At 32.9% G+C, this 116306-nt stretch overlaps 2 protein-coding genes across 2 annotated transcripts in view; one reads left to right on the forward strand and one right to left on the reverse strand.

Annotated features, from left to right (window-relative positions):
- The window catches only part of LOC129217168 (L-gulonolactone oxidase-like), a 21195-nt gene extending 15104 nt beyond the window's left edge, over positions 1-6091 (forward strand). Inside the window, exons 10-12 of the mRNA XM_054851431.1 lie at positions 3610-3771; positions 3873-3963; positions 4582-6091. Coding sequence (XP_054707406.1) covers positions 3610-3771; positions 3873-3963; positions 4582-4731 — 403 coding nt within the window. The 3' untranslated portion in view covers positions 4732-6091. The remainder of the gene's footprint in view (positions 1-3609; positions 3772-3872; positions 3964-4581) is intronic.
- A 4464-nt stretch (positions 6092-10555) lies between these two features.
- LOC129217169 (lethal(2) giant larvae protein homolog 1-like) lies at positions 10556-85640 on the reverse strand. Its single transcript, XM_054851432.1, has 25 exons — positions 85556-85640; positions 79058-79155; positions 78066-78147; positions 77823-77932; positions 77579-77722; positions 77345-77501; positions 77147-77273; positions 72567-72621; positions 71278-71432; positions 70488-70705; positions 69224-69436; positions 61390-61542; positions 48872-49047; positions 40366-40454; positions 38574-38724; positions 37005-37180; positions 35274-35390; positions 34216-34382; positions 31154-31259; positions 19865-19985; positions 18474-18683; positions 15308-15397; positions 11959-12005; positions 11815-11873; positions 10556-10813 (listed from the first exon to the last, which is right to left on the reverse strand). The coding sequence occupies exons 1-25, from the start codon at positions 85637-85639 to the stop codon at positions 10724-10726; spliced, it is 3195 nt and encodes a 1064-aa protein (XP_054707407.1). The 5' UTR covers position 85640; the 3' UTR covers positions 10556-10723.
- Positions 85641-116306: the final 30666 nt, after the last annotated feature.

Consider the following 116306-nt stretch of genomic DNA (forward strand, 5'->3'; position numbering starts at 1 on the left):
AGGGGGATTTGGGAATGGTAACATTTTTAAAGAGATAATTATTTAGCAATGCATTGCAAATAAAAAGCCATAAAATCTAACTTAAAAGCAAGCACTTGCATAATTTTGATTAAAATTTTATGTGAAAATTATAAGTATACAATCCCTTTTTTAATATTCTTTACTGATGAATCGATTTCAACAGTACAACAATAAATTAAAGCATGAATATAGGTGTAATTTTCTGTAAAAAGAAAAATGTGTTACGCCATTTCAGCTATTTCAAAATAAAAATTAAAAAGAAATAAATTAACTTGTTCCAAGAAATATAATAAAAGGAAAATTTTAGTTTCAGATTGCAGGAAGAACATGAAATGAAAAGATATCTATTTTAAGTTCAAAATTTAGTTTCTGAAGTGTGTTAAGTCATAGTTTGGACTACTTTTGTTTCATGTATGAAAGCGTGGTTTCTTGTGTTAAAATATAATGTTCATGTCATTAAATGTGAGGGTTTAGTCTAGACTTGGTACTCTAACATGGACTAAACTTCTTGTTATAATGAGCAAAAACAGGGTGGTTCAAAAAAACTTTTTTTTTTTCCAGCTACATTCCAGGACACCTCCTTTTTTTTTTAACTTACTAATAGTATTATGCTGTAAAAGTTTTAACTTCTTACTAAAATTTTAAGACGGTGCTTAATGACCCCTCAATTTAACATTGGCTGTACAATAGAAAATGTCACAAATTTATAAACATTTTATTTAACCAGCTGTTTTTTTTTTTTTTTTTTTTTTTTGTAAATAATTATTTTATTGCAATGTATATGCATATGACTCATGTATATTATAAAATGTAACAGTTTTTTCAGTTCAATATATTTTTTTAACCCCCCTCCTTATACTGATGAAGATTGGGGGAGGGGGTTGAGCACTAGGGTGGATCGGAAAAAACGAAATTTTGAATCTTATTTTGGAATACCTACCAAACGCTGTGCATGTGTAAGTGCAACACACATGTAAAATATTATCAAGTTTGAACAACTTTTTGAGGGTCCTACCAAGGCTTGAATTTCTCCAAAAACAGAAAAAAAGGTTAATTTTCCAAAATTTTTATAAAAATACTAGTGTTTAAAATTTTTGTTAAAATACGGTCAAAATGCTTCGTTTGAACACTCTTTTCATGTATCTTTTACAATTATTTATAGTCTTTGCACCATTAAGCTCGCACATAAGCTGCTAAGTTTCGCGAAATTAACCAAAAACCGACTTTTTTGAAGCTTTTTTGTGCATTGCAATATTTCCTTTTAAAGTCCAGTTTTCTTTTTTACAACGCCTGTACAGAATGCAGTTTTAAACGGAAGTGAAGTTAAACTTTATTACATTTACAGCCCAGCACCCACTAAAAACAGGTGGCTGCATTTGGAGTTCTATTCTACCTTTTCCATCTGCCGAGTCACATGTACTAAGTGTAAATTTATTACTTATTTTACATTAGAAGTAAACTATCAAAATGATTTATTTGTATTAACTAAAAAAACATAGAGAGAAGTGCATTGGTTACAAAGAAGATATATTGACTCACACACAGTCGCTCTGACATATAAGCATCAATATTTCACAAAATGAGGGACTTGAAAAGTATCAGTTAGTTAAAGCCACAGAAAATAGTCAGTTCGTCACATCCATTCATGAAACCTCTTTGAAATCATTTTTTGATTCAAACAATGACATGATACTTCGAAATTTGATTTTTGCTCTTATGAAGCCATCTTGCGGATTGACTAATCACAAACAAAGAAGCTTCTGTAACCATATTAGCACAGCATTCCACCATCTGAGTGTGAAAGGAGAACTAAACGAATGCAAAACTGGCGTTGGTGCTTTCAATCTATTGTTGAAGACTTTCATTAGATATGCCATCTAAAATAGGAGAGGGGTAGCAGTTATTGCACATTCTGGCCGGTTGATAACATCAGAGTATGATGCATTAAAGTTAATTCTTGAATTATAGAATTCTCTTATTTCTTCATGAACAGAAGCCACTTGTCTGGCCTTCATAATCTTCGCAAAGCCAGTTCTCTGATGTAATTCGTTCATCAGTGATAACTGTTAAGAGAATAGTTTCCGGGTGGCAAAAATGGGCATTCGTTGAATGACAGGATCAATAATTTTTTCAGATTTTCACTTACGTAACAAGATGCTGTAATAACACTGATGAGGAACAGCAAATTTTTGTTTCAATTCCAAAAGAAGAAAAATTTGCAACGGCTATACCCCCGCCAACAGAGCCATCAACATTTTTTGGTGTTGATGTCACTTCAAAAGTGGAACAAATGAGGCTTTTTCTGCTAACGCTATCAAGAGTGTGCTACTGGTACGGCAGTTCTGACAGATGTGCGATGTGCTGCAGCAATTGCTTCAGAAACATTACAGGATTTTGGTACTGTGTCAAATAGTTATCGCTCTAAAGTCGTTGATAGGAATACAATTCGAAGACAGCGGCAGAAGTGTCACAGGTGTCACAGACAAAGTACGTGCTTCTCTTCAAAACCTGCGAACTAGAAGTGAAAGGGTTTGAAAAGTACATTTTTCGATAGGCGAAAAGACAAAATTATGACAAAAAGAAATGGTTGGAAACAGATACCATAGAAGAACCATAAGCGAGGAATCCATGGTTGAAAAATCCAATTCTCTTTATTTGGCCATAGAGAATAAAATTGGACATCCTGTCCCATGGTTAATCTGAGAACTGCATACGAGCAGCCTTTGCATCACCTGTTCACATTACTTGATGGTGAAACTGCTGGTCCATGTGAATTTTTGCAGGATCAATAGGTAAATTGCTAGACAGTTGCGACAATTTACCACTAATCCAGTTTGAAGCAATTACGCTCCTTGTTGTAGGTGGTGAGCTGTTAATATAATAAAGTATAATTTCATTTCCATTTAAAACTGCATTCTGCACAGTCATTGCAAAAAGAAAAGGACTTTTAAAAGAAAAAATATTGCAATGTGCAAAAAGGACTTGAAAAAAGTCAGTTTTTGGAAATTTCACGAACTTGTGTGCGAACCTAATACTGCAAAGAATAAATAATTTTGAAGTTACATGAAAAACGTGTTAAAAGGAAACATTTTAATAGTATTAAAACACAAATTTTAAACCTTATTATTTTCATAAAAATTTTGGAAAATTGACCTTTTTTCCTATTTTTGGAGAAATTTAAACCTTGGTAGGACCCTCAAGGAGTTGTTCAAACTTGATAATATTTTACGTGTGTATTGTTCTTACACATGCACAGCTTTTGTTGGGTATTCCAAATTAAGATTCGAAATTTCATTTTTTTCGATCCTCCCCCTTTCGATCCTCCCCATTTGAAATAGGAAGCTAAAGTTCTTCCAGTATATTATTATCCACTAGTCTAAAAACATTGAGGGGTGTCCTGGTATCTAGGAGAAACTTCTTTTTTACATGTATTTTTGAACCACCCCAAACAAAGATTTAATATATGTTTCTTTAATTGAATTCAACTTAAAATTGTTCTTTTGTTGTTTTATTTTTGTTGTATTCATGTGTTAAGTTTATATTACGTGTTCTAATGTTATGTATATAATGTGTACTTTTTTGATTTAGAGAAAAAACTGGTGTGGTTTTATGGCAACTCAGAGAATGGATTGAATCTTCTGGCACCTATATACATTTCCCTTTAGAAGTTCGCTTTGTTAAATCTGATAATATATTTATAAGCCCAGCTTATGGTCGAGATTCTTGTTACATAAATATCATCATGTATAGGTAAATGGCTTTTCATATTTTTTATTTATGTAAATATAGTACTTTTGAGCTATTTTCAAAGTCACATGCAACATTAATCCTCAAATATGTTTCTTTTGTAGGCCTTACGGGAAAAATGTTCCCTGTGCAGAATATTGGTCTATTTATGAAAAAATTATGCTAGAAGCTGGTGGTCGTCCTCATTGGGCTAAGGTTAGTAAAAATTGTTTAAGCCAATTATTTTTGATGTATGCTTGTACCAAATTCATAAATGCCTAAAAGAATGTGCTAGTGCCCTTCAAAACTATCAAATTCATAACAAAAATGCCTTTTTCCTCTGCTTTTAATACATTGTAGTATACTTTACAATAAATATGATACTGATTTTTACAATATTGTGAATATGCACAGCGAAATAGAATTTTTTTTTTTGTGGTTAATAAACTTTTCTGTAGTATAAATACTTTTTATTATCACTAGGCTATTTTAACACAGTTACACTAGAATGAGCATTAAAAAAATGCAACAGAAAAATTCATTAACCCGGCAGAAGGCAAAGTCTTCTTACCAAGAGTAATTCAGATAGTTGGAGTTCAGATAATTGGACTCCTACATATATAAAATATATATTATAGCATTTTAAAGTCATGTAGTAGTAAAAAAGTATTTTTCTTTAAAGATAGATTTAGAGGGGGGGGGGGGGTGACCCATATGAGTACAATTTTGTTTGTGGTCACTCATAATTCCTTCCATTTCAATTGTTATGTCTTGAATTTAAAAATTTTTAAATATGCATACTTGAATTAATGTATGTTTTCTCTTCTCTTGTAGGCTCATACGGTGAAGGAAGAAACTTTCAAGCATATGTATCCTATGTTTGGGAAGTGGTGTGCAATGCGTCAAAAATTAGATCCAATTAACATGTTTTTCAATCCATATATGGCAAGAATATTCTCTAACAGTAGAACTGATTATAGTTAAAAGTTAATTTTTAATTAAATTATTTAATTCAAAGTATAAATATTTTGTTGTTCTTGATTTTGTTGTGTGCATATGAATCATTTTTAGTTCAGAACATAGTCTGGTAAAGTTTTGAAGAACGGTTGCATGCAAAAGTGGTTATTGTTTAGCATTTTTTAATTGTTGATGATATAAATGACGCAAGCAAATATTAATGGCACATAGTGTTTTTCATAAAAAAAGATTTATACTATATTCTCTATTATCAATTGAAGTAAATAAGCAAAGTATGCCATAACAATGCTCAATAAAGTGATAGTGCTCTTACTTTGACTTATGCATGATCTTGCTTTATTCCTTAATAAATTGTAATCAGGGGCACCCCAAACTTAAAAGTTTAAGGACGGTATTCTCAATTTTTTACAAAGTGAAAATCTAAATTTTAGCTTTTCCGATTCATCACACAAAATTTGCTGAATAAAGATATTTTTGGAAGGCCACAGTGACCCTAAGTGTTTACCTTTTCTATTTCATTTGATATTCTTTTATTTATAATCATCTGATCCAAAGATCCAATTCAGAAAACTTTTATTCTGATCAGTTTAGCAAAAGAAAAAAAAGTCTTATGTCACAAAGGGTGTGATTAATTTCATATTAATGTTTATGTTTTTATCATTGCTTGTTCTTAAGAAATCATATTAATTTTTAGACTATTTAACTATTTATTTGTTTATACAGTTGCATAACTCATAGATTTATTCAATTGACCAAACTGCTTATTATTTCTTCTGTGACATTGCTACGTATGAGATGTTGAGTTTGTTAGCTTTCATGTAATGCAATGAAGTAAAAATAACAATTAAATTGCAAAATCAGCAAGGCATTTTAAAATTAAAGTTTGTTTTCTGTCCTACATTTTGCATGAAAAAATCAGGGGTTTTACAAATATTTATTTCTGCTGAGCATTTTTCTTTTTCTTTTTTTTAAATCTGCTCATCTAGTTCAACATTTTCTTCTCCCTTATAAGCAAGATTCCTTCATTCCTTAAATAAAATAGTTTTTTGATATAAATGCTACTTCTTTCTCCTTTTCGCTCCCCCGTCGTATGTTTTTTCCTTTCCTCTTCCTTTTCAGATAAAAAATTCTGCACTAAAGCTTTTGATGAAATTTAAAACCGCAAAAACATCTAGTTGATAAAGGATACTTAAATACAGAGCAATCTCTAGTTTAAATGAAATCGAGACAGCTACTCAGACTACTACTCTTCAAGGACTTAAATTAAAGGGAGAGAAAAAGCAAGCTTTATCAAAATGTACAAAAATTTTCCTTTTAACACATAAAGTTTTAAAGTCACATTAAAGTGTTTAATTTTTATGTATATATTTTCATAAATAATAAACAATTCTCTTTCAATGCCTTGTTTTTTTATCGTTGTTCAAATTCTTTGAAACCCCATTTTGCTGAGGAAAATAGCCTTAACATATGTGAGGTTTTCCCTATAATTTTAAAGTTTACAAGCTTTAAGAGTCTACAATATTACTTCATTTTTGCAAATGGTTTTGATATTTTTTTGGAAGGCCCTAAGTCAGCAACGTTGTGATTTATTGTGGTGCAGCGGTCGAAGTAGTCCTATATATCCTATATTTCCTATATTTTCAAAAAAAGCATCAAAATCGTCCTATATTTCCTATATTTTTCAAAAATTTCCTATATTTCCTATATTCCCGTTTTTTACCCAATATATCTTTTAAAAGGAACAGTAAATAAACTTCCTGACATCGGATTTTTCGTTGAAAATATGTACCCAAACGAATTTCAAATTAAAGAACTCGACTAACTGAATCCTACGACAGACATCTTCACTCATTGGCTACAGCAATGTGACGTCACTCTATAGTGGTTGGAGTTTCGAGAATTTAATCTGAAGTTGGTTTTAGAGTTTTGCGTTTAGGGGGGGGGGGGCAACAGCCATTTGTTTTGTTTTCCCATCTTGGTTTTCATTGGTATATTGGTATGTGTTGTGTTCAGTGCATTTTCTGATCGGAATGTTCTAATCTTCTTTTTGCAATCTTTTTTTTTTTTTTTTTTTTTTTTTTTTTTTTTGTGGAATTTTGGGATTGTGGAATGTTAGTTCCTTATGATGTTAAAACGTAGTTTGTGGTAATAAGTGGAATTATAATGGTGAAATTGCATCGCTCAACAAAATTTCGTGTGGAGTGGTTGAATCAGGAGGACATTAATTGTACAAATTTTGGTGCATGGTGCACTAAAGGAAAAGATGGTTTTACCGCTTTTTGCCATTTTTGCAACTGTTCAGTGCCCATAAGCAATAGTGGATTTTCGCAATTGAGGCTGCATGCTAAAACATTTAAGCATAAAGAAAACTCTGAAAAACGTCAGAAGGATCCTTCTCAAGCTCTGTTTTTTCTTAATACAAGTGGTAAAGGGTTCAGTTTAGATATAAAATCAAAGAGCGGTCATAAGTGGGAAAGAAAAAATAAAAATTTATCTTTGTTCAAATTTTGTTTAGTTATTTAATCTGTTAAGTACACTTTTTTCAAAAATATTTCTTTCAACTACAGGAAAGTCATTTCAGATGTAAGTTATAATTTTGTTTGAAATTTTTTTTAAACGAAATCATTGATAAGAATAACTAAATAATATATGATATGTATTTCTTTTTTCATAGCAAAATTATTCATATAATGTGTTCTATATTTGTCCTATATTTTTTGTGGAAAATGTCCTATATGTGACAAGTCCGTCACTTCTACCCCTGTGGTGGTAGTCGAAAATAAGAAAAGCCATGTTTATAACAATCTTGGAACATTCATGGGGAATTGGAAAAAAAAAACACATGTGTAACAAAGTGCAAGATGTGATAAACATAAGTGGTTGAGTAAAAACACAGACTTTGCTTTACTCTTGGCCACAGACAAGATGAAAACATTTGCTCAAAAGTATATAAAACAAGTTACCAGAAAAATAATCTTCCAAGATGTTCAAAATGATTTTTGTGTTACCAAATATTCAACATAAGGTACTGAAAATAATCAATAATGATCCTTACAATAGTGTGCAAGTATAAATTAAGAAAATAAAACTAAAAGTTGTAAATTTAAACTTCATGAAAGACTTTATTTTTTTTTTACAAAAGAAACATCACATAATAATTACAAATGAATTGTTACGTAAGCAGTATAAAATTGAATAACAATTGCCAGCATGTAACAATTACACAATGGATTGCATTGTAATATTTTCTCAAGAACTAAAATATAAAATCAGTCTCCCTAATATCTTGAAAATTAATCCGATCGAGAGTTAAGCAATAATTTTTATTACATTGCTAGTTAAATCCTGTGCTATTAAAACAGTATAATTTTTCAAGACAATCCTTGTTCATTTACAATTGTAATATCATTAAAAACAAGAATATAATAGAAAATTCTAGTTTTAAAATTAATTCTTATTATTTTAATAAACTGAGTTTCTTGAAAAATCAATAATTTAAATTACATTTTTTTTTTTTTTGCATTTTTAGTTAAATTAAATCCATTCAATTTGTACAGAAATATTATGTATACATATGACTATCTTGAAAATATTTATGTTATTAAAGATAAAAGATAATCATACAGTTTTAATAAAATTCTCTTACTTTTCAGCGCAAAGGTATTAATTTATTTCTTAATGTGCCCGAGTTGAGTTAGAATTTTAGTTGACAAAAGTTGTTAATTGCATTAAAATTTCTATATAAATTTTGAAAAATTATGTATTAACAATATGTCAAACTGAAACATACTATCAGTAAATTATGAATAATCGAGGTAAGTAATATTTCCGTATTGCTCTTGGTGAGGGAAGTTTGATGTTTCTTTCACTAGTTAATTGCAATGCCAACTAATACAAATTCTGAAGTTTTTCTCTTGTTATGAATTCAACTCGTGTGATCTAAGTATATACATAGAATTATGTATACTATAAGATAAACTTAATGCAAACATCTTCAAATTCATAAAAATTTAAAATAAAGCCAATATTTTATATTTAAATTGATGATTTTTCTGCAGTTTGCTTAAAAAGCTACATGAATATTAATAATTTCATTTCTGTGAAAAATTACACTGCATATATATATATATATATATATATATATATATATATATATATATATATATATAGTTTTAACATCAAAAGAATGTATTTTGAAATTGTAATATGTTTGAGATGAAATATCTGAACTTAAAAATTTAACTGAGTTCAAATGTTGATAATAAGATAATATTTAATTTATTAAAGTGCTTTGAAATTTTATAGGCTAAAAAATAATACATTTTCATCTTTAGGAAGTCAAATTAAATGATGCATATTTTATGTGTCTTGCTAAAAACATCATAGGCTAAAGAATAACATATTTTTTGTTTTATAAAATTGAATGAATCTATGCATATTTATACTGTCTGGATAAAAAAATCAACTTTTGTAGCCAAAATGACTTTTTAAAATAATGTTCATGTTAAATTCATAAGATGACATAGTGTATAAATATATAATAAATAACATGAGCAATAAATAAAAGCATGAAATAGTAAATAAATATTTTAAAAGTAGTATTCTGAAATTCAAATACTAGGTAGAGATTCATTTATGAAAAAATAAATTGCTGCATACTCAGAATACTCTTAACTGTTTTGTCTGTATAGTACCAAATAAGATAAATAAAATGCATAGAAATATTAAGTACCAGCAGAATTCAATGATTTTTTCTTAGAATTAAAATCCCAAATTAAATGCAAGAATGAAATATCAGACAAAAACTAATGAAGTAAATATAAAAATAAAAAGTTGTGGGATGCAAAAAGAGTTCTTTTAACTAATTACTTTGAACATTGCTTCACATTCTAATGTACATAGATATTTCCTCAATATTATTGGATGACGTATGAGTAATAGTTTGCTTTCTAACTTAAGACTTTACACACAGCATAAAACAAAATGTTGAAACAATTTGTGTACTTGAACATGTTTAGAAGTAAATGAATAAATACAAAAAAAAGAAAAATACTTCAAAACATTTTTAGCAGTAGTTTAATCATATACTTACTTAAAAATACTTTTAAGTCCAACAACAGAGTTAAAAGAAAAATTTATTGAATATGACCTAGGAAACTTTAACAAAACAGTTAAAAGAAAGGATAAAGTATTACTTTGTTTTTTATATAAAAGGTCTAAATATCACATATTTGCAGGCATAAAATGTTGAAATAATGTAAAGTAAGTGCATTTATTTTTAAAAGCTTTGGGATGTATGTGTGAAATAGTTTAACAACAAATAAAAAATAATTCTTAATTTTAAAGTAGGGAGATATTTGTTAAAAATCTCATGACATTTTAGTAATGAATATGAACAAACCTTAAATGCGTAACATACTTTTTTTTAAAGATTGAAAGAAAAACAAACAGGTAAATTATTAAAAAGCAATGGTGCAATTAATATGCACAGAAGCAATATTAAAACAAGTCTTAAAAACTTTTAAAAACATTATATTCTTCATGTTCAATGAAGTTTATAAACTCTAAATAAATTATTTTTTCAATTATATTACAAATATGAATGGTAAAGTGTGCCTACTACCATATATTGTAATTTTAAAAACTGTGGGTCAGCTGCTGTATTTGAAACTGGCATACTGCTATATGCTTCCTATCAAAAAACCAGCTTTATACTTTACTATTAATTAGAAAATAATTAGATCATTATTTAAATTTTGTTAATTGTGGTAAATGAGTCATTGAATAATTTCAATGTAGTTTATGAAGTATAAACTCTTAATGGTATCCCTTTTTCTTGATTTTTTTTTTTTTTTTTGCCAGGTTGATTTAAGTGATTTTTGAGTTTTAATCCAAGTGAAAACAGTTCATTCAAATAAGCAGCTGTGAAGTAGCTAGGGGCACAAATAAAACCAATATCTAATATACATTGCACTTATAGTTGATAATTTGAATTTTTCTAGGATTTACAGTAGCTTCTGCTGACATTCAAGTGAGAATCATCAGAGGAATTTAATTCCTCAATAGTCGCAAGAGGTGCTCTCATGATCTGAAATTATTATAAAACACAAACAAATAAATATTGATCAGTTTTAAAGCAAAGAAAGCTACAAAAAAGCAAAAATATACTGCACAACTTTAGTAATAGTTCAGTTACCATTTTTTCTTCATATTCATCAATCCTTATGTTAGCATTAAAAAAAAAACAAGATATGTCTGTGAAATACTTCAATGAATGCTTAGTAAAATATTTAACAAGATCTCTTGTAGCTGGAATGACATATGTCCATGAGAAATGATTGCATATCATAAATAGGTACTTTTGGTATTTTTATTTAAGAAAACAAAACTTGTATCATGAAAATAAAATTTCAAATGCTTACATTAATACTAGTTTAAACTAACCTGTTCAATGATTAACATTGTAAACATCATTTCAGAATTTTTGAAAAAAAAAAAAAAAGAAACATATTTAAAGATCTGTGTTTGAGAAATAAAAAATGCTAATCAATATTCTATTAAATAATTTTGTTTGAGCAGTTTTATTTCGAAATGTTAAATATTCATTAATCAACAACCTATGAATCAAAAACCCTCCTTTTTTTTTCCTTTTTGTAAAACTAATGATTTGATACCTGAAGGTCTAACTTGCATAAAATATTTTGTGCATAAAATATATTATGTAACCAGAACAGTACATCAAAACAAGAGAATTCATTAGGGGCAAACATTGACATGCTAAAAGATAAACGTTTGCCTTTCCACACAAATAACAAATAGATGATGTTAGAAACATGAAATAAATTTAAAATTACACTGAAAGCTTATAAGGAATCCTTTTAAAACAACGCAAAATATCTGCTTCCTCTCAAATATCTTTTCATCCGATAGCTCATGTTTTGCATTCATGGTGAGATTTCTTGTGAAATAAAGTAAAACTCCTGCATGCAATTCTTAAAGCTATCGCGTACTAACATAGATTTTTTATTTAGCATCAACATGTTATTAAAAATTCAAACTACGTATAACATGCACATATGTAATTTTTACCTGTTGTTGAGCAGTTTCACTAGAAGTTTGAATATTATTTTGTACATTATGCGCTTCTCCTACAAGAAAAAACATTGCAACTATAACATTGTGTTTATTAGAATTAGTTGAAAGTAAAGAATACTTGTTGGCTTTCATAAATACCTTGTGGGTTTTCCTCAATTAATCTTCCAGATGCAAGAGAAAGGCGCCTAAAAGTAGAAATAATTAAATGAATTACATAGCAAGAAGCTAAATATTTATTAATTCATTTCACTCAGTATTATATTTTTCTTCAAAAAGTTTTATTTAGGCACACACACATACATACATACATACTGTCCATTCTTGAAAGCCAAAACTAGTATTTGGGATCAATTCCATTTTAAAAGTGGGAGATGGGTTGAGTATAAGCACTTTTTCTGCTTGCAATTTTTTTCGTCGCTACTTGCTGAACACATTATTTTCATTTCTAATTTGCATCCTTTTTCTTCCCATGATCCACCCCTATTTTGATAAAATCAGAGCAGACTTGACACATGTGCAAATTTGCGGGAGGTTTCGGCAAAGGAAAACAGACAGTACACACACACACATATATATATATATGTGGGTCATTCCATGCGAAATGAGCAAATCAGCTGTGGCTGACATATCACAGATTTCAATGAAAATTTTTATTTAGGTAAACCATGCATATCTATAAGGAAATGCAAAGTATGAAAGTTTAAAAACTGTTTGTTGCTTTGTTATTGAAATTAGAAGTTGATGCTTACGCTAAGCCTAAATTTTCAGAGTTCATTGCTGCCAGTTTATGACTCAATAACTCCATAAGTTATAAACGTACACTTAAAAAATAAATATTTCCACATTATATAAACAAATCTCTATTGAGAAACAGCAAAGTAAAGTTTACTCGGATCTTTTTTTGAATCTGAGATATTAACAAAGATTGAAATTTTGCCAATTTACTTCAGATTTTAAATCACTCTTCTAGCTCTTTTAATGAAAAAATAACAGTAAAATGATTCAGATTGAAAAACTATCTATAAGTAACTATCTGCTCTAATTTAGTAACTGTTAATGAATTTCTTAATGACGAAATTGTACTTTAAAAAAATCGAAAATTTCCAAAAATTTCATTTTTTCCTCTATTTCAGATGTTTTTTTGAAAATGAAGGAATGCTCTAAATTTACTCAATTTTTTTTACATAATATATTGAAGTGTCTTTTAGATGCTACTAAATTTTAATCATTGTTATCAGCATATTTTTGTTACTAGAGTAACTTGAATTAAGGTAAAATTTCATTAGTTATTTCTTTTTATTTTGTAAGTTTAGCAAAAGTAACCATTTCTTTCGTGTTTCATTTTCTCAAAAGCATGTTTATGAAGTACATGCTGAAATGTACATTTTTTTTAATTGAAATAAATGTCAATTTTACTTGCTTTTGTATCATTTAGTCGTTTATCAAGTTCTTTGAATTCTCGTAATTTCACATAAGGGTCAATCCATACAGGTTCCACACAGTATAAACTACTCATTCATGTCCAAATATTTCTAAGTTATCAAATTAAAATAATTACTTTGAAAATTACAATATGTTTTTTCAGTATAATGTATTATATAGGGCACAATATACGTAATTTAAGAAGGTGCCATGAAGTTTTTACACTTTTTATTTCTCTTTTAGTGTGTGAATTGACTAGCGAAATTGCTTAATTTCAAAGACCTGTATCTTTTTTACAAACCAAATACAAAAAACAATAGGTATAACATGTATAGTACTTGAATGGAATATTCAATTGACCAGGAAATTTTATTTTTAATTCAATCCCCTTTTGGTTTATAGGGGTCTAAAAATGTCATTTTTCCGAATTTTGAGGGGCTGTAATCTTTAAAGGGTACACAAACACACAGCAACAGTTACATACTCTTTTTAGCATAGTTCCAGTGATTAGTTTTTGCTGTATTTAATTTTGTGTTTCTGTCCCCTACGTGAGTTATCCCCCTTTGAAATGAGTAAAATTTTTACATTTGGTCTTGAACTTTAACCTGTTGCCATTATTTTAATTATTAACGTACAGCTACGTAACTCAGCATGTAAGACTATCAACTTATGCACTTTAACATCAAAGCGTTAAATTAACTGTCATAAATGTAATTCAAATAGATTTTGGCCAAAATGTAAAGGTCTAAAAGTCCCATTTTTGACTACGAAAATCACTTTTGATGACCTTCAAAAAATCAAAGTTGAGAGAAAAAATAAAAGAGGTTTTAAACATCTTTCATATGCAGCTTTTAGGGATATGAATTTCAAAAAAATTAAAAATGGTCGAGTGCAACCATCCGTCGAACCTGTATGGATTGACCCATAAAACAGAAAGAAAATGTTATTTTTCTGAATTTTATTTTACGTTTGGAAATCAAAAACCAATTTCGAGTTTCTTCAAGCAAATAGTAGAAACACAGCTCTATATTCTTGAAAAATTTTAAAGTTGTCTGAATTTTCCCTCATTTGAATTTTTGTGTGTACTTGAAGGGGAAAATCATCATTTTACAAAATGTCACAAAGTTTAAAACTGATTTTGAAGAAAAATGAGTTAAAATACAACTTCAAAAGTAAGGTATTTCTTTTATGATACTTAGCACATTATTGGGTATTAATTTCATCAAAGCTAATGCATTCCTTAAAGATTGAGATTAAAAAATAAAATGCTTAATTATGAGAAAATTGAAATATTTTCAGTTTTTGAGACTCGGTTAAAAGTTAACTATAATAACTTTGAAAATTTTACTGATATCAGATTGATTACCCTACTCCATAGATTGCGAAGACATATAACTTTTATGTTTTCATTAAATAGTTAATAAGTACAAGCCTTCAAAAGTACAACATTTAGCATTTATGAGAATGCTGTTCAATTTGACCAATTTTCAATCGCATGTAACTATTTAAATAAAAAAGTTTAAGCAAAAATATTTTAGATATTTTTATATAGGCATAAAAGGAACCTGTATACCAAATTTCATAAAAATCTGTTACCATGTGGCCACCACTTTTTTGCGAATTTTGCTGATTTCGCATGGAATGACCCATATATATATATCAGTTGTTATACATACAAAACGATTTTCATTCTTATTTATTTATTTATTTTTATTTTCAAATTTTACAATGCCACATCATTATTGAGACCTATATTTGAGAATAAGAGATGTAGAACTCTTTGAAAATGCCTCCAATCTCTTATTTGAAAAGAGAAGATGGTGAGGGTTTAATAATATTTTAAAGATACATTTATTTTATGTATTAGTTGATATTTAAATCCCTCTCTAACTGGGAGAAATAAAACATTTGAAAACATGTCTTTAGAATTTAGCTATAACTACACAGGTTTCACTAAACAAAGCAAAGCAAAGATTGCCCCTTACTTCATTGAAAGAGCATCGATTTGATGTAACTTTTAAACAATGATTCTCTATCCCCTAGAAACAAAAACATAGTGGCATACCTTGCTTCTTCACTTGCATTTTCTATATCATTTAGTTCATTCTGTACTTGAGGATCTATTGCTTCGGAAAGACTACTATGACTAGTCAAGCTATAAAAAAAAGATTTTTTTTAGTAAGTATAATTTCATAGGGTGAAAAACCTCAAATATTTAATGAAAATAAAAGGGGAGGGGGGGTAGCAAGTGCAGTATCACATTTTGGTTGAAACAAAAATATTTTTTCTATATTTCTATAATATAGCATGACAAGTGACTGGGAGGGGAAGGGGTAAAGTGAAATGTGACACTTGTGACAAAGGAGTGTGTAAAATATGTTGAAAAAGTATGATATCAGTTATGGACAGTACAATGCAGTGCAATATACTTCTTGGTTATTGAATTAAAAGTATATTTGGTAATTTCAGATCAACTTATGCTAGCCTCTCTCCTTAACAATTTTCATGATATTATGTGGTGTTTTCCTCCAGAATAATAATAATAATAATATTTTTTTTTAAAATTAATCAAGTTTTTGTTATATTAAATGCTATCAATACAGGATTTCTTCCCATATTCTGAGGAATTTTTATCATTTAGCTAAAAATCTGAAAGTAATTCAGTATTAATCATTATTTGGCAAAGGGGGTGGTCCCCAGGTTCGAACTCCTTCCTCGACACTTAACTTTAGTTTCCATTATTAAAGTTTAATTTTATTTCCTTCTCCTTAAAATACTTTTTTCACTATGTTATCAATTTTTTTATACATTGATGTTATCAAAACAATGCAGAGAATGCCAACTCAAGACACCCTCTCCCAGTTTTTGACCTCCTAAAGGTTATATGTGTATACACTCAAAACCTCTTTGTGTGCAGTGGATAGGGTCTACATGAAAAAAAAAATCCATTCAAAACCTTATGAGTAGCTATGAAAAATTGTTTTTGCAAGAGTTTAAAAAAAGTTATGCGGCGGATGGGTGCCGCATAAAAAAAGTCATGCATAAAATAACCCAAACTGTTACCAAATAACTAGGAATTGCTTCTTTAAATGAATTAATACACTGCAGCAACTTGGAATCTTGTCAAACCTTTTATAATCTGATTAAAATGCACATGTGAACATTTAAAAAAAAATTATTCACATATGTTCTTGTTTTACATGTACAAAACTTTTTAAAACGTATTACCATTAAACAAAACATAACCATTATGTTTCAAAGTCTGACAATACATGAACTTGTTTATAGTAATTTGGTTCAAAATCACTTCTGTCACTTGTAGGGACTACCTCGCACTTGTTTGATAAATTACTAGTCGCCTGCGCGGACCAGCTGTTTCACCTTTGTACGCCAAAGTTGCCGCCTTTGGCGGCTGCTTGAATAAATTGGGCGATGCTATAAATGAATCTGTATCTCTATACATCAATATTACCATTCGCCTTTTTATGCCAAGATTGCCGCCTTCAGCGGCTGCTTAAATTTGGTGGCGTTATTAAACAATCTATATTTAATTTGACTAAATTATTTTCTAGATCCAGTTTTCAAAAAACTGGGTGCGTTATTCTTTTAATTAAATGGTTTAAAAAAAGGTCTCTTTCCCCGTAGTGTGCAAAAAGTAGCCACCTGTTTTTATGTCCAAGTTCGCCGCCTATGGCGGTGTTTAAATAAGTTTGGCAGCAGTATTAATTAATCTGTATCTATCTTTTTTCGTATTTTTTATACTTAGTTCCAGTTGGGTTTTGTGTCATTCACCTTTTTTTTGCCAAAATTGCCACCTTCACCGGCTATCTACCTATACAATCTACCTCTAATTTTTTTTTATCCATCTCTATTTATTTTAACCTCCCCGCCCATTTCCTAATCTAAACAAAGATCATTCAAAAAAACTGCGCTGTAGTCATTAAATTAAATAGCGCAAAAAAAAAGCTCTCTCTGTTTCCCAAAGTTTGAAAAAAGTCAAAAAGTAGTGTTTGCAAAAAAAAAAAAACCTCACTATCTTAATTAAATTAAGTATGCAAATATGGAATGTAAAATATAACAGCGAAACGTCTGGCGTGAGAGGGGGGATTGGAAAAAGAAAGAATCCATAAATAGAAAAAAGCAAATGCTACCATTAGCAATAGGCAAAAAAAAGAAGCAAATCGAAATCCACGCATGACATCACAACAATTGGAAATGCTCTATCATGAGGTCACAGATGGAAGAGTCTTTTTTTTTCCTGATTAGATCAACGGTAGAAAATAAAATGTGTCAATTTGAATTTTAAAAAATTGCAAAAAAAAAAAATCAATTGCATATTTTTGAAAAAAAAAATTCTGAAGATGGTGAAATGTTTTGTCTACTACATACTAAATTTTCAGAAAGAAATTTCTCATACTTTTTGTAAGATGGGTTTAGAAAGAATTAAACCCAGGAAAAAGCAAAAAATAAAGTTTTTTTCAAAATTTCATAATTTTTTTTTTCTTTTAAAGCTATCGCGTATTTTTTGGAAACTTTTTTTTTTCTGAAGAGGGAGAAATATTTTTTCTACTACATACTAAATTTTCAGAAAGAAATCTCTCAAACTTTTGGCGGGTTGGGTTTAGAAAAACGTTAAACCCAAGATAAAACGCAAAATAAAGGTTTTTCCAAAAATTCATAAAAAGTTTTAAAATCGGACAATCTTCAAAATTTTTTCAGTCATCATATTTGAAATTAAATTCCCTACACTATATTACAAAAAATATTTTCCTGGCGCGATTGGTTGGGTATCTGCGACGAATTAAACACAAAAAAGAAGTTAAAAATTACATAAAACATTTAATTAAGAAAAAACTAATTAGAAATTTAGAATTTTGGCTTCCAGGTGCAAGCCCCCGGGCTGCGTTCAAATTTTATGCCAAGTTTCAGACCTGTAGGTGCTATGGAGGCTCTAGCCATCGGGTACAAAAAAAAAGAAACAAACACTGTCACCTTTATATAATATAGATTTCATCAACTGAGTTCCAATTTCCTTGAAATTTTCATATACCGCACAAAAATAGATTTGAGTGTATGGGGAACATTTTTAAAGTGTCTCCTGAAACTATTTTCTAGTTGCAACCACTAAACTCCACTCTCATAATAAATGCAGATAATTTTTTTTTCATAAAGGTTTAAATTTTAGAATAATTTAAATTATAAAGTATGAATACAAAAATTATATAACTTACTTTGCACTACCATTAATTAAACTAATATTCTGCATTTCTAAAACAATATTTTCCAAAGGTTTACAAACATTTCTAATTCCTTCTGGGAGTTCTAGTTTACAAGCTGGCTTGGTTGTTATTGCTGTTGACAAAGATAATATATGGAATTCTGATGGTGAACTTAAACTCACTAAGAGGCCATTATATGCAAAAGATGTTTTGGATGAAATCCTAAAAATAAAATCTTAGTTAAATATGGATAGGGAGAAAACAAAACATGATGAATAAAATCTCAATCAATTTCAGAAAAATAGATATAACAAAACTATGCTTTTATTTTAAGTTTACTGTATAAAGTGTGACACTCTATTTTTGCCAATATGAAGCAGAATGTCAAAACAGAACTCAACACTCCATCATAAGCATGTACAGTAGACCCTCGTTTTATGCGGGTTAATTTTACTCAAATTTGATTATACACGGTTTAAGATTTCACACCGTTATTTTATTTTACGTGGATGCGGCATTGCAAACAAATAAAATTTTCCATTCCTTCAAAATCATAAGTCATGAGATTGCAGATCACCCATAATAAACTGCTTTTTGGAATGCTAATAAGCAAGCTTGGGCCACCAGAGACATTTTTTGTGATTGGTTCCAGAGCTCTTTTCAGAAGTGAAGTTATTAAACTCACACAATTCAGAGTGCACTGGGAGAAGAGCTTTCAGAAGTGACAAAGGAGTATGAAACCAGGGAGGATACTGACATTGATGATACACAACCAAAAGCTTTCACCCTGAAAGTTTGAAACTCAGATTGGTTGAAAGGTTTATTGCAATTCAAATTTTGATAAGATTGTTTCACCCAATCTTCTAGTGCTTAGATAATTTACCAGAAACTGAAACGGATTTCATATTCAATGAGTAGGTTGAGTTTGTTGGATCACATCATTTTCTTTTTTAATCTCTCTTTTCCTCCTGAATAAAATTTTAAGCATTTCTCACAATTTATCTAAATACTTGAGATCACTTTGACTTGCATTTTGGCATGTTCTGAAGAGTGGTGTTCCCATAAAGTATGCTCCATATGCGCCATATACTCTCAAACATTTGTTAGACATATAGCGTATACCCTCAAGCTTCAAAAAATTTCATCTAATGACATATTCCGTATATGATCGCATACACATATTGTGCGTAATGGATTACTGGGAGTATACCCTCAGAAAAATTGATGGGAACATCACTGGTTCTGAAGCATTTTTGTACTAACTTTCATTAAAATCAGTTGAACTGCCTAGGTTCTACCTAAACAGCATACGCAAAAACATTCGATATTAATGTCAGAAAATATATTTCAGGAAGAGTTTATAGAGAAAAGTACAAACATGATAAATGAAAGAAAATACTTACTCAATATCTTCTAATGAGCTATAGTGAAAAGATATACATTTTCTCAAGTCTGGCAAATTGTATAAAGTTATTCCATTAGAGCTAGAAAGGCATATTAGACAGTACTCGCAAACTTTAGGATCTAAGAAAGAAAAATGATTAATCTCAGTGAATTTTCATGAAACAATATTTTCACCTTTAAGTTGCACAAAAATGATGATGTTAATGATAAAAATAGTAACATGAAGGAGGGATGTAAAGAAAACTGAGCATTTATTTAGAACTACTAGATGCGTTACAACCAATTGGTTTGAATTTTCATATACAGTAGCTCTAAAAAGTTTAGAGACGTGTGTAATTCTTACAAAACAATGCTATGTGGATGGATGTTTTAGTAGGGTAATAATCCTGAGCATTTCTCCAAAATAGTGACTTTTTTTTTACTGCTAAAAAAATCAAATTACTGGACTGACCGGGTGAGCTATGTGACCTCAATCCAATCAGGGGCATGCTTAGAGTTTTAGCCGCCCTGTGCGAAATTTGTTTTAATAGTCGATAAATAACCATTTTTGTTATTTATTTATTCTCTCCTAAAACATAACCCGCTGTAGTGTGTCACCCAGCTATATAAGTTAGCTTAAGATTTTTATAAGTAATTACAAAATATTAATGTGAAAAAATATGACATAAAATATGGTTGCAAAGAAAATCTTTGGAATTCGAAAGAGATGTGACTGGTGAAATAAAGACTGGTTTCTAAATTGCGTTGTTTTCAGCCGGGGGGGGGGATGAAACACGAAACTGAAATCTAATTTCAGAACAAGGTTCAGAAAAAGAATGAAAGATTTCGACATTTTTCTGCCTTTTCACTTACTTTCACTACTAACAAATATAGAAGAGTCATTCCATGTCAAGTGACCTAGAAGTCCCCGCTCGACCATCTCTGATTTTGATGAAATTTTATACAAGTGTAGAGATGCCTTTGAAACTAAACTATGCAAATTTTCAGCTTCCTAGATCCACATTCTGAGCATCTAGGATCTCCGGAAAATGTGATCCAAAATGGCGGATCAGCTTTTTGCGCCAAAGCGCCAAGTTTAAACTAAGTTTACAGAAAATTTTATAACACTAAAAGCCTTAAATTTAAGGCGCTTAAAGTACATTTGGCTGTTGATACATTCAAGTATTTTTGGAAATTTGAGCTCATTAGAGTTTATAGCATGTGTGTAAATTCGTGAAAAAGCCCAGTGGGGAAATTTTTTCCTAGATTTTAGGTTGCCATAAAACTTTAACAAAAATAATTCAAAGAATTGTACTTTATGATTACATTGTAAAAATACTTGTTCTTAATGCATTACAGTTTCAGAACTTAAATATATATTTTTTTAAAGATATTTTCATCCAAAGTGGCTATCAAAACCTTCAAGTAAAAAATAGCTTATTTTCAAAGCGCTGTAGCTCAAGTTTGTCACGTCGCATCTTTATTTCGTTAATACGATTTGAAAGAACAGATGGATGTTTTCCTTCCAAAATAGTTTTTTCTTCGATGGTGATCTTTTGAATAAGGATAGAAAAATGAGTTTGAAATTCTGTCTATCATGGTAAATTGCCATGTTTAAGCTCAGCTTACGAGAAATTTTATCACATTTTAAACCTGAAATTTTAGAAGTACTTTTGGCTGTCAATGTATTCTAGTATTTTTATGAATTTGAGTTCATTAACTTTTGTGTAGCACGCCAGCAAAGTCGCAAGAAAAACGCAGTGGAGAAACTTTTTCCTGGATTTTAGAATATCATAAATTCTGAACAAAAATGATTCAAAAGCTCTTACTTTGTAATTCCATTGTCAGTATACATGCTTTTAATGGGTTATAGTTGCAGAGCAAAAATATTGATTTTCTAAAAGATATTGGCATCCAAAGTGGCTGTCAAAATTGTTCTAATCAAAATAGCCTATTTTTAATGTGCTGAGCTCAAGTTTGTCCCATTGCATTTTCTCTTTGTTGGTACCATTAAAAAAAAAGATTTTTTTTTCACACAGAAATATTTTATTCTCTTGTAATATTTTAGCGGCCCCCTAACTTCAAAATATTTTAGAGGCCCTGTGCGGTCACACAGTTTGCCGCCTCCTAAGCATGGCCCTGAATCCAATCCAACACCTTTGGGAACACATCCAGAGAAAAGTTGGGAAACAGAAACGTTATTCAATGCAGAAATCCTTCAAAATTTACAACTGGAATATGCCGAAATATCTAATTCAACCTTATGGAAGATAGTTATTAATTCCATGTTCAGATAATGTGCTGCACCACTCACAGCTAAAAGATATGCAAATTTCACATTAAATATTGATGTATAATGATACATTAAGATGATTAATTTAAATAAAAGTTTTTTTTTTATGAAAAACTTTCGATCTCAAGTTTTTAAATTTTGAGTTAATATCTTTAAATAACAATTTCCACTCATATTATTATTCCTGTGCCATGTAGGATGATCAAAGCAATAAATTTTATAATTTACATTAATGAAAAATTTAGCTTACAGAAAAAGTTAGAACAAAAAACCATACCAGCTCAAAACTTTTGAGAGCTACTGTATAATTGCAGTATGCCCATGGTGCTGCTTGCAACATAACTAACTAGAGAGTTGCTACTTAAAAAAATAGTAAAGAAAAACAGAACCTAAGCATGAACATATTTAGATAGGGGATGCAAATTCAGAGGGAAGGTGGGTTTCATTTTATACACATTTATACTGTTTATTGAGAACAGTATAAAATGTGTAAGTGATAATGAAAATAAAATGCTTAAAAAACTTTTTAGCCACAAAAAAAAAAAAAAAAAAGATAGAGAGAGAAAAAAAGCAGCTAAATTTAGCATGTCACATGCTAAGCCAGTAAGAAACGGAAGGACTGGTACAAGAAAATTACTGTTCACATGCAAATAAAATCTTTGGCATCATCAACAACAAAAAAAAAGGTATTAAAAATCAGTGGCCAGAGTTATTTAGATCGATCTTGTTCGAAATGCAGATAAAATGGTTAAACTATTATATCAAAACATTTTGGGAATCTAACAGGATAAAAATCATGGATGCGGTTATTTTAGTTTTAATTTAAAATTCTTTAAAATGTTTTTTTTTTTTTTTTACCCACCAAAATTTGGCAAATTATGTCATAAAAAAAGAAACATCAATAGCCATTTTTTAATTATTTCTATAGATGCATTCATTTTTTTTTACAAGGAATATCAACAGCTTTCATATGGGAAACTTAAGTGTAAAAAATCATCTAAAAGGGGACAAAACATTAAATAAAAACTTTCTGGATTAAAGTCACAAATCTGGCAACTGAGGTCTATTAAGTGACTATATTTTATGGCTATAAATGCAATAGTTTAGTATAAAACACACATACAAACATTGCCATTCTTGATAATTAGAGATCACTGCTATTTGTTATGTTTTAATCAATTTTCACAATCTTTACTAATAATAAAGCAGAAAGTCTCTCTGTCCGGAGGATGGCTGTAGGATGTCTGTAGGATGTCCGTAGGATGTCTGTGACGCGCATAGCGCTTAAACCGTTCGGCCGATTTTCATGAAATTTGGCACAAAGTTAGTATGTAGCATGGGGGTGTGCACCTCGAAGCGATTTTTCGAAAATTCGATGTGGTACTTTTTTTATTCCAATTTTAAGAAAAAAAGTATCATAAATTACGAAATTATCGTAACGTGGAACCGTAACATGAGCACAAGCCAATTGGCGAGATACGAAATTATCATAACGTGGAACCGTAATGTCGGTACAAGCCAACTGGCGAGAAAATTCACTATACATTATTTGTAAATATACAGGCGAACCAAAAGACCTTTTGATTTTTCTATTGCGGGCGAAGCCGTGCGGGTATCACTAGTTACTAATAATAAAGCAGAAAGTCTCTCTGTCCGGAGGATGTCTGGATGTCTGGATGTCTGTAGGATATCTGTAGGATGTCTGTGACGCGCATAGCGCCTAAACCGTTCGGCCGATTTTCATGAAATTTGGCACAAAGTTAGTATGTAGCATGGGGGTGTGCACCTCGAAGCGATTTTTTGAAAATTCGATGTGGTTCTTTTTTTATTCCAATTTTAAGAAAAAAACTATCATAAATTACGAAATCATCATAACGTGGAACCGTAACATGGGCACAAGCCAATTGGCGAGATACGAAATTATCATAACGTGGAACCGTAACGTCGGTACAAGCCAATTGGCGAGAAAATTCACCATACATTATTTGTAAATATACAAGCGAACCAAAAGACCTTTAATTTTTCTATTACGGGCGAAGCAGTGCGGGTGCCACTAGTTATACTGTCCGGATGTCCGGGGTAAACTTCAAAACTACTGGAGGGATTTTAACCATTTTTTCGACATAGATTGCTACATAATCGGGGAACAACTTAGGCTATAATTTATTGCTAAAAAACTCAGTTTAAGAACGTCGTGATCGAAAGCAGTAAATGTCATGTCATTTCCACATCAAATGATTAAAGATTAAACCCATTGTTTCGAAAATTCGTTGCCTAACAACAGCAATATTAAAAGTAATCATAATGTAAATTTTGAATCAAGGCTTCTCCGGAGCAAACATGAGTCTAAAGTCATTTAAACATTTGGAAACTCACTTTTAGCACACTTAAGTAAACATAGTAGAGAGCTTTTTATTTATCTATTTATTTATTTTTGTGTACTATTTAAGTAAATAAAGCTCGCAGTTTTTTTTAGTGATCTTTGTTTTTGTTAGATATATTTTGGAAATTCTTCAAATTTTTATTCGCAACTCTAACGAACTATAGGGGGCACTGCTTTCACTGTCTAATGGCCGACTTAAAAAGTAAAACAAACGCATGTGGTAACGAAGAAAATGCTAAAAGTGTTGTGATTTTTGTTCGTATGTATGATATTTTTCGCTTTATTCTTTTTAAATTAATTTTCAAAGTCTTGTGGATATTCTGGCCCACGTAGAAAGAAATGAGAATTCAAGAAGCATTACTAAACGTCAAAGATTAATGCAAACTACGTAGTTCGTAGTTCTAAGCAGCTATTTCCACGATGTTGAATTCGATATTTATCAATTCTTGATAAAACTAAATAATAATTGTGGCCTGACAAGAACAACAATTAATGCTAGAAAATTCAATATGACATTACAAATTATTATCGAAAGAAGATGATACTTCTTTGCCTTGCTTGGCTAGCGCTTATTGTTTTGCATGCTGAGTTATTTCTCTCGAATTCCCGAATCGATTAATTTAAAATTTTTCTGTTTCGATTTTTCTAATTTCTGAGTTACGATTTAATTATGTCAAGTTATGCAAATCATCTACAGAATTCTTACGGATATATGGTGGTAGTTTTCTTTTCAGTTGATTGACCATTATTTCTTTTTACTTATCGAATTCTGTAATCTTACTACCATTTTATTCCACTCATGATAAAAATTAAAAATAGTTTAACTAAAAACGCGAAATTTCGCCAAGGCTACTTTCCTCGCACAATACTAAAACTATAACCCTAAACAAATTTGGCGAAACCTTTCAGCTGAGAATAAAAGGAATAAAGTAAATTCTTTCTCGGTGAAACATTTTTCATTTTGTTCTACGATAATATATTCAAGAAAATATTTTGCATACCGTCCATTCCAACTAAATGCTGCTGTAAAAGATGGTTAGTTAAATTAATTTAAGATTAAAAACTCATATTATTACAAATTCATACAAAACAATAAAATTTTTACCTTGTATAACGTTATCCAAGTTTGTTAATCCAGTTTTCGCTTTCACCATTTTCAATCAACTCATATTTTAGAAGGAAATAAGGAAAACTAACATTATTTTGAGAAACTCGAGAATACTACTAAGGAACGAATTAATTTCTGTAGCTGAAAGCAAACTAAGACTCATCGATTGCGTTAATAAATACTCATAACAAACTGCCTGTGTTTACGTCAACAGACAAAAGTGGAACGGAACGTGGCAATGTTTTAGTTTCATCAGCAGTTTTGTAAATCACCGCAAGGTAGCGTATTCGAGAGCTGGAGTTCCGAATATGCTTCACTTTGCGCTTTCGTTTCTAAATGAATACTCTTTCTTTCTTTATTCGGAACTCCAGCGCTCGAATACGCTACCTTGCGGTATTTACATAACTGCCGAAAAAACTAAAACATGGCGCTCCACGTATGTCTGTTGACGTAAACATAGGCAGTTTGTTATGAGTATTTATCAACGCATTCGATGTGTCTTGGATTGCTTTCAGCAACAGAAAGTGTTTTGTTCCTTAATGGTGTTCTTGAGCTTCTCAAAATAATGTTAGTCTTCATTATTTCCCTCTAAAAAGTGAGTTGACTGTCGTAAATGGAATGTCATAACGTCCTAAACACATGAAAATTCTGGATTAACAAACTTCGCATTTGCAAGTCTATTCGAAGCATTTTTTTTTTTTTTCGAAGAGGATAACTTTATGTCAGGTAATTTTTTCTATTGTGTTGTGTGAATTTGAAAGAATATGTTTTTTTTAAAAAAATCTTAAGCTCAAAAGAAGAATAGTATGCAAAATATTTTCTTGAATATATTATCGTAGAACGGAATGAAGAATGTTTAACGCTGAGAATTTTCATTGCCAAAATAGTGGTATTTTAGTTTAGGGGTTATAGTTTTAGTATTGTGCGTGCGGAGAACAATTGGCGAGATTTTGCATGTCAGTTGTAAACCATTTTTATTTTTTATCCTGTGTGGATTAAAATGGTAGAAAGATAACAGAATTCGATAAGTTTAAAGAAATAATGGATGATCAATTAAAAAGAAAACTACCGCTATGAATCCGTGCGAATTTTATTGATGATGCATGACAGAATTAAATCATCCTTATATATTATTTCTGTAGCCTGTTTTTGGTTTCTACGCGAGATTTTCCTCAATTCTTGATCATTTTCTTTGATTTACACCTTATTTTAAAGCTTATCGTGCAGGCTACTGACGAAAAATAGACCCACGGTCTAAAAATTGTTTTTTCGGGCAAAAAAAACCTGCTTTAAAGAACCAGAATGAGGTTTTCGGTTAAATTTATAACTTTAACTTGCACTGTTGCCGACAGAGCTGAATAGATTGATCGGCAGAGCGTTCGACTGGTAACCCGGAGAATGCGTGTTCGGGCCCACGTCCGGACAGTCTGCATCAAAAAATTAGAAAAATATCGCGCATTACATGAACAATGAATAACAAATATGAGGGAATACATGAAGTAGAAACGCTCCTAGCTGTTATGAAAACTTGATGCAACACGGAGCTAACCCTTACTCGATTGTAAGGGTTTTTTTTTTTTTTTTTTTTTTGTTTTTTTTTTAAAGTTTTGGCTCCGGGAAGAAAATTAAAGCATAATGTAAGCGAAAATATAAGTATCAGGTTTAAGATTTCAGAATACATTGGAATTGTTTTTTGTTCAGAAAAATATAATAAATCGTATGTTGAAATATAGATTCTTCTAATGAGTTTTTGACTCTTTGTACAAATAAAAAAAAATACTACCTCAATTTAAATATATATTTTTCTTCTTTTTACAAAAAAATAGCGTATCACATTTTTACTACATTTGAAAAGCTACGCTTAAAAAAGAACTTAGTTCAAATTATTTTGTATTTTAACCGTGCTGTTAAATGATGAACACGTGCTGCCATCTAAGTCATAACGGTTTAAACAGCCTGCGATAACAAATTGTAAAAATTTTCAAAAATAAAAACACTTCTCGGCAAGAAAAAAAATTAAAATTACCTGTGGGGTTTTTTTTTTTCGGTAGAGCGTTCGGTTAGAAACTGTCTGAACTTCGGGTCAGTTCGGGCTGTCCGATATAATAGCAAATTTACAGTAATATTACGCATTACATGAACTCATAACATACAACAGATAACACACGTAATAAAATAAATGCAGTGGGAATGCTATTTGGAGTTTCAACTCCTTTATGCAGGCTACAGTTATCATTCAGATAAGTTGACTGCTAATCGAAGGGTGTTCTTCCCCTTTTTATAAGCTCCGTCCAGACCACTGAGCATAAAAAAAAGTATTAGATATACCTCAAGGGAATCCTTTTTGTGCAGAAAAACATTTTCATTTTATGCTGAAATGTAGATTTTTCTAATAGCAGTGTTTGAACTTTTGTACAAATGAAAAAATACTACGCCAAATTAAAACTACGAGTTTCAACCAGTAAATCTTTAATTACTTATTCGAATACGATATAAAACATTAAAATTATTATCAACTTCATTAGTGAGAAATCATTTTCTACTCCTCTGCTTTCGGCTGAAAAAAAAAAAAACATTGTGTCTACGTTCGAAAAATTACACTTAAAAAACGGACTCAGTTCAACTGGTTTTGGTTTTGAATTTTAAGTGTTCGATCAAAAGAAAAACAAGTGCGGGCATTTAAGCCGTATAGGTTAAAGAAGCCTGCTATGGGAAATTGTTGAATATTCAAAAATAAAAACACTCATTTTTTCAACCGAATTTCTCTAGAATGTTTGTTTCAATCGCTACGTGAGATCTTTCTCATTCTTTAATCAAATTCCATGTTTTACGAATAATTTTAAATCGTATCATGCTGGCTAATGACAAAACATAGACGCATGTCCTTATTATATTTTTTTCGGCAAAAACTTTTTTACTGTGTTTTATTACGCATTCCTTCAATGTATAGCTTTCGAAAAGGAAGGTACAGTTGCTAGGTTTGTTGGAGCGTCGTACTGTTAATCAGAATGGCGCCAGTTCGAATCCGTGCCACTAAATATCTCTTTAATGTTTCTTTTTTTTTTCCGTCAGATGCTCACATGGGCAGGACTGTATTTGCCACAACCTGTTTTTTCACATGCAAAATTACTGATTTTTCACGTGTCACTCAGCCACACTTTTAATGATATTTATGTTTGCATTGAAAATACGTACAACCAAAAGGGGAGCGATGATCAAATTATCACAACGTTGTATTTAACGAGGTGTTGTTACTGATGTCTTCAAATTACATGCCTTCTCTTGTGCGCTTACTTTTTTCCGTTTACTTTTTTCGGTTTATCTTCATAATGTTCTTTCTTTGAAATTTTTAAAGAGCGAAATGCCTTATGAAACGATTCGAAGTACAGTGCGGAGTTCCGCACGGGTCGACTAGCAATTCAGAAATTAGAAACATACGAAACCGAATGTAAAACAATTAGCGCTAGCCAAACAAAACAAAGAACTTTCATCTTCCTCTTTTGATAACACTGATAAACAAAAGTTTATTTACATGAAATATTTATAGTGTTCATATGGCTACAATAAAAATGTAGTTTCATCAAGAATTGTTAAATTTCGAATTCAACATCGTTTAAATGGTTGCTTCAGAACAACTTACTGTGTGTTTTGCATTAATTTTTTACTTTCGTAATACCTTTTGATTTCTAATCTCTTTCTACATGGGTCAGAATAACCAAAAGACTTTGAAAACTCTTTTCAAATGAATAAAAAACAAAAAAATCTTTCATGCGAACAAAAATTTCTCTCATTTCCTAAGTTTAGAAGCAATTTATACGTTACAGCGAGCGTTTGTTTTAGTTTTTTCATCGGCCATTAGACTGACTGCAGCGCCCTCTATAGTTCGTTGGAGTTGCGAATACTTATTGCTGTTTTACTTTTATGGGTAAGGATGAAACTCAATTTTTAATGACGTCGAAGCGGTGTGTTTTGAGTTCTTTCAGTTAAAACAGAAAACAAAAGAAAGTAGCGATTGTTTCTCACAATTATTACTGACCCAGGCAACGCCGGGTATTTTTGCTAGTATTACATAACATTCCTCAAAGAGCAGGCTCAATATAGAAGACTGAGTAGGTGATGACAGGATGGTTTGTGAGTAAAATCAGCACAAAAATTAAAACACATAGTACAAAGTTTTATTTAATACAGTTGACTCTCTGTTTAACAATTTTCAAGGGACCACAAAAAAATCGTCCTCAAGTAGAAAGCGTCCTTAAATGGAATGCCTTTAACATTGTAGTGGACCACCTGGGACCGTGAAAAGTCATTGTTAACCCCTTGAGGACCAGCGCTCGGAAAACGAAGCGCAGCTACGGGACCGAACGTTCTGAAATGGAACGCCGCCATCGGCCCGAGCATTTACAGCAGTTAAGCCTAACTGAACAAAAATATTCATATAAAATCAGCATCTCAAAATAATGGCTTATAATTTTAATTTTGCTTAAACAATGTACGACTGATTACTAATTACTAATATAAAGACTATTACATTATTAGAAGGAACGAAATAAGTAGAATACTAAAACTTTAACCATGTGCACAAAATTAAATGATATGTGCACAAAAACAAAGTTAGAGTTTGACATCGTGAGTGTGGAATCAAAGAAAAAGAAATGTAGCAAAAAAATATGTTCCTTATGTAATTTTGATTAAAACAACTTAGGTCAACGAATTTAAACTAGTTATATTTCCCACGCGACAAGTTTCAAAACTGCTTCATAATTCACTCGAAAACATTCCCTTTCACTCACTTCGCTAATCATTTTTATTGCAGTTTACCATCCCCAAATGAAAAAGAATAAATACAGAAGAACAATATCAGAAAGGATTCAAAAATAATCATAAACTTCAGGCCTCTTGAACTCATTCCTGTACTCTCATTGAACGGGGAATCCCAAAAGTCTGGAACACATACGCAAAAATATTTTAACCTTCCTTCCCTCCCCCATAATTTATTCAGCTAGATGTATATCTCTTTCAATTACTCGTAAAAAAAAGAGAAGCAAAGATATAAGCAAGAGCAATTGAGACCTCATAAATCATATGCGCAGAGCAGTGATTCACTGTTGTTTACATAAAAAAAAAAATCTATCCCATTGAGAGGCCCAAATAAGAAACTAAAGCGTGTACATGAAGGTCAAATACCATGTGACTCGAATATGATCAAAGTTATAGCCATTTAGCGCCATCTAGTATCATTTAAATATTCAATTCAATCGTTCCATTTCGAGAAAGCATATACGTGACGCTGGGACTACAGCGGCGATCAGAGCGCGTAGCGGATAAGTGACGCTGGGCTGATAGGAGAGGAATCGTTGCGTAGCGTCCGCGTGACGCTGGGTGCGAACGGGTTAAATAGAGAAAGTCGTTAAATAGAGCGTCGTTAAACAGAGAACCAAATGTAATTATAAAACTGAAAATAAAGCAATCATTTTCTAAACTAAACACATTAATAAGATTAATTGTTAAAGACATAAAATGCTTACCACTTTTATTAGGAAAACTGGAAAATCCAACTTTAGATATATTATAACCTTCTGTTAAAGATATTTTGTTCTTGCAGTAAGGTTTCATGCTTGGCAATGTAAAAATCTATCAAAACAAATTAAAGTAGATTTATAAAAATTTTAAGCATAAGTCATATTAATATTCACATTTGAGGTAGTGAGAAGCAAAGAGATGTAAGTGGACATTTTCAAGTTTTGAGTAAAACATGTTTAAATATAACACCCTAGGTAGGCTTTCATTGATTTTTTTTTGAGCAATCACGATTGCTAATTGTTTTTATTCGACTGCCCTTGATGTCCGGTTCCTTTTTCAACCCCACTGCCCAGCACGACTCCTCCCAGTAGCCGCTGCTACTGGTCGGTAGCGTCCCTCTCCTACATACTCACACACACATACATACAGGCCAAAGTGCACACACACAAGCCTACACATACAAAACTATACACACGTAACCGCCCAAGAGGAGGGACAGGAACCGTTTCTAGAAACAAGCGAGTGGGGTAGTAACCAATGAGTAGGGTCCTGTCGCAACTCATGATCGCGAAAAACATAATTTGAATTCAAAATTTCAGAATTCAAATTAATTTTGAAAATTCAAACGATTTTTTTAATTTTCATACAACAACTCCATTTGATCATGTGAAGCATATAAGAGACCTTTAAATAATTGCAAGAATCATTTGAAAATGGCCCCACAGATTTCAATATCTTACTGTCAAAGTAATTGGTAGTGTTTTTTTTTTACTCATGCTGTAAAGCAGCAACTACCAGGGCTACCAATACCATCTCTTGCCCCAAGACAGAGGAGAGGTTCAGCTACCATGTATACTGGTTATCTCCAAATTTTTAATTTTGCCACTTACATCCCTTTGCTTCTCACTGCCTTATTTGTGATGTTTAAAGACTTGATGATTTGCAATCAGTCTAAGACATAACTGCTAAGGTCAATTAAAAATAAACAATAAAAATTCCATACTATAACAGATTATAACTCGTTAGCAATAAGTTATATCACTCATTCCGATAGATCATGCTGTTTCTTTTGTCCCCAAAAAGTTAAAGTTAAAAAGATCTTGTTTCAAATTTGAGATTACTGAATGAGGTAACTAGGATGTCTAGTATATTGCATGTAGTTCTGCCTCAGCCCTGGCTTGGGGGGGGGGGGTTACAAACTGCTAAAAATATTTTATTCCTGAGAAAAAGCCTTTCCCATCTTTAATCCATGAAAAAAAACTGCGATGTTTTCTATTTATTTAAGTTTGCTGCAGTGAAACATTTGTCTCTTCTTGTTTTATGAAAAGACAATAAAAATATTTCTGATTAATTTACTAAACTTTAAAAAAAAAAATTTGGTAATTTTTTTTTACGTTAAGAAATTTGTCCTAATATACAGGTTGGGTTAAAAGTATTGAGAACAATTCACATGGTTGAAAAAAAAAAGAACAAACTCAGGTATGTAGATCAAGTTATGTTGTATAAACTGTTTTATATTGTCTTTCCAATAAAAAGTAAACATGTATACATCAAATTTTATTTTATTTCCCCCCCCCCCCCCTCCAAAAAGACAACATAAAACAAATTTTACACAACGAAACTTAAATAACAGCCGATATATGGCACAACAGTATTTGTCTGGAAAATGTATTGATTGTCATATTCTTACCCGGGAGGAGAGGGGGGGGGAGGGAAACTGCCCCACCTTCCAAAATAGAAAATATTTCAAACAAAACCAAAAAACTTTTTTTCAAAAAATCTGCTTACTTGGCAGTTGATTCAATTTCTAAATTTATCCATGAGTTCGGCTCTGATAACTTGGCTCCATATTTGGAAAATGTGTAACTTTTGGAAGCTCATTGAAAATGGAAAGTAATTGATGTTAAGTTGGGTTACTGTTGCAATATCTCTCTGAACATAATACAAGGTATGACAGGGCGATTAACACTTCCTTTTTCCGCAAACTACCCTCAAAAAATGTTCCTTCTTTTGCAAAAATATCATTACACGCTATGCCCGCCCCCCTTTTCATTTTGTGATATTTGCAGATAAATATTCAAATTGTCTCCCCTCTTAAACCATCACGCAGGCTTGTTTTCCATGAATTACACTACTGGCCGTTAAAATTGCTGCACCAAGAAGAAATTGCCAGAATGAATTTAAATTTTGCACACGTATTAGCAAAATTGACATCAAAAAGTGATTACAAAATGAAAGCAAACTGATCATTTATTGTTGGAAAAAGTCTCAAATGAATGGAGGTTTAAGTACCCTGTTAAGTCACCTCTAGCGTGAATGTACGATGTACGAGGCAATACAATTGGGCATTGAGGCATAGCAGTCTCCTACGATATCCAAAATCATCTCCTACCAGTTGCAGTAAACATGACACTCATTAGATCAAAACTCATAAGCATGTGTTCGCACTCACAACGGGGCTCCCAGGAGCAATTTTTTAACATGACAATGCTCGGTCACACACAGCAAGGATGTCAAGGGACTTCCTCTTCCACATTATCACTTTCTCTGGTCTGCGTGATGTACTGATTTCTCACAAATCGAGCATATGTGGGATCACTTGAGACGGTAACTTGGACAGCGTATAAGTTTGATCGAATTAGAGGCACATTTACAGCAACTGTGGTACGAGAAGACATAGGACATCGTACGAAACTGCTGTACCACAATGCTCGACCATACTGACTCTTGCATTCCAGGTAGAGGTAGCGCAACAGTGTACTTAATTGTGAGATTTTTCCAATAATAAATGATCATTTTGCTTTCATTTTGTAATCGTTTTCTAGTGTCAATGTTGCCATCATATGTGCAAAATTTTGTTTCATTCTGACAACTCCTTCTTGGTGTAGCAATTTTAATGGCCAGTAGTGTGCATTAATATAATTTAGCAAGCAAAACCCCTTGTTTCTATCATATGCATAGGATTTGTTATTTTTAGAGAATCTCACACACATTTTTTTATCTTGAAGAAAATACTACAGCAGTGGAATTAGATTTTAATCATTTATCGAAATAAGAAAAAGAATACTTTTATTTGTTCCTCTGTGCATACAACAACTCTGTGGCTTCCGCAAAGGTCTGCAGGTTTTGTTCTTTGATGCTGAACATTGATGGGATCAGGAAGTGGATATCCTCTATGGTCAATTACATGTATACTTAATACAGAAGCTTGGTGCTTTAGTTGTATTTCTTTGCCTAGAATTTGAAAAACAAAAGAAAGAAACAGAATTTTATTCAAGTAAAAAAACTTCAACACTCAAATGTTTACATATATCTTATCCCCTTAGATACAATAGTGAATGATCGAGTAACGCTCCTGACGTCATCAACAGTGAAACTCGCGCCATAGCATGATAATTTGATAGTATTTTTTGGTAATGTTTGACAGGCAGGGAAATGCTTTATTTTGACTAGGCTGAACTTGATCCGGAGGCTGAACTCGATCCGGTGACTTAACTGTTTTACTGGTAGACTAATTTTAGGATAGTAAAGAAACAAAAAAGTGCTCAGAAATGAATGCTATCTACTGGAGTTAAGAATTAAATTTCAACTATAAAAATATCATCAAACAGGCAATTGCTTTGTTCAAATGTTGAAGCAATTTTCACCCGTCATTCCTTAACGGGTGATTTTCTAGTACATAAATATTGATTTAGAAAGATACTGTTTAAATTACAATTCTTGATAGCAAAAGGTTCATTTGTATTATTTTTTCACTTTCATTTCACTTTTTTATTTATTATTTTGTTTGAATTAAGTTTTACAAATTCCAAAATTATCACAATTGAAATTTTAAAAGATTTCGCTTTGAAATCATTCGTTATAGCTTTTAGGAAAAATAAAGTATCATAATAAAAAGCTGCTCATAAGGTCATCAAAAGGGTCCTTCAACTACTTTTTGATATATTATCTTCTTTACACCAGGTTGCTACTTTATAGGTTGTTCAGTATTTCAAAAACTTTGGCTTCATATTTAATTCACTAAATTTTATTTACAGGTGTTTTTTCATACCTTAGTTTCAAAGATGCAATCTCTCTTTAATTTGGTGTCCTGCTAAAAAGGTGTATATATGAAAAAAAACATACCTAATTGGCACATAACAGCATCTGATGTTCGACAGTCACTAGCAGGCATTGTGATTGTGTAAATATAGATACTCCCACTACTGGTACCAATCCATAAAGTTGGTGTAGTAATGACATCTATATTAAAAAATTGAGTATTCATAAAATTTATATGAATAAATACCTTTTTCTAATGTTTTACAGAGTGACTAATTGGAAAGAATTTAGACTATTGATGAAACTGTGTGGCATGCAATTACAAACTCACTATTTGATTTTCTTCAAATTTTACATAAATGAGGTAATTTGTAACATAAGGTAACTTGTAACATAAATGAGGTAAAAAATTTGTCAGAAGCAAGGCAATGAAAGTAGACTTTTTACAGATTTTAGCAAAATACTTGCAAAGTTCATATCATAGATAGGGTTGAATGGAAAAGCTTTTTTAAATCATGCTGTGCAACAGGGGTGCATCCATTGGTCGATCCAGATGCAAATTGAGTCTGCTTTGCTGCCCCTTCACAAAATTCTGTGTCCTAAAAGTGGTCTCTTCACAAAATATCATGCCTTAAAACTAGACCTTGTACAAATAGCATTTGCAAAGACAATTCTTTCATCACTCTTGAGTTCAATCAATTCACATGAAAGAAAAACATAAGTTTAAAAAACTCCAGCTTCCAAGTCATTCCCAGTCCTTTAGGCCAAAGAGATTTCAGATTACTAGATTTGTGGTAGCTAAACATGCTCTTTACTCTATGACAGAATTTTTATCACAAAAAATATTTCAAAGAAAAATTTCCCAAAAAAAGGTTCCCCCCTCTCCCACGGAAAGGAAAAACATGACCAAAAAAAAAAACTTTTCACAAAATGTGGTCGGAAAATAAAAGCCTGGACCACCACCTGCCATCTCTGCAGCTCTATCTCATTCAACATAAGACAGATCTTCCCATCAGGAGAAACATTTTAAGCTGAAAGCTAACTGCATGCAATTTTCAGAACTTGAATGTTTGTTCATCTTATTAAAAATAATGTTCTGAAATATCTATAAACCTTGGTTTGATACACTGCAAAATGTTTCACACGCTTCCAGAGATAAATCTATGACGTCTTTACCCCTAGCTACGGGTCATGACAACTGCCTTGCCAAGAATTCTTTCCATCACCTTGTTGCACTCTCTGGGGTTCCAACGATGAAATGCATGCTCAACATCTATCCCAGTGGCCAGCCCTTTTTGCATGAAATATTTTCAGAAGGTGCTGGCAAGGGAAAGAACTTAAGGTCAAATGCTGAAATTTTATTTTGTTTATTCTTTTTGGATTTTATAAACTTGTAATTGTCTGTCATTGGAAAAAAAACTCCATCTTGATTGTTCTTAAAAACAGAGACTTACATTATTAAAATAACAAAATACTGTGGCCCTCTGCAACATTGAATTCAAATGCAAAAGAGTCACATTTATTACAGGTTATATACTGACAGCCCAGTTATCATATCCAGAGACTATAATTTCGGCCTAGCTGTGGATTCATCATGTCTCTGTATGTGATAACCGTTTCTGTCGGCATACTGCATGTAGTTCTGCTTCAGCCCTGGTTTAAGGGCGGTAACTTACTGCTTAATAGTTATATTTATTCAGTGACAAGTTTAGTTGCCAGATAGATATATTTAAAAACTCATACAAAGTTATTTACTTTTTGTGGTGTGAAAGTCTGTGTACATTGAATTAATAACATTACTATATTTTAACTTACTGTTGATTATGAAGCTTTGGGAAAAATAAACACATTGAACAGAATTTATAATATCTTCTGAACATCTGGATTCAGCATCTATGTCGAAAGATTTAAGTTCTGGAGAAGGTGAACTGGCAACAGTTGGATCTGGACTAGATGTAAAGCTATCCCTTTTAATGCTGCTTTCTCTTGAACTATAAAAAAAATATCACTATAGGCAGTTACATTAGTAAAGAAGATCATTGACATTTAACAACTTTAGCAAATCAAAGCAATTTGAATTTTCTGTTCTTAAAACATTGGAAAAGATTGGTGAGTAGAGATTGGAACAATAAATAGTTGCTCTGGGCATATTCTTATATAATACAACATGAAAATACAAAAGAATTATAGTTTATGCTTCATTCAAAAAAGAAAAGATTTAAATAGATTGATTATGAAAAGTAACAACTTAATAATATTGAATGCAACCATTATTTATGTTGGAAATATCTGGTTTTGAAGAGCAATGTTTTACTTCTGGTATTCATTATGAGTATAAATCATGGGTTCCAAACTTGTGGGTTGCAACCCCAATTGGGTTCATGAAGCATTTGTAATAAGGCCACGACATTACTCCTACATTTGAAAAACATAATATCACACGGCTTTAAAACCATTGCATAAGGAAAAAGTAGTATTCTACTGCCCTTTGTAGCAATGCTGATTACAGTTAATAGTGTGTTGTTTAAATGCTTATTCAAAAAGTTGTGATTGAGTTCTATTGTAATATAATTCATGGGTTGCAAAAAAAAATGTTTTTTCAACCCAAGTTCTATTACATTGATGATTGCCAAGGATCAAATGCAGAAAAGTTAGTTGGAATGGGGTCGTTTCCAAAATTTTAAAAGTATTTTTTTCTGAAAGAGCATGCTTAAAAACATAGGATCTGACCGTTTTTTAAATAATTTATTTTAAGTTTAATATTTTTTTAAAAAATTACTTAAATCAGTGCGTTTTCATTGTTTACACTTCTGTTGTGTGACATCACAAATGATGAAATGTCATTCAATGTTGCCATTCACAGAACAAAATATTTAATTCGCATCTTTACTCACATGCATTGGCAATGATAGGGTTGATAGCAAGCGTAGAGTGCAATTTTAATTCGCTGCTTGATTATCATAATGTGGAAATGTAGTAGAAAGATGCGCTAAAGCGCATCATTTGTGACGTCATCAAGACCACGCCTAGTTTGAAAAATCGGACATTTTAAAAAATTAATTTAAAAAAAACTGTTGGGAAATGAAAGTATTTTCTGGGTCCATGTTATTTTGTTTTTGCTCATTCTATCCATTTCAATGACTAAAAGTAGTACTTTTGACTGAAGGAAACTACCCCATTCAAGATATAGAGGTTTTACCGAAAATTCATTCACAATAGACATGAGGGAAAACATTAAACTCATGCAAGAAACTTAGGATAATTCAAAATTTCCGACATAGACAGTAACAAGATAGGCAGGGTTGAGATAAACAGGTTCAACTCTATAACATCTTAATAAATCAAATTTTTTGAACTATAATATCGACAAGAACAGAAACTTACGTATCTTCTTGTATGTCACTACTTAATGACCCAGCGCGTTCCCTTTTTAAGGACCGAGTTTTCACCATTTTCAACTTGCGAAAAGATTCTCGAAATGTTTTCTTCAGTGATTTAGTTTTAGGGGAAATATTTGCAATTACAGTACTGAGCTCTAGAGGAAAAAAATAATAAAATAAAAAACGAATATTACAAATAATTTAATAGCAAAAGCAAAACAACTTTTCAAACAACATTATAAAGGGTTATCACCGTCTTTAAAGCATTTTTATAACATACAAACAGCAATAAAAATGTTTGAAAGCTTCACAATTTCAATCTTTTTAAACATTGATAGATTTCTTAAAACTGGTTGTAGATAATTTGGTTTTTTTTTTAACTTTTTCTATGGAGAATGTATTAAACCATTTCCACTCAAAATATTTTATTTTGGAACACAAGTGGCTTTGTGTTTTGTCATTTCGTCAAGTTGCATCTTTACCTTGCATTTACCATCTATATATATATATATTTTTTTTTTTTCTTTACTTATTAATTAGTATATGTATAGATATTTATTTTATAATGTATAATTCTCAAATTCAAGAACAAGTTCTTTGTCATTTCATTTATTTCAAATAATTATGCAAACTGCAAATTTCATGAATTAAAGCTAATATACAGTTGGTTGTCTGTTTAACGATGCTCTATTTAATGACTTTCTCTGTTTAAAGATGACTCTCCACGGTCCCTGGTAGGGGGTCCCCCCCCTGTAGTTTTAAAAGCATTCTATTTAAGGATGTATTTCTCTCAAGGAATATTTTTTGTGGTTCCTTGAAAGTCGTTAAATAGAGAGCCAACTGTATTTTAAAGGCGTGATTCAACTATTTTTTATAATGCTTGAAATGCTGCTGCAGAAGATATGATGATAAGAAGGTTTGATTTATAAATATCAACCAGAAAAATCAGTTTTCTTCTAACTTATACAAAGAAATAATTTTAAATTTACTTACATAAAATACCTTAAGTTGAGTAAAAGCTATTGACATTAAATAAACATACACATTTTAAAATCATAATAATCTCTTGTTCTAAAAAAATCAAAAATGTTTTTTTTCCCCCTGTTTTTTTCTGAAAAATCATAATAATCTCTTGCAAAACTACTACTAAACAATAGCTATACTTAGAGATGTAAAATTTCTGGAAATTCTGAAGAGGTGGAAAAAAACGGGTTTTTACTGGCTTTTTCGGGAAAAAATGGAAAATCGATTTTTTTGTGAATAAAAATAGGGTTTCTCCTTCGGAAAAAATGTTTTTTTCCCCGTTTTTTTCCGAAATTTTCCAGGTTTTCTCTGACTGTTTTCATCTCTAGCTATACTATAACAGTCTAAAAACAATCAATGAAGCAAAAAAGAAGAGGAGTGTATCATGTTATTTAAATGGTCCCTAAGGTAATGAGAAATTGGTATTTATAATTAAATTGGTAATAGATAGATACACTGATTTTAGTGCTATGATATGTATCTATGAAACAGAAGCAAAATCTTACAACTGTTTGAGTCATTGGAAAGGTAACAAAAATTTGAAGCTAGCGGACAGTTACAATTTTAATTATTTTTTAATTTAATGTTCCAGTTTACTATGTTTATTCTTTTTGTATAATATATTTAAATGTATTTTTAAAAAATTAAATAGCATGCTTTTCTGAAAAATATGATGCAACAAAAAGACTAACCATCTTTAGTCTAAAAACTAGAAATAGTGCTAAGAGTTGTGGGTTAGTTTAATATTTTAGTAAAACTATTTTTTTTCTTACCTGATGTATTCAAAGTATATCGAGATATGACACATTTCTTCTGTACAATATCATACACAACAAACCCATGTGCAACTCCAACAGCTACCCTAAAGAAATTTGCAAAAGTATATAAGACAAACATATTCAAATTTGATCCATATGTAATGCAAAAAATATTTTATTACATATACGTTTAAATATAATATGAATAACAACTTGACTTTTGAAATGCTAGATTATCTATTGAGCACTTTATTCTCCAATGAGGAAATTATTGTGCAAAATGTTTTGTTTTGAGCAGAGCAACTTCTAAGAAAATGTGAACACAACATATTGTCGCCTCAGAACAACAGTAGGACATCTAATTCCAGGGAAAACAGTAAGATATCTTACTGTTGCTCTGAGGCAATGATATACAACATGTATATATACACTCATGTTTGTGAAAATTGCAACAACATGAAGGACTTATTGGAAAGGACTAAAATTTATAGCACAAATTATTCATAGTGCTACAAATAAACAATCAAAATTACAGATCAATGAAATAAGAATAACAGGCGTAAATTAATATTGAATATAGCTACCCCAGGCAGCTAAGCGAGCCTATACACGTTTTGGTATCGAATCATAGAGGTACTGAATGTAAAATTGGGAATAGTATCCCATGTAGCTTCAATCTGAAGCCAAAGTTCATCCATACCAACAGCTGGACAAGACACATGGGCGAGTCTCCAGCCAACGCAATCCGAGACTTGCTCGATGGGTGTAAGATCTGGAGGACAGGCCAAGGAAGTAGTGTAACCTGTTGCGCTCCGAAGAACACTTGTACATTATGTGCGACATGTGGATGTACATTGTCCTGCCTAAACACTGCACCAGGAATGCTCTGAAGAAAGAGTAGTACCTCCGGCGTCACGGCGTCCCTGAAGTAGCGCTCGCTGTCGAGGTTACCCATCACTCCAACTAGATGAGACTGCCCTTGATATTCGATAGCGCTCCAGACCATGACGCCTGGTGTTATGCGGGTAGGACGTTGGATTACACACTCTAGGAGGTGATTTTCCTATGTGTAACGTCTGACAAGCAGACGTCCATCGTTATAGTGCAGATTAAATCTGGACTCATCCGATAAGATGACCTTCTGCTAGTCTGCATGCCATTGGGCGTTTTGAGGGGCCCATTGAAGCAAGAATTAAAGATTATTGAGGGTGAAGTAAATTCTGTATAGGAGAATCCTTGCATGCAGACCCTGGCAGAGCAGACTTCAACGAACCCTGGATACAGAAAGTGTGACACCTGTAGCCATACTCCAACCTTGTGCTGGCATACGAGCGGACACTATACGATCCATCACAGCTATGCAGGTGAGGTGACAATAATCCTGTGGCATCGTTCGGTTGCGTGGGCTCGGGTGAGCCCTTCGGCTAATTTAATTGTCCTCTGTCCACCTTTTACAAACACTCTTCAGAGTTGAGGCATTATGCCCCTTGCAGGCACAGAGTTCTCTATACGTTCGTTCACCCTCGCGCATGCTGATCATGCAGTCCCATTCGAACTCCGTCACACGTTTGTATGACGCACTGCGTTTTAGACAAGTCATATTGAGTACTAGAGAAACGTGTACCACCAGCAGAAAATCATAAACTGCTTTCGGAAAACCTTTACAGCCATTCATATACAGAGTCTACGCCGTAGTTCAGAGGTCATTTCTTGGACCACCCATGTGTGACATCTTTGTAATTCTGTTCATTTGCATATCTTATCCTGCTATACATTTCCTGTGAATTTTGGTTTATTTGCATAATTCCTTCTTGGTATTGCAATTTTCACAAACATGAGTGTACATACTGTGCCAGTGCCGGATATGGAAGTGTGGAGGCCCTGGGGCAATGAAGGAGTGGAGGCCCCCTAATCAGGGTTCGAAAAGGTCATCATATTTTCAAAAATATTCGATACTTTGATATATATCCGAATATTTTGATATATATGTATATATCCGATATTTTCGATCAGCACTTTAATAGTAAATACATCTTGAAGTTACTGCTATTTATTTTTATATATTACTATTATTATTATAATTTATAGGGGAGAAAAAACGTAAAATTTGCTAACCTGTGAAAGTTAGGATATTTTGTAAAAATTTTATTGTGGGGGGCCTCTTTGTTGTGGAAGCCCCGGGGCAGTAGCCCCACCTGCCCTCCCCTAAATCCGGCCCTGTACTGTGCTACCACAAACCTTAATCTACGTCTCTTCATTTGCGAGCAGTGGCATAGCTAGGAAGGGGTGATCCGCCCTGGGCGGCAATTCCACACTTTTGATAATAAATAATTTAATGCGTTTTCCCAATAAGTTAATTGTGCTTTTGATCTTTTCTGGAGTCTAGAAAAAAGGTCTTTGAATTCTGAGGTTGTGGTGCGACTATGATAATAAAATTACTCAAATACAAAACGTGTTGTTCTTGTGGACATGTGCAGTGTCACATTTTTCGGGAAGAGCAACTGAACCTTCCTATTCCTTAACGTCACCAAACAGCCAAAAGTGCAGTTTTATGCCTTCAGTCTCGAAACATTTCCAAGGGATAACACCCACCTCATCCCTCTACATCTCATTGTTTAGCCTAATGAGTTTTTAAAATTTCAATACCTAAAATTCCTGAGGGAGGTCAAGCCCTGACCCTTCCTGTAACGTGATCAAAGATAATCTAATATGTGTATTAAGGACATCAACTTCAAACTTTAAAATCCCCATCGCATCCAATGTCTCCAAAAATAGCTTAAAGTCAGGTTTTGGAAACTTAAATTTCAGAAAAATTCTAAGGTAGGGACCCTAAATATGCACGAAATCACCTAAACGTTGTCATAGTTAGCTCCAAACTTCGTTTTTAGAAATTTCTGAGGGAAGACAGTAAAGCCTTCTTTTCTCAATGATGAAGAGCTTAAACACAAATACAAAAGTGACGACCGGCAACAGGTTCTGGGCCCACCTAGGTTGGTCCTAGTCAATTTACAATCCCCAGTGAAGATCAATGGCCTTCTTAAAACTATCTACTCCCTTGCTCATTGCCACCTCTTCCGGTAAGCTATTACAAGGTTCCACTACCCTGCTAAAATAATAATTTTTCCTAATATCCATGTTAGCCTGAGATTTAAATAGCTTAAAACAATGTCCTGTTATCAGTGCTAAACAAAATGAGCAACAGTTTGGAAAAAGATTTCTGGTGGGAAACATCCCTACGAACTCTCTCTCTCTCATGACGTTGTCCATCAAACAACGGCAAAAGTCGCGTTTTTAGGACTTCATTTTCAAAAACTTTCATACGGAGATGGGAAAACCATCTGACTTCTCAACATTTTTGGAAATAGTTGGATACTTATGCCGTCAAAGATAGCCTACAATTGCGTTTTTGAAACTACAGCATGGGAATATTTCTTGAGAACTCCTGAACGTTCCCTATTATCTTTAACATCAACAAAAATAGACTAAAATTGGTTTCAAGTTTGAAAATATTTCAAGAGGAAAATCCAGTTTTTGTTGGAGTTAGGGAAGGCCCTTACACCACTATAGATAAATTTACGCATTTTTCAGTTCAGTTGAAAAGCTTTCCGAACAGCTCCGCTGAACCTTCCCCAGTATCTTTACGTATCAAAAGATAGCTTAAAATTGCTTTTTTAAAACTTCAATTTCGGCAAATTTCCTTGAGAAGTTCTAACCCCCTACTGTCACCAAAAAAAGCATAAAACTGATTTTAATTTTGAAAAAAAAAAGAATCTAGAGATGAATCAAAGTCTCTTTTCTATAAGCTTCTTCACCAAAAATTCCTTAAAATTCCGAATTTTGACTTAACTTCTGGAATTTTAACTTATTAAAACAGTTTTGACTCTTTAATGCATTAACTATTTCCCATCAAAATGGCAGCAAATTAAGAAACTGCCCCGGGTGGCAGAAAGCGCAGCTACGCCACTGTTTGTAAGCAGAATTTCTACTTTAGTATGATACTTTTCTGTGTTTTCACTTAATCTTAAAGCCTTAAAGAATCAAAATTTTTCCTTACATATTTTTCAAAATGCTTCTGCATATTTGCCTACTGTACACATTTGAATGACATAAAGCAGTGTTGTCCAATCATTCTTTACCATGAGGGACATATCTCATATTAAATCATACCTTGCAAGTCAGAAAATATATGAATTTGAGATCAATTCACATTTTTCTGATGAGATGGGAAAACACAGAAAAGAAGATTATGCAAACTAGAAGCTATTGTTATCATTGATACAAGTTTATTTTGTTAATACAAAGTTTCCATCTGCTATTTAGAAGCCAATTTCTGATATTAGGCTATTATGAATGAAGATGTGTTGATCTAGAAGGTTCCAGAGTATCGTTTTTTATGTTTAATATTAATCACGGGCCACTCGGCATAAAGATAACACTGGGAATAACCAGAGCCGGCCTTAACAAATGTAGGGCCCGATTGGAGAAGTATGGCGAGGCCCTTTACAGAATAATTGAATTTAATTTCAACCACAAAAACAGAATGAGAGTGAAGTTCAAAAAAAGTTATACAAGAATAACACTGAGAACTTCTAGATTTGCAATGTAGTGCTTTGACAGAAAAGTTATTTCCCAAATGCTACAAGACCTAAAAATGAAATTTTGGACTGTCTTTGGTGACTTGGAGAGGAGATTAACAGCCTTCAGAATGTTTTTCGAAACAGACGTCAATTTTAGTCTATTTTAAGGAAAGAAGAGGGTAGATGTCCCATGGAATTTTCTAAAAGCTAAAGCTTAATCTATCAGTGCGGATCTTAAGGAAAGGGGCGAAAAGTTCCTGGAAATTTATCGAAGTTAGGCTACCTTTAGAGATACTAGGGCAGACAGAAATCTTCTACTTTAGGAATTTCCCTTGGAAATGTTTTGTAATTGAAATTTTTAGGCTCAATTTGAGACAATCTTTTCAGAACCCTAACGATCACGTTAAATGAACCAGCAGAGTATGGAGACTTCCCCTAACAATTTTTGGCATTGAAGTTTTGAAAAACCAAATTTTAGACTAATGTTTTGACAACTTCGTTAGACAGATAAATGTTCTGAAATTCCATTGCGCAGAAATTTTTGACATTGAAGGTTGAAAAACATATTTATTGTGATGTAACTTGTGTTCCAAGTAGGGCTGCTTTACGATCTAACAGTTTCTTTTTTGCGAGGAGAGGGATGGGATGGCAGATCCCAATCTTGGCTATATGGTGCTTCAGGACTAAAGACTTAGAGTAGTCCTCACTCATCACTCAAGCACTTGTTAGATTAATACTCAGCTAAAACATTTAGCTTTTACATTGGCCTCACTAAAATTTTACACCTATCATAATTTTAGGTCTGATAGCAATGCACTACAGAAAATATTGTTAGTCTTATTCTGAAATTAAAGCAATAAAAAACACTGAAACACAATTATTATATGTTGTGGTATAGAGCAGTAGTGACCAACATATGGCCCGCGGTTTCTGGAAAGAAAATTCTAACATCGCCCAGCTAAGTAATGATAACAAAATTCTCAGTTAGTAATTTTGTTTCCTTTTCCATGTTTCTTTTCTTTCTTTTTAAATCTAGGGGGGGAAATATTTTTACATTTTTATATGTGTCCTGGCCCACGAGAATCATATTGATATGAGGTTCGGCCTGCGGTTATAAAAAGGTTGAGCATCAGTTATAGATAATCAAAATTATAATATTTGACTGGCATTGATGTAGATTTCTTTTCGTAGGAGATTTCAACTTCAGTGAAATATCCTTCAAAATCAGAAAATAGACAACAAGTAACTGCAGATAAGACTGAGATAAAAATAGTAATCCCTAATCATGCACGCAATTTTCCTAAAAAGGGGGGGGGGGGCGAAATGTAGGGGTTCGGGTGAGTTTTAATCAAAGGTTTAAATCTGCAACCGATTGTGGGACAGCAATGATTCCTCTATTTTTTACAGGAATAGCTGTTGACAATTTGTTTTCTATGGAATTATTTTGAAGATGTTTTAAGCCTCAATCAGGCAGTAATTAAAGGGTTTGGGTTCTTTCACAATTACTTGTACAACAATAAGAGTATTGGTGATAATTTGAGCAAGTGGTATTCAAGATTATACAATACATTGTGATAAATTAACAGAAAATATCATCGCTGTTGAATTTTTGCACTTTTCTTGCTAAAAATAGATAAACAAATAATTTGAATAAACTAAATAAATAAACTAAATTTAAAACACAGCTTTGAGGCAAGCCCATAAAATTTGGGTGCTTGGTCATTTTTTGCTTTGCCCATATGATAGTTAAGACCTGAGATGGGGCCTTTACTTTATTACTCACTGTACTAATCGACGATAATCATTAAAACTTTGTTTTTTGAGGCCCCATCACTTATTTCCCTTCCTCCTGACCGGTTGATACAGTCGGTATGGCCACTGATTTCAGATGTACAATTGAACAGATAATTTTGTTTTTTTCCATAGATTTATTTGTCAGAAGTATTTTTGGAAATTTATGTTGCTAACTATAACTCCTGATGCTTTTGGTAAATTTAAAACTAGCTGAAAGCTTCAGGAGCCTCCTTTAAACCTTTGATTGAACTAAGATTATTTCTACACTCAAAGAGTAAACATCAGTCAAATATTAAATTTGAACTTTTTATTTTCATGCACTTTTTCTCTTTTTCTAAAGGAAAAAAAACATTTTTTTTCTTTTGGCGTGGGACCCGATTAGACCCTATTGCTCTAATTGGCCTAAGGCAGACTCTGGGAATAACCATAACATGTAACATGTACATAACAATGGGCCACATGGATCATCTTTGCAGTCCAGTTATGGATTGCAGGCTTGGGCTCCACTGATATGTTACCCTGAAACAGTGTTGCCAGATTGGGGGAAATTTCCCCATTTTAGGGAAACCTGGTGCTCTCTGGGGAAATTTTGGGAAAATCTGTTTTGAGGGGAATTTTTTGGGGAAAAATTTTTTCCTTGGAAAAAACCTAGGAGGTTTTTTTTTTTTTTTTTTTTTTTTTGTATTTAAATTATCATCTTGACATCTGGTAGTTACATTGTTTGTATCAGTTTAGCTTTGCTCAACTTCATGGAATTCGCATTTCGCATTATGTGGTATATTATGCTACGTAATTTGCATTAATAGTTAAAATATTCGGTTATTTCTTATCTCTCGGTCAGACGGTTGTATTTATGACTAGTGGCACCGGCACGACTTTGCTCGTAGTAGAAAATTAAAAGGTATTTTGGTTTCCTTGTATATTTATAAATAATGCACGATGAATTTCTGTCCAATTGACTTGCCCACGTTACGGTTTCACATTATGATAACTTGGTAATTTAGTCGTCCATCTTATGATAATTTTTCTCGGGAAAATGTTCTTAAAATTGGAATAGAAAAAGAACAAAGTCGAATTTTCAAAAAATCGCTTAAAGGTGCACACCCCCAAGCTACAAACTAATTCTTTGCCAAATTTCATGAAAATTAGTCGAATGGTCTAGATGCTATGCGCGTCATAGAGATCCTGACAGAGAGAGAGAGATCCGGATAGAGAGACTTTCAGTTTTATTATTAGTAAAGATAGGAAAAAAAATGAAGATAAAGAAGACAAAAAAATGAAAAATGGAAAGAAAAAAAAAGTTGGGGAATTTTATAAGAAAATTTGGCTATTTGGGGGGGGGGAAATTCAAGAGACAAAAATATCAGAGGAAGTCGATTCATTTTATGAAAATATTAGTGGAAAATAATTTTTGAATTTGGGGAATTTTGATAGAAAACATCGCTTTTTGGGGAAAAATTGGAAGGGAATTGAAAAATCTGGATTTGACCATCTGGCAACACTGCCCTGAAAAGACATTTTCATAGTTCCCTACATTCCTTGCTTGCTTTGCTTTACATACTGTTGGAATATTAGGGATGAGATGAATTGGTCAAAGTATAATAAAGAGAGTGCTACTTTTTTGAATAAATAAATCTCTTACAACAATGTTTTCTATAAAGTCACTCAAAAATAATCATTAAAAAAAATTTAATCTGTAGACTTTAACTTTTCTTTAATCATTGACAATACTTAAGTTTGATGACAAAATTTATCTTCTTCCCAAGCATTTCAGTGTGAGTATGCCTTTCCTTACGCTAAAACAATTAGCAAACATACACAACACACAAAAATGTGTTCGACTCGGAATTTAAAAAAAAAAAAAATCTACAATTATCACTAAACCAATTTCCTTATTATATACTGACTGATTTTTATTGCTCTTTCAAAATTGCGATTGAAAATAAAAGTTTAAATTAAAAACATCTACGAATGTTTCTATAAATCTGCATGAAACCCTTCTTTAATTATACAGAACTATGCTTTCTAAAATAAAAAGATGTTCTTCTTCCAAAATGTTATGATGTAATTACAAATTAAGCACAGTTGCTGAACTACTCCGCTTGCTATTTACAATTCAGTCATAAATAAAAATGAATTAATACACTTACAAATTCCACTCTGCATGAAATGCCAAAGATGTCACTGGAGCTGGGGGTGTCAATTGTACAGTACACTGGACGTGAAACCCCTTTCCGTACTTACGCTTTCCATGCTTTACAATGAGAGGCTGAGGATTACACCATAGAGTACTATCCCATTTATCACCAATAGTAATATGTGTGACCTAAAAGTTTAAAAAGAAAATATTTTAATCAAAAATAATAAAACTTTTAAATTAAATAGAATTTCTGTACATTGGAAAACGAACAACTAACGTCAAAAATATCAATTTTGACAATAGTGGTCATAAAATTTTTTAACTCTTTCTGGATCTAGCTGACTTTCAGTACCAAGTCCAGCGAAATTTTGAACGTTTCATGCCATAATTAATTCATGCTAAATCAGCAATGCACAAATAATTTTTAGTTATTTTAATTACACTTGCATTACAAGTGAAATAGACTATTTTAGCTATAAATTTTTAAAACTGATTGTTAAAAAAACAAAGATTATAAGACTTTGTAAATGTGATTAATACAACTCAATACAAGGGTGCAGCATCACAGTCATTGTAGTACTACGGAAAAGTTTACTACCTTATGAACATATTTTTATCATAAACTAAATTTGGGTAAAATCTGATTTTGATTGTTCTTGCAACAGAAATACAATAATCTGCATGGACATTATTTTGTTTCTTATTCTGAAGCATTTATCATATATTTAGATGGAAATTCATCCTGATAAGGATTGTAGGAATTTTTAAAGGATTAAATTTAATATCTCCTGCAACAATCAAGTGCCTTTTTTAGAGTATATTCTTCAAACAGCTACAAATGATTTCAATTAAAAGTTCCTATTTTCAAGGGTAGCAGTGGTATGGGATTTTTCTGAAATGTGAACTAAAATATACATAAATATTGAATAAAATATGACAACGTATATAAAGTACAAATTCAAAATGAAAAAAGGTTAAAAAACCAGCAAACAGCTGTTTCGGCACTCTAAAATACAAGTGCCATCATCAGTGCAATTAAAAACGAAGACAGGTTCAACCCGACTAAAACACAGTCGAGGCGAACATTGGAATGAGAGACGAGTTGTAAAAGATATGAGAGCAGTACCGGAAACGATGACGTCAAGGTTACGTCAGAACTACAGAGGACAGTTGCACTCAGGAGAAAACGTCACGGACAAAAAATAAATCAAATAACAGACTTCCAAACATTAGGAAAAGGGGGAGTGCTAGACAAATCATTGACGATTAAATTAGCATTTTTCCATATGTAATATGTAGGGCTCGACCGATGGCATTTTTTGGCCGATGGGCCGATGCCGATTGTTGGCCGATTGTTCAAAGATGGCCGATTGTTTTCCTCAAAATGGCCGATTGCCGATGGCCGATGGCCGATGCTGTTGGCCGATGGCAAAAAAAAATCTAACAGAAATAAATTGAAAAGATTGTCAGGGATTTAAAGGATCATTTATTCATTTCACTTTACTTCCTTTCTACAAATATGGAATTGTAATCCCCCCCCCCCAAAAAAAACAGATTTCAACCTAAATTTTTATTTTACGTTCATCCAATTTAAACTTCACAAGTTTTTTTCGGCGCATATGTACATACATATGTACACTGCTTGACAATTGCTAAGGAACAATTACGTTTTTTATAATAGTTAAGAATATATAATGATTAAAGAAACGGAACGAAATGTATAGTTAGTAGGGAGGATGTGCCTTTATTATAAGTACAAAATAATACAGATATTACTGCATTAATGAAGTAAAAACTTAAAAATAAAAAATTAATCCTACTTAGATGATTTTCATACAACACCAAAAAAAAATATCTAGGTCAGAATGATGGAGACATGAGTACCTTAATATGATGTATGATTACCAGGGACACTGATGCACAATTTACATCTGTTTTCCATACTTCCCACTAATTATTGAGAAGTGCTTTTGGGATGTTTTCCCACTCCTCTCTCAATGCGGATTTGAGTTCTTGTGCTGTTCTGGGAGGGACGGTTCTTCGCGCAACACGTCTGCCAAGAGCCTCCCTGGCAAGTTCAATTGGATTTAAGACAAGAAAGTAAGCAGGCCACTGCATACAGAGAATGTTTTGACTTTGCAGTGTGTCTGACACTTCAATGTTCCAGTGTGGCCGTGTATCGTCATTCGTAAAGAGAAAATCTGGACCGAGCGCCCCCCTAAAAAGACGAACATGTTCCAGCATAACATCTCTGCAACAAATTCGCGACGTATCGCTTTCTTATTCAAAAATGTGAAGCTGTGCTCTGCCATTGTGCATGATGCCTGCCCACACCATGACGCCTGTGCCGTACCGATCACGTTCGCAAACAAATTTTTGTGCATAACGTGTTCCACGCTCACAGTAGTTGGTGACCAGAATCACTTGTCACACTGAAACGAGATTCGTCAGAGAACATCACTCTAAACCAATTTTGATGATCATACCAACATGTTCCTTACACCAGCGTAATCTCTCTCGACGATGGCGTGGTTGAACTTGGATGCAACGTACGGGCTTCCGTGCATACAAACCGACATTATTTACTCGCCGTGAGATGGTTCTTGCAGAAACATGCGTACCGGTAGCGGTTGTTGGATTTGCAGCTATCTGTCCAAAAGTGAAATTTCTGTTCCTTTTTGCCACGAGGGCTACATAGCGATCCTCTGAAGGTGTGGTGCTCCTACCACGACCCCCGGCATGCTTTTGCAAAACATTTTCACCTTCAGCGGCCATCTTTAATCGGGAGATGGCACTTTTCGATACACCCATTGCAGCAGCCACAGTGGTGACACTTTGACCTGCTTCCAGTCGTCCAACCGCTCGTCCACGATCGTAGATACTCAAATGATGTCTTGCTGAGATTTTACTCTTAAGTATTTCAAGAACCAAAGAGAATTTCAGAGAAAAACCTTTTTTAACATCCAGCACTATTTTTGTTAAAAACCAAATAGCGCGTCAATTTTCGTACGAATTTTGAGCGTGTATGCACTGTCTTTTATTTGGATAACGAGTCTTGATCCACCACGCCATCTGAACTTGAATTTATTTCCATTGGCCAGGTGGCTGAGGTACAAATTTGCATAAATCACTTGTTCCTTAGCAATTGTCAAGCAGTGTACCTAAGAACATATAGATGACCGAAATATCCATTTTGAACGCCTCCTAAGTTAATTATTGAAAATTCTCTTGTGATGCCTTCATGTGCGTAAACTTACGTCACTCAATAACGTTATGAAATAGTAAGTTGAAAACTCATACATACGTAGTATTTTCTAAAAGTTCGAGGACAAGTTGTATAAAAATTTACCGTGAATAGTTCATATTACCGAAGTACATCTATCTACAAAATAGTCACCTTGAACGACTATGCACTTCTACCAACGTTCGTATAGCTTTTAGAAGGATTCCTGGAAGACATTTATCGCAAACTCCTGTGAGGTCTCTTGCGCTGCTGCTTTAACTTCACCGTGGGGAAGAAGACGACTTTCATGTTGAGCATGCACGGTTCGATTGGTCAATACTCTGATATGACAAACAAATAACATAACGTTTCGTCGGACTTAGCTCCGTGTGACTTTCACCTGTTCCCAGCAAAAAAACATTTGCATGGACGCCGCTTTCTTCCGTCAGGAGAAGATAAAGCTGCATCACAGTAGGTAGCGAAAAATGGCTTACAGGAGTGTTTCCAAAAGTTATATGAACACTGGCAGAAGTAAGAAGGCAGAAGGTCCCTCAAGATGACCATTTGAAGGTGGATGTGCTTCGGTAATGTGAATTATTCTGGGTAAGGTTTTGTACAGCTTGTCCCCCGATCTTTTGGATCGTACTACGTACTATCTGTATAGGGTGTATTTATGCTTCTCCTTTTTTGACTGCTGTATGATGGAAGACAAAGAACAACAGCCAAAAAAAAAAAAAAAAAAAAAAAGAAAAAGAAAGAAAGAAAAACAAAGACACTGTTTAATAACCAATTAATTTTTTTTTTTAAATTGAACATATAACTAAGTTTTCAGTAATATTGTAATAATGTGGATTTAGGTAAACTAAACATAGTTAAAAAACATCAAATTATGTTGTTTAATCATTCAAAAAAAAATAATAAATAGATAAAAGTAATAAGAATAAAACTTTGAAACCGTGAACAAATTACGCAATTAAAGTGGAAAGATTGCACGTAGACATTTTTTAGTCATCAAAATAAACAAAAAAGATAACAGATAAATTACAATATTAAATCATAATAGGAATATTTTTATACTTATTTAAAATTTATGAATAGAAAAGTTTGCATTTTTCATAAAATGTATAACAGTGACATAAATTTTGCGGAAAAAAGAAAGAGCCATGAAAAAAGCGAGGTTCTTAAAACGCAGCTACAATAAACAAACTCAATATTTACACCAAGTTAATAACTGAATACATATACTACTTGATCTGATGTTTGCACACGTAATATTGAACAATTTGATTGTTTAATCTTTTATGAAGCACTACAAACAAGTTCAAATTAAATTTTTCAATTTAGCAATAATTTTCTGAAATTCAAAAAAATTGCATAATAAAAAATCCTTGAAACTTTTCTATAACATATTATTAAACATATGATGAAGACGAAAATAACTTATTCATTGATTTTATATAAATATATAAAAATAGTTACTTACAAGAGAACAAAAATCGATCGCTATTAATGATGCAAAAAAGATTTCGCATTACAAAATATAGGTGAAACAAGTATAAGAAATACGCAAAATGACATTTTTTGTCCAAAATAAACAATCGCTAAATATTTAAGAAATGCTTGAAATGACGACGGTGGGTTATGGGGGGGGAGTAACTCACAAAGTTAAACTTCGGCCCCAACTTCGGCTTAATTTTTTTAGTACAGAACCGCTACCACCAACGCCTCGGAAGAGTTTCTGAAACTACTTCAGCACTTCCGAAGAAAAAATTCAAAAGTCCCTTTGTTTTCCAAATTATGTCACCACTCAAAACGTCTTTAATCCATTTCTTGCATTAATGCTCTAAATTCTTCCTTAACAATAGATAAAGCTTGAAAAAAAAATCTCTAATTTTATGAATGGTGTCAGTTTTAAACAACTCAGAAGTACAACTAGAGTTTAGTTTCAGAAATTGAGGGAGTGGGAGGAGGGGCATGCAAGTGTTCTCGGAAATACAAAAAATAGTCGTAAAAAATCGAGTTCAAAATAATCATAAACATTGAGCAGAAAAACCCTTTTAAAACTTGCACCCGAGTTTGTTTTGACGTGCAGTGGCGGATTTAAAATATAGCAAATGTTGCAATTGCGCAAGAGGCCCCATAACCATAGGGGCACCGTAGGAGTTACAAAAACGCTTATGATAAATGTTTTACAACTTCTGTGACAGAGAAATAAAGCCCCAAAATGTATTTCATTGGGCTCCAAACTTGTAGCTCCGGCGAAGTGATACAGAAAAGACCGCATTACTGTGGTTCATATTACAAATATCGAAAAATTAAAAAATACCGTCGGTTCAATAGGAATCTAACAAAATGAAAAAAAAAAACGGTTTTGCCATCTCATATTTGTTTCCATGGTCTCCAATTCTGCAATATATCACCAAATGATCGTCAATCTGAGACGCTATATTAGTCTTGCATTGAAATAAGTACTTAATAGCCACAAAAATCAGTTAATAGGCTTCTTAGAACACCCACTCGAAAACAAAAAAGGAAGTGCACAACTGGAACGTGCGCACATTCCACATGCGAAAATTTAGTCCTCTACAGCTTACCATTTTTGAGTTATAACTTATGAGAGATACATACGTACATCCAGCCGCAAGAAACAACGCAATAATTAACTTGTTTGGTACCTGAATGCATTATTAAAAACTCTTTTAGGGGTGACTAAAATAGAAATTCATACTGAAATTTAAGTAAACAATTTTATTTGAAAACAATAACTCCCTTTACTTTGTATTAAAAAGTAAAGCAACAAAAGTCCTTTTTTTTTTCAAAAACATCGGCCAATTCCATCGGCTTTTCGATGTTTTTAAGGCCGATGGGCCGATGTTTCCTGCAAGTTAGCATCGGCCGCCGATGCCGATGCCGATGGCTAAATTGTTGAACCATCGGCGCCGATGCATCGGTCGAGTCCTAGTAATATGACTCCCAAAAATCTAAATCATGAATGGACGAACACTCGTGAATAACTTTGGCGGAAGAAAAAATAAAATTGTGGCCACCAGACCAACAATGTTGAGCAATAGAGGAGCGTTTGAGATCCTGTTTTTTGACGTAATTTTCGTGTTCTTTTATCCGGAATTTGAGGGATCGTCGAGTCTGCCCAATGTAGGCCAATTTGCACTGGCAGGAAACACTATAAATGCCCCATTTGTCAAGGTTCTGAACAGGGTGTTTAAGCTGTGAAAATTTTAATTTATTAACAGGAGAAAAAGTGACGGAAAAATGAAACTTTTTTAAGATTTTGGCAATTTGTAGACTGATTTTAGTCATCGTTTCCGGTACTGCTCTCATATCTTTTACAACTCGTCTCTCATTCCAATGTTCGCCTCGACTGTGTTTTAGTCGGGTTGAACCTGTCTTCGTTTTTAATTGCACTGATGATGGCACTTGTATTTTAGAGTGCCAAAACAGCTGTTTGCTGGTTTTTTAACCTTTTTTCATTTTGAATTTGTACTTTATATACGTTGTCATATTTTATTCACTATGCAGTACAAAGTTTTCGACTACTTTTTATGTATACATAAATATATTTAGCTTCAAAGAAATATTTAATTGTACATAAAAAACGAGATGATGCATCATATGACTTCCTTTTACTCCAATTTAATGTCATTTTCCCATTATTGGTAATTTTAATGTGATTCAATAGATTACTCTCTAAATATCACCAATAGTGGATACATTGAAACAAAATTTTAGAGGCGACCAAAATACTGGTGATATATATATATATATCGCCAAGTGTCCACCAAATTACATTACAACACCACTTGACTTTACATCGAAATTAACAATGATTTCCCCCCAAAAAGGAGTAAAAGGTTCCTTTAGAAACACCCAAATACAACTAAAAGGGGAGGTGCACAACTAGACCCCACTAAGAGTCTGCGTACTAAATTTCAACTTCCTAGGACATACCGTTCTTTGGTTACGCGACATACATACACACATATGCACATACATACGTAAATACGGACGTCACGAGAAAACTCGTTGTAATTAACTCGAGGATCGTCAAAATGGGTATTTTGGGTGTCTGTACGTTCCTAGGCATCTATCCATATGTGGTCAGGTCGAAGAAAAAAAACTCAGCATTCATTCGGGGGTGAGCAAAATGAAAATTAAGGTCGATTTTTGAGTGAAATTTTTTTTTTGCGAATACAATACTTCCTTTTTTGTAAAAGGAAGTAAAAAACAAGCTTTTAGCTACATGCAATATACCAAACAGCCTGGTTATCACATCCGGAAACTGCAGTTTCCTTCTTATTAGAAAGAGTTCTAATAAGAACAAAACTGCAGCCTCAGGATGTGATAACCGGGTTATCCGGTACATTGCATGTAGTTTTGGGGTCTTAGCCCAGGCTTAGGGGTAACTTACTGCTAAGATATTAGCTATTTTAGGCTAAAATAATAAAACCCCTTTAAATAGATGCCCAAGAAATGTCAACGCCATAGCCATGCACTATGGATCAATCATCTCTATTTTTTACACAAGCACATTTTCTCTAATAATTTGTTTATAATTGTTTCCTCTACCCCCCCCCCCTTTTTTTTAAAGCCTTTTTTCTTTGTAAATTCAGGTTTCGCTTATGGAGGATACATGTGAATTGGATACATTTAAATTATATTGGATACATTTAAATTGGAATAAAGAGATTCAAAGCCTTCCACTGCAGACACTTTCAATTTAAGATAAAAGCAGCATCTTTCATTGCTATTTAAGAGTAATTTACATAAATTTAACCTAATATGGAAAATATGTACCAGAATTTCAAAAGCATTTTTTGAAAATGCAGTATTTTATGATAAAACATCAAAATATCAATCATACGTTTGAAAAACATTAATCTTATATAATCTGAGTGTATCTATGTATGTATGTACTTATGTATTTATGTCCGAGTTGCTTCTCCTGAACGGCAGTGAACTGACTATCAAAACAGGTATCGATACATTTGTAATTTTCCCCGTCTTAATGTTTCGTCATTTAACATAATCCTCCGATCATAATTAGCAGAGATATTAATTAAAAACTATTAATTATGATACTTATATTTTGACGTAAAAGTCCTATTTTTCAAAAGCTTTCCTCCATTCAAATTATTATTCAGTGCTTCATCTCAACCTTCTGTAACAATACTTTTATTAAGATTTGTAGCTTGAAGAAATCATTGAGATGAGAGATCTCTTGCCTTTTTTTTTTTTTTTGCAATTTACTTTCTCAAATATGAACAAATAAAATTCTGCCTTTGTTTTGAGGCTTTTCCTGTATTTGGGGGATTTAAAATGTTTCTTTTTGGTTATATTTCCGCAATCTGCCGCAAAATTTTACTGTTTTTTTTTTTCAAGCTTAAGTGTTAAACACGGATCGCTTGACATAACTTTAATTTTCGAGGCTGACTATGCAAAGCCGTGCGATGCAGCTAGTAACAATAAAATAATTTGTCCTGATAAATAAACATTTTCAAAACTATTTGTACAGCAATAGTTTTTGCAGAAAATACACAACCATCAATATTATTCTTGCACAAATTCCTTTCTCATATTTTGAATTTGTGAGAAATGAAAAAATAATAAGATTGGAAAATTTAAAATTGAAACACTTTTTACATCTTTAAAAACAACTTTCAAACTGCAACAGCTTTTAGAAGTTCAGCACTGAACATGCTGTTATTGAAAAATCAACCACATTCTACAGCTTCTTTTTTTTTTCCTTTTCTGGATCACACAAGATAAGTACATACACATCACCATAAAACATATCAAAAGGATTTTAGGTTATGCTCAAAATATAAGTTCATGTAGTGTGGGAAAATTTTTCATTATTTCATACAGGGGAGTCAAACATGACATGAGATTATATACATAGTTTACTCCATACATTTCACTGTAAATGAATGAATTTTTACACTAATTTTAAGAAGCGTTAAGTATATCTTTGCTTTTTAATTTATAGATTAGTACCAGGACCATATTCAAGGGAGAGGTCTATAGGGTTCAAACCCAATCCGAAATTTTCGATACAATTTCAAAAAATGTTTTTTGCTACCCTTTTTTCCGAGAGAAGAAATTTTATATTTTTTAAAAGCAAGAAAATTTCTATCTTTGGGATTCTTGAAACTTTCATTCTCATTCATCATTTTTTTTTTTTTTTTTTCAGAATCATGAGTCTGTTTGAGTGCTATATCTTGACGTCAGCAGAGTATCATTGTTTCAAAAACAGATCCCAAATTTTCTTTGTTTTCTACTGCTTTTTGAGCATGTGAAAGATTTTTTGTTTTTTTTTTCTTTCATTACTATTTTTGCAAATTTTAGATCTTAGATGCCAACAAAAACACCAAAATTCTTTAAAGTGGAAAGTGCCATACTCTATGTGTAACATATTGTTATAAGTGTGAAAAACTTTTAATGTAAGAAATACTATTATGCTCGTATGGAGCTATACTTGTCAGTTATTCAAAAAATAAACATCGATAATGACAAGGAAGTCATGTTGTACTAGAGATGTAATATTTCCAGAAATTTTGAAGTGGTGGAAAAAAAAAAGTTTTTTTTTTCTGGTTTTTTTCTGGAAAAATTGGAAAGAATGGAAAATTTGATTTTTTATGAATAAAAATAGGGTTTCTTAATTTTTCTAGGAACATATAAAAGGTTAATCATTAAAAAAGATATGCAATCCAGTCATCTTTTTCTGTTTGACAGAAACACATAAAGGTAAGTTTCATTGGAAAAATAGCCTCTTTGTTTTATAACCGAGAGCTTTCTTGGTCGAACACGAGAAATAAGTCAAATTATGGTAACAACCAATAATATTGGGTAAGGTGGAGTCTACTCATAACAATTAGGTTTTCTATTTTGGATTGCCTTTGAAACTTGAAATAATAATATAGCAATCATTGACATTCAAACATGATTGATATTGTTTGAAAGAAAAATGCAATGTAATTTTACTGTCTGAAAATGAAAACTTTTGAGTTTTGATTTTTACCAATCCAGTCTAAGTCCAAATCAAAACTAAATTGGTTTTTCTTTATCTTCACAACAGAAGCCTCAAACCAAACCTGCGTAATGGTTTCTAAAGCTGAACCAAAACTCATGCTGGAGTTTCAGTTAACTATATCGCTGTGGTAAACACAGTAGTAAAAGTAGTCAAACCTGCACTTTGAGCAAAATTGAGTTAATGTAACCAAGTTATTCTCTGTTTCGCATCTTGCTTAATAAAGGAAATTTTTTAGGTTCATTATATCGGGGAATATTTTTTAGAAACATTCTGAAACAAAAAAAAAGGACATCTGAATCAAATATATGGAAGAGCCAAACTTGAAAATGCATTATCTCAGTTTGAGCTTAACTGCAGATTGCACTTCTGTTGTTAGCACGACAGAGTATGCAGAATTTTTTTTTAAAGTGGGGTTTCATTTACTGCTATGTGAATTTATAATAATAAAACTATGTATGTTTTCAAAACGTTTTATTTAAGTTTAAGTTTTGTTATGTGTTACCTAAAAGTTAATTGGGTTTTGTTCAATAGAATGTAAAAGGGTGTCCCCCCGCCCCTCCCTCAAAAAAAAGCAAAGTCAATTTTCCAAGTCGCACACCCTCTTATATTTTTCCTTTTAGGTCAAAAAAAAAATAAAAATTAAAAAAGTTTCATACAATTTGAAAATGGTAACCTGTGCCAACCTGAAAGTGTAAACCACCACTGTGTACTAGACCGAATCGAAAAAATATTTTTTAGAAGTTTGAAACTTCATGTTTGTAAAACGTTGCCTCTAGCCGCACATGTACCATAAAAATATTTATCCAAATCAAAAAATATTTAGGCGTCGAGCAGGCTTAAAATTTTTAAATTTCTTCAAAAAATTGATTTAATTTCTCTATATATTTTTAAGAATGTAAGGTTAATTTTAAGAAGTTATCATGATAAAAAAAAAGTTGAGTCGATAACAGCGTTAAAAAGCAACTTTTTCTCTCTTGTGATATTTAAGTCTCCCACATGGTACTGAAAATATGGATCTTTTCAATTTTAAGTTAAATTTTTCATTTTAAATGTATATATTTTATTATTATTATTTATTTGCAAATGTTGATTTTAAAATGTGTTCGCTAATAATTTTTGAACTTGATATTTAATTTTTTAAATGTATGTGTAATATTTTAAAAGGTAAATAAAAAAAATCAATTTCTTGAAGAAAACTATAAATATAGGCCTCCTGATGGACATCTAAATATTTTTTTATTTGGATAAATATCTTTGTGGTACATGTGGGGCTATAGAGGCAACGTTTTTTATCAACATGAAATTTTGAACTTCCAAAAAAAAATCTTATTTGGCCTAGTACACATGGCTGGTTTACTTTCAGGCTCAAATCGGCATGGCAACCCACTGTTTAAATTATATGGAACTTTTTTTACAGCTGTTTTGATTTAAAAGGAAAAATATAAGAGGATGTGAGACTTGAAAAACTGACTTTCATTTTTTTAAGACACTCTAATAAATAAATAAATATATAATTTATATTATTGAGAACATTTTGTGGAAAACATTTCATTTTTTAGGCAAAAAGTATTAAATGTTTTTTGATCTATATAAGCAAATTTTATCATCATACAACAATTTGCATTATCAAAGTTAGACAGCATTTTAGCATACAAGGAGGGGGTGGGGGGAGAAGAAAATAGTATCAGAATTTAAGAATGAGATCTACTAATTTTATCACTTTTTGCTCAAAATTTTAGTTAAAACATACTAAAAAGTTGAAAAATTCATTTTTTAAATTTTTCTGAATCGAAAATAAACCTCTTTGGAAAAAAACGTTTTTTCCGAAATTTTCCGTTTTTTTCGGACCGTTTTCATCTCTATGTCGTACACATGTCAGATATTTTTCTTCCTTAAATCACATGTCATTTTATATATTTGCATGCATCATGTCAATGCCCTTAAAGCATCTCCCACAGTCATTTAGAAATCTATTCAACAAAAATGAATTGAGCATAGGAACGAAATCAAATTCAATTGATGGTACAGATTTCCCAACAAATATGTTTGGTTAAACCCTCTCAGAAATAAAAGTGGTTACGCCCCTGATTAGTACATGTCTGAGCTCATATTATTCCCATGAATAAATAATTTATTATCCTGCTATCTATCTGCTTTAATTTCACAAAAATTAAAATCTTTGAACACACATTAATTTTAAACAATTACATTTATTCATCATTAAAAATGTATTTCAATTTTAAAAATAATGCATTACTATAGTTTCTTTTTCGCATTCAATGTCGAGGAGCTGCAAGACAAGAATTTGTCCAGAAGATCCACCAGCAATCAAAGTTCTTGTTATGTCATTCAAAACTATGTTGCGAATAGCAAGTCGGGGATCATCAGACAAAGGATCAAAACTGCCTATCTGTAATTATTATAAGTAGAAGGGGTTTTTAATTAGTAAGAACATTCAAAGTAAAACAAAACTTGGTTGCATCAACTTTATTTTAATAGGATTTCTACAACGAAATATTTTTCAATTATTGTCTTCACTTTTCTATTCATTTCATTAACACAAAAGAACATGAAAAGGAAGAATAGATGAAAGAAATTCTAATTATTTGTAACACATTTAAATTTTATATTAAATTTCTTACTAAAAATCAAACAGTTCACATCAAAAAATAACAAGGAAACATGCAATATTAAATATAATGCACTTTAAGAGACACAATAAATTCAACTCAGAAATTAAAACCAATCAATTATTTGAGGTTTTGATAGTTTCCCCTACAAGTGAATACAGAAAGAATTCAGCAGTTTAATACAATAAAAGCTTAAAACAGTCTAATATAGTTCATTCTTATGCATTTTGAAAGAAAGTATTAACTGCATAAACAAAAGTTTGAAAATTCTATGTTCAGTTGACAAAATCTCATCAAAAACAACCCTGTTGTAAAAATTTTCCCGCCAAGGAAACCTCTAACTTTTTCGCACAAAAAAGAAAACCTGCATCCTAAACCCAAAAACCCTCAGCCATAAAAAGTTATGATATCTACTAGTTTGCCCGCCAAGTATCTGCCAAACTACCATCCTCCCTCTTCTCCTTTTTCATCACAGCTACTTTCATTAGAACCTCCTCCCACCTTCAACTCCTCAGAAATATGGATAGATCTTTTAAATTGTTTATCTTGTTTTTGCTCACCAAGCAACCACTTCACTTTGAAAAGCTTCCCGCCAAACAGGATAAACAATTTAAAAGATCTATCCATATTTCTGAGGAGTTGAAGATGGGAGGAGGTTCTAATGAAAGTAGCTGTGATGAAAAAGGAGAAGAGGGAGAATGATAGTTTGGCAAATACTTGGCGGGCGTTATTTAAAGAATTGAGAACTTAAAGTCAGAAAATTTTCAACTGAAACAACGCTGTTTTGTGTTTTTAAGGAACAATAATGGCAAGCCGAATTTTACGTCAAGTTATTTTCTGACTATTAAGATTCTATGCTCGTTTTGCGAGAATTGGGCGGTTTAAATTTTATTACAATCCTTGTATCCTCTCTGTTGCAAAGAAAACTTCTTGGATAATAAAATACTATATTTTAAATTATATTGTTTCCGAGTATTTTACAACTTTGTAATAAATTCTATTACAGTTTCTTTATTTGACAGATTATTCAACATTTTCATGAAGGTTTCTTTAAATGTTTTACAGCTTGAGGGCTATTTTAATCGAACTTTTCACTTTTTGTTTAATTACATTTTTTCTTAAATTGTGGATTATTTTACGTTTTATGGGATAATTTTAATTGTTTGGTGATTTTTTTTTCTTGATAGAAGTCTTTGTCTTGTTTAATACTTAGTTTTGTTTAAAAGTTCATTTAAAAAACGAAATAACACATGTTATCACCAAGCAAAAAAAAAAAAACTAAGCCATTAAATATTTTAAATTTGAATGTGTCAGAAGAACTATGCAACTTTACTTGATGTCAAATCGCTGACATCCCAAATTTGCCATAGCGAATGCGCATGTTGCGCGCAGACTAAGCTCATTAAAAGTCTTGCTTAAATTAATTGCAAAAACTTTTTCAGCTAACAAATTACTGCAAAGCACGGATATCCACACAGGTATTTCATATATTTTCAATTCATTATGTGTTGTTTGTGAAAAATCCATTAATTTAGAAAATAAGCAAACCAATAAAAAAGTGCTATTTTTCGTTTTCAATTAAAAAGTTATATGTGCCGTATTCATATGCGTACAGTTTCATATAATTTGTCACATAAAATATTGTAATGGTTTAACCCCAGTTTCGTGCAAATTTCTTCCCTTCATAAATATATCAAAACTGAAAAACAGGGGGAAGGAAATTTCGTATCGGCAAAACTTGGGGGGGGGGGGGGAGGGGCAGCATTCTTATCTCATTCATTAATTTGTTTCTCTGCTTAAATATAAACAAACAACATGGAATCTTAAAAACAGAAAGCCCTATGAACCAAGTCCGCACGCATGCGCAGTAGGGTGGGGCGAAAAATGAAAAGTTTTTCCGATCAACTAGTAATAGTTGACAAAAGTTGTCTTATGTGATAGTTAGCTAATGTGCAAAATTTGACAAAAATCGGTTAATATCTTCAGGGGGCGCTGCGATCGCAAAGTTTTAACATTGTTTTTTTCCTATAATATCATGGTTTCAATGTAAAAATCATGCTTTTTTCTAACTTTAATTTCACCTTTTTTAATTCTAAAGGACATGTATGTATTAAGAACATATAGAATAGCTTCCAAAAGAAATTTGGTCACTAAACGTTAGCATTAAAAGAAAGCAATGCATGGTTTTGTTGTAAAAACTCCGTAATTTGAAGAGACACTGCCGTCGAGCTCTTAGAATCATGTGAAATGCCATTTAAATACGGCATACAACCTTGAACTCTAAAGGAGAAAAGTTCCAGACGCATTTCTACAGCATCGAGTGCACAGCACAGTGTATGTTTATATTTTCAGTGCATTGAAACGCCATCTCTAACACCATAATGAGCGGAAAACATTCGAAGGATTATTGTGCTGGATCGAAAGTAAAAACAAGGAAAATGTTAAAAGATTCCATTTTCGGAACACCAAAAAATTTGTCTGATTCTGTGTTACCTACGTATGAAGATGTATTTAAGTATTATTTATTTCTTGCACACGAAAAGAAACAGTTTAGTTCTTCCAAAGAGCCCACAGTGACTGAGATAGCAGAAGACGTAGCCACGAAGTTAGAAGAGATATGGCATCGTTCCTCTATTCCTATAGTTTCACATAAATGAATCGTTCAAATGATTCGACATTTTCACGGCAAATATAAAAACCTGAAGAAAACTATGAACAAAAAATCTGTTAAAACAAATGCATTTAACGCAAAGATGCAGTTATTTTCATCCGAAGCTCGAGAAAAACTTTTCGACATCGCTTGTTGTATATGCCGTTTCAGTGCGTGTAACTGCGACAAGACTCGCAAAGTTCCTTCCAAAGAACAACTTTTTCTTTTTGATCAGCGTGGTGATAGAAAAATGTTTATTGGAAACATTGATATTCAAACCACAAGAAAATTAAAACCGAGTTTTGAACGAAAAAAGAAAGAAGAATCAAGAGAGAAGAGGGAAAGCATAGTTAATACCCGTGAAGAAGGTTCTGAAGAAACAGAAATTGATAAAGAATATTCAATAGAAGGTACGGACAAAAAGGATCCTGAATTTATAGTTATAAATTATAAAGCAAGCACTTCGCAAGCAAGAGTCAGTTTGAACAAATTTTCTAAAACGTGTGACCGATACGGTGTTTCGAATAGATCAGCGGCCGCGTTGGCATCATCCATATTAGAAGACGTGGGCTTAATTTCTCCTGAAACATCTTCAAATATAATCGATCCAAGCAAAGTGAAACGAGAGCGTAAAAAGTGAGAAAAAATCTGCAAGCTCATCACCAAGGGCCAAAATGTGCTGATATACAAGGTCTGTACTTTGATGGCCGAAAGGATAGTACATTGTTCTTGGAACAATCTGTGTCCGGCAGTTATCATCGAAAAATAATTATTGAAGAACATGTAATACTGGTTATGCTGCCAGATAATAAATACTTAGGACATATTTCGCCAAATCGATCAAACGCAGAAGGAATTGCAAACGGCATACTGGATTTCATTGTAGAAAATAAAATTGATATTACTCAGTTGTGCGCCGTCGGATGTGACGGTACTGCAGTAAATACCGGAAGAAAAAGTGGCGTGATTTTACGCCTTGAAACATTCTTTCACAGACCATTGCAGTGGTTAATATGCCAGCTTCATGGCAACGAATTGCTGCTTCGCCATTTAGTAGAATACTTGGATGGACCAAGTACTAATCCCCGAGGATTCAGCGGTCCTATTGGCAAAATGTTGATAGGCTGCGAATCACTACCGATAGTGAAATATAAAGCGTTGAGTGCAATATTCAAAACATGCCAACTATCGACCGAGGGGACCTAAGTACTGACCAGAAATATCTACTGGAAATATTTGAAGCCGTTATTAGTGGCAACTGCTCCGTACACCTTTCTGAAAGAGTACCTGGTTCCTTGAGTCATTCTAGATTGCTCACGACAGCCAGTCGGATTTTGCGTTTGTACATCGGCACAGAATATCCAACAGCAAATTTAAAAATGCTTGTTTCATTCGTTATTAAAGTTTATACACGTTGCTGGTTTCTAATTAAGTTCAACTCAGCATGCAAGGATGGTGCACGAAACTTGTGGCACGTTATTCATCTGTCGCGTTATTTGCCAGACGACCTGTTACATGTCATCGATCCAGTCATTCAGCGGAACGCCTTTTTTGCACATCCTGAAAACATCTTGCTGGCGATGTTAAATGATGATCGAAGGCATGTAAGGCAGTTAGCTGCTCGTCGGATTTTGAGAGTACGAGACACTAATTCTGTGAACAATAATGATATCCGTACTTTTACCATCCCTGAGCTTAACTTTTCTTCTTCCGACTATGTCGACTTGATCAATTGGCAGTGTGAAGAAGTGCTTATAACAAAACCTCCTATAACAAATATACTAACTGAGGACGAGCTACATGACTTAGTGAAAACCGGAGATGTTCCTCATTTTCTTCAAAACATGTGCAAATTTCCTTGTCATACCCAATCTGTGGAGCGCTGCGTAAAGTTGGTGACGGATGCATCTCTGGCCGTAAGTGGAATAGAAGCCAGGGATGGTTTCATTCGTGCACGTTTAGAGGCTCGAAAGGAACTGCCTTTCTTTGAAAGTAAAAAAGACTATTTTCGTAAAAGCTCTAACTGTGACACATAAATTTGTATCACGTATGTAGTGTAAATTTTTACAGATTTTTAAAATTGTTTATTATTGTTTCAATAGTGCTGTTTAATTTTATTTGTCTAATATATTTGCATTTTCATAATTTTTGTGTCACATTTTGTAAAATTCATCAGTTTTTACTAAGTATTGTCCAAAAAATCACTATTTTTTACTTTTTTGTTTCTTTTTAAGATGCTGGAAATATAAATAAATAACATAAAAGAACTTTTATGGGTTATTTCATATGCTTTCAGTGCATAAATAAATCTTATGAGTAAAAAAATGAAATGATATAAGTTAACAGCATTATTTTTCGTATTTTAACCATGAAATCCGGGAAAAAATCTATAATAAAACTTTGTGACCACAGCGCCCCCTGAAGATATTATCCGATCTTCATCAAATTTTGCACTTTTGCTAACTATCACCAAAGACAACTTTTGGCAACTATTACTAGTTGATCGGAAAAACTTTTTATTTTTCGCCCCACCCTAATGCGCAGTCGCTGTGGCAAATTTGTGATATCCGCGATTTAACGTCTAGTTGCAACTGTTGGATATGTTTTAGTCTCGATTGAATTTCATTTCCTAAGACAACTTTGGAATAACTGTTAGATCTGTTCTAACCTTGCAATTGCAGTCCGAGATAAACAAACCCTATGAGCTGAGAGTAAGTACATAAGAATTTAGGGAAAATTAGTGATTTTCAAATTTCAATTACTCCGGCCCATGATATCCCTGGGGGTTGAATTTTTGTATATGTACTCAATGGCCAACCAAGAATATGTATACAAAAAATCATTGCTGCAGCCCCTCGGGGGGCTGTGATAGAACCCCGGGAAGGTACAATTTGGGGGGTAAAAACGGGGGGAGGGGGGTCAAATGGCACAAAAGGCACATCAGTAGGGCACAAGGAATGCGTGTGCAAAATTTCAGCTTGATTCTTTTTTCGTCTGGGCTGTAGCCCTGTCAAAGAAAGCAAAAACTTTTTTGAACAGCGATTTTATAACTTTAATACCTTCTCCCCCTGATGGTCCAGGGGATTGTATTTTGGTTTACAGCATCAGGGGCCACTAGAGATTTAGTGTACCAAGAATCAACTCCGGGGGTCTTCATGGGGCTGAGATACAGAGGGGTGAAAAACCTAAAAAACCCGAATTTGTTCTGTCGTGTAATCTTGTTCTTGGTCGCTTTTATTTTCTTTCGTCTTTGGCGGTGGATTTGCTTCTGTTGGCTGCTGACATTTGATTTCCTTGGCGGGGCGGGACGCTCCCGCGTCCCGTGATTAAAATAAGAAACTTTCGACAGCAATTAGTCAAGAAAGTATAACTTTGCAATTCCATATTTAGTTTTTCAAAGGATCTTAAAAATAGATCTATATTAATGATCAAAATTATTTATGAGTTAGCACTTACACTGTACCTTGAATAAAAAACAGAAAAGCTAATATACATATCCATAATATTTTTATATAGTGTGATCATAAAATAACATGAGCCTTTTAGCGAGTGAGGTACTGGACAAAGCACAGCCAAATTTTTTGGGCGTATACAGTAGACCATAGGGTTTTGATTTCGAAAAAAAAAATTGTATCAAAATTAACCACAAGGTGAAATTTTAGAGCAGAAAAGTCTATTACTGACAATATGGAAATATTAATTGCCAATTGACATAGTCAGTTTTATTAACAACAAATGATTTTTACATACAAATGAGGTTTTACATACAAATATGACCACCATCCTGATGTACAACATATACAAATACAGACACTTGTAACATATACAAATTAATTTGTCTCATCTTTAACATTATTTGGTCTTTTAAAGTTGTAATATTGGAAACATTTCCTTGATACACAACACCTTAAGAAATATCTACAACCAAATGTCACTTGAACAAAGATTGGGTTACCTCGTTAACCAGACCATAGGAAATGCATAAAGATTCTGCTATCAGAGAAATTTCGCTGTAACGCACATTACCTTAATTCTAATGTAGGGTGGTGCATCATCTTGCACAAGCACGGTCGAATAAAGACATCCTTGTTGCCGTGTCAAAACTACTTTTGTGGCTTTTCCACTACAAAAAACTTCTGGTCAATTTTTTTTTTTTTTTTTTTTTTCAGAAACTGAAATTGAATGTTGATTTTATTGAAGCTCATTTGTTAAGTAACAATCATTTGTTCTTTATAAAATTGATGTCTTTCATCATCATTTGGAATTTAATCTTTCAAAATTCACAGTAACACATTTTTATAAAGCCAAAAACCCCAATGGCAGTTCTTTTTTGAATATTAGAAACTTGAAATTCCATTGTCTACTATGTATGGTGTAAGGTGTACGCATAAGAAAATTGGATGTGCTCACCAAATACTTTTTCACCAGAAGGCTCCGAATACATCCTATTATTTTATAACCACCCAGTACCTTTTGTATAAGTACTTCAACAAATTTTGGAGTTTTATGATTTTTTTTAACCTTCTAAGTGCAATTCATGAATCATAAAAAATTTTATGGATTATATACAGTTACAAAAACATAAAGGATAAAAAAGAATTTCATTTGTAATATTCTAGAATGTTTTGCTTTTTTTTTTCTTTTTCTCAAAGTAACAAAAGGGGAAACTAATATAAAGAAAAACTCAGCAAACAGCTTTCAATTTGTTGATTTTCAGTACTAATAAAAAAAACAAATGTATAATTATAAAATTTTCTTTTACTCTATAACTATAAAAAAGGGACAATTGATCATGCTCAAGACTATATTACTTTGCGAAATGGAGGCCATTCTTCTACTGCATCATCACTCTCTTCAGATTCATATGTTACAAATACTTGTGAAGCATGAAATTCATAAATAAGTTGCAATGACGTGGATGAAGCTTTCCAGACTTTGATACTTCCACTCTCATGGCCAGTGACTAGTAAATTATTGATTAGATTGTTATCAGTTAAAGCTTTCCCACCTTTAATGGGCCACTCCTAAAAAAAGAAAAAAAATCATTGTTTTAGGATTTTCATGCAGCATCAAAGCATGAGCTTTTTTGGGGGGAGGGGGGGAACCACGAATTGCTTATTGTTTTCACTTGACTGCTGAATGATGTTTGCATCTTTTGATTTTATTTTTCATATTTTGATTTACTGTCTATGTGCTTCAGAATTGAATAATTTATAAACGATTTATTGATGTTACACAATCTTTTTTACAGGAAAACAGTATCCAGCACATAGCATCCAGCCCCTGCCATTCATTTCAATTTTGGCATCTTGAATTCAAATTATAGTTGCAATAAAAGTCATTAGTAGGAACAAGAAGCCCAATGGGTAGGGACCTATCACAATTCTGATTGCAAAGAAGAAAAAAAAAAACAATTTGAATTCAAGATTTCAAAAGTCAAACTTTTTTTTTAAGTTTCACACAGTATATGCAAAGAAAAAGTATCTTTTGATGTTCACACTAAAAATTATTAACTACAATATACATATATATATATATATATATATATATATATCAAACTAACTGAGATGCATGAAATAAATAAATACCTTTCTGCAACAAAGGAAAATTGGGAACAAAAGGTTGATAAAGCATAAATTAGCAACTAAATTGCAAAGAAATATTTTGGGGTTGCAAGTAAAAAAGATTTTTTCGGATGAATTCACATACAGAAGCTCAGTTTTTTGCATTGGAGTAACAGTAAGATATATAGTCCTAGAAATAACACTAAGATATCTTACTGTTGCTCTGAGGCAACAATGTGTACTTGTAACAGCATCTTATTTCAAATCATTTCGAAGAGTAGATTTAGATTTTACGATTTATTTAATGTTGATAAATCTTGCAGACTATTTTTTATTTTTAATCTGTGCCACATACTTCTGAAAAAAAATCTGCTTCTGGAGAAACCACGAATAACACAGAAAAATGAGGGTTTATAACATGTATCTAAAAAAAATTAATAACAAAATTAACAAGCATTTAAGAATAAAATACTTATGAAAGATAAATAGAGTCAAAAACATGGGTGTTTACATTTTCAGTATATTTCTCCGAATTCAATTCAGAGATATTTGAAAGTTGCCTCCACATTTCTTTATGTACATCAGGACAATATTGAAAACAAGTTATAGGAGACGAGTGCAAAATTTCTAAGTACGGAAACTTGAAAGGCAGCCAGGAATCTGATTCTAAATCTATAGCTATAAGCTCTTCTTCCAGTAATATAATAAGAGAATTGGGATTATCAAATTCTGAAAAATGAAGAATAAAATTAACACATGTGGACAAATAGTGAAGATCATTTTAAGTACTAAATAAAAGAACAAAATGTTAAGCAAAGTAGACACTTAAACTTAATCCAATTTTATTTCCTTGTTGCTTCTAATGTGACATGATCAATTTTTTCCCCTATTGAGGGCAGGAATAGTTCAAGGAATTGCAAAATATTTCGAACTTTAATGGCAAGTGGCAAATTTTAGCGTTTAAATTACAATAGGGTGCAATATATAATGCAACAAGGCAAAAAGTCAAGCTGGTTATTAAGGAGGAACACTAGTTTGGTATCATTAGATAGTGAGGTTATTCTTTTAATTTAAAAAGATAGACTGATTAAGTTCAAAGATATGTCAAAATAATTACATGGAAGAACTTCAATAACTCTTTTCTTTACATATTTGATTCGAAATATAGAAGTGTAGATAAAGTGGTAAATACACTATTCCACTTATAAATAAGTTTACTAAAATTACTACTCATGCATTAACCATGAAAACTAAAATTAGACACAAATTTCATAGCTGATTGATTCAAGTAATTACAATACCTGATTCATCAAAGGCATCAGATATTGTAAAAAAATCTATCACTTTGGAAGACAAATCTAGAACTTGATGTCGATCTCCACACATGATTGTCACAGTAAACTTATCTCCATAGCTTGATCTCGGCATCCCACCAGAAAATATTATATAGTCATCTCTAAATACAAAAGAAAAAAATCACAAATTTTTATCACCTTCAAATACTTAACCAAGTATTTACTATACATATAATATAAAATACAGTTTTTAAAGAAAATTTGTAAATATAACTCAGCAGAGAAATTTTGCAACAAAAGTTTCAGATCAATAAATATTTTTTACCATAATATGATTTTAAAATCTTAAAGACACTATAATTATTAAAATATTTAATTACTTTATAGACATAATAAAATTTACTTTATGTGTACAATGCTTTTTGTAAAACTTTCACAAGATATTGTTGTAAAATAAAATGAAATGCGGATTTAATATGTATTGAAGATAAATATAGCTAACTGAAGGCAGAAGTTTTTATAAAAGTGAATCTTTGATTAAAAAGTAGCTATTTGTTACATGTATCAAATAAAGACATATTCAAATATATATGCATAATAAAGAAAATTAGCTCTTTTGTGTAAAAATTAAAACTAAACAAATAAAATTTTCCTTACTTCTATGAAGAATTTAATTTACAAAGAATGGTTTAAGAAGATTTTTTAAAAATACTTTGCTTGACTAAAATGGAATTTTTAGTTACTAAGTTTTAGAGTCATAAACACAGATCACTTTAACACCCTGAAACTCGGAAAGATATTTACTAACTAAAGCAATTGAGTTTACTTTTAAAAGATATTTTTCAGTGCTAATTATTATGCATTTGCACTACGATAACTGTTTATTAATCAACTGCTTTGCCAGAAATCTATCTCTACTTTCTCAAATGGACTTTTATGCAAAAAAAAAAAAAATCTTCGTTGTTTAAATTCTGAATGCTTTCTTCTGCATTTTACATTATTCTTAATAACTCTATGTCACACTCAATAATATGCAAATATGTAAAATAATTTTTTTTTACAAACTTGATAAATCTTCTATTACTTTTTAAGATAGGCAACTATAGGCATATTGTTTCCATGATTGATCAAGATCCTCAAGAAAAATGAACAATAATGACGTTATAAAAGTAAAAGAGTACTTTAAAACATGAAAGGGAAAGAAAATATAAGAAAATATTGCAATAAAATGTAGAATAATGCAATGAAATATAATTATGAAAATTACAACTAGAACATCTGTTTAACAAACTTACCCGCCTTTAACAGAATTCCATAATATCTTTTCAATTGCTTTGCAAGCAAACGGACCTAGAATAAGCAGTTTTTTCGTAAAAAAGTCAAAAGAAAAAGATAATATTAAACATAATTTATAGCATAGTCAGGCCCGCGCCAAGCCTGATCGGCGCCGTCGTGCAAATGTCTTTTGAGCGCCATTATGCAGTAACGTTTCGAATAAAATATAGTCAACATCTGCGGTGAGGTTTTGTAGACAAATCTAATACGGAAAAAAAATACATTTGGCATTTATCAAAAGAAGAACAATGTAAATTTTTATTTTGGAACACAGTGTACGTTTTTTACTTCATATCTCGAATTTATTTCAAGTAAGGGCGGATGTAATAGAGGGGCCGATCGAAATTGAATTTTGAAAATCTGACTTTTTCTCTTGGAAACCTTGCGTTAAGCTGCTGTAAAAAAAAAAAAAAAAAAAAGACATATCCAGTTTCAGTTAATCAAAGCATTTTGCCCCAATAATTTAAGAAAAAAAAAATTTGGTATTTGATTGTAATAATTATTGCTTGTTTTAGCCCTATAGTACTTTAAAAAAAGGAGGTGGGGGGGGAAACAGGCTATTATGCAGCTTAAATTACTAATATTTGATACGCTGTCTAGAAAGCAAGATGTCTGTTTCTGGACTTCGCATTGATCAAGATTTACTTTGTTTCTGAAGTAAATGTTTCAAAATGTAGAAAATTGTGAAAAACCCATTACCGAGATAGTGGGTTTTTTTCAAGTATGCCTGCCCGAAAAAAACTCGGGCGGTTTTTTTTTTTTTTTTTTCGGAGCAAGTCTCGGTTTCATTAACTCTGCTTTTGATATGCTATTGCATTTTTTGGGGAAAAAAAATCAAATATCTCCCTAATCTCTAATTGATAAATTATTCAAAGTTATACATGTATTCCTGTCAAAACATGACAACAGAGTACTGAATAGATTTCTAAATTGAAGTAGTGAATATCCCCCCTTAAAATAAAATTGAAATCCATTTCCGGTAAAATCAAAAAATTCTAAAATACGGAACCGTTATAAAAGGCATTGAATTTAATATTTGAAATAAATACATAGTCTATCCAAAGCTTTTTTAAAAATTAAATACACAAGTAGCTAAATAAATAAGGCAGGGGAGGAGAAATCGAGTAAGTATGGTCAAATCGTTACTTTTCGGAACTAAAAAAGTTAACCTAATTTTATTTTCTACAATATATAAATGTTACTCACATCTAAATAAAATGCAAATGTGCTTACTGCTATTTTTTTATGTATGATAACACGAAGCAGTGGACTTATCACGAATTAAAAACCACAAAAAGACTATAATTGCGCAAATTATAATACAAGACATTCACCGGAAGAACCAAAATGGGGAATAGCAAATTTCTTGCACCTCGTAGGAGGAAGGGAAATGTTAGTGTATGCATGAAATAAAGTCACTTGTTTTCAGTGTGAAAGATTGCACTTTTGAATAACATGTTTAGAATGGCACAACACAACAAGGCAATAATTTTTCCTGTCCGATGCGCAGCGAGGCGGGTTAATTGTTTCAATGAGCATGTTTCACCGCCGCCATTAGATATTGTATTGAGGAATTTATTTTTGCTTATTTGGTTTGAATTTTTTCCCCCTTCATTTAGAGCATTTTTGATCGGGAGAGCTCTGCGCCTTTTTGACTCGAGCGCCGTCGTGCTTCGCACGACCTTGCACATAGGGACGGCGCGGCCCTGAGCATAGTTTATTCAACTTGAATATTGATACTTGATTTCAAAAAAAAAAAAAAAAAATCAAAGAAAAATGTCCAATTCATGAAAGCTAATTTTAAAAATAAATATTTTGCAAGGTAGGAAATTTTCTCTATTATAAACTTATCCTTGATTTAGGACCTATAAAACTGATGTTTAAACCACTCAATATTTTGCAGTTCTAGATTTTAGTTGTGAAAGACATTTGCAATGGCAATGGCCTATGTCGGAGACAGGGACAGTACACCATCAGAAATTGAAAATAAAGAAATGAAAAATTTAAAAATAACATTAAAACTTGTTGCATGAATAAGATACAGCACAAACTCCAGGTTGATTTTAAAAAAATCTATTGTACTACATGTACATCAATTTCAAGCTTTCAGTGGAAACTTCAGAATATTGAAAAATACAAGATAATATAAGACACGATTTCAAGAGTTAACTGCATCTACAGTTATGATCACATTGACATACAAGATTTTTTTTTTTTTTTTTTTTTTAATTTTTAACTCCAGTCCTTGAATGAATTTCATGCATTCTAAATAATTTCTTAGAAATGATGCACACTAGGCACATTACATCAGATAGAAATAAATGTTCAAAAATACATTCAAGACTCTTTGAAGGTTTAACCTAAAACATAGCTATGAGAGAATTAATACAAAATTTATAAAATATATGCATTTCAGATAAATTTAAATATAAATTTTATATTTTTAGACCTTTTCAAAGTTAACATTTGATCTTTCAAAGTTATTGCTTGAATGCTTGATTCCAGTTAATTTAAGTATGGTAAAAAAGTTACTAGTTGTCCATATGCTGCTTATAATACACTAAATGACAGTTCACTCCACACAATTTTCATCAAAGTACATTCTCCCATAAAAAACTAACTATATAAAAAGTATAGAAAGAGTAATTAAATGAAGTAGTATAATAAGAGATGAGTCATTCTATGGAATTTGAACTACCCTCCTTCTTGACTTTGACTTATACCTAATTACTGGCTTTTTCTTTTTTTTCTTTTTGTGACATACACAAAATGTCTCTAAATAACCCAAAAAATAAAATAATAAAAACATTTTGCTCAATACAGTCAAATATAAATCATTATCATCTTTGACTGCCAGTGCCCTTTTCCAGTATCTATTTGAGAACCACAAACTGAGAACTCAACTATACAACAAACGAAATGTGGCATAAACAATAAGCATATAAATATGTTCAGGATAACATATGTTCAAAATTATTATGCTAAGAAATAATCGTGGAACATGTTTGGGAAAATTATGCATCATCAATTGTAAAATGACAACTGCAACGAGTTTTCTCGTGACATCTATATGTACGTATGTATGTGCGTATGTATCTCGCATAACTCAATAGCGGCATTGCATAGAAAGTAGAAATTTGGTAAGTACACTCCTAGTGGGTCTAGTTGTGCACCTCCCTTTTTGGGTTTGCATTCAGATGCTTCAAAAGGGGTCTTTTACACCTTTCTGGAGGAAAGTACTTGTTAATTTCGATGCAAACTCAAGTTTTGTTATAACTTGGTAGACATTTGGTGATCTGTTTTCGCCAAGTTGGTGATCTGTTTTTGCCAAGTTGGCGACAAATGTGGCATGGTTTTTCTTTTTCATTTTTTTAGTATCTGGTTTCAATTTAGCCACTATTAGCAATATTTAGAGATGATTTCAATTTTAGATATGATTCAATTTTTCACCATTGAATCATATGAAAATTGCCAATAATAGGGAAATAAATCTGTGTAAACCGTTTTTTTTTGCTTCGGTTCGAAACAAACTTGGGGGTGAAAATATTTAAAGTGTTTATTTGCTTACTCTGAGGCACTATTATCATAAAGTGGAGTAAAAGGAAGTCATGTGATGCACAAATCAGCTCGTTACTACTACTACAATTTCAAGACTTTTCTAATGGGGAAATCCCCGAATCTCCCTACTTCTGCGTAAATATTTTACTTACGATTAGGTTCTAATAATTTCCTAATGAATTGCTAATAAATGGTATGGAGGGAGGATGCTATCCTATAAATTTACCAGGGACGCTTTAGATCCCATAGGTACAATACTGAGCACCTTTAATTTTAACAGGAGCTTCATTATTTTTCTTTCATGAAAAGAATGATGTTCCTTGATATTTTTACTAAGTGTTAAAATGTTTTGAACTTATTTTGTGTAAAAAGGGGGTAAAAATTCATTTGAAGGGGTGTCAGAAAGAGCTCTCTTATTCAAATTTAGAACCTGACTTGATTTCTTCCTCTCTGCAGCAGTGTTTCATGAAAACTTTTTTTTTTTTTTTTTGAAACTACCATAGCATAAATGAAATGCATGCAAGAAGAAATGATGAAAGCTGATTGTGTGATGTAGAAACTGGTTAGGAGAAGTTTCTTTGTCAGTCAATCACAGCAAAACATTATGGTGCTCTGGACTTTTAACCACGTCATTTTTTTTTTTTTTTTTTTTTTTTTGAGCTAATGGGGGTACTGCAGTACCCCTGATGACCCCTGTGCATACTCCTCTGCATAGTTTTGACCTGGTGAAGTTAAGATTGTATAACGTAGTGTAATTAACTTAGAGCATCACATTCTAAAAACACAAAATTAATTTTTAAAAATAAAATGAACTGATTTTAAATAATGATTTTGTTGAAAAAAATCACTTGGTTCAAATCAATTGATTTTTTTTTTTTTCAAATCACTTCATTTAAATGAAGCTGATTTAAACCAACAAACCCTGCATTAAACACACATATCTATTTTTATGTCTGAAAAGTGGAGGAGTGAAGGAGCGTACCATACAAAGTTATCGGTACTTCAGAAGGTTTAGATGGATCTTGGGTGTTCCAAGTTACGTAACTTCCATCACTATGAGAACTTATGAACTGCATTCCATCATGATGCCAAGTAACAAACTCTAAACTCTGAAAAAAAAAGTCAGAGTTAACAACGTGAAATTAAATAAGCATTTGTTTAAAGATGAACAAATTCTTACCTGAGTACTGATGAAAGTGCTGATTACAATTAATTTCTTAATGTCCCATAATGCCATTAATCCTTGTTGGTAACCAATTAACAAGCAATCTGGGCTGTGAGGTTGATATGATATTGATTTTACAGAGCCCTGTTTTAATTTTTTATCATCCGGAATGCTATAAAATGAATTTATGTTATTATTTCAAATTATTATGAAAAAAATATTACTTTGATTAAAATGTAATTCTCTCACTTTTGAACAACTACATCTTGATAAATTACACTTTCAGCCATTTCAAAAGTTTCAACGTTCAAAGTATAAATATTGCCACACATTGTTCCAATATATAAGATATCAGATGTAAAATTTAATAAAATTGTTGAAATTTTCTTCATCCTAAAACAAAAGAGGATCTTTTACTACAGCATTCAATAGTAATCAAAAAGTACAATCAGTGTTATAAATAAAAATATTTTAAAAATTCATAAAAACTTACATTCCCATTAAAACAAAAGATTTTATTTCTTCAATGCACCAAATTCCATTTCTTTCATTTAATTCCCACAAATGAAGACTATTGTCTGAACAGAGTGAAATTAACCTTGCCTAGCAGGGAAAAAATATATTACAAACTTTTTTTCAAAGTTGTTTAGCATATGCTGATAATTTTAAATTCATTGTGTAGAAAATTCTGTTAAAAATAAGTCAAAGATTTAAAATTCAAAATAGCAAAAAGTACCTTTTTAGGAATAAAAATCAAATCTATAATGCAAAGCCGTTGCCTCAATTCCCCACAGAATTGAACCCCGGGTGCTCCATAACTAAACAAAGTTAAAGAAATTTCAAAATAATTTTTTCTTTCATCTATGATTAATAAAAGCATTTAGTTAAAAAATGCTGTCTCAAAATGAACAACTGGACCTTAAATCAAATTTAACTATTAACTTTTTACAAAAATACAGTAATGGACTTTATTAATTAGATTTAGTGAGGTGAATCCAGTGACTGTGCCCAAGCCCCCTCTTTAAAAGGAGGATTCCTTCAAAATTAGACAACTTGTAATCATGTTGCCCAAACATTTAGCATTTCCTAAAATATTTTCAATATTTCATAATGTTTCCTTCATTTCAAAGATTATGCATTTAATTTGTTCCAACAATTTGTTCTTTCATAAATAAAATGAATTAATTATTGTCTTTATAAGAATGGGAAAAAAATCAGTATTTTAACTTAATTCACTACACATTACTAAGTAAATTAAGTAAAGTCTAAGCACTTTGTTTTCATATTAAATATGTTAGCATGCAATAGTTTTTACCATATAATCATCATTTACCATCTAACCAATATCAATATTTGATAATGTTGATGAAAAAGTTATTTTCAACCAGAATTCGTCATTACAGTATGCATTTACATTATGTATTTCATGGTTGAACAACAAGTAATAACTTGGAAGACGCTAGGTACTCTAGCAGCTAAAAAAATAAAAAATATATATGATCTTGATGACCATCGAAAAATTAGTAATAAAACCTTCACTTTTGATTAAAACTGATACCTTTCAGAAGGGGAACCCACATGTCTTAATCTTTCAATGATTGTGAAATCTAAATCTTTTCAAAAGTTATGTATGCAAGCAGCCTACTTCTGATTAGTTATGCTTTTCAAAATATGGTATAAAAGATGCTAAGTTCAACAATACACTTATTTCTATTTTAAGAAGGATACATTCGTATAGATCCATGTTGTGTTCCAATAGCCATAAGACAGAGATGAGAATCCCATGATAACGCTGTAGGTTTGTGAGGAAAGCCAAGAGTAGATATCTGTAAATAGAAGAAAAATAAAAATTTATATTTTTATAAATATTTGTACTTTACCGATTTAATTTAGAGATAGTCTGAATTTATTTTAGTGGCATACAGAACAGTATTTTAAAGAAAAAAAAATTAAGCATGTTGTTCATTTTTTTTCACTCAAAGGAACAATTAATCACACATTATATGATGATTACTAAAACTTATTTGTTGAGAAATTTATTAATCAAGTCTGTCAGTTTTAGTTTCATGCATAGATTTAAATGTAAACTTCATATGTTTAAATGTATGCATTGTAGGAAAAACCATTTTCTTTTTCCTTTGTGTGTGTGGTATGCATAAAATAACAGGGGTTCTTTATTAAGTACTTCTTGAGCTTTTAAACAGAGACGTACTAGTCGGAGGTATAGTGCAGACTGAACCATTAAAAGTTTTAAGGGAGAGTTTTAGGGGCCTTTTTCTTTTTGGAGGGCTCTTGCTCTGGGGAGATCTTTGTGGCATTTGAGGGTGCATCATTACCCTTAGGGAAATGAGCACCCCTGTTTTAAGTATGAATTTTTAGTCATGTTATTTAAATATGATTTTAGTGCTGTAAAATTTAAAAATACCTTTCATTGTTTATTACTAGGGCTCGACTGATGGGATTTTTTGGCCGATGGTTCGATGCCGATTGTGCAAAGATGGTCGATGGCCGAAGGGCAGATTGTTTTTCTCCAAATAGCCAATGGTCGATGGCAAAAAAAAAAAAAAAAATGAAACGAAAATTAATTACTAAGATTGTCAGAGATTTGAAGGATCCTACCCCCTCCTTTTCTTACTCTTGCCACCATTTTCCTGATGTTGAAAAAGGGAAGTTGTTGTTTTATTAGAAGGTTTTCAAGAAACTCTCTTTTTATCAAATGTTAACTTTTCTTTTACGAAATTTAGGAAAACTTCATTGCATTCTTCTTCCTTGATTTAACCTCTACAGTAGAAAAAACATCTGTTCCATGATTTTTCTCTGCCATCCCCTCAGAGAAAAACAAGGAATTGTACTGATACTATCAAGAAAAACTCTTGTTTGGTATCTAAGTACTTTTATTCTTGTAGTGATAGGAAAGACTTACAATTCTAAGAGATTTTTTTCTTGCCTGCAAATATAGATTAAAAATATACTTTCAATTTTGGGAAAATATGTTTGTTTTCCCCAAATATTGACGATAAATTTGCGCCCCTAAAAAAGTGCTGCCCGAGGCAAACCGTCCCATCCACTCCACCCTAGTTATGCCACTGGTCTCACATATCCCCCCCCCCTCTATCACGTATCACCTCAACTATATTTGGTCAATACAAGTATAGTGTAATCGGAAAACCGTGATTTGTAACTGAAGTAGTTAAGTGTAAGTAAAGCAGGGGCGTAGCTAAGGGGGGGGGGGGGGGTTTGGGGACAAACCCCCCCCCCCCGAAAAGTTAGTCTCAAAAAAAAAGAGAAAAAGAAGAGAGAAGAAAAAGGAAAAAATTCCAAGCGATTACACACACACACACATATATATATATATATATATATATATATATATATATATATATATATATATATTATATATATATATAAAAGAAGTAACCCCCCCCCCCGAAAGTCGGGTCTAGCTACGCCACTGAAGTAAAGTAAGTTTGTACGCAAAATGTATACATATTACTACTACACATATAACTTTATTTTGAGTGTGTTATTAGAACTCATGAAATCAAAGAAGCAAAGAACTAATACACATTAATTTGAGGAAATCTACGATCTAAGTGAGATTAGCATATAAGACCAATTACGTTGGTGGGAGGGCTGCCATTGTTTGTGATTGATAACTTTCCGAATGTTAGGTTGTAATTAACGCAGTGCATCAGATTACTTTCAATACCTTCTTCGATGCCTTGACTTTGTATGTGGTGCTAATGCTGAAAATTCATATTTACTCATATGTGGATGAAAACTACACCAACAACCTGAAAAAGGCGATAATGTCGAAAATATCCACATGTGACCACAAAATTGAGCAAATTATAGTTAGTTTTATTTTTCCTTTTATTTTTTCTAAAGATGCACGCCTCCCAGGAAACTTGTCTTTGCCCACTTGGGAGGTGTGCACCTTCCCTGTCTTAGTTTGAGAACCCCTGCCTTGGAGCGAGCAGAAAAAACCCTTTAAAAATTTGCACCCCAGTTGGTTTTCACGTGCAGTGTCGGATTTAAAATATGGCAAATATTGCAATTAAGCGAGAGGCCTCATGACCATAGGGGCCCAGTAGGAGTTTAAAAAATGCTTATGATAAACGTTTTACATGTTCCGTGATAGAGAAATCGGACCCTAAAATGTATTTCGACGGGCCCCAAACTTGTAACTCCGCCGATGCGATACAGAAAAGACTACATACTGTGATTCATATTACAACTATCAAAAAATTAAAAATTACCATCGGTTCAGCTGGAATGTCACAAAAGACGGTTTTGCCATCTCATATTTATTTCCAAGTTGGTCTCCAACTCGGCAATATATCACCAAATGATCATAGTTTTGCATTGAAATAAGTAATTGATAGCCACAAAAAAATGACTAAATAGGCCTTTTAGTTGAAAACAAAAGAGAAGTGCAGAACTGGAATATACGCAGACCCCACCCACATATGAAATTTTAACTTTCTACCGCTTACCATTTTTGAGTTATGACTTATGAGTGATACGTACATCCAGCTGTAAAAAAAATCGCAATAATTAACTTGGTTGTACCTGAATGCAGTGATAAAAATTCTTTCAGGGGTGACTAAAATGAAATTCAAGTAAAAAATTTCATATGAAAACAATAACTCCCTTTACTTTGTATTAAAAAGTAAAACAGCAAAGGTAATTTTTTTTCGAAAACATCGGCAGATTCCATCGGCTTTTTGATGTTTTTTAAGGCCCAATGTTGTTGTACTCACTTGTAGCATAGAAAACCTTTTTACTATTTGTGAATTACAAAAATGAAATTTTGAAAAAAAGTGAGCATAATATTAAATTAAAGCTAAATACATAATACTATCAAATTATAAAGGAAATTGAAAATAAGCTCTATGAAGGGTATGGGAAGGGAAGGGGAGAATCCAAATGAGAAATGCACCACCTAAATTTTTAATTAAAAAAAAAAGGTTTTTTTCTAAAGAATAGTCAAAAGCTTTATATTCATATAAAACCAGGTTTTAAGCTTAAAAGAAGAATTAAGGCTAGTAATGTGGCACCATTAAGAAAATTTCATCAAAACTCAACATTTTACCAACCAGGATTGATAAACTTACCAGCAAAAAGATATTTTTGCTGGGCCAGCAAAAAGATATTTTTGCTGGGACAGTAGAAAAAACCATGGCAAACATGAAAAAAAATAACAAAAACCTAGTCACAAATAAAGTTGCACCCAGGGCCACGCTGTCCCTATGTGCAAGGTTGTGCGTCGTACGAGGGCGCCAGAGTCAAAAAGGCGCCAAGCTCTGTTGGGGTAAAACTTATGATGTTGGGGGTAAAACTTTAATTTCTTTTAAAAAGAAATCTTTGAATTAAAAAATTTTAATAGTTACAGCTAATTGATCTGCAACCCCCCCCCCCCCCTCCTCCGTCCTATTTCTTTTCTTTTTCTCATATTTTTTTTCTTTTTTCTAGTTCGTCTAAAATTAAGAAAGTCTTCAAAATGCTACTCCTCTGAATATGCCCCCCCCCCCCCCCTTCCTCCGCCAAAAGCATTACGGAGCATCTCAAATTTCGTTTCCAGATCTTCAATTTCACAAAATTATAAGCAAAGCCCCCGAATGTCTAACAACATCGCTTGAAACTGCGTTTGAGAATCTCCTAAAATTGCGGTTTTGGAGCTTGAATTTCGAAAGATTGCCAGCCCTAATGTTACCAAATACGGTCTTAGACTTCAATGGTTTTAGACTTCAATTTCAGAAAATATTCAGGCAAATTCCTCCTAACCACTTTCCTTTAATATTGTAAAAAATACATTTTTTGAACATGATTAAGAAAAATTTAAGTGGAATAGCCTCTGAACCTCTCCTCTCAATATCATAGAATATTGCATAAGATTTTAGGACTTAAATTTTGAAAAAAATTCCAGGGGAGAGCTCCACAATCCCCTTTTCATAAAAATCTTCAAAGTTGTCTACAATCGCGTTTTTAGATATTTAATTTCGAAAAATTGGAGGGGAGAGGGAAAAAAATTGTTTTCTATTTTTCAAAAAAAAAAAAAAAAAAAACGATCATTGAGAGTCCCAGAGTTCTATTGCTTATTCTAACGTCACTAAATATGGCCTATAATCACATTTTAAGGTTTCAACTTCTACAAATTTCTGCGGAGACCCTCGTACCTTTTCCCCCCATAGCACCGCCACAGACCGTCAAAAAATGCGTTTTTAAAACTACAAGTTTCAAAATTTTTTCGGGAAGAAACCCCAGACCTCTTTTTTTAAAGGAGAATTTTTTCTCACTTTGGCCGTCTAAAACTATTTCACTGTTGCGCCAATGCTCCTGTTGTCATGTTTTGACAGGCAGAAAAGTTTTATCAGTTACAAAGTAAAAATGTACACCATATTCCAAAATTAAATATTCACTCATTTTTTGAATAAAAATTTTAAATCAAGTGCCAAAAGTATTTTTTTCCATTTTATATTTGTCTACAAAACCTCACTCCAGGTGTTTACTATATTTTTCTCGAACGTCAGTGCCTAAGAGTGCTCAAAAGACATTTGCACGAGGGCATCGATCAGGTTTGGCGCGGGCCTGATTGCGCCAAATTCTGTTCATTAAGGAATTGAATAGCAATGACATGAAATATTACACTGTAAATAAATACTGAACCAACCAAATAACAATTGGTCACAAGGTGATGCAATACAAATAATGGATGATAAATACATTTATCTCAGGTGGCATATCCAAGGAGGGGGATTTTGGGATATATCCCACTGAAACTGCAGAAGTTTCCCTTTTTTGATCAAGTAAAGTGGCTAAAAGTAATCATATCTATCCCCCCCCCCCCTATCCCTAAGAGTTTAACCATTCCTTTCTCTAAAAATTTTCCTCACTATGCCAGTGTTTATCTTTAATCATTGTAGTGCCAATCAATTTATTTTTATTAAATTTGCCTGTTCCATTTTTCGTTTCTTGGACATGTTTAAAATCCAGGCAATATTCTACAATGACACATAAAGAGGGAATTTATTACTATCAACTAGTTTAGAAACATAGTTACATATTTCATTAAATTTAGTTTTAAAAAATACAAGAAATACAAATACAAATGTGACAACTAGTAACAGGCTCTGGGTGTAGCTCTTCTGGTTCTAGGCAGTTTATTAGTCTCAAATGAAAATCAATGATCTTCTTAAAGCCATCTACCCCCTTACTCATTACAGTCTCTTCTGGTAAGCTGTTCCACATGCCCACAGCTCCACTAAAGTAACAATTTTCCTAATTTCCAGATTAGCCTGAGACTTGAATAGCTTAAAACAATGACCCCTCATCCTGCTTTCTGGGCAAAAATGCAACCCATAAACGTCTTTCATTTTGATAAATTTAAACAACTGAATCATATCCTCTCAGATTCTCTTTTGTTCCAGGCTATACATTTTAAAGGCTTTAGATCTGGCATCATAATCTAAATCTGAAAGTTTTCTCACTAGCCCTAGTAGTCCTTCTTTGAACCCTTTTCAATAAAGAAATATCTTTCTTGAGATAAGGAGACCAAAACTGAGCAGCGTACTCCAAATGAAGTCTTACCAAACTCCTATATAAAGGGAGAAGAACCGTATTACATTTGTTTGAAATAGATCGATTGATAAACCCAAGCATTAATGTTGGTCAAGTCAGTAAAATAATACTTATTGCTGTGTATTCAATTAAAGAGATATTGTCCTTTTTTGTTTATGGACACCAATGCCCAGAATAAATAGATTGCAACAGTTAGTATTTGTAATAAGTTTCAGATTTTTTTCTTATTTTTAAAGTCCTTCTAAACTAATAAGCAAAGAGTAGCCTAAAACTGATTGATCTTTAAATTAAACCAAAATGTTTTTCTAACTTATTTTAAGTGAGATTTGTAACACAAAATTAACAACATAAGCCTGTTCATTCACTAGTTCACATCATTGTTTCACACAACAGATGAATAGGAATCTATTTCCACTATAACATTTGTCTTGCTACCACAAATGTAGAAGCACAGTTAGGACTTTGTTTGGATTCCAAAACAAGAACATTCCATAAATATATCATGCACAAAAAATTAAGACATCTAAAAATCATATCTTTTTTAAAAGGAAAAGAAAATTACAAACTACAGTAAATATTAAAAATGAATAGCTACAGAGCAGATATTCACAGTTTGTTATGCAATGCTCACTATTAAAAACTTACTTTAGAAAAGGTAAAAAAGTCTTCTACTGATTTTGCTATTTCAGTGCTAGATTGCTGATTTCTGTTTCCTTTAAACTTGAACATAGTTGTTTATTAAATATAACTCTAAAGAGAAAGGGAGAAAAACAATTATTAAGGTAATTAATATAAAATCAATTCTTGAACATGCATCAATATTCACAATGAAACCATAAAAAACTATGTATGCAAAAATACGCACTAAAAATTCCTGAAATATGCATTAAAAATTTTATTTTTCATAGAAATAAAAGTTTTCACATTTGAATGAAATCACAAAAGCTTTTTTATTCATGCATGTTTTATATTTTTGGCTACAATAAGCAAAAAAATAATAATAATAATAAATAGAGTAACCAAAGAAAACCCCACAGACTGCTCATTTTTTGTTCATTATGAAGCATAGAAAAGAAACCCCCCCCCCCCCCTCCTTTCTTTTATGAAAACAAAATAAATAAAAGTGAGTGAAAAAAACGGAGATGCAGTTACTTTGAAAATTAACCGTTTTGTGCAGTTCTATGCATAGACATCAAATGAAGCAAAAATATGTAATTGAATATGCACAACTGCATTTGCACGTGATTTTGGGCTAATAATTAACCATAATAAAACAATTTTTGACATATTCTAATTTTGAATCAATCAGTAAACTACAATCCAAATATGTTATACACACAAAATTACTTTAAAAACGTGTCATATGCTGTGAAGTCATGGCTTTACAAATTTTTTTTCATATAATTAAAGCCATTTGCTGAATTAAACCTATGAAGCAAAAAAAGAAAAAAAAAATGTGATCGATACAGGTTACAACTTCTGAATTAATTTAAATATTTGCAATTGACAAATGAGGCAGTGAGAAGCAAAGGGATGCATGTGGACATTTTCAAGTTTTGAGTAAAATGCATTTAAAGATAACATCCTAGGTAGGCTTTCAATGATTTTTTTTCTAAATCATGCTGTATAGCAGCAACTACCAGGGCTACTAGTACCATCTCTAGCCCCAAGAAAGAAGAGAGGTTCACCTACCATGTGTACTGGTTATCTCCAAATTTTTAATTTTGTCACTTACATCCTTTTGCTTCTCACCTGCCTCAAATGATCTTTCATCAATGATGTTTTCACAAAAATATCCATAAGATGCATTTGTTTCACTAGTGCTTAATACCAAACTACTATTTCATTACATGTAAAAACAATTTATAGATTCAGTTTTCAATAAAATTTTATTCCAGCATCAGAATACCAAGGATGTCTTGAACAGGTTGTACTGAGTCGTATATTGAGCTATTTTTTAAAGCATCTAATATAAGAAATTAATTTTCCTAAATTGTATTAAAAATCCATCTTTTATAAAATTTTACTGAAAGAATTGCAACAGTCAAAAAAGTTTCATGCTTTCAAAAAGAGTCCCTCAAAAGCTGTGTTTATAAAACACCGTAGCAACTCGCAATCCCCCCCCCCTTCCAGTGTTTTACCGATAGTGTGGATCAAATTTTTCCTACCATGAACTGGAGTTGTTGGGGCTTCCACTGGGCCTTGCATTAGTTGGTAGGAAAATGACCAGTTTCCGGCTCTAACAAACGGAAATGTTACAGACTTCAACTCTGATCCTCCTTATCCCCAAATTTTAAGTCTTTGCCTCTTTATTTCTTTACTTCAAAACCAGGCTAGCTTTCACTCCACAGACCTGGTTTCTACATCCAGACAGCAGTTCACGAACTTCTTTACGCCGCTGAAGTAAAACCAATTAACAAAACACTAGCTCTTTTTACATGTTGAAGCGGCGTTTTCAACTGGTTTTTCCGGAGGTGCAGCCGGAACTCACCACACATAAAAAGTCCACTCTGAATGGCATTAAAGTGCCAGTTTCCAGTCTTACTAAGCGATAAGAACAAGACAACAGTATCATCAACTGTCATGTTACACTGTTTACCTAAACTATCACTTCTCATTAGACAAATTTGGTTATTTCTGACAGTAATGTTTGGAAAATGACATTTAACACTAGTACTTGATGCAAAAATAATGTATCACAAATAAAATGAATTGTCATTTTGAGGATTATTAAATGCTTTCGGATAACAATAAGATTAGCACAATTTTAATCAAAATCATGGCAAAAAGAATTACAGCAGGACTTTTTTTCAAAAACTAAACTCATTTGAACTTCATAGCAAATAACCACTTTGCGAAAGATTCTTGATTAAATATCATTCTATAGGCAAACAGTTTGCATGTGATAAATTCATTAACTTTCTTCAAAGAAAAACTTCCATGTTAAAAATGACTACAGCTATAAACAAGAATCTCACAACACTAACTGGGATAGTTATGATAAAATTCAACACAAAAAATCTATGCCAACAATCAAAAATTAAATTTACGGAATTAGGCACAGCAACAGCTTTATAAAATTTGTTTCGCACTAAATTGATGTTGCTTTTAGAACATTTTTTCCTTTCAAGAGATTTTACAATTCTCTAAGTTTCATGCTAATATGTACGAAAATAAGAACACTCGGAACATGAGAAAGAGAATCAGGTTAATAATTTATTTGCTTATGCTTTAAGTTTCCAGTATTATAAGCACTTTAAAATGAACTTGAAAAACATTTTCCTGCTAAATTAAAACAGGTTAAAATTCGATAAATTTATTACAACGAATATGTTTGCAGACATTTGAATAAATCATATTAAACAGCTGCGAGAAGAAATTAAATTGCGGAAATTACTTCTGCACAAAAATACTGTCATTGAAGTAAGAAAAAAATTGTGGAAGCAAAAATTCAATCTTCAGAAGTCAGCCTTTTTTCTGCACCGAAATTCATTAAATACATAATCACCGTTTTATTTATTTACAAACATTTATTGACACACGTCGGTCAATGCAGGAACGATCCTGGGTCCGTGGTTACCATATTGGCGACTTCATCTATTTCAAGGCGAATTCTTATCAACATGACGAACATGATGCCAAAACAAAAGTGCGATACCATAAGCAATTCAGTTGCAGTTTATTTCTCCTTTTTGGAAACACTTCCTGAAGGAGTATGTTCTTTCCGATTTTAAGTGTACTTTTTTCATGTATTGGTATTTTCAAGAATGGTAAACATCATTAAATGCAAATTAGTTTAAGAAAATAAACTGGTTCGTTCTGTATTCTAAAGTTATATATTTTAAATTATAATAAAACAAACTAAATGACGTTACAGTTTTTTCGCATTTTTTATAAAATTCCATTTGCACCAAAAAAAATCTTTCCTAAATCAGAGACGCTCCTCTTTCCCTCAAGAACAATGACGTCCCCTCCCCTCAAATGCATCCCCAAAATGAGATCCCCTAAAAACGACAAAGACAACTTTTAGCAAACCCTCCTCTCCCTAAAAATTTCTATCATGCTGTCTGCTCTGAAGTCCCACTCGTTGCACTTTATCTATTTATTTAGAAGCTAGACAGCTTCACATAGATAGAGGACTGCGTGCCAAGCGCCTTGGCTCCGGACACACACAGGACAGATTTACAACACTAGAAAAGGAAATAACACTCAAGGCACAGGCGGGATTCGAACCCACGATCTTCGGCTTGGAAGACGAAGCTTCTACCACAGAGCTACGGAGGCCCCCCTCGTTGTACTAACTACCTTAATTTTGATAACATATTAATTGACCCCCTTGAGTGCCCACTCAAGGGGATCGTGGCACGAACCGTACCATAGAAATTTTAAGGGGTATCCTGGGTGCTGCTCACGATTGGGGGGGGGGGACAGCTACGAAACACATTGATGCAGAGGGATACCCACCTTGGGGAGGTCATGGCGCGCTGCACCATCGAAATTGTTATGGGGGGAAAGTATTTCGAGTTGGTATTTTCCCTGTTATGGGGTCTTATTTTGGAGGGGGTGCATCCTTGCTCTTAAGCGGAGGGGGGAACCCCTAGATGCAGTAATTTTGCAAACATTTTCTGCAAAATAATAGTTGTAACATTTTTCATTAGAAATGGTTCATTAAAAATTTTAATATTCTCTCTCTTTTCTTTTTTTTTGTAACATGGATACAGCATACGCAACTTTCAAGAGAAACAATATTAACTTTTGTGTCAAAATAAACTGTATATCGCTTTTCCAACCCCATGCCGTTATGCATAAGCTTTGGAAAAAGCAGCAATAAATAGTTGGATACTGTGGCAATAAATATTGAGAGTTCATCAGAGATTGGTAATAAAATGATATGTATGACTTATTAAGAACGTGAGTAAATAGCCCAAGCAGTACTTCCTTGCAAATGAAGAAATTCACAGGACATCAGTGGACACCCAAAAACAGAAGAAAACCTTAGATCTTGGGCTTTGGGAGGGGGGGGAGCACCTTCATTGAGTCTCAAGCAATTCTCACTAATCCTTGAGTGCTTATGAAAACACGAAAATTGCTAATGAGCCACAAGTAAGTCCGTCGTCATTTAGGGGGTTCGGGGCATGGGCGCGCGTAAGCAAATTTTAAGGGGGGGGGGGGAGGGGGTCAGATATTTTTTCCATGGTTTAGTAAGATACTTTCCGCATAGAAACCGATTTCAGTACAGTTTAGAGTTATTAAAATTTGACATTTTTAATAATTTATTCATTAAGGGCTGGAGAAATGTTTTTACTTTCTTGCTAGAAAAATAGTACTAAAAGTAAGGAAGTTCTAATTTCCAAGGTGGGGCTTGAGCCCCCACTTGCCACCCCCCCCTCCAAGTGGACGAAAGGGAGGAAGGTCGAAAGTCCCCTTGCTTTGGAAAAATAATGCTTTTTATTAGTTATAAGTGGGTAGCGGGCGTGTTTTTCGTTGTTTTCCCCCAAGTCAATTCCCATTGAGTGCCCACCCCCCTCCATGTCAAATTTCGAAATGAAGGACCGCAGAAAAAATATTTCCGATTGTGCTGCCCCCTAATAGAGAATATGTTAGAATTTTTCCCCCCTTCCACTTCAAAGAAAACGCAAACCTACCTGGACTTAAGACTACCCACCGATTTGTTACGTTAAACTATTATTTATTAATTTATTGCAGCGAAAAGGCAAGGAGCAAGTCACTACTTCATTAAGTTATTTACTTAGCCCTATTTATATAATATGTGCATATAAGTATACAAAGGGCAAATGTATGTTCAAACTGGCAAACTAAAAAAAATCCTATCCTCTCCTACTCCATGAGTAACAGACATTAAATTAACGTGACTAGGGGTGCAACCCCCCCCCCCCCCTCTGCCCGTTTAAAAATTCCCTACTCTTGATTTTCTCCTGCAATAGAAACTGAGTATTTTCCGCATCGTTCCCTTGGTTTTTTTTTTTGAAATGACGAGCCTGTCAGATGCTTGTACACTCAAAATAGCCTTCATAAAAAAAAAAAAAAAATCAAAACTATGACTTTTTAGTAATTAAAAAAAAAAAAAAACGTTTAATACAGAAAAATGTTCATATAGCAAACGGATTAAGGAGAAAAAAAAAAACGATAACACTTGTTTAAAATAGAAAAGAATTTTCCAAGTAATGTGTTTCATATGATACATGATAGAATTCTGAATAGATTAAAATTTGACAAACTCTTAATAAAACTCTATGTGAAACATAAAGTTAAATAACAATTCTTAATAAAACTATTTAATATATAAAGCTGAATAATTTTCTTGTAAATATACAGGCGTCTCTCGTATTCGTTCCGTGTAGTATCGAAATCGTGTTATACGAGTCTTTTTTAAACTTAACATATTTTTTTACACTAATTAATCATGTCCATAGTAAAAATCATGTCAATATGTATCGTGTTGTATCGAAACCGTGTTATACGAGACTTAGAAATAATGTAAATCAAAGCATGTCTATCGTGTTATATCGAAACCAAGTTTCATGAAAAACAAAGTAAAACCTTATTAGAGTTATCAAACATTAACAGAATGTATTAAACAAAAAAGAAATGTCTTCTTTATTAAAGATAACTTTCGTGTTATATCAAAACCATGAAGTATTAAATTGAAGTTTCGTACTGTGTAATATCGAAACCGTGTTGTGCAAGTACCATGTTATACCAGGGACGAATGTACTACAGTAAATTTGTTAAAATCGAACGTCAATTACATTGATTGTATTATAAAATAAAACCTGCTAAGTGTGAAGCATATGCAAAATATAATGCTGTGGTTTTATTTTAATTTAGAAGCAAAATTACCCTCTTATAATTGTAATGTGTGTTGTTTAAATGCTAACACTGAAAAACACAATTACAGCATATATAACCAAATCCAGAATAAAACATTCTTAAAAATGGGATGGTATGATAAATTGAGGAATGTCTCCACATGCTTCTCAGCACTTATTCAACATGGTGCGAATATTTTTAATGCTCTTGCTCAAATGTTCTTGACATTGAAACATGAATATAGCTTAAAATTATTCCTCTGTTAATTTGAAAGGATGATCTTTTTAAAATCCCCACGGAAAATACATGCCTAATGACTATCATGCTAAACTTGTTACCAAAGTACTATATTATTTTTACCATTAACTACTAATATAGTGCTTTTGTAGAAAACAATAAATTAAAGTACAAGAAAAATATATTTGACCCAAAGAAAGACAATCATTTTCTCTTTTAACTATAGCTTTGAAATTTAATATTTAAATACATAATTGAAAAAACCATATATGTCATTGCTTTGACGGGATTTTTGAAACATATCAATAACATGAAGCATATATACCACTACTATTATACACTTAAGTTTTGCTGATACCTTTTACTTAAAATGCAATGTTGATTTACTGCTCATTTTCTTCACTCCCTAGAATACTTTGCTTAATTTCTACTTTCCTCATACCCCTAATTTCTTACACCATAAAATTACAGATAGTGGTCTCCAAGTTTTAATGCCAGCATGCCAAAGAAGTTTTGTAAATGCTTTTCTTTTGACATTTATGAAACTTATGCACTAGAAAAAACTAGAGTAGAGCTAACTACAGGAATAACTTAGAAAAGCATATTCATTCTTGGTATGATAACAGCAAGAATTTGTTTTAAAATAGAATAATACAGATTTTTTTTAAGCCGGCTGTGTTACAATTCTAAGCAAAATAATTGTACCAGAAATAAAATATATCTGTGACCAAGTAAAAATATTCAAACCAAACTTTTTATCTCGAGGAAAATTAGCCTAAAAAATGTTAGCATTTATAAAGAGGGTTTTAGTCATAAATTAAGTGACAACATCCCTTTATATTAATTCTGTAAATGCTTTTTAATACATCAGACACAAGAATCATATATTTAGACTACACTATATGACTGATGTTGAATGCACTTGAATTTTAACAAGTCGGTTTTAAAGCATTATTGCCAGCAAAATTAGTACTTCACAGCAGACTTTAATAAAGTAACTGTTGTGCAAGTTCTAAATTCAACTAGTGTGCTCTAAGTTTCTATAACCTCATCCATCTTCTCATTATTCAGGATCAAACAATTGACATCTTGGTAAACTATGGAACCCTTCTGAAAAACAGATACATTAATAAACAAAAATGTATTCATAATTCACAATACAAATTGAACATTCAACTTTGGGCCACATTGAAATAATTATTTTTATACTTATATTCACAGGAAGTTTGTGCATCAGATGAACTTAAAACTGATTTCTGGCTGCAAAGCATAGACCCACCATTTCAGAGATTTTATTGGTTGTTCTTACTCATTGAAAGGTCCAGTTAAAGCATTATTACCAGCAAAATTAGGACTTTGCAGCAGACTTTAATAAAGTAACTGTCATGCAAGGTCTAAATTCAACTAGTGTCATGCTTTAAGTTTCCATGAAATCATCCATCTTCTCGCTATTCAGGATCAAACAATTGCCATCTTGGTAAACTAACATGGAAAAACCCTTCTGAAAAATATACAATAAGCAAAAAATGTATATTCATAATTCACAATACAAATTGAACATTCAACTTTGGGCACATTGAAATAATTATTTTTATACTTATCCCACAGGAAGTTTGTGCATCAGATGAACTTAATACTGATTTCTCACTGCAAAGCATAGACCCACCATTTCAAAGATTCTAATGGTTGTTCTTGTTCATTGAAAGGTCCAGTTAAAGTATTACCAGCAAAATTAAGACTTTGCAGCAGACTTTAATAAAGTAACTGTCATGCAAAGTCTAAATTCAACTAGTGTCGTGCTTTAAGTTTCCATGAAATCATTCATCTTCTCGCTATTCAGGATCAAACAATTACCATCTTGGTAAACTAACATGGAGGAACCCTTCTGAAAAATATACAATAAGCAAAAAATGTATTCATAATTCACAATACAAATTGAACATTCAACTTTGGGCACATTGAAATAATTTTTTTTATACTTATCCCACAGGAAGTTTGTGCATCAGATGAACTTAATACTGATTTCTGACTGCAAAGCATAGACCCAGCATTTCAAAGATTCTAATGGTTGTTCTTGTTCATTGAAAGGTCCAGTAAAGCATTATTACCAGCAAAATTAGGACTTTGCAGCAGACTTTAATAAAGTAACTGTCATGCAAAGTCTAAATTCAACTAGTGTTGTGCTTTAAGTTTCCATGAAATCATCCAACTTCTCGCTATTCAGGATCAAACAATTGACATCTTGGTAAACTAACATGGAGGAACCCTTCTGAAAAATAAACAAATAAGCGAAAAATGTATTCATAATACAAATAGAACATTAAACTTTGGGCACACTGAAATAAAGCATTTTTATACACATGTCCGCAGGAATTTTGTGCATCAGATGAACTTGGAACTGATGACTGACCAGTGAAAAACCCACAATCTCAAAGATTTCAATCATTGCTCTAACAATGACTGCTCACTGAAAGGTGAACTTATACTTCAGGTTCTATTGACAAATGTACCAGGTGCCCTACTAATTTAATAGAATAGTGTTTCATGCTTAAATAATTTAGCTCTTAGCAAACTACAAAAATCTTTCATTTGTTGCTAGACAAAGTTAAAGTTCAGTAGAGATTAAAAATCTGGCATATAATTTTAAGTAATGAATTAAACAGCTAAATAGTTTCAATTATGTAAGGATTAGGAAATAAGTATTTTACTCATGATAAACACCTATTTGTTACACATCTATAATGCTGGATAAGAATAATACCTAAAATTCATGAATTTTGACAGTAAATTAAACAGCATACTGATTTCTGACACCAAGAATATGAAAATTAATAAATGTTCATTTTTGGCACACCCGGGAAGGCTAATAGGGAGAATATTCAACAAGAAGAAAAGATATGATAGTTGAAGGGAAGGGGACTTAACAGGAAGAACCTTTACAGAGTTAATTTTTGAAGGAAATATTTTGCCGGGAAATTGAACAGTTAAAGGGCTATTCCACGGAAAACGGTAATTTTTTCCCGCATGTGACGCTTCGTATATTTCATAAAAAATAATTAAAAAGGATAATGAACAAAATTTTGTTGCTTAAGACATCACAAATGCATGTGTGACTTCTTTAGCCAAAACTTTCTTCTAAAATTATTTCTTTTTTATGAAATACAGAAACCGTCACGTGCGGGACAAAATGACCATTTTCAATGGAATAGGCATAGACATATTTTTTTTCTTCAATGGTTTAAATAATTATTTCTAAACTTATGAGATATGTTTCCTTTACATTGGAACCATAGCTTTCAAAATCTGCAATTTGTTTCGTCATTGCTGTATTAATAGAGCAAAAATATTAGCTTATCCACAAGCAAGTTACCAGAGGTTGACTTTAGATGTTCTGCACGTGACGCATGTAAATAAATTTTAATTTAAATAACAAAATTGTTTCAGAAGTATCTTTGTATCAAATTTAAAGATTAAAATAATTGCTTACCCCAGTTTCATTAAAATATTAAGAGATATGATGAAATGTTAATGAAATTTAAGCGTATTTTTGTCCCACATGTGACGGAGGAATGGCCCTAAATAGTTTCAACTATGCAACAGGAAAAGAAAATAAATGTCAGAATGAAGTCATTTGATGCTCAACTACACAGGAGACAGAAAGAATCCTTACTTAAGACTTGATATCTGAAAGAAAGTTAATTTTGGCAGAAAATTAAATTTGCTGCTAAATATTCCTAATTGTTCAAGGAACAAAAATGCTTTACAGTACAATTTTCAATAGCGTTCATTAGAAACACATCTTTGCACGCTAATGGCTAACAGGAGGAATCTGCCCTTAAGAATAGATGACAGGAATAAATTTAATTCTGGCAGTAATTAAATTAATCATACATCAAAATGGTTTCACTAAATGAAGGAAATTAAACAATTTACTCACGATAACAGATTTCCAGTTGACGCAGATCTACGCACGCTAAAGGCTGACAGGAACAATTCTGACAAAAGTCAACACGTCTGAGAAAAATGATTGTTAATTTTGGATAATTAAGCAACTCAGTAGCTTTAATTATGCAAGGAAAAGGAAACATCTAAATGTTTCACAAAGGATAAACGTTTAATGATGTGAATACATGCACGCTTACAGGAAGAATCCTTAAGGACGTCTTAAAGAAATGTACGTTAATTTAGGCGGGAAATTAAAAGAAGCCTAATAGTTTCGATTATTCAAGGGGGGGGGGGAAGCAAAAATCTCAAGCACACGAGAAACGTTTATTTAATGCACACCTATGCAAGCTAACGTCTAACAACAATTTCCCATATTATATTAGATATCTGAAAGACGTCTAATTATGGCATAAATAAATATAAATTTTGTCCGGATAGAAAGTACAGATGCACAGAATGATAATCTAGAAAAAAAACCTAAGGCCTAGCCATAATAAATCTTAATACATGCTTTTAATTTCATGACCGTTGTACTGTCCAACCACAGATTGCATGGAATTTTCAAACGTCCAGATCAACGAATCTATGTGAATAAGGGGGAAAAGTAAAAATTTGATGCGCGTATTCCGCTCATTTGAATGAGACTCTGCTTCTGCAAAAGCTGACATCGGTAAAAAATAATAAATTTATCCATTTCCGGCTGTAAAACGGTGTTTGTCATTCCATACAATCCGTGGTCAGACAGTAAGCATAAATAAAGGAACATGCTCTTTTTCAAAATAAAAAAAACAAAAAGATACAACTTAATATAGTCACATCCAAGAAAATGTTTCACTTACTTTCATGCATATTTAATTGTAAAAATCTCATCATAATAAATACATCAACACATTACTCATTACTACATTCTTCAAGCCATTTTTTAAACCACGCACGAGGTACAGGAAGAATCCTTGTCGCCAAGTCTGAGAATGATATCATTTAGCGCCAAAATATAGGGTTGCCTCCCGTTTATCTGTCAGGATCGTTCCTGCATTGACCGATTTTTATTGACAAGCGCTGAGCAGCAGACAAACTATAAATACGGTTACAATGAAAAACTTCATTAATGCAAGGCTAAACATAACATTTATGCGATGCCGCTGCTTAACTGCTTAGGTTTCGTTCGACAAACCTGACCGGTCAACCGGTGAGTAACCGCATACTGTTTTAAGCTCTTGATTGCTTGATTGAAGCAGGTGATCATTCGCTGTCACATGTTCGGATAACCGGTAGCTACCGGTAATGCAAGTTTAGTAGAAAACGAAAACTTTGAATGGGCCTTAACCTTAAGTTGCAAAGTTTGTGACAGAACCGGTAATCAGGCATGGATACAGTTGAGGGGAAAGGCCCTCTTCTGAAGCATGAAATGGTGCCGTCTAAAAGGAGCACCGAGGGCGGCCAATAATATTTACCCCCCAAGCTTTTATAGACCTAAACAATGAAGACATATTTTATTTATTAAAAAAAGCTATACTGATTAGATACTCTCGCAAGCATTTCAAACAACAAACTATGTAACAAACTCTGTGTTTAACAATCGTGGATGTGTGGAGAGAAAGTGTAAAATTGCGACTCCCTTGAGAGTAACATATATGAATGACGAACTAAAATGTTGTACTTTTCCCCCTTTATGACAATTTTCTGATTAAAATCTTAAATAAACTGCCCGGTTTCAGATCATTTAGGAGGACAGGACCCGGTCCCAGGAACCAAATTTAAATGGAACTTCAAAGAGAAGATCCAAAAGAATGCCATAACCTCCTTGACGAAACTAAAGAAGGCTTAAAATTGCGTTTCTAGGACTTTACTTTCGGAAAATTTCGCTGGTTGAACCATCGATCTTAAGGACCCAATTAAGTCTGATTCTCCTCTTCCACCTTAACTACAACCTTCCACCTTAACCACTACCGTCAAACACAGCCTAAAAATGTTGACTCCAAAATCCAAAAGGCGTTTTCAGACGAGTCAGTCCTATCATCAAACGTCAAATAAAATTGCCTTGGCATTTTTCGAAATTTTTGCAGTGGAGGACCCCGAAATCCATTCGCAAACATTACTATACCAAAGACAGTCTCAATTAGCGACTTTAGAGAAGCCCCTAATCCCCCCCCTCTCACTTAACGTATTGAAAAACAAACTAAATTGCGTTTTTCAAACATCAGTTTCAAGAACTTTTGGGGAAAGACTCCGGATCCCCCTTTTCTCCAACGCAATCACTAAACCTGAAAATTTCGTTTTTAGACGGTTCCGTGGAGCCACAGCTTCCTGCCTAAACTAGCCTGAAATTGACTTCAGTTTCAAAAACACAGTTCGTGAGGACACACTGAACCCCCGCTCGCTCTTAGTCCCATCGTTATCAAACAATGCTTAAAATACGATTTTGGGACTTATATTTCTAAAGAATTCCGGAGGAGAACTGCCAGGCTTATGTAACTTTTCACGGCGCTAGGCCATATCCATCAATCGTCGAGGTGAGGTGGACAACAGACTATAGTTATATTTTTCAGATATTAATGTTGAAAAATATCCGAAAGATCCGTAAAAGCTTCCCAGTTTTGTTAATGTCACCAAAGATAATATAAAATTGCGATTTTAGATATATCCGCTTAATAAGAGCTTCAAAATCCTTCCTTCCCAAAACTAGCCTATAATGGATTTCAGATCCGAAAAATATTTTGGTTCAAAATATTTTCACGCAAGGGCGCCCATATAGGGGGGCAAGGGGGGCTCGAGCCCCCCCCTTTGAAGTTAGAACTTCCTTGCGTTCGATACTTGTTTCTTTGCAAAAATGTAAAATCATTTATTCTCCAGCCATTAATGAATAAGTTATTAAAGCTGAAATATTTTAATGACTCTAATCTGTCCTGAAATCGGTTTCCATGGAGAAAATACCCTCCTAATCCATGGGGAAAATATCTGAGCCCCCCCCCCTTTACAATTTCGCATGTGGGCGCCCTTGTTTTCACGTTTCCCCTATCGTTTTCAAATCTAGCCAAAAACGGGTTTTTGAAAAAATAGGGCCGAGAAATTACAGGAGGATAGCCGCCAGATCCCCTACCGTCACCAAAGACGGCCTAAATTTGCGTTTTAAACCCTTATTTCGAAATATTTCGATGGGAGACGATTGAATCTCCCTGACTCTTGCAACGTCAACAAAGGTAACCCAAAATTGCGGGTTTAAAATTTCACTTTCGGAGAATTTTTGGGAAGAACGTCAATCCTTCCTAAGATACGGTCTAAAAAAAAAGCTTCAAATTGATTTCAATTTTGAATGGAGTTTTTGGAAAGAACTGCAACATTACTTTCACCTAAAGTCTCGAAAAAGTTCCGAAAATTGCGATATTTGACGTCAATTTCGAAAAAATTTTCATGCACCTTGAATATACTTGACTCTTTTGTCCTTGCAACCAAACACAACTAAAGATTAACTAAAAATATTTTTCATACGCCAATTTCGATAATTTTCTTGGAGCAATCCTCCTTCCCTGAACCCCTGACACCTTCCCCTACGCTTCCCCTTCCTCCGTCCCTTCTCTGATGTAACCCGAAAAAAGACTATAAAATGCGAAAAATAACAACGTATAAAAAGCACAAATTCACTGATGGTAATCTGCCGAATTTGTGCTTTTGGTACGTTGTTACATTTCGTTTCTTTACAACAGCACAAAGGTATTTATTTATCTTACTATAAAATGCGTTTTTACTAGTAAATTTTGATATTTATTACTTTCTTCAAAGATATAAATTGTACCTAAGAAGTTTCTTACTATAAAAAATTCTACTGTCCCCCCCCCCTTTTTTTAAATTAGAACTTGGCAAAGAAATTAAGGAAAGATTTATTTATATAGACGTTAAAGATTAGTCAAAATATACAAATAACTCTTGAGGGGCGGCACATTAGGTCTTTGCACACGGGCGGCCGACAACCTAGGATCGGCCCTGGTGTGTGTGTGTGTAAAGACGTATGTGTGTGTATGAGCGTGTGTGTGTGTATGAGCGTGTGTGTGTGTATGAGCGTGTGTGTGTATGAGCGTGCGTGTGTAAAGGACATGGGCGTCAGCTACCAATAGAAGTGGATTCCGTGGGACAGTGCTCGGAGCCGAGCTTGCAGAGGACGGTGGTGTTGAAAGAGGAACCAAACATCAAAGACGGTCAAGTGAGAACAATAAGCAATCGTGATTGTTCAAAAAATTTCAAAATTAATTTGAATTCTGAAATTTTGAATCCAAGTTATGTTTTTCGCAATCACGAGTTGCGACAGGACCCTACTCATTGAGGGCTATTGTTTCTAGAAACAGCTCCTGTCCTCCCAAGCCTACCCCTCCTCCTGGGTGTTTACGAGTGTATAGTTGTGTGTGTGTGTGTGTGTGCAGGCGTGTGGTTATGTGTAGGCGCGCGTGCGTGCATGTGTAGGCTTGTGTGTGTGTGCGCAGACCTGTGTGTATGCATATATAGGCGTGTGTAAGGCTTGTGTGTATAAGCGTGTGTGTGTATGTGCGTGTGTGTACATGTGTGTATGAGCACGCGTGTGTGTAGGACATGGACACCATCGACCAGGAGAAACGGATTTCAGGAGGCATTGCTTGGAGCCGCGCCTGCAGAGGCCGATGGTCGGTGATGGTGCTGGTGTCCCTGGTCCAAGCTGAAGAAGAAACCACAACATCAAGGACGGTCAAATAAAAGCAACAAACAATCGTGATTGCTCAAAAAGAAAAAAAAAACATGCTGCTGCAACGATATGAAACGTTTCAAATGAAAGTTGATTTAACGTTTCAAAAAAATTTGATAAAATGTTTAAAAAAGCCATTGACAAAACATATCAAGAAACTATTTTGCAACGAGACATATTTTGTTTTTGCCAACGTTACCACACAAGGGACCAAATTGTGCCATTGAAATTTTAAGAGGTACAGTTATTAGACTCTCGTTTTACGCGTGGGTTACATTCTATAGGAATGCCGCGTAAATCCAAACCGCGTAAATTGAGACCTAATACTAGTGTTAAAATAGGGGTTTCGTTCTGTAGATAACAAAATACTTCATTCTACTGTCCAACCACGGATTGTATGGAAAGGTAAACATCCGGTTTACACGCGGAAATGGAAGCATCTATTAGTTTTCAGGGATGTCAGATTTTGCAGATGTATGTTAGCCTCTATATTAAGCAGAGTCTCACTCAAATAAGCGGAATTCGGAACTCCAGCGCTCGAATACGCTACCTTGCGGTGATTCACAAAACTGCCGATGAAACTAAAACATTGCCACGTTGCGTTCCACGTGTGTCTGTTGACGTAAACATAAGCAGTTTGTGCTGAGTATTTATTAACTCAATCGATGAGTCTTAGTTTGCTTTCAGCTACAGAAATTAACTCGTCCCTTAGTAGTATTCTCGAGCTTCTCAAAATAATGTTAGTTTTCCTTATTTCCTTCTAAAATATGAGTTGATTGAAAATGGTGAAAGCGAAAACTGGATTAACAAACTTGGATAACGTTATACAAGGTAAAATTTTTTATTGTTTTGTATGAATTTGTAAGAATATGAGTTTTTTTTAATCTTAAATTAATTTAACTAACCATCTTTTACAGCAGCATTTAGTTGGAATGGACGGTATGCAAAATATTTTCTTGAATATATTATCGTAGAACAAAATGAAAAATGTTTCACCGAGAAAGAATTTACTTTATTCCTTTTATTCTCAGCTGAAAGGTTTCGCCAAATTTGTTTAGGGTTATAGTTTTAGTTTTGTGCGAGCAAAGTAGCCTTGGCGAGATTTCGCGTTTTTAGTTAAACCATTTTTAATTTTTATCATGAGTGGAATAAAATGGTAGTAAGATTACAGAATTCGATAAGTAAAAAGAAATAATGGTCAATCAACTGAAAAGAAAACTACCACCATATATCCGTAAGAATTCTGTAGATGATTTGCATAACTTGACATAATTAAATCGTAACTCAGAAATTAGAAACATCGAAACAGAAAAATTTTAAATTAACCGATTCGGGAATTCGAGAGAAATAACTCAGCAACAAATGCAAAACAATAAGTGCTAGCCAAGCAAGGCAAAGAAGTATCATCTTCTTTCGATAATAATTTGTAATGTCATATTGAATTTTCTAGCATTAATTGTTGTTCTTGTCAGGCCACAATTATTATTTGGTTTTATCAAGAATTGATAAATATCGAATTCAACATCGTGGAAATAGCTGCTTAGAACTACGAACTACGTAGTTTGCATTAATCTTTGACGTTTAGTAATGCTTCTTGAATTCTCATTTCTTTCTACGTAGGCCAGAATATCCACAGGACTTTGAAAATTAATTTAAAAAGAATAAAGCGAAAAATATCATACATATGAACAAAAATCACAACACTTTTAGCATTTTCTTCGTTACCACATGCGTTTGTTTTAGTTTTTAAGTCGGCCATTAGACAGTGACTGCAGTGCCCCCTATAGTTCGTTGGAGTTGCGAATACGCGCATAAAATTTTTATTTTTCCCCTCATTTAGATGGAGTCGCCTTAACTGGATGTTTGCCAATTCCATACAATCCGTGGTCAAACAGTTGTGATGACTATCTGTACTAATATTATAAAGAGAGAGGACGAATTTTTGTGTGTTTATGTTCGAGGTAATCTCGGGAACCACTGCAACTATTTGAAAAATTCCTTCACTGTAAGAAAGGTGCCTTCTCACTGAGTAACATAGGCTATAATTCGAAAAAAATCCGCTAAATAGTTCTTTTTTTATTCCAATTTATGCCCAAATTTCACGTAAATTGCCTATAATTGGCTATTAAAGGGGTGAAAAATTATTTGCACATATTAATATTATATATCGTTAAAAAGGGTATAATTTTCCGCTTTCTAAGCAATTTGTTTCGATGCTCTAACTTCATTACTACGGGAGTAATTTGCGTTTTTAGCTAGAACCTTTTTTAGGCTTAGCTGAAATTTTGGCAATACTTTCTTCATTAAATTTATCAATAAAAAGTGAAGGAATTGTCCCACAGTTTTCTTTTTGACATCGTTGGAAAAAGCGACATTTTTTACCCCAGAAATATCTCGACCTTTGATCGATAAAATAACCTTCTCCAAAGGAAAAAAAGTTACAAGACGTTAAAAATAAACTTCGAATAAATCTAATCTCCATTAAAATTACTGATGTTTTGTTTCGCATTGCCATGGTTACGTCTTTTAGCCGCGCTTCATTTTAATTTCTTAAAGGTTCACAAACTTGGCGCCACGGGATTATAATAAGCAATTGGGAATTGTTTTCGCCAATTCTGCATATTTTACGATCTACGTTATGATAACTCCCCCGGACAATGTAGAAATTGCGGGAAGAGTTTCAAAACTAGGATTCTTAGCAATCTTCCCAATTGTCGCCAAAATTGTGGAGGCCAAAGACCAAGAGCTAATGTACTTCGGCCATTTCCTTGCTGATAGTGACAGAAGGTAACGATTATAGCCCATACTGACGATAGCGCTAAACCCCCAGTTATCGAAATATCTTCGAAATTACTAATGAAAATAAACCAGTGCATCGTAAAAGCAGAAGGGACGGAAGTTGTAATCGTACGCGCTTTTACATTTAATTCTAAAGAAGAACATTACCATGATTTAGCTTTCAAAACTTAATGATATCCAAACAAATTATCAATGTGAAAAGTAGCCAAGTTCGATCGAAATGAGGCTCTGGGTAGACGGTGACGGTGTCACCGACAAGATTCAGATCTCAACGGATAACAAGTTCCATAGCCTTTCCTCATGGAAATTGGACTGCCCCGTGTTCTTCAATTCATTTTGAAAACAATTTTTACTTTCTTCTATATCTAATTCGGAACTCCAGCGCTCGAATACGCTACCTTGCGGTGATTTACAAAACTGCAAATGAAGCGTTCCACGTGTGTCTGTTGACGTAAACACAGGCAGTTTGTTCTGAGTATTTATTAACGCAATCGATGCGTCTTAGTTTGCTTTCAGCTACAGAAATTAATTCATCCCTTAGTAGTATTCTCGAGCTTCTCAAAATAATGTTAGTTTTCATTATTTCCTTAATAATTGGTGAAAGCGAAAATTCTGGATTAACAAACTTGGATAACGTTATACAAGGTAAACAATTTTATTGTTTTGTATGAATTTGTAAGAATATGGGTTTTTTTTAAATCTGAAATTAATTAAACTTACCATATTTTACAGCAGAATTTAGTTGGAATGGACAGTATGCAAAATATTTTCTTGAATATATTATCGTAGAACAAAATGAATAACCGAGAAAGAATTTACTTTATTCCTTTTATTCTCAGTTGAAAGGTTTCGCCAAATTTGTTTAGGGTTATAGTCTTAGTATTGTGCGAGAAAAGTAGCCTTGGCGAGATTTCGCGTTTTTAGTTAAACCATTTTCAATTTTTATCATGAGTGGAATGAAATGGTAGTAAGATTACAGAATTCGATAAGTAAAAAGAAATAATTGTCAATCAACTGAAAAGAAAACTACCACCATATATCCGTGAGAATTTTGTTGATGATTTGCATAACATGACAATTAAATCGTAACTCAGAAATTAGAAAAATCGAAACCGAAAATTTTTAAATTAACAGATTCGGGAATTCAAGAGAAATAACTCAGCTACAAATGGAAAACAAGTGCTAGCCAAAGCAAAGCAAAGAAGTATCATCTTCTTTTGGTAATAATTCGTAATGTCATATTAAATTTTCTACCATTAATTGTTATTCTTGTCAGGCCACAATTATTATTTAGTTTTATCAAGAATTGATAAATATCGAATTCGACATCGTGAAAATGGCTGCTTAGAACTATGAACTACGTACTTTGCATTAATGTTTGACGTTTAGTAATGCTTCTTGAATTCTCATTTCTTTCTACGTGGGTCAGAATATCAACAAGACTTTGAAAATTAATTTAAAAAGAATAAAGCGAAAAAATCATACGTACGAACAAAAATCACAACACTTTTAGCATTTTCTTCGTTACCATGTGCGTTTGTTTTAGTTTTCAATTCCGCCATTAGACAGTGACTTCAGTGCCCCCTATAGTTCGTTGGAGTTGCGAATATATAGAAGAAAGTATTGGATTCGTGCAAATTTTCGAATTTCGAATTTTGACGGATTCGAACGTTTTGAGGTGTGCTGAGTCCATCTCGACCATTTTTGGAAAATGTCTGTCTGTCTGTGTGTGTGTGTGTGTGTGTATGTATGTGTGTGTGTGTGTATGTATGTGTGTCACGTCTGTGTGTGACCAGTTTTTTGTGGCCGCTCTACAACAAAAACTACCGCATGAAATCGAACGAAATTTAGTACACATATGTGCCCCTATGTGAACTTGTGCCCATTAGTTTTTGGCGCGAATTCCTCCAAGGGGGGTGGAGCAATGGGACGTTTTTCGAGTTACGCGTGCTTGCTATTCCTCAGGAAGTAACTGGCGGAATCAAACAAAATTTGGTCATATGTTGGTATTAACAGGAACAGGTGCTGATTCAATTTTGGTGTCAATAACTCAAACGGGGGTTGAGCTATAGAACGTTTTTTGTCGTCAATTGTGACTGCTGTATCTCAAGAAATAATGAACGGAATGAAAGAAAAATTTATCGGCAAGTAGCCCTTAGTGGGTATAAGAACTGATTTTATTTTTGTGTCAACAGCTAAAAAGGGTGTAGCGCAATCACCCGTTCTTTTTTTTCATTTTGAGTGCCCTATCTCAAGAAGTAATGCTACGTTCTGGTTGAAATTTGGAATAAATGTGAATCCATATGTAAACAGGCTTTGGTTCTATTTTGACGCCGATCGCTCCAAGAGGTGTTGATTTTTTTTTTTTTTTTTTTTTTTTTTTTTTGCGAATAAAAATATTTTTATTAATGCAACAATAAGAAAGATAATTCGTAATAGATTGTCGTCTGCGTATTTCTCGTGATTTTAATTGTATGGAAATGATATGAAATATTATCTCAATGATTTAAAATTTTTAACTGTTGCCATCTTATGTTTGTTAACAAATAAAATATTTGTAATTCATTCAAGCAAGGCTTTTAAAATAACTTTCAATTTTCGCTCTTTGCTTTGCTTTTGCAATAATTCAGACATTGGGATAGTCGTCAAGTTTTTGCATGTGTAATTTTGTTTTTGTTGGGAATATTGCTTCCTCGTCAAGCATGGGGAGGGATCAGAAAAAAAAAGAAAAGAAAAATATAGAAGAAAGTTTCGTGATGGCCACAACATACTAGTTTACTTTCTTTGATCCGGGATTCAAACTTGGCAAGTTACTGTATAATTGGGGTGGGCACATGTTTTGGAAATTGTTTATTGACGACCAAAACTTGCCGCAAGTTTAAAATCCGGAATCAAAGAAAAAAAAAAAAAATTCTGAATAAATTATAAAACATGGGACAATCCAACTTCTATGAGGAACAGCTATGGAACTTGATACCCGTTTCGATCTGAACTATTTTATCGGTGACACCGTCTACCTAGTGCCTCATTTTGATCGAGCTTGGTTCCTTTTTACATTTATGTTTTGTTGGGATTTTATTTTACAGCGATCCACAGCGTACGGTTATGTCCACAACCCTGCTATTTAAATTACAATAGAGAAAAAATAATGCCTTTTAGTTCAGAGCAATTTCATGTGTAAAGGAAAGACAGGTTTTCTTTTTCTTTTTTTTTCCTTTTTTAAAGGTTTAAGCTATTACAGTGAAGTTATTTTCATTTCAGCTAACTTTTTTTTCTCTGCACTTCATTGTTAAAATATGAAAAACGAGACAGAGAAGAAAATTCTACACCTTTTCCCTCAATGTTTGTGCTATTTTTTGCTCCGTGATGAAATGAGACTTTTCTGAACCAAGTTTTTGGACTTCTTAGAACAAGACGATATTTTTGTGAAATTGTGTATTAATTCTATCTTTTAACTGACGAATAGTTTCGGGATAGAGAAGTAACAATAAGAAACTGTTAATTTAAATATTTTTTCATGCACTAATTTGACAAATTCAAGTTTATACGTTCTGACGGAATAACTGCGGTGGAGTGGTTTTTACAGTCCATTCATTGCTATAAAAAAGACCATATTTTTAATTAAGTTAAAAATTGTTGCCTTTAACTTATATGACATTACTGTTGTTGTTTACGTGGCCATGATTAATGACCATAGAAGGATTAAGGGCCATTGCCTTGAGATTTTGGAGTTTTTTATTTATCCACACATAAACATGAGAAAGATTTTCAGCGTAAAAAAAGAATATACACCACTCAGAGCATCCAGGGTTATCGGACCCATGTTACTGGCATTTGAAGCGAAGTTTCTACCACAAAGCCACCAAGACCCCCAACGCATAATCATTGAGGCATAATGAGTGATATAGTTTACAAAATCATTCCAATAAATTAATGAAAAAATAAATTTTTTCGAGAGAATTTTGACGGACAGGTGTAATCTTTATATCAGGATATTTCTTAAAATTACTTCATAGATTATGTTTGGAGCTTAGACAAAATTATATGTGCAATTTTAACTAACGACACAGAATCTTTCTTTTTATTTCGGAGTGGAGAGGGAAATTTACACTTGCTCTAAGAGTTTTTTATTTAATTTTACAGCACGAGCAGAATCGTGCGGGTACTCCTAGTTGTATAATAAATTTAATATGTACTTATATCGAATTTTATGCACAACATGCATAAAAAAAACATAAATTAATTTCGTGTCCTGTATATAAAGAGGAGCTGGCTATGATAGTCTTTTGGCAGTCATTAAGAATTTTTCTCTGTAATTATTTGCAGAGCATTAATGCATCCATGATCACTTGCGTAATTTCTATGATAGAATCTTCCTTCACTAACAAATCAGAAATATCATTCTTATTGTCTAGGAATGGCTAAAAATTTTCAATGTGAACGTTTTTGGGTGTGCATCACCGACGTCGGTATCTTCGATGGTTTTGGCCTCCTTTGTCACTCCTTAAAAGCTCTTCTTCCAGTGAGTTCTTAACTGTGTGAGTTCAATAACTTTACTTCTGGAAACGGCTCTGGAAACCAATCGCATAAAATCTCTCCATCCAGTGGCCCTAGTTCGATAATTAGTACGACAAAACGCAGTTTATACGTGTAATCTGCAATCTTTAGGAGTTTGGATTTTGAAAGAGGGTAAAATTTTATCTGTTTGCATTGCCGCATCCGCGTAATTCCTAAACTCATCCGCGCAAAATAAAATAAAGTTATCAAATCTTAAACCGCGTATAATAGAAACAGCATAAAATAAACCCGCGTAAAACGAGTGTCTACTGTATTTTTCTCTTTTTAAAGGGGTCTTAGTGGTGTTTAGGAAGGTGCATCCTTGTTCTTGGGGGGAGGGGATAGACACCCATGCCGTTACCAGTATCATTTCGTCAACGTTTTAAAGAAACGTCACGGAATACATGACTTGTTTATGCTAGAGCCCTTACTCCAGTTTATGCTATTGAGAAATAGAAAATTTTTGCAGTGTGCAAAACCTCCAAAGGAATATGCTAATTTTTCGATCATCATATATTGCTGAAGTCTTTGTTTGAGTAATAACCTAAAGGATGCTGCAAAATCCCCGTTCGCAGGGTCCAATTAAAATTCCGGGAGACCCTTGCCCAAACACTTATTCAGAGCCTTCCCGTTGTCAAATCTTGCAATCTTATCCTTTAGGGGTCCTCTAAAAAGCGTGAGCTCTAGACCACGGCCCTTAGTTGCTCCACTTATTAACCAGGCCCTTTCTGCACTCGTCACATCAATAGTTTTTCAGAAATTTCTGCAATAAACTTATTTTCCAAGGGTTCTGCTAAATAATGCAATGGTGACGACACTGCGGGTAAGACCGACGATTCTGCCCCGTTCAAACTCCGAAATTTGCTCAAATTTCGCTTTCTTTCGTCGAAAAGGCATAGCAAAGATTCAGTTAACGTTTGCTTTAGCATATAACCACTGATAATCAAACATGCCTCGCTACAACCGTCTATTTATATTCGGCTCGATCCGCCGTTCAGAGGGCGCTGCTCAGAACACTCATGCGCTACCGGTCTGCAATTTTAATCATTTGCATATCATGCCCTATTTTACATTTCCTGCAATTTTCAGTTCACTCGCGTAAGTCCTTCGTGGTATTACAATTTTCACAAACAGGAGTGTACAAGTGTGCACCAATTCGTACATTTACTGAAAAGAGACATTCGGACATTTTAAACTTTTAATTTTGCAATTATGTCTCGAAATTTTCCGATTCTTCAGACAAAGTTTTCTGAACAATTAATTCTTGGGAGCTCAGTGACCTCCTTTGACCTCTCATCGGGCACCCCTCGTAAAATAATTCGTTTTTGTATGAAATTATTATAGTATGCATCTGGAAAACATGTAACAATGCGCTTGAAAATAAAACTCGCTATTAAACTATAAAAAATAAATAGTTGAAAAGAAAAAGCACTTTTTTCCAGATTATTTGCATTTAATTATAAATATGCATTAAAAGTACCAAAAGTACCGTTTGAGAGCTGTGATGAAATGTAAAAAAATGCTGGTCAAACAATTCTTAAGACTATATATCTGAAAGCTTGGATCGCACTAAAAAGTATAAAATAAAATAAGTAAATGGTTTCTTAAATTGCAAACAGAAAAATTGCTTTTGATTTTAATATCCTTTGTGTAGGGCAATTCACAAGCAGCCAATAAAATTGAAATTAAAAATTCAGAGAAGAAAAAGAGGCAGTATAGTAAAAGTTATTCATAAAAAGATGTATACCGTCTACTTCTTATTCTCTCAAATTTTTAAATCAAATTTTATTGGCTGCTTCAGAATTTTCCTAAACAAAAAATATTAAGATCAACTGCGATTTTTTAGTCTTTGAATCAAGAAATCGTATTACTTATTTTGTTTCATACTTTGTAGTGCGAATTAAGCTAATAGAAATAATTAAAAAAACATTTTTTACATTTTATTTTAAAGCTTTTACGTTTTGAAATTTATTTGAGGTGTACCTTTCACTAGTTACCTTTCCTTCTTTGGAAAAAAAAACTGTATTTATTTTCGTTTTAATATACATGTACTGCACATAAAGAGAGAATAGCTTATATTTACTACTCATCTTTTTTCAATATTGTTGATTTGTATGCTCGAATTTAAAAGCATTTCAGACAAGTATGGAGGGGGAAGAAAGGACTTTTAAATACACCCTCAAATATATGGTTTCTTTTCAGCTCTGAAATTAATTTGTTAAATTTATTAATAATTCTTTTATTCATTATTTTTTGGCAACAATTAAAAAGAGGACGCGTGATAACGTTATAATTACTAATATTTTTCATTGCTTTTGACAACAATTGAAAACCGAAAGTAAAACTCAGGGTTTATGACAGAGAAAGTGAACTAAAAAATATTCTTTAATAATAAGAATAGCTGATTTTTAACACATTGATTGACGTTGATGTTTTAAGCATATTTAAAATATTGTACAGAAGACAAAAGTGTATTGAAACTAAGTCAAAATTTCTCATTTGATTTTAGCTCACTTTATGTCTAAAAAATTTATTATGTCTAATTAATTATGTCTAAACATTTTCCCAAAAAAAAAAAAAAAAAAAAAAATTCAAGGCAAGGCATGGTATTTTCAGAATTTTGCTGGTATTTACTGAAAATACCATGCCTTGCCTTCAATCCTCGAGCTGAACCGAACCATTGCTTCGGTCACTCGTCTGGTCAGTGCTAATTCTATATTAGCTACCAGTTTGTTTGGCACTCTTGGCTTCCTTAAGAGGTTTTCCACCTCCAGCTCAGTATCTTCCTAAACCGGGATGATAAGTGCTAATAAGCACGAAACTGCAGTCCTCGGCTGGAATTGATTGAACTGGCGGAGTATTTCATGTATTTTTGCCTTAGCCCTAGGCTACAGGGCGGTAACTTACTGAAAATAGTGTTTATTGGACTAGTGCCGTATTTTCTACAGAGATTATGTAAGAAAGAGCTCTGATGTTTGTTCTTAGCCTAGTTTAAGCTGTAATATTGCCGTGGGTAGGTAAACGGCAGTATCTGCAGAAATGAGTTTTGAGACATTTGAAGAAATGTGTGGCGGATTCAATACTAACAACAGCGAAATGTTGGAATTAGACCCTTTTTTCAAGTGTTTTTTTCAGCGAAAACCAAATGAGCTGGCTTGTACAAAAAGCGGACGCACAATAGATGACAAAAATGCAAAAAAAAAAAAAAAAAAAAAAAAAAAAAAAAATGAAAACTGAAAATTTTACAGTTATTGCCCTTTACCTGCCCACCTTTCCCCACACATAACCTTTCAGCGTAGTGTTTAAAATATTTCGGTTAGCACAGTGCCTTCTTGTTTTCACAAATATAAAAAATCCTGGATGAAGTGGTATCTTAAAATAAAAATGTGACCATGTAATTAAATTATAAGTGTCTTCTGGCCATTTGCTGCTAAACAAAATTTTGAATTTCAATTCTACCTTTACATACAGAGTTCCAGACAGTAACTCAGTTTTTCAACTGCCTCTAAAGCCTATAAAAGTCAAAAATTAGAAGCTCTCCTTTTCAAGTAATATAGTACTCAATAGTTCTTATCAACAGTAAAAAAAATCAAATATTTTAGTATTTGCATTTTCGAAAATAATTCAAAAATTGATTTTAAAATATTTTTTTCATAACGGTGTAGCTAGAAACAGATATTCCCAAATGGTGAAAAATGGCTTAAAAAGAAAATTATCGTCTTTCAAATTGAAAAAAAAAAAAAAAACGCAAGGAAAAATCGTGAACCGTTCAGGAGATTAAGTAATGGGTCAAAACTTCGCTGCTGAAACTTCACTGGACAACACTTCGCGGGAAAAACTTCGCGCGGGCAAAACTTCGCGCGGGCAAAATTTCGCGCAGTCAAAATTTCGTGCGTACAAAACTTTGCACAAACAAAACTTCGCACAAACAAAACTTCGTGCGTGTATTAATTTTAGCACCTAAAATAAAACTTCCATTACAATGACTGGTGGTTTTAGTCCCATCTTTATCCCTATATACTATGTATAAATATTTATTTAAGATTACTTTTTGCCAAAAAACCTTAAATTACTAATTCATCTCTCTTGTGGCAGCTCTTAACTTAAAATTGTATTTATTATTTTATTTTTTCATTAATCCATATACAGTGAAACCTCTCTGAGCGGCCACTCCTCCGTTCCGCAAAATTTCGGTCGTTAAGAGGGGGTGGCGCTTTAAAGGGTTTTCGTTACAGTTGCAATATAATTCTATAATACACAATATAAGCAAGTCTAATACATACACTCCTGTTTGTGAAAATTGCAACACCACGAAGGACTTACGTGAGTGAGCTGAAAATTGCAGGAAATGTAAAGTAGGGCATGATATGCAAATGATTATTTATTGCAGACCGGTAGCGAATGCGTATGCTGAGCAGCGCCCTCTGAACGGTGGATCGAACCGAATATAAATAGACGACTGTAGCGAGGCGTGTATGATTATAGGTGATTATATGTTAGAGTAAATGTTAATTAAATCTTTACTATGCCTCTTCGACGAAAGAAAGCGAAATTTGAGCAAATTTCGGAGTTTGAACGGGGCAGAATCGTCGGCCTTCGTGAAACTGGATTGTCTTATCGTGCAGTAGCCGCTCGTGTGCAGCGTAACAGCAGCACAATCATGCGTGTTTGAAAGCAGTGGACGGACGAGGGTCGGACAGCTCGAAAATCCGGGAGTGGACCCCGAAATGTGACGTCAGCTTGCGATGACAGACACCTGGTGCGTATGGCGCTGACGGACCGCACAGCTTTTGTAGACAATTGGCAGCACAGTGGTCAACAGCTACAGGTGTTTCGTTGTGTGCTTCATCAATTCGGAGCCGTCTGCTGCAGCGTGGGCTGCTTGCAAGGATTCCTTTATACAGGATTCCTCTCACGCAAAACCATCGCCGCCTGCGGCTGCAATGGGTCAATGTGCATAGGAACTGGCGTGCTGATTGGCAGCAGGTCGTTTTTCTGACGAATCCCGCTTCAATTTGTGGCACAATAATGGCCGAATTTGTGTCAGGCTCTATGCCGGTGAACGGCACATTCTGGAGTGCATTATTGAACGCCACAGTGGACGGACACCCAGATTTATGGTCTGGGGTGCCATAGCATATCATGGACGATCGCAATTGCTACGAATTGTTGGCAATTTGAACAGTAACCGATACATAAACGAAGTTTTATAGCCCCAAGCTATTCCTTTCCTGCAAGGATTGCCAGGGGCTGTATTCCAGCAGAATAATGCTCGTCCACATGTCACTAGGACTGTCAAATCCTACCTTGATTCGCAGCAGGTACAGCTTCTTCCTTGATCTGCATATTCCCCGGATATGTCACCGATTGAGCATGCGTGGGATTTCGTTGGGCGGTGTCTCGCTCGTGATCCTTGCCCTGTTTCTTCGACAGACGAACTTTGGTTGCGCATACAAACAATATAGAATACTCTTCCGCAGGCAGATATTCAAACTTTGTTTCACTCCATGCCGAGTCGTGTAGCAGCTCTTATTGCGGCGCGTGGTGGCCACACAAAATACTAATTTCTATCTCTTTTTATTGTTTGTTTGGTTTGAAAATGTAATCATTAATTTGTACCATTACCACTCAACTGTGTATTAAATTTCAGTCAATTATGATGCCAAATTCATGGTGTTGCAATTTTCACAAACAGGAGTGTAGAATCAAGTTTGAGACTGTGCTAAAAGGGAAATGGTATACTATTTAATTATTATTTACATTTTTCGAAGAAAGGATACAAAGGAGTGACATTTGTGACTTAGGTTTTTAATCTTCTCAAACGATTGTCTTTAAAATCGAATTCAAAATGTTGTTTGTTGCAACTCAAAATGTTTTTTAATTCAAAATACTAAATAAGTTGCTCTAACCAATTTATTTGTCATTGCATCTGAATTTCCGATGACTTTATTTATTATCCCCAAAATCACTTCAGTTGTAAGTTTAGTCTGCTCATAATTACAAAACGCAAATTGATTGTCAGAGGCCGAATTAGTGCCTGAAAGGCACAAAAAAGTATTTGCTCAAAAGACGTTAATTACACACAGCGAACTGATTAGTTAATTTAAACCAATCCCAAACTAATATTAGATTTGATTGAAAAACGCTTATTTTCGCTGACTCGTTAACCAGAAAATGTTTCTCTCAGTCGGCAGTCGGCAGTGTAATTATCAAAGCTCTCCATTTCTGCTTCGTTCTTGAAAGAATTCGAAATCGTACTCTATTAGTTCTCTCGACTATTTTTCGCGTTCATATTGCTCAGAATTTCAATACGTAGCTCGAGATTCAAAAAAGGATGTCCGACAGTGTTGTTTGCAACCCAGATTACACGTACACACTGACCAGCTAATAAAAAAAAAATATTAATTTGAATTCTGAAATTTTGAATTGAGATTATATTTTTCGCAATCACGAGTTACGACACGACCCTACTCATTTGAGTTATTGTTTCTAGAAACGGTTCCTATCCCCCCCAAACCTGCCCCTCCTCCTGGGCGGTTACATGTGTATATTGGTGTGTGAAGGCGTGTGTGCGTGCATGTGTATGCTTGTGTGTGTGCGTAGACCTGTGTGTATGCATGTAGGCGTCTGTGTGAGATTTAATATGTGAGAGTGTGCATGTGTATGAGCGTGCGTGTTTGTGGGACATGGACACCACCGACCAGGAGCAGCGGATTCCGGGGGCAGTGCTCAGGACCGGTGGGCGGTGGTGCTGTAGAGGCCCGGATTCATACTGAAAAAGGAACCAAACGCGAAGGATGGTGAAGTGAGAACAATATGCAATCGTGATTGCTCAAAAAAAAAAAAAAAAAAAAAAAAAAAAAAAAAAAAAAAAAAAAAAAAAAAAAAAACAAGAGTGACATTTTTATTCCAAAATTGTCGGAATTCGTTAAAGGCCAATAAGAATTCTTCTCTTTAAACTGAAAAGCTGCAGATTAGATACAGAAAGTGAATAGATTTTCCTGATAAATGGAATGGACGCAACCACTTGGCGGCCGTTCAGAAGGGTTGGATGGCCGTTGTTAGGGGTGTTTTTAACGTTTTTAACTTCTTCGCATAATTAGGACTTAAAATTTCGAATTTTTTTTTTCAATCATTCAATTTCTCACTCGAATGGAGAGGCGAGCAAATTATGAGTAACAACACGGAAAGCAAGTTGGAAGGGGAGGGGGGGGGGGATCGCTTCTGAATTTTACTGACAAATCTTGAAAAACTTTTGGAATAAAATGAAAACAAAATTTTTAACTATCAAAATTTTTTCAGTTAGTTAGCTATAGAACATTAAATTGTTATTACAATACCAATTAATCGTTTTTGGAAAAGTGATCAATTAATCTTAATTTAGTCTTCAAATTTATATCAATTTATTACTTCACTAGTGGCACCCGCACGGCTTCGCCCGTAATAGAAAAATTAAAGGTCTTTTGGTTCGCTTGTATATTTACAAATAATGTATGGTGAATTTTCTCGCCAATTGGCTTGTACCGACGTTACAGTTCCACGTTATGATAATTTCGTATCTCGCCAATTGGCTTGTGCCCATGTTACGATTCCACGTTATGATAATTTCGTAATTTACGATAGTTTTTTTTTCTTAAAATTTGAATAAAGAAAGAACCACATCGAATTTTCGAAAAATCGCTTCGAGGTGCACACCCCCATGCTACATACTAACTTTGTGCCAAATTTCATGAAAATCGGCAGAACGGTTTAGGCGCTATGCGCGTCACAGACATCCTACAGACATCCAGACATCCTCCGGACAGAGAGACTTTCTGCTTTATTATTAGTAACTAGTGATACCCGCACAGCTTTGCCCGTAATAGAAAAATCAAAAGGTCTTTTGGTTCGCCTGTATATTTACAAATAATGTATGGTGAATTTTCTCGCCAGTTGGCTTGTACCCATCTTACGGTTCCACGTTATGATAATTTCGTATCTCGCCAATTGCCGTGCCCATGTTACGTTTCCACGTTATGATAATTTCGTAATTTATTCTTCTACCTTATGATATTTTTTTTCTTAAAATTTGAATAGAAAAAGAACCACATTGAATTTTTGAAAAATCGCTTCGAGGTGCACACCCTCATGCTACATACTAACTTTGTGCCAAATTTCATGAAAATCGGCCGAACGGTTTAGGCGCTATGCACGTCACAGACATCCTACAGACATCCAGACATCCTCCAGACAGAGAGACTTTCAGCTTTATTATTAGTAAAGATTAACTTGCTATACTTAAATTCATTTAGGATTTGACACAATTAACTTGCAATC

This window comes from Uloborus diversus, chromosome 2 (genome assembly GCF_026930045.1).
Source record: "Uloborus diversus isolate 005 chromosome 2, Udiv.v.3.1, whole genome shotgun sequence".
Taxonomy (NCBI): Eukaryota; Metazoa; Arthropoda; class Arachnida; order Araneae; family Uloboridae; genus Uloborus; species Uloborus diversus.

Bases quoted from the DNA above. Each gene is read 5' to 3' on its own strand.
- LOC129217169 (XM_054851432.1), bottom strand. From the start codon at position 85,639: ATGTTCAAGTTTAAAGGAAACAGAAATCAGCAATCTAGCACTGAAATA. The intron at 71,433-72,566 runs GTAAGTTTGTTA...TTTTGTATTTAG, and splicing joins TGGAATTCTGTTAAAGGCGG to AGATGACTATATAATATTTT. The intron at 12,006-15,307 runs GTATGCCACTAT...TTCTACTTTTAG, and splicing joins AATGCAAGTGAAGAAGCAAG to GCGCCTTTCTCTTGCATCTG.